Below are 121,896 nucleotides of genomic sequence, written 5' to 3' on the forward strand. Positions count from 1 at the left end.
GCGAAGACTGACAGGCGTGTGGGGAGAGTCAAAATATTAGAAAGGAAAGGCTTTTAGCCAGAAAATGGCTTTTTATAAAAAAACAGATTAACTCTGTGGACATTAGCAGACATGTAAATTTTTGGTGCATAGCCACCCCTAATTTTTCTCACAATTCCTTAAAAATAAAACCACCTCTTAAGTATTATATTGACCAGAAAATCAAGGTTTCTATAGGAAAATCTCATTTGGGGAAAGAAAAAGACAAACCATATCCCAATTTCATGTAAGAAGGGTACAGTGAAACGATACCTGAAAACCTCAGTGAGACCCAGGAGCGGCTCAGGAACCACGGCTCACTTGACAATGCTGAAGTATGTTGTGAACTTATTTTCCTCTTTATTTTTATGAGCCAATCCTGAGGGCTGGCAGGTGAGCATGGCTGCAGAGGGGAGCTGCCTTGGGTTGCCCCTCATCATTTTTAATAACGCTGTGATTTGGCAGAGCTCATCTCCCACTTGGTGCCTGGAGTCACTGCCCTGGCCCTGCGGGACGGTGTTCCAGGAGCCGGATTTTGGGATGCAGTACCAAAGCATGGAGGGACCTGCCGAGCCTCAGATGACCCCCTGGGCTGAGCAATGGGCTCCTTCAGCAAAGGATGGAGCATGCGGAGGGCTCTTGCTGAGAAGTTGTTGTTCAAGGTGCTTTTCATAATATTTAAAAAAATGTGTTTGCTTCCTCTTGCAAATGTTCAAACATCTTTAAAGTGTCTGTGGTGCCAAGCTGCTTCTCGCCCTGTTTTAAGAGAAAATAAGCTTTCTTTAAGGAAAAGAAGCCACAAAAAGCGCAGCAAGCCCAAAGTTAACAGCAAGCAGACCGAAACTAAATTAACACCAGCAAGATTTCAGCTGCCCCTACAAAATATTGTGTCTCACGGCAAAGGGTCCGGGAAAAGATGGGAGAACAGATTGTTTTAGTGCATCTTCGCGGTGTCTCTGCGGCACAGATGAAGCTCAGGCTGGGTCCCCTTCCCCTTGCCAAGCCTGCAGTGGGGACTCCCAGCCCCCAAAAGTGGACAGTCAGAGGCACAGGCTCGGCAGTGCTATGAGCACCTGTGGGTCCACCGCCACGGGGGAATGCGACTCGGGATGCTGCAGCTGGCCAGTTTGGAAAAGCATCACCTGCAAAACCAGAGCATGAGCCCGAAAAAGGAGCCTGGTGGTGAGAAGGAGGCAAGGGACAGGGAAGGAGAGCCTGGCCCTTCTCCGCTGCCACAAACACGGAGGCGAGAGAGCGGGAGCGTTAGCCATCAGCCGTGGTGTCACAGCTCCGTGCGGATTACGTTGGCCAGCTTCAGCAATGGAAATAGGCAGCTAACAGTGAGTTCCTCTTTGTAACAGATAATAGTCAAAACAGCTTGAAAACTATTCATAATGAGAGCTCTGAGAACAGCCAATGCTACACACACACAGAGCGAATACTGTCATTAAGCGTTCTTTGGATGATAGTCCCAGCAGTTCATTATTCCCCATCACTGCTTGGGGAGGGTGGAGGAGGAGAGAGATGGGTGAGGGTTTTTTTAAATAATGCTTTTTTTTCCTAAATTAACCTCCACTGTAAAGCCGAGCAACAAAGGAGTAGTATAAAGATGGCATCCTGCCTTGCTAGTGACCTCCAAGGCTGGAACGTGGGGCTCTTGCAAGAACCAGTCAGGAAAATCAGGCACGGACTGGTAGGGGAAGGGGATGGCCTCATGGCGAGCAGGGCTGCAGCCTGCCCCAGCGGGGCCGAGGGCCCTCTGCAGAGCGAGGTGATGCAGGACTACGCCCTGCACGGGGATCCGTGGATGTGAGTTAAAGGTAGGGCTGTGGGGCTGCAGGGGCTGCAGCAGTGGCACGGGGAGGGGAAAGGCCAGGCTGTGGGTTAGACACGCGTGTGTGAGTCTGGCACAGCTAACAGCAGCCTATGCACCTGTGCGGCAATTTGTCACACTCGCTCTGCGTGGCTGCCGCAGCACAGCATGGCACAGCACATCACGGCACGCGGGGTGCCTCTGGGCAAGCAGCCCGCTCTGCTCTCCTCCCGCACCCCACGTCTGCATCCCAAGGAGTTCATCCTGCATTGAGCCAGGCATGCAGGAGTGCCAGCAGCATGTCAAAAACTCGCACAGGGGGACCATGATGTTTGTGCTGCTGCCACGTGTCCCCTTGGGGCGCAGAGCCGGCTGGGGGCACCTGTCTGACCCATTTGCCACATGTGCAGTTCATCGCGGGGTGCCCGCAGAGCCTTGCTGGCTGCGATGGCACCTGGCAGCGCCTGGGCTTTTATAGTGCTGCCGGCAGTCCGTAGCCACTTGACATAGGGCACCTGGGAAGGGGCCAGGTCTCCGGCTCTTCCCTTCTCTTTTCTTGCACAGGTATTTTTTGCTCAGCCCACAGCTGGCGCTGCCACAGCTAATCACACCCATCCCTGCCGGCTGTGGAGGGAGAGCCTGCGCAGGGCTCCAGTCCCTGTGGCACATCCCCGGCAAAGGCTTTGCGGCTCAGGGCCACCAAAACACAATTCCAGTCTTGATTTTATTTAATTTATTTTGTTAATGAACTGTATTTATCTCCATGTTTTCCTTCTTTTTTTTAAAGCTATGGTTTCTGGGTGTATTTTTTTCCTCTGGAAGTGCAAACAAAAGCTTCCTTTTAAGACTCTGACTAACATTTCTGACCCACATTAGGCAGCAGCTCCAGCAGACGTCAGCTCCAGCCCCACCACCCCTTCACAGTGAATGATGCACCAAGTGCCGGGAGCCTCCTTCTCCATGTAAAGATGCTTGCGAGCAGGTTACGACTTCCTCATGTGGATGCAGGTAGGTGTCCCGGGCTGCGCCACCGAAGGCCCTGCATGCGTGTAGGGCCCCCTCCACATGGGGACTGTGGGGCGGGGGGCAGCCAGGAGCAGCGGGTCTCCTGGCTCTTGTCCTGCAGTGGATCAAATCCCGTAGTTACCTGTGCTCAGGGAGGACACGCAGAATGCCAAGCATGGTGCGGGCACAGGGTGGGCAGCGCTGTCTGCATTTGCAGACCGAGCCAAAGTATATCCTGCTAGATGGGAGCATCAAGAGACGGTATTTTATAATTAGCCTCCTTGTTTGAAAAAGAAGTGTTTGTTTTTGTCAGGGACAGCGTTATGGTGCAGCTTGGGTCGCCTGACCAGAGTTTTTTAGGACGTGAAAATCCCCGTATGCCCAGAGGAGACCTCTGCGCCCTGCTCGCCTGGTCAGAGGAGCCCGGAACCCTGCCACTGCCATCCAAATGCATAAGGGCATCCCTCAGCATCAGGAGGAATGTGGACGGGGCTTGTTAAAACTTGTGCAAATATTTTCCTAGCCTGCCAAGTTGCCTGGACAGCTGTGATGAGTCACTGTGGCTGCACCGTCCCTCTGTCCCTGCGCTTCATCAGCATTATCTCCCCTTCATCTCCAGTATCTGGGGGAATCATCATCACTTATTCCGAGTCAGGATGCTGAATCTCTTCAATTCCAGCAACATCACTGCATTCACAACCTTGTCATTATCCTGAAGCTGATAACCTCAGGCAGAAGTGTTCATTTTTTAAGTCATTGAGCAATGCCTTGTTTGTGATACTGTGGATATCCCAAAATACAAGATACGGCAGCCCTTTCCATCCTCCCAAATCACCTTCTGAACCCTCCACTGTTCGACCCAGCCTCACTATCCTGCTTGAAATAGATCCTGGTTTAGAGCAGCTCGTCTGCAGGTCACGTTACAGCCCCCTCCTCGCGTGCCACGGTCTGGCATCACTGCACGGCAGGGCCTGCCAGGGACTGCAGATCGCTATTTTAATGGTTTTATCATGACACCCAAAGCATTACATTGGCTCGTTCCCAAGTGTGGCACTGCTCTGTTTTAATGAGCTTTGGAGATTGCATCGGCAGCACAGACCTGGCTGTTTGATGGCGGTCAGCGGGGCTAATTAATCTGGTGTGCGCCCAGAGCCCCACGCCTGCCTGTGGCCCCGGCTGGGGCAATGCCGATAGCACGGCTGGGCTGCGGCTTAGACGTGAAACTGCCTTAGAAAGTGTGCTTAAAGGGACCTGTTCTTACCCAGCTCTCCCCCTTAAATTGAGGCTAACGCTGTTTCTAATCTCAGAGTCTAACTTCTTCATCTGGAAAAAAAAAAAAGACTATTTTTGAAATAGCATCCAAGTGGGACTCTGTGACTCGCTCCATAAAGCTGCCGGGCCCAGATGAAGATGCTCCTCACTGGTACCTGTGTCTGCATCTGGCCTCCGCAGAGCTGGCGGGGCTGAGGCTGAGGGTCTCCGTCCCAGGGAGATGGGCTAACGTGCTTTGCATCTCCCCCCGCCCGGAACCGCATGGGGGTGCCTGCGGGAAGCATTAACAGCGCTGCCACCTTTGCCTTTGGCCACTTCAGCACGTTTCCCTCCGTGTTTCCCCCAGCCCTTCAGCATGTGTTGCTGCTGAAGCTGGAAGGAGCTGCTTGGATGGCACTGAGGTGTTTGTGTATTTGAAGTTCAGAAAAGCAAGAGTTGCCGAGACGGCTTTTCCTTTCCAGGAGGAAAGCCAGAGCTGGGGCTGGGCTTTTCTTCCTCCTCCTTCCCCCTCAACCAAAACAAAACCAAGTTTTTAGCTGCTTCAGCAGGTAATCACTGCCTGTGTGTCAGAAAGAGCCGTGGAAAACCCCCTTTGCTCCATAAAACCGAACAGACACATCCGTCACTCCCCTCACCACAGCTGTCCTGCTGCGTGTTGGCGGGGAAGTGGCACCTTCCAGGCAGTAGGATTTTCTTGCAGTGACAGCAACGGGCAGCGGTGATGGGGCAGCCCGCAGCGGGAGGCAGCATGGCTCCCCTGCCTGTCCCCATCCTCATCCCTGTCGAGGCCATGAGGGATGGGTGGCCCCAGCGTGGCACTTGGCTCGGCCTCAGCACAGGGCAGGAGGTGTTTGGGCAGGGCCCCCAGTACCCAGGGAAACCCCCCTGGTAGAAGGCTGGGCTGCCACCCCCCCCCGCGTGGGTGCAGGAGAGGGATGCAGTGGGGATAGGTGCGTGCGAGCCCGCAGCTCCCAGTCACCCTGGCCAAAATGGCGCGCATCACCTGTAGGAAGTGCTGGGCCTGGTTTTTTACGTGTTTGCAGGATATCTCCTCATCCAGCAAAATAAATAAATTGATAAATAAGAATTGCCAGGCGAGACATGGTGGCAGGGTGCCAGTCCCAGCCCAGCCAATTTATTTGCAGTTCTCATTAATTTGGGCTGATCTTTGCTCACATTTCCACCATGAGCACGTTCAAAACAAGGCAGACATTTAACTTTGTTTTGGGCAATGTTACTCTAATGTGGCTTTTTTCTGCATAGCTCTCTCTTTTATGGTAATCAAATGTACTGCCAACTTTTCTCTTGCTATGTACACCAGCGAAGGGAACCAGATGCTTCATGTTTTCCTCCGAAATGTATCTGAATGTTGTTTTTTGTTCAGTGTTTTGGAGGGAGGGCTGGCTTACAGACAGCATTTCGTAAATCCAGCCCTCGCTGCACCCTGTTTCCCAACTTAATGTGGGTCCTGGCTGTGGCTCCCGGCTGGATTTGCAGTCTCTCCTCAGCACAGTGTGGTAAAAGCCCCCGAGGTGCTGTGGGGCTGATCCCCCGCTGTCCTGGTCTCAGCGGGGCACGGCTGCCACCGGGGGAGGCCCCACGGGAGGGGTCCCCGGTGACGTGGGGTGAAAGGTGTGGGACTGGGCAGGTCCAGCCCACTGATTTCTTGCACCACAGAGCATCTGCAGCCTGGCCCTGTTGTGCGACCGGCCACAGCTCCCTGGGAAGCTCTGGGGTCAGCCCAGAGCCACATCTCGGGGGAGCTGATCCCCAGTTCAGGAGCGGGTTGTGCTGCTCATGGAGAGCAGCATGTGTGGATTTGTCTGCCTCCGGAAATGGAGGGGTTTTGCTCCGGCACACCGGAGGACACTGGGGTTGTATGGGGCTCCCTGTGCCCACCCCTCCTCACTGGGCCATTTAAAGCTGGTGCTCTGCTTGGTAGGGGCTGCTCCTCCTTATGTCTATGCAGGGTCTAAGTTGTTGAAGCCCACCCAACGAATTCTTGCTGCACGAGAAAAACAAGTCGTCTCGGGCAAGATTGTCAAAAATACTTGTCCCACCAGGGCACTTCTGGCCATTTTTAATAATTTCTCTCCTCTACCTCCATCTGTACTTCTGCTGCTATTTTTATAATCGTTTCTCTGCTTTCAACTCCTTATCTTCTTTAGCTTTCCCTCTCCTTTTCACTCTGTATGCTCTAAAATCTTTTCATCGCTTTTTTTTTTTTTCTTTTTGGGTCTGATTGGGCTTTATTTCTTCTCCTCTGCCAGATTTATGTGAGTTGTCAAGTCTAGCAGCCATTTGTCTCTGCCTGATGACAGACTTGCCTTTCCCCCCCCCCAAATCAGATTCATGGCTGTTCTTTAAGGCCCTTTAATATTTTAATGCTCCAACTATAAATTTCATTTTCTTTAAGCTTCAATCCTTGTGCGGACCTTCCTGCGGCTGGGTTGGCGGCTGCCCCCCCGCCACCCCCCGGTGTGATTTGCAGTGTGTCACAGGCGGCATTTGGGGTGGCTTTGCTCCATGCACAGGAGCAGAGGGCAGGGGAGGGGAACGAGGCAGGAATTCGCTTTTCCTTAAGCTCAGACGATTCTTCAAAACTTGACAGGAATTGACATTTTTTTTTGCTTCCAAGCCATGATTTGTTGTGGGCTTGTTGTGCTTTTTATTAAAATGCTCTCGTGGAGTGCTTAAAAAGGTTGGCTTTACACAGCCCCAGCTTCCTCCTTCAATAAATGCAGCCTCGGCTTACAGTTTTTCCCACTGATGTGTCAGCTGGGGGACTCGCTCTCCATCTCAAATACACCCAGACTGCTTAAATCATCCTTATTTCTCTCAGAGGGAGACAGACTTTTTGCTCTCCGAAACTTTTCACACCCTAAGTTAATAAAACTTCTCCTCTGAAAGGGATGGATGTGACACTGTGCTGAGGATTTCATGGCCAAGCGCTGGATTATTGCTGCGGTGTAAAGGGCTCCCCAGCTCTGGTAAGCACATTGAATGTCTTCTTAAAATATGAGGTTGAAATTCATTTGGCAACGGCTGTCCCTGAAGGCTGCTGGAAGAGCTCACCCCCTTTGCCTGTGCGGTGGAGCCGGACACCTTGGGGAAGCACTTCCCAAGGGCAGCACAGCCCAGGGCTGCCTCTGCGTTGTCCAACGCAGCCCATCGGCGAGGCGGTGAGGTGAGGGAAGAGCAGCCCTGTGCCTCTGCTGAAGGCCACTCTGCTTGGGAGTGTGCTTCTAGGGCTGCAAAGAAAGCTGGGCTTGAAGCCAGGGCAGAGTTACTCTCTGTATAAACCCGAGAGACCAGGAGGGTAAAAATAGTGCTAGAAATTTTGACAGCGTTTGTAAAGAAGTCAGTCAACTCCATTATTAAGCATGAGATTGGCAGCTGATCTGAAGGGTGACAAAGCAGCCCTGCACCACACCAGGAGGCACCTGATAGGAAATTATCAGCAACATCTGGGACAGCTATTTATTTCCTCCAGATTTGTAAACATTTAACTGAGGAAGTGTTAGCAAAGTCTTTTGCAGCAAACAGTCCTGAGCCGCCAGCCCACGCTGGCTCATCCCGCAGCCCTCCACCCATTGCAGCAGCACAAGGAAGCAGGGCTATATTTCTTCCCTTGATTTTTGGCACCCAGGCCAAGGCGGGGGTAGAGCTGCTGAGTGTTTAATTCAGTGCTTTCCATTTCGGATATTAGTGGTGCAACTGAGTTATGATACAGGAGCCTAGAGAGGACTCATTCCCTCTCAACACATTAAGGATTAGTTATTTTCCTATTAAACTGCTTTAGTCATGGTGAGTTTGTTGCCTTACATGGGTTGCTGTGTGTAACAGGCATTGATAGGAAAGCCTAATCCTACCTGATCAGTGCAAGTGACAATAGGGACCTATTGAATTCAATGCAAATTTTGCTATGGACGTGTACGGACCAAAACTTGGTGTCACCCTCCGTATTTACATCCACAGGACTCTGCTGAGCGCCCACCAGAGCAGCCAAAGTAAGGCTGAAAGGACACAGCAGGGACACAGCAGGGGTGGCACTGGCTGCAGCAGGGTTCCCAGTGCTCAGCTCACCAGGAGTCAGCGCTTGGGGGTTCACCAACACCTCTCATGTCCAGGTGGGTTTGGCTCATCTGGGGTGTAAAGTGGGAAGGTGTGAACTATTTCAGTGCAGCTACAGTGAACAGAGCAATCAAACTTCCCCGGGGAGGGGCAGCGGGGAGATGCCCAGCAGAGGGAAGGTGCCTTTATGGGTGCTAGTCATCATGGTCTGAGCGTAGGGAGCCTGACAGATATGGAGATGTAAAGGCAACGTACTGCAATGGGCAGGCTCCCCATGGTCCCCGCAGGGAGGGGATTAGACCACCAGCCTCTGTCCTGCCTGCCAAAGTCACTGTTCACTGCAAAGCCGGCACCAGGTTTCACTCAATCCCCTTGGAGGGTTGGTGGTAGCACCAGGCTCCGGGTGACAGAGGAGATCTTCAGAGAGAAACAGAGGAGAGAGAGGCGACAGGAGGCTCTACTTGCACCTGCCTGCAATTAATTAATTACGAATCCACTCATTAGCTCAGCCCCATGGCTCCCCCTCACTGCCAAGCCCCCAGCTGTCCAGAGAGCAAGTCATTATTTGAGAAGATTTCCCATTAAACCCACAAGCAAAGGAATATATCAAAGAAGAAGGGGCAAGAGAGACAGTAAGGGTGCATGCACGATTGCAATCAGCTCTCGAGGACGTGCTGGAGCGGCTGGATCCCCATCTTGGAGCAGCCTGAGAATGGTGAAATCGATTTCATTAACCCGCTCAGCTGCTGATTACTCTTTTGCCACATGAAAAACCCCCGTGGCCCCCCACACTCCAGCCTCCACTGGTGGCGGGTACCCGTGTGTGCATGGCAAATGCACACAGGCACCCCTGGGTCCCACCCCATCCTGCTGGCTGCAGAGCAGGCCACCCAAATGCAATCCCAGCTCGTGCTAAAAAAAAACCGCTAAAGATTTCCATTTCCTGAAGTGGGTGCCTGCCTCCCCTTTGTGCCCAGGCAGCAGGTGCAGCCCAGCTCTCAGGTTTTTAACCCAGCCAGTGCACACATCTGCTTCGCCACCGTTTTTCTATTACCTGCTTTCTGCTCCTCGCTTTAGCGAAGGCGCCTCTTTAACCGCAGTGATTTACAGGCGGTGTTACAGCAGGACAGGTCTGACACTGATTGAGTCGCTTATCTGCCGTCTCCGTCCTGCTCTCTGACAGCCTCTCCCCCAGGTATCAATCTGCACATCAGTTCTTTATTCCTGGGTAAGGGAAGAGCTGTCAAGGTTGCAGCTACACTGTCATCTTCATCTAAGCTGCCAGCTGCCCTTCATTGCTTAAAGACCCTCTTTAACACACATGTGCTTTGGGAGGGGGCCACTGCATTGGAGGTAAGGAAATGGCAGCAAAATTTCATTTGCTCTTGAGGTGCCCAGGGCTTGATGTATTGGCTCTTGTTTGTCAGGGTGCCTGTAAATAAACAAGAGTTTCCATGCTGTAGGTTCAGCCCCACTGCTTCTCCAGCCAGCTCCCTGCAGCCCCACGCTGGCTCCGGGCCACCCGGTGCAGGGAGAGCAGCAGGGTGCTGGGACCCCTGCGAGACGCGAGGCTCCCCGGGGCCAGGGCCGCCATCAGGGTGGTGGGAAAGAGTGGAGAGAGGGTGAAGACAAGTGCGTGGGGCCAGGCTTGGCTTTGGGGTTTGCCGGGAGTCCCCTCTGCCAGATGCCCCCGCTGCTGGACGCCTCTTGTGACCCCCAAGGATGAGGCTGAAGCTGATCCGCAGAGGACCACGCCATCCCAGTCACTGCCCGCCATCGCAGGGCTGTGGGACCAGGACAGGGATATGCTGGCACCCAGCACCTGCACCCTGGTGAGGTGGCCGAGCTGGGACAGTCTGGCTCCCTGCGTGCCCCTGAGGCTGGCTGGAAGGAGGCAGAGAGGGCGCAGGCTGCTCCCTGCGTGGTGCCTGTGCCCCTGCGCTCTGAGTCACCCCCAGGCCCGCATGCAGCCAGTGTCCTCCCCTGCAACCCTCATCCCCCCGGCTGGCCATGACCGCGCTATGTGGTTGCACTGCAAAGCCTTGACTGCACCTTTCTGCTCAGCACCGAGCCGTTTTAGTCCTAAATGATGTTTTTCTTAGCCTAAAACCACACTCCTCTCTGGGATTGCCGGCAGCACTGGGCAGTGGCGCAGGGTGGCAGGAAGGGACCTGTGTCCGCTTTTGGGTTTGCGCTTAGGTGTTGCTCTTGGGCCAGAGCAGCTTCCAGCTGTCCCTGGCTCTGGGAGGAGAGGCCGTGTCCGAGCGGGAGGACACGTGTGTGCACAGGGTCTGCGTTAAAGCCCCATGTCACCTCGGGGTGACAGGCAGCCCGGAGTGACCCAAGGGGACGGGCAGCGCGCAGCAAAGGAGGGCGGTGGGCATGGCCCCGCGTGCCTCCAGCCGTGCCTTGGTTTCCCTGGGGTTTCTGGCTGCCCATAGGCCTTTCAGCTCGGTTTCCTTGTTGCTGCTCTTTCATAAATAAAAAAGCCACTGAAACATAATCTCTACCATAATGTTTATTAAATAGTAATTTTAAAAGGTTTTTATACAAATCATATAAACACAGTTGGATTTTTTTGTTGTTTTTTTTTGTTTGTTTGTTTGTTTTTTACACCAAAGAATCACAGTAAAAGCTCTTTAAGTCCATAAGTCCTGGCTCAGCCAGTGAATGGTCAAATACCTTGAACTGCAAACCTTGGAGAAGTTCCATTTCTGCATATAATTTCTTAATGGTTTAATTCCCATGCTCACCCCCGGCACCTTCCCACAAAATGAAATCACCCAGCACTACAGCCTGCCCGTTAGCAACATGTCCTCGCCATGGGAAGGGTGTGGAGGCAACAGCCCGTTTCAGCAAAGGCATTAACACTGATTTCTTTTTTTTTCTTTTCTGAATTTCACAGAGGGAATTGCTATCAGCAAACCTAATCTATTTGCAGAGGAGGATGCAACGAATTGAATGCACTGACGACTTTTTTTTTTTTTCCCTGTTGAAGTTACAATCAAACACAGTTTTCTGTAGAACAGTAAAGCACCCAGCAGAGGTAAGTGAGGTATCGGCTTTGCAGCATTATTGGCCTGCTCCTGCCCAGCAAGCGCACGCGCGTGGGCCCTGCCCCATCTGGAAGGGGCAAACGGGACACACAGGGCGGGCACTTCGCTGGGCCCGTGCCAAGTTAGTGCCAAGATCAGCAGTAGTCTCCTGCCCCAGATCAAGAGATATATTAACACGAGTCAGTCCCACGGAATAAGTCACATACACGATACATACAGAGAATTCACGTGCGTGTGCAAACACACTATTTCTGAATATATGTATATACGAACTCTTCTCTCTGTACGCCTACTAGACACCATAACGTCACCTTTTTAATTATATATTTTCACCTATTGTTTGCCTAAGTTGACTTTTCTACTGTATGGTCCTTTTCCATTCATCCTTCCCCTCTCCTGTGACTTGAAGGGGATAAAATCATCGCGCAGCAGCAATCCAGCTTTGAAATGGTCTGGTACTTTTCCTCTTACTGCCTCTGTTTCTTTTGTACAGTAAAATAACACCCCTGTGGAATCTGTCCACGAAGAACGCCAAAAGAAATAAGGTGATTCGAAAGGAGAATCTGAGATACATTTACTGCTGTTTCTGTTGGGCGCACAGTGTGAATTAAAAAAATGAAGGCCTTTGTGTGTGCGCATCTCTGCGTGCGCGTGTATGAACCGTGGATGTTTTGATGACACAGCTGCTGGTATCTGCTTCCCCAGTAACACATGCGTCTTTCTTACAGTGAAGTCTTTTTTTTTTTCCTAAAAACTTACTGTCTGATGGAGCTTTTCATGAAACACTAGACAAATGTTCCTATTCCCACCGCACCAAGGAGCAGCTGTGGCACTGTCCGTGCTCATCTCCTCTCCAGATGTTGCTCATCTCCCCAAACACCTGGCCTCCTGCACGATGCGTTTGCAGGGGCTGTGCAAACTGAGCTTCACAGCACATCACACCTTCGGCGCTCTGTGGTTAGTAAGGAAAAAAAATCCATCCCCAACCCAAACTATTTGCTAGGTAAAATGTAAAATCAGGACATGTCAGGTATTTCCAAAGAGCCCCTGGAAAAGCAAACCCAACATGCTGGAAAGGTTTCTCGCTTATGTATGTGCAAGCTGATAGGGGTGATCCATCTGTACTGAATTGGAAATGAAGGCATTGGTTTGGGGCCCAGCATTTGAATTCTTTTTCTCCATTAAATTGTTTTCATAACACTCCGCTCCCACGGCACAGTGGTAAGTGGAGAGGTATCAGCTGCCAGACAACGTAGCCAGACCACTTGAAAGTAGAAGGACCAGACTTCTTCAGCCAGGCTCTACCCGGTAGAGAGTGGTGAAGAAGAGTGTTTTGCCGGGGAAGGATGAAGGCCTCACTTGTTGTTTGTTACAGCACTGATCATCAGATGGAGGAAAAATACTTCTTCTAAGGCACTTGTTCAAAGTAAAACAAAACACAGCTCATAAATAAAACTTCGGGTTTTTGCTACTGATCAGGAGCAGCGCACAGCTTTGCTCCAAAGGGGATACGGCGGCAGCCGTTTGGTCCAGTGGTGCTGACGGTGCCAGCTCGTGCCCCCTAGCTCCAGGGAGAAGGGGAGCACCGTGAAGGTGAGGGGGGCCAGTGGGTGCTGTGGCCGGGCTCCTGGTGCCAAGGGCACGGCTCCAGCCTCCTTCCCTGTTCATTTTCCCTCCTTGGCACTTCAGAGATGCCTCGGCACTGCGCCTCAAGTCAAACCCCAAGTGAAGCCCCTTCCCAAAGCCCGTCACCTGAGTGCCAGCAGCCTGACAGACTCCATCTTTTGTTTGCTGCAATTTTCTCATTATAGCAAAAAGAAAAAGGGCAGGATCAAGAGGGGTGGGAGATTCAAAGAAAGGACTTCCTGACGAAGGCCTCAGCTGTTGCAATCCAAGATCTGGATTTAATAAATGGCTCTTATTCACAAATCACTTTAAGGCTCTTCAGCTTCTCTCAAAGAGGTGCTTCTACACATAGGGTTTCCTTTCTACTTTATTTCTTAATGATTTCAGAAAGCGCTGTTTTTACCGTTGACACTAAAGCCAGTATCCCACCTTTCCCCTCTATCAGGAGAAGGAAAGTTGAAGGTAACAACATGCTTCCATTTTCAGGACTGGAAACTGCAGCTTCCTGGACTTAGTGTGAAGTGCACAAATCCCTACAGCCAAAACAATGTCTAGACAGGGTCTAAAATGGACAGGGTCTCCGTGTGTATGTGTGTGTTATTTCTAAAGACAGGGTGGCTGAAGAAATCCCTCAGCCTTCTCAGCAACTCACCAGAGAAAGGAGGTGGGAAATAACGATCAACATTTAGTTTCTCACATCCAAAAGGTAAACCAGTCTCCCTCGCCACGTCCCAGCCACTCGCATCAGCAGAAAATGAAGATGAACCAACAAACAAGGGTCTCGGTCCCCCCTCGCCCGGCACAGTCCGGTTTGCGGGAAAGCCCGCTTGGTCCTGGTAGAGCGCGACCCGCCAGCGGGACCTGGTGGCAGGAGCAGCGCCTCCCCTCGCTCCTCCCATACCCCTCATTCCCCGTTATGGCATTCAGTTCCCATAGAAAACAGCAAAAAAAGTACCCCCCGGCAGCCCACCTCACCGGGCGCAACGCTGAGGGTGATCCCCAGCGCACCCATCAGGCCTCCGAGCAGCACTTCTGGTGGTTCATCTTGACCTTGTGCTTGATGCCGTCGTACAGCTCGAAGTTGTAGTTCTCCAGCGTGGTGGAGCTCCGTGAGGACAGCCCAGCGTATGAGCACGTGCAGTAGAGGAGCAGACCAGCGCAGATGGCCCCGAGGAGGACACCGAGGGAGCTCATCGCTATGATGGTCACCAGGATGGGATCCAGGGTGTAGAGCCAGCTTTTTTCTTTGTCCAGCTTCGGGGTTCCTGGAGAGTTAGTAGAGAACAGTGTGTCGTTCCTATCCGATCCAAAGTAATCTGCAGTGGAATGGGCACTTATTATCCAGGGATCACTTTTTTTCCCCCACCTTTATGCATTTCTTACTTGGAGTTGTGATGGCCTTACAAGAGTATAAGCCCCACCATGGGTAGAAGTAATGCGAAGCACCGAACTACCAAGAAAGTGAGGCGCCCTAATTCACTTTTACATCTCAGGCTATGTAAACAGCATGCTAGCATTTTACACCCACTGAAACTCTGGCCCTTCAAGTGCCATTGGGTTCAAACCTATGGAAACAATCTGTCACAGCTCCCAGACTTAATTTTCTCCATTTACAAGTCAAAATGCCATGCAAGCAGCAATTAATGCTTGAAAGATCAGTTCCACTTGTCCTAACACAAATACAATATATTGACTTTGCAAGGTTGCTGGCTGTTGAAAAAGGAAAACAAGAAAAGAAAACTAATGTCTTTGTCCAGACACTAAGCCACCACTTCAGTGTACATTCTCAAGCATGTTCTAGTCCCTAACCCCCACTAAATCTGAGGTTTGTGAGTAATTGTAGCATCTGATACTGAAACACAAGCTCCCCCAGATAAATTGCCCATGTGGCATTTGGGTACCAACCTGGATCATCATTGTCTTCAAAGTCTTGCTCAGAGATCGGAAAGTCATCCTCCATTCTTGGGAAGTTCACTAGAACAACAGAATGGGAAGCACCATTTGTTTAAAGAGGCTTTTTGGGGGCATTATTGCCACTGGTCACTGGATTGTGAGACCGGCCAGAAGAAAGCAATAGTTAAACTACTGCAAGGCTCTTCCTCATGGAAGGAGGAAGAACTCTTCCTCTTGTTCCTTTGGCCAAAGTCAATGAAGACTCTTGCACACTCGAGAGAACAGGATCTTCCCACTACATTACATTTCATGACCACCAAATGACCAGCTTTTAAGAACAAAAGAGAGCGAGCGAAAAGCAAAGAAACCAGATAACTTGAATAGCACTAAAATATTGTCATTGGTGCCTGCATAATGGCCATAATTCACTATTAACATGCTCATGGGTATTATCCTTACAACTTTGAATAGGATCTTAGTGCCTGTCATTACTTGCCACTAATGCTAGATCCATTTAGCACACTCTACTTTTCATCTTTTCCCATACATCTTACTGGACACAGAGCTTCAATGACCCAGTTTCTCTTTGGGTTTCAGATAAATTCATAGTAATTTGAGGAAGTCATGTATCATCATTATATGTTTTAATGCAAAAGCTGGTTGAAATGGGGAGAGCAGCAAATGGGTGTCCATATCTAAGCATTTATGTTAAAATTTCTCTGATCCAAATTCCTTTTAGTGGTGACATTTCTTTTTATTGTTCAGCACAGATCAAGCACTAGTAACCAAATGCACATGCTGTAATCTGAGCAGAAATTATTTTCCTGTGCAGTCTTCCTAGCATTATCTCTACGTATAGTTACCATGGCTCTTTTTCAGTTTTTCAAAAGAAAATGCCCTTTCATTTCGATCTGCTTAGATTTTTCAAAGCTGACTGTAACTTGGGGTGCTCAACTGAGAAGGCACCTCGAAATGATCAGGAATGCAGAAAATCAGGGACTACTAGAAAGCAGCAGAAGTCACACCCTAGAAATAGTTGTGGTTGAAAACCAAGGCTACTTCGTGTCTTGTACAAAAATGGCAAGAAGAGTTTAAAGAGGTTACTTATAAACAACCAAAACCAAAGAATGTAACTTGTGCCTAAAAAGCCACGTGCAAAGAAATTATTCAAAACCTTATAAAAGAATATTTGTGCATATTTGTACAGAGATTTAGGACTTGAAAAGGCCTCCTGAATTGTCAAATCCATTTTTTTGCTATGCCAGGCAATGGTATCAGGCAATCCCCGCCAGCGACATTTCAAGGTTCACTTCCAGAGCAGGGGGCTCTGCTGCACGTCACGCTGCCCCAACGCCACCTTACACCTGACTGCAATGATCCTCTGTGCTGGTACTAATGATACCTTCCCAAATACCCACTCTTTGGGCAGAATTGTCTTTTGCCCTCTGCACTCAAACAATTAAGGAATTTCTTTGAATTTGCAAGCGAACCTGGCAACAGGAAGACACAAACCCCAACTCTTGCCCCTCCTGACAATGAGCTCTGCGTCTAGTGAGCCAGGTAATTAAGCTGACTCGAGGCTGCTGGTAGCTTGTTGAAGAAACAGAGGTGCACACCATCTTCTGTAAATCCTCACTTTAGCAGCGAGTTCACATGATTTCTCAACACTTCCAGAACTGACAGGCCCAGATGGCAACATCTTAGGGCTGGGAGAACTGCCTGAGGGCCTCTTGCAAACATTTAGAGCCGAACATGTGGAAAAATAACTTGCAAAGCAGTTCACACACAGAGACGTCTGCTTTGCTAGTCCTCTGTCAGAAGACAAGCAGTGAAATTTGCCATCCGTGTCACCCACACAACCCTACAGAAACTGTAGGTTGCTCGAACATGAGCAAAGGTCGAAATTGGATCATGGTCTGCCCAAGGAGCCCACGTGCAGGGAAAGGCCGTTGGAAGTTTTTTGCCTTTCCATATTGTAGCTCCTCTAAATTTTGTGTGAGAACAAGCTAGCAATTTGGTGCTTTTTTATTTCCCAGGACAGCCTTGAGGGAAAAGCCAGAAAAAAGAAAGTATTGGTTAATCAACACTTTCAAAAGAACACCAGTTCTTCCAGCCTGAAAGGAAGGCACACTGGGAAAACTTGAAGAGAGAGAACATTTATACAAAAAGCCCAGCCCAAAATCTATTTACTCTTCTAGCAATTTTCTCAATTCCCCATGCTAATACAACCCCAAGTCCTGCTTAAATGATATCTTCCTCCTCACCCATTCTCCTTCCTCCTCAGGCCCATGGTAGGCCCTCATTCTTCTGTTCCCCACACGCCACTTCATTGCTATCAGATTGTATGTTGTCATGCAGGGCTCTATGCCGGCTTTGGAAAAATGTAACTTGACGTTTCTTTTTCCATACTGGGGTTTCTCGAGTCATTAACGAAATCAGCTCTAAATCAGCTCTGGCTGTGTGGCTGTCTGTGGGAATTGAAGCCAGTGGTCTCAGTTCAGTTCCTAGTAGAGATGATTTCCTGTCACAGAAACTAGCCTGCTATTTGTCACCAATTAGGCTCCTTTGTGACAAGTCTCAGCAATGTTGTCACAAGTGGAGCGAGCAGGCCATGGAAAGTGACCCCCTTGGAAAGCGGTGCCCAGAAAAGCCCTGCAAGCTGCTGGGCAGAATGGGAGAAACGTGCATCGCCCTCTGCTGTGGAAAACTGCTTCCTTAAAGGGCAGCTTTCAGGCGCTATTTACTTTGCATTTTAAAAGGAAAAAAATTATACTGGAGAAGGGTAGGCAAGAAAGTTAGGCAAAACTGTATTTAAATATGAGGAATGCTTTCTCCTGAGTGAAAGGCCCTTTTTAAAGCGTGTGTGCTGAGTGATGGCTGTGAGCACCTAGCTGGTCATGCCCAAAAGATGATGTTAGCGATGCTGCTGGAAACAGCCGGATGCCGAGAAAAGGCTGTTATCTGTTGGATCTGAGAGCACTGCCAGCTAAAAGGCTAATTTATGGGACCTGAAAAAAGAAAGATGAGATTCTAATCAAAGACAAGGAGCAACTTAAGTACCATGTTCGTATGAACTCACATGGAGGGAGAGCGGGAGAGCAGGAGATAATTAGTATTTCCAGAGATTAAGGAGCTTTAATGTACATCTGTTTTAAAACAGTGGCAGGGGCGGGAGGGATTAGGCCAGGGAGGGGGTTACTGGAAGGGGAGTGACATGTGCTCGATATGCCTTGCCCGGGCGGACGGGGGAGGCACAAGAGCAGACAAGGTTTTCCTGTGTCCCACCACAGACATACATGTGCCTCTTGCAGGAAAGCTCTCCAAACCTGCCCAAGGCAGCTCACCTCTGCAAAGTTGAAGTCAGCGCATCATATGGACTGGCATACACTTCCCACCACCACAGACGCTCAATGCCAGCCTGCCTGCACGGGCTTACCAGCAGTGCCCACCGCCTCAGGCAGAGACCTTTTCACCAAGCCAAGAACTATTGCTCTGGAGATGACACCCAATCCCAATTGCTGGATCCTAGACACATTCCTCCAAGGCAAATGGCCACCATCGAGAAAAAAATTGCTGTTTCTTTCTAAACTGACTTTGTCTGGTTTAAGTCTGGGCAACGAGTGCTGCCTCCTGCCAGGTCCCTCCATCCCAGGGCAGAGCTCTGTCTATCACCATGCATCTCTACACACAGGCATCTGCAGATGGTGGCCGCGGCGCCTCTCAGGCTCTTTCTAGGTGAAAAAAAATGAGCCTCTCAGCAGCAGGTGCCTTTCCCAAATGATTTATCAAACTTGCAGCAATTTCCAGCCCTTTTTGTTGCCTGCCTGCAGCCTCTCTTGCGTCCAGGGGAGCCTGGCCTGGAGAGTGCCCGGGATGCACTCCCGCCATCCACATGGTCCTGCTCTCTGCTTCCCGCAGGGGTCTGCAGGCTCTGGGGCCACAAGCCATCATCACCAGGTGATGGTGGCTTGTGGGCTCTGCTACCTACCATCTTTCACTCCCCAGTAACATCTGCAGCTGTTCCTCGTGGTACAAAAGAGGGGTAGCTGGCTGCCCTCTGGTCCTTTCCACAGTGGAGAAACAACCGTGCGCTGCTCACTTGCCCGAAAACAGCAAGTGCCCTCCTACGTGCTCACCCCTCTCTCCTGCTGCTACAACATCCACCTCAGCTGGTGCTATCCTGCCCGGCGAGGGGAATGTCGGAGGTGTACAGCTGCTCTGCTGCCAAACAGCACCCATGAGGGCCTGAAACATTAAATCCAGCTAAGCCCAGGAAAACAGGGTCAGAAATTACTGCTCCCCAGCCTTGGCAGAGAGAGGCAGAGCTCCAGCTCTGCTCTCATCCTCGCTTTTCTCCCTTTGCTCATTCCGCAGCAATAGCGTGACTCCAACACACATCATTTTGTTTTGACATAGCAGAGCAGCCGCCATGGCCTTGCCTTGACACCGCTCCGTGCGGCAGTGGCGGCGCAGCGCTCCTCCTTCGGCTAGGAGCCCTGGGGGCTGGGGGAGCAACACCTCCCACCCTCGGTGAACGGGGAAGCGCTTCTCAAAGCAGCAGCACAGGCACCAGGCAGAAATACTCCGTCTGAATCCCCCACCGCTCTATTCCCAGCTGAAAATCCGCCTCACTTCTCCAGAAACCCAGAACGACTTTAGTTTACAAAAGGGCTACATCCCTGCCAAATTTCAAACAGTGCTTTGGCTACAGCTGAGCATTAAAGCAAGCAAACAAGCAGCCTCTCCCCTGGCCTGGCCGCCCTCCGCAGCGCGGGAACCCCCAGACCTTATCCTCAGATTGCCTTGGGGCTGCCCCAGCAACAGTGCATGGTGCACACCACAGCACCATCTTCAAACCGGGGGGCATCGAGGAGCCTCTTGCATTCCTTGGGCTTCCCACATGCAGAGAAGATGGGGAAGCATAGCTGGGCAGGTGAAGACCCCCACCGAAAGCACTCAGAGATGTGAAGCCAGGCTGGGTGCTCTGTGCGGAGGCGAACGCAAGCAGGCAGCTATTTCCAGCCCCAGTACTGCCCTCTGACGCATGGCACCCTGCCCTTGCTGCACGCATGGCAGATGGCCAAGGCAGCTGCCCAAAACAGGGACCCTGCCAAACCCTCCCTGCAGCAGCCACATCCCCTGTTGCAGCCCGACCTTTTCCCCAGCATGTCCTGGTTTTGCACCTCTCCTCAGCACCGGCACCAGGCCAGGGAAACAGTGGTGGCGGCGTGCGTGCGTGCGTACGGCATTACAGTGGCATTATACAGCGTGGTTTTCCTCTCCCTCTCTCTGAGCACTGGACTACCGGGGTAAGGAGCTGCCGTTGGGGTTCGGCGCTCCATGCTGGAGCTCACCAGTCCCAAACCGAGCAGTTCCTTGGTGCAAGGGCAGCACTGCCAGTCCACCGCCACTGCGCAAGGGCTTGAAGCTGGGGGAGAAGCTGGCAGCTCTGCGGCATCCTGATATGTTTATCGCCCTCCCCGTTGTTGCTGTTTGTTTTTACAGTGGCAATGGCTAATGACACTATTCCTCAAACTGGCAGTCACGCCTGCAATCGCTGCTAAGAGCTGCCAAAGCCACTGATGGAGGAGCTGTGGCGCAAAGCCAAGAGGCTGTCCAAGCTCGCCTCAGGGCCCTCGCCTGGTGTTTGTGCGCCTCACTCTGCTGCCCTGACATGGGGTAAGCTGCGGCTGGCCCCAATAAAGTCAGTAGGTTTTCACAGGGTTTCTAGAGGGACAAAAATCCCAACACAGCCCCGTGCACAATCTGGTTTCTACCTTATTCCCTTGCATTCACCAGCAGAGGCATTTCAACCCTGCCCAGGAAAAAGCCAACCTCGCCCTTACGGCCAGGGGAAAAGCAGCTCTGGGTTCCCTGCGCCAAGTGTCATCTTGCAGGCGCTTGCCCTGGCAGGAGGCTGACCCGACTGTGCATCCAGTCTCCAGGCTGGGTGAATGAGCACTGTGATTTGCAGCCTGCTCCTGAGCGATCATCCATCTCGGCCACACTGACATTGCCTGGGGAAGGCACAGCACAGCCCTTCCCATGGTGCCCTTTGCTTTGCCAGGCCATCGCTCCCTCTTTCACACCCCCGTTTTCCACCAGCTTTGCCCCATTGCTTACAGATAATGCCCATGGACCCTCTCCTGCCAGCCACACGGAGTCACTTTCCCTACAACACGGCAGCAACCGCAGAGATAAAAAGACCAACACCATCACCTCACATACAACCGGGGAAGCCACGTCTGGACCCTCCCCGTGGCATGCAGGAGACATCAGACTTCCACCCCTAATGCCACTCCCTGAAATATGGAGCCCCTACTGCTACGCCAAAAAGCTTACCCCTTTTTTTTAAGTAGACTCTTAAACGCCTCTTAAAGGTCCCTGCAGAGGAGGTTGCATCAAAATCACACTAAGTTGTATTTATTTTCTTAAACAAAGTGTACTAATTTTAGCTGCTTTCTTCCCTATGATGCGCTGCAGCCTGAGCAGCACCCAACTCTCCAGTCAATCTGGCTGCGGCACACATACAGAATAATTAAACCCTGAACGATTCCTCCCTTTTTGTCTGTTTACTTAACAGAATTTTTTTCTTCCTTGTTGGGAAGCTATCAGCCAGTATCTCCCTCCCTGTTTTTCACATGTGCATATTTGTTTTGAATTTTGCTTGGACAGTCACTGAAGTGTACAAAATGCAAATTACAAGTGTATGGGCTTTGCTGTACAATTACAGGGGGAAAAAAAAAAAGCAGCATGGGTCCTCAGCTTTGCTTGTGTTTGAACAGCCAAAGCAAGGGATCACATTTGAATTATTTTTTTGTTGATGGTCTGAATTCCTAGTAAAGCCAGGAAGTTTCACTGCAAAGCTGAGCTGTATGCCAGGGTAAAGTGTATGACAGAAGGAAAATAAATGCAGGAGGGAAAGAAAAACCTCTCAAACTGGCAGCAAAATATATTTCACATGAAACGTGATGCTGCTGACTCCTCTGAAGGGGCGAAAGGTGCACCTAGAGAAGATGGGAAGAAGAAATGCTGCAGCAGAGGTCCCTGTAACAAGCTGGGAGGACTCAGGTGGAGGGAAGGCAGGAGACGCATACCTCTCCAAACCCTCAGTGCCGCGGCACCCAGGCCGCTCCCGTGCAGCTCTCCTATGCAGTCCAACATGCAGAGGCCCGGTAAGGATTTTACAGAAGAGGAATGCATTGCCATTTTCATTATTAATTTTGGTAATGGCTTACCCGGTTTTCATTGTACTCAGGGACGGAGCGCACGGCTCAGCTGAGCTGGCAGCCGAGCTGGCCGCTGGGGCCCTGGGAAGTCGGATGTCCTGTCTCCAGGGGCCCCAGCCAGAGAAATTCTGCATAATCACATTGAGCAATTTAGCACTTAAGCAACGTTAGCGAAATCCCCAAACAATCCCAAGTGTCAGTCCAGCCGCCCAAAACTCCCGCTAAGGACTGGTACAAATGTAATGGATCTAAAAGCTGCTATTAATGGCCCGATCCTGAGTGCAGCGAGGCAGGGTGCACACATCAGCTGCGCTGCCGGGAGCTGGGTCTGCACGCAACAGGAATAGGAGCTTCACTTTGCTAAAGGAAATAGCCCTGATGCTCCAAAAGAAAACATGGAATTTTGAAACACCGCTTCACTTCAACCGACAGAGTTCTCGTTAGCAAAGAAAGAAGAAGGAAGAAAAACCCCAGATATTTGTATAAAAATATCATCATTTTATTACATTCCACACAATACATCTTCAAAGAGTTTCAAATTTCCACAAGATATTTTTCACACACAGGCAACTGGGTAACGCTGGGGATGTCAGGGCTCAAGGAGCGGGGAAGAACTGGGAATAAAAATTTCGAAGTGACCTTCTGTTTTGTCTTTGGTGATTTTGGTTTGAAAGACAGGGTGCCACATTCTCCTCTCTGACACACCGATGCACACTTGCTAAGTTCATGGGGGTGAACCTGGTCAAAGCTAGGGGATCATCTGACCTAGGGAGATTGAACTGACTTTGGAAACGTGACGGTATCATCTGCTGACATGGCTTGGGCTGACCTGAAAATGCATCAAGCACATGCCAATATTTCACATCTGTTTTAATTTGCAGCTGGCTGAGGGGGTGGGATTTCACATCACAAACCATATGCACCGCAACACCAGTTCTGTGTAACAAGGAGGCTCACGGAGAAAGCACCCCGGCCCTGGAAGCCCCTCTCTAGGGACCTCTAGGCGGCACCGCCTGCAAGGTGACAGGAGCTCCCCCGCATTCCTTCTGGCTCTGCTGGGACAGGCACATCCCTGCTGCCCTCGAAAAGCTCGTGGGAGCCAGGCCCTGGTGGGATGCTGCCCCGAGCACACACCACCCCTAACGTGCTCACCGTGCCAAATCACCCTGGGTTTTTCTACGCTCCCTGCATGTTTTAGACACTTGCTGCTGCAGCTGAGGGGGTCCTCCTGAAATTTGTTGAGTAAACAGCATGAGGAGCTGAAACAGGCTGCAGGAATAAAGGCAGGGAGGGAGGGGAGAGTGACACCCCCACCGACAGAGATCCCCTGGGGAGAGGGCTCCGCTGCAATAGGGGCCAATACCACGTATGCACAGCACTGTTTGTGTTTCCACTTTTTCCCCAGACCAAAAGGAAGCTCAAGACTGCAAGGAAGTTAACAGAGCTGCTCTTCTCTATTCATTTTATGCAATATTCATGGGCAAAGGAGGGGTGGGGAGCACTAGCAAGTTTAGGAGGGGGGAGGGAATCTGATCACTCATCACAAATGAACACAAACAAGATGGAGAACCTTGCTCACTGGAGGTACTTTTTTTGCCTGCAAACAGATTAGAGTTAATGATTCAAACCACTTTTGCATGTCATCATTCAGTAATTTATATAAGGCATTTCCACTACAATACACTGGGCCATTCAACAGTCAGAGGCATGTTGGAGGCTCCCTCTCGCCTCCCTGGTTAAAGCAGCAGCAATAGCTGGGCCTCCCAGGCGTGCCTGCTAGGCTTTGCTTGCTAGATGTAACTGACGCTTTAAGAAGCAGAACATTAGCAAACGCAAAACTAATTGACATTCTAGAAAGTCAACTGGCAATTTTTATGATTCAGCAGCTATGAATTGGGCAGAGGAAAAAAAACAAACCCAAAACCCAGAAAGGGGAATTATACTTGTCCCTTGAACATTTCTAGCAGAAAGACAAGGAGGAGCCCTCTCCCCCTTCCCGGTGTAAAAGCAAAACCATCAGCACCCAGAGCGAGGATACTTACAAAATAAATAAACCTTCAATTCTCAAGAAACTACAGTATTTAGCATCCACCTTAGACCTGCTGAAGTCTACGTGTTACCCTAAGGCTGGCTTTAACAGATACAAACAAAACATTCATTATGAGCTTCTCTGATATAAGGCAACTTTAAATAGATTCACTTGCGGGTGGGGCAAGAGAAGGGTCGTCGTGTTGTCCCCCCCCCCCACTTCCAAACAATGGCTGTGTTATCATGTTGGCTGCAGAAAGAATAAGATGGAGAGATCTTACTTTTTGGACGTCTATGAACCTCTCTGGATTCTTCTAGCCATCTGAGGTGGACATTCCTACTGTCCAGCCTGGCCTCTTCTTCTCATTTTGCACCCGAGACATTAACGCTATCAAACAAGAAACCCAGCCAAAGCTAGATAAGGCAACAAAAAAGCATTGCTCTCTTCCCCAAGTAAACAAATCAAGGTATTTACCATAAACGTATCCCAGACCTTCCAGAGGGGAGGCGGGAAGGGGGGAAAACTAAAAAAAAAAAAAAAAAAAAAAAAAAAAACCAAACCTAAAAAAAAAACAACCTAAAAAAAAAGCATTCCCTGTGCAAGTAGAACCAACCACAAGCAAATTAAAAAGGGGTTGTTTCTAAATATACATTCAGACGCACGCGCTCCTATGCACACTCGCATACACGGATTTAGCACACATGCACACGAGCCGCACACACAAGCTTCCAGGCTTGCCATCAAGTTTCCTTGCAGGTTGCCTACCGGGAGGAGGAAAAAAACAAACCAAACAAGCCTACCAACAAAAAAATATTCCCCAAACAAACAAACACAACAAAACAAAAAAATCCCACCCGACACCCCAAGAGTCCTCGAAAAGTAATCGAAAGGGAGCGTTCACTTCTGAAGTGAAGGGGCGGTGTGTGTCTTCTGGCGATCCAAGATGCAGCATTAGTTTAGAGTTTGTAAAGGATTCGGGGAGGGATGGGGGGACGGAGAAGGGACGGAGATGTCTAAGAGTTCACACGTATGCTAGGTAAGGAAAAAAGTGCAAAACTGAGGCAACGTATTTGAAGTCTTAGTTTCTGTCTGTCTGTCTGTTTTGTGTTTTGTTTGCTCTCTCGTTCCTGTTCGGCTCTCAGCAGCGTGAGCTGGGGTCTTGCTCTAGTTTTATGGTTAGGGTGGGCTCCACGGCCACGGGGGCCCCGTTGGCATAGTGGGAGGTTTTGTAGGTGATGGAGTGATCGGTCTTCTTGGCCGCATAGCGGAACCGGTGGTAGTGGAGCACAAGGGCCAGCGCGACGGAGACCAGCACCACAACAGCACCTCCGGCGGCAATAACGTAATACCAGTAGGCTGGGATGGGCTGCACTGACACCGTGTCCACTGTGGGCTCGGTCCCTGGCAGGAGGGTTGCCCCTGGGGAGGAGACACAGAACAGGGTTGCTAGGTGGGAGGCATGCAGATGCACAAAAAGAAACACATGCTTTCAAGAGTACAGCACGGAGTAACATGAGGTCCCAGGGCCGCCTCTGGATACGGGGAGTGCTCCTGGGGGGGAGCGTAGCCTGGCGTTTGCTGAGCCCACATATTCACGGGCCTTTTTCTTCCCTTTTAATTAATCAGGCTGCCTGGATCGCAATACAAATTCCATATGCACGCTATTATTACTGTTATTTCTGGCATCAACAAATGTTTTTTTCCCCTCTTTTTTTTGGCCTTCTCCAGATCAGCCGCCTGGTTTTGTCTCCACGTGGCAGATGTTGTCAAGCAGAGTGACAAAACACATCATGTTCCTAATTGGAGGAAGAGCGTAATCTCAGATGGCCAAGGAAGTTACCACAGGAGACTGGGAAAGAAATTACAAGGAGAAACATTTGTCGTTCTTATAGAAAAGACAGAGAAGATGATCTCTGTCTGAAAGTGCTCTGCACACAGATCTGGTCTCACTAGGTGCCCCATTCACAGACTTACAGATTTCCTTACTATTTTTTAAAGCAAGAAAGGATGGTTACGATTATTTACACGGCATAGACTGAGAAATTCAACTCAATGCTCACATAAGAAACTCATGCTCTCTGCAGCTTAAGCAAGCCAGGACTATGAATTCATGCTGATAAAGCAAACACACCTGGGGGGGGCTGGAAAAGCACCTGCTTCCCTTGAATTCAAGGGCAGGCAGCTCCCAGGCTCAGCCCAGCGATGGTTAACCCTTCCTACTCTTGCAGCTGCAGTGTGTTGCAGGGCACGGCTGCAAGGCGCTGCTCTCCCTTCCCAGGTCATGCCGGGACAGCTCAGCGCACATCTGGTTGTCAGACGACGTAGGACCTCACTGCCAGTCCGCAGAAGCATGCACGCACACGCGCCTCCGGCAGGCACCGAGGTGAGGAGCGCCAGTGTCTGTGCTCACGCCCACGGCCGAGACCGGCTCTGCACTATTCCTCCTGCACATACTGCTCCCACCTCCCCAGCTCTGCTCGCGGGGGCAAACTGTAAATAACTTGGGAGGGATGCACTTTTGCACCACATTTATTTACTGGCTACTTCAAAGGGGCCGAAGTCCCTGGGGAAACTCTCTGAAGGGTTCGCTCTGCTGCTGGACACATTGACCCCCCCCATTCTGCTCGCCCTCTCCGCTTGCCCCCAGCCTGCTGCCAGGGGGCAGCCCCCTGGCTAGGTGCTGGCAAGCAGAATTTTGGGGGCTCCTGCGGTTTGGTGTCAGCGTCTTGTTGAGCTCTGAGCTAACCAAACCCCAGCTTGGTTTCCTGAGCAGGCTCGGAGGATGCCAAGGGAAAAAAACAAAACAGTGCAGGATGCACCCGGCTTTGCTAGCAGCAAGGGCATCTCGCAGCACGGCCTCTGCCCTCCCCTGCAAACACTGCCCTACCAGCAGAGCCACTGGCTGGCAAATTTGGGATGGCGACGGCTGTTCTGCTGCTGGTGGCACAGCAGATGAGGCAAAATGATGGTTCCTCCACCAGTCATAAGGCTTTCCTCCCCTCCCCATCCCCCAAAATCTGGGCACAGGGAGTAAAAATAAGAATGAACACTGCACCCAGATGCATAGCTACAACAAAAAAACCCTCAAAACCAAGAAAAAAACCCACACAGGCAAAACAAATCCAGCTTTTACAGAGCAGGAGGCTGGGAACCACCCACATATTTGTCATTGTAGGAAAGAAATTCGGATGTCTCGGGAAAAGCCTACCTGCCGGATACGCTGCCCTCGCCCCATCTCACCCCAGCTGCCCCTTGCCGCCAGGAATGGGGGTGGCCCTGTCCCTCCTGCCCCCTGACGGCACCTGGGGAAGTGGGGTACAAGCTGGGCTGTGTGTTGGGGGTGGCAAAGGCAGGGAGCAGGCAGCCCTCCGACCTCCTTCTCTACCTCCACCGGCCACCCTGATGTGGGGGAATGAAAGTGGCACATGCCTGCGCCTCCCTGAGCCGCTGCTGCCCCTCACCCGGCTGCACATGGGGTGGCAGTGTGGAACACCCCATGGGGGCCACCGCCAGCCCCCCGCGGGGTGAGCATATTCAACACTGCCCTGAGCTTCACTGGTAACCCGCCGCTGTCTCCCACCGCAGATCCAGCCGGCTGAGCCGCCCCAGACCCATACATGGCCCACTGCCATCCCCGATGGATCAGCAACACCTCACCTGAGCCTGACAGCACTGGGGTGTGGGGCTGACCCCTGGGAAGATCACGGGGCTGCTCGCTGTGCAGAGGCCACTCGTGTTTACACTCAGTGACAGTCTCTGCTTACATAGCGCCTTGCTCCAGTGAGAGATTTACAGGCAAACAGCCTCTCACACCACTGATACGCACCGGGCCCTGCCAGTGGAAACTGGGGTGGGGAGAGGGGGGCAGGTGTCAGGGATGCCGACGGCTCCCGAGCCTGCAGGGGAACAGTGCTCCCCTCTGAAAAACAGAGGGGAGAAAGGTTTCTGTGGCCTCCCAAAGGCTGTATGTTGCCCGGTGCAGGGCTGGGAGTACAAAGGGTGGGTCTGGCCATAGAGGAGCACGTGCCATGGTGCCCAGGCTGCACCCCTTGCCTCTTCCCCAAGCACCTCTGCACTCTGCCTGCCTGGGGATGGAGGGAGGCAGCACGACGTGCCCCAGATGATCCTGCTTGTGGGAAAGATCCCTGGGGGATCTCAAGGTGGCTGCGGGTTCAGTACAACCTCTGCTTGGCTCTGACCCACTCCAGATGTCCCCACGTAGCAGCCGGAGCTGCAAGTGTGAGGGGTGGTGCAGAGCCCCTCCTCGGCCCCTGTTTCTGCACCTCGTGGCCCTGCTGAGGAGATAGCAGAAGTCTGGAGAGTTCATTTAGCAACTGAAGTCATTAAGGAATCACACTCAGTTGTCTCTAAGCCCTAACGAAGCCAATTCCCAACATTAATGATTGTTCTTCCTTACACTGTCAGCCACTAAATATAGCTGCCCATCCATTCAGCACACAGCGCTGATGTTATCTGCTCTGTTTTTACTGGCTCTGCCGCTTTCTGGAAGTTTTCTCTTATATCAGTGGAAAAGTTCTCTGCTCAGAGAGATGGAAAAAAAATCCATCTTCTTAACTTAATAATTTTTCCACTCCCCTTTGCCTTCTGCCACACGCACACACACACACTTGCCCTTCCTCATTTATTCACTAGGGCTCTCATCTTAATAAAGAAATGCCTCCCGCTGTTGCTGTCAAGTTTGTGGGTGTTGTGTTTATGCACAGCTTGGGACACTGCTCAGTGGAAACCTGATTTAATCCCTACAGGGTGGATGATTTTATGTGGGTGTGCTGCTGCACTCACACCTCCAACCTGACCAGGTACAGCCCCCTCCTCTTCCTAACAGGGAAGACTCTACAGGGACCAGTTTTAGAGCTGTGCAGCAGAAATCAAAACCCAAAAGAAGAAAAAGCAAAAGTCATCCAGTGAAAAAAAGGAGAAAATGCTTTCCAGAGAGCCTCCTAGAGGGCTGCCTGCCTTGCTCTGCTACTGCTGTGTCACAGCTTATATTCCTCTCCGAAATCACTGACATTAACTGCTGTGGACAAGCAACACAGCTGGACTGTTCATAGATGGCACAGATGAAAGTGAGTATTACACTCATCTAATCTGAATGCCACAAAACCAGTGTCAGCCTCAACCCCTTAATTGCTACCTGTCATTTCTCCAGGAAGATATCCCTGTCTTGATTTCAGGATACCCAATGTGGGAGAATCCACCAGTCCCAAAGGCAAATTCTCCCCGCAGTTTGTGTCCATGCTCTTTGGAATATGTCTCTTATTTTTAACCTGGTATTTGTCTAACTCCTTGCTTCCGGCCACTTGTTATACCTTTTCTTTAAGGGTGAGATGCATCAACTCTCAAATGCAGCACAGTTTAAGCACACTTGACTGGTCTTGTAAGATCCTGACCCACTAGCTGAAAGATATTCCACCTACACAATTCTCTTCTTCTTATTTGCCTTGTGATCCTGGAGCCTGGAAGGTGCATATTTTCAGCTTTGCTCCCAAGCCAGGAGAGGAAGGATTTGCTATTATTTTTAATGGCATCTGACTTTTTCAGCTCATCATGTAATTGCAGGAGTGGGGGCTACAGAACACCTCAATACTTCCTGCACAGTCTTTCCTCTCCAGCTCCCTTTTTTTCTCCAGCCAGGGACTTCTTCCCCTCCTTTTAGCCTCTCCTGTTCGGCATCCCTGTCTTTCCCTCATTTTAATTACTATCTTGTGGTCTCCAATCTTCATCTTCACTTCTTCATCTTTCCCCTCTGCATTTTGCTCTTCCCCGATCATTCCATCCCTCTGTCCCATCTGTTCTTGCCCGTCAGCCAGGGAAACCTTTTGCTGCAATTGCTCCCGTTGTGACCAGTGCTAGCAATGGGCAGGAGCCCACTGGCACAAGGTGGCGAACTCCTGCGTGAAGGGGAGGTGTGCCTGCAACAGCATCTGCCTGTGGTGCTCAGGGACCTCACTGTGCTGGGCATAGCAAATGGTGTCCCTACCCAGCCAGTGTGTCCTGGGCAATACGATGGGGAAATGGAGGCATACAGGCAGCAGGGCATGGGGTGAAGAGGAAAAGAAACAACATGAGCTAGCAGGACTTTGGGACAGAGTCAGTGTGAGGACTCAGAGGGAGGTTCCAACTGAAGATGACATGCATGTTACAAGCCCCAAAAGACAAGGATGGTGTCCGCAAAATAGGTACCAGACCAGGTCCAGGAGAACATAAAGCAATGGTGTAAGTAAGGAAGGGTCGTGAGTCTTTAACTGTCAGCTGAGAATATTGCAGCAGCTTTTCAGTAACACCACAAGCCCAAGTAGCAGATAAATAAGCAGCCTACAAACAAGCAAACCCAAACTCCTAGTTGCTACAGTATGACTGTAAAATACAGTGTTACGCCCTGCGCCTGTCTCTCCCGTTGGTAATGCTCCACAGCCTGCGTCACACCCCAGGGATGGAGTCGCGGACGTGACTTCAGTCTCGGTGTCTACTTTTCCTTTACTGCCACTGCTCCCAATGCACGTACCCACCAGGGACAGCTTTGCCCCACACAGAAATGCAGCTGCTTCTAGGGTAGAGCCCAGCCATATCTTACAGCCCACCAGCAGAGTAGGGGAGGCGAAGAGTATGGACATCACGTCCAAGTGAAAGCAAAGGGCACGTTGATTGAACTGACAAAACAACTTTCAAAGTTAAGGGGAGCCCCAAGTTTGCTCTTCATCACAACACAACCCCCAGACACATTCCTGAAGAGGCAGGCAGCAAAACAAAATCCAAAATCAAAACATGGGGAAAAAATCTCAAACAGACTAAACTGATCTTCCCCGCAAAAGCAGATAGCTTTTCCCACCCCAGAGCAAGACAAACAGCATCCCCACTGACTGCTCAAAGAGCGAGGCAATTTTTCTGAGTTCCTCACCTTTTCTCTTACTCTGTAGGTTTGATCAGAGAAATGCTGGTTTCTATCCTCCAGGCTAGTATTAAGCTATTAAATGCACCATTTCACCTTGTTTTCCTTTCATTGACTCACCTTCAGAGCTCCTCATGGCAGTTTGCTCTCCCACTTCTACCTCCCAACTCCCTTCCCCTTCCAAGCAGACCAGCCCCACCCTCCTTCGCCAGCAGCTCGAACACTACCACTGCCCGAGCATCTATAAACTAGGGAACAACGTTCGCCCACACTAACGTAAGTCATTGCCACCTCATTTCACTTTTAATTGCCTACTGGTTTGTTGTTTAAGTCCGTTGATAACTACCCTTTACTCCTCAGCCTTCCCGTTTTGGGCTCAGCTGCTCTTCAGGAGGCTGGGTATCTCGTGATGGCAGGTTTCCTAATGCTATTCAGTCCCAAGACAGTGGGACTTGTCTGTTTGCCTGCTCCCTGTCACCTAGCAGGAGTCAGAGGGTGCTACCTCCTGCTGCTGTGGCGGGGGAGCCTTAGCATACACTTGCCATTTCACTGCTCAGAACATTTGCTGTTTGTACAAGCACGCACATCACTTTCCTTCGATGTAAAAGCCCATGCCAGCAGAAAGAAACCACCGAGAGAAGTGCTGTTTTACCTGGAAAGTAGAAGTTCTCACCTGGGAAAGCTGTGATGGGTTCTGCAAAGGAAAAAACAAAACTAGTATTAGAGAGGGGACTATTACACACAAGGCCACAGTTCATGTCTCTGTGATCTGCAGCAGCCAAGCGGAGCAGGCGTGCAGCTGTGCCCCACAGAAGCCACTCACTGGGAACAGCATGGGGTGCTAGCCAGCCTCACCAGGACGTGGAGAAACCCTGTCTCAGCTGGGGACCGACCAGACGCAATAAGCTTTGACTCAGACACAGACTTCAGAGAAAAATATGTCCAAGGTTGAGGGTCATTTGGATTCAGCTGGCTGGCCTGAGTCATCCAAAGACAAAGCCCCACCTGGCCCAGTGATGAAACCCTGAAACCCCCTAAAATTTCCAAGAGCAGTTTGGTTTCTGGCTCAACTCTGGCATCGTTATTCCCACGGGAACTGTATTACTTCTGGGCATCGATGCCATGCTCCTCTCCATCTCACAGTGACAAGAAACAAAGGCAAGTGATTTTTTTCTTCTTTCAAGATACTTTGAAGAAGTAATCTATTACAAATTACTGGATCTGAAAAGCAATAATCAGTACTTATTACTGATTACTTTCTCACAGAAGTAATAGACTTCTGATTATTTTTAGATTACTTCTGCATTATGCCTGTGAGTCACAGAAGCAGACTCTGGCTCTACTGAGTGCTATGAAATCATCACTCAAGTTCAGAATGCGAATGACACGTTTGTCAAAGGAAAAAATTATTGTGACTTATTAGCGTTCTTTCACGCTAAAAAGGAATCAGATTACTTCCCAGGATTACATTTGAAAAAACAGTAGCCTGTGCTGGAGTCAGCTATTCTCATGGCTCCGACAGAGAGAGAGCAGCACTGTATCACTAGCGTTTCATTATTATTTTGGTGACATCGGAAATGACCCATGAGTTATGTTAAAGTTTGCAGTGGGAGCCCTTTGTTAGAAATGATCTGAAACAAACTCCCCTTATCGGTTTTAAGATTCCCATTCAACTTCCTAGAATGGGACAAATAATTTTGTGTAGCAGTTTGGTGTTATTTTTAGGGCTGGCAATGCTTGAAACTTTATAATTTATTAATGCTTTTGTTTTGAAATATTAAGTTTTAGGTTCATGAAGCCCAAGATGCAGTAACACTGGAGCTAGGTGAATTGCTGAGCTCAGAAGTTAGATAGGAAATGCTATTAGTGTTAATCATCAGTCTTGCTTCTCTTTAATGCCATAGAAGGCAAGGGATTAAAACACCACTGTCAAGCCTTAAATACAGGGAATTTGACATACGGAGTATTAGCTCCTTTGGTAGATGGGAGACCAGCAGAGTTCAAACCATCAAAGAAACTGGGACCGATGGCGCTCAAGAGCATCTCTGGGGCAGTCCTGGTCCTCTGTTCTATTATTAATGCTGGTTCCTGCACCATCTTCACCATCACCTGCCTGCGTAGGGCGGCAAGCGACGCAACCAGCGCTTCACAAGCACAACTTGTCCCTTGCCTCCTCCCCTGAGATACACCCCTTGAAAGAGAGTGTCCAGGATCCTCCCCTCCCTTGGTGGGGGAGAGGAGAGCAGCTTCACTGAATGGGGCCTTTCAAAGTCCAAAGGGGAGAGAGGCTCTGCTCCACCTGACTTTTTCCACTGAATTCAGGATGGGTTGGACACTTTGCGGGTGTTTAACAGTGAAACATGCCTCCCCCAGGTCACGCAGAAGAGCAGGGCCTCGCTACTGTGGGCAGCTCTCAGCGCAGATTCCACTAATTGAATACTGCTGGTCCCATGCTCAACTGGGATGGCTCTAAATCCACATCCAAGCTAGATGGTGACCAGAGCTATCAGAGTGCATGCATGGATATGCCAGCTAGAGGCACAGGGCAGGGCAACGGCTCCACCAGCAAACTGTTAAAATACACTTTTTTCACTCTTTTTTTTTTAAAGTCCTCTCTGTCTTTCACATTGAATGAATCCACCTGGCTTTTGGCCTGGTTTGGGGAACGGTGAATTCTAGGACAAAAATTTCTTTTGTTATTCTGTTAACATTGCTGTAAACCCCCTCTGCTATTTCATTTCTTATTAGAGAAGACTCCTTTTGAAGCGATTGGCCCCTCTAAGCGTGTAATACTGACTGACAGCTGGTTTCTTTTGTCCAGCACTTTCCTTTTAAATTTGGTGTATGTCCTTATCACATAGAATAGTCCTCGGCAACCCTCAGCTGCTCTTTCAGCTTTGCACGGCAGACTTGTGCTTCCTGCCTCTCACAATGCAGCCAGAGCCCCCGTCCCCCAGAGACTGAGTCCCTTTCATTTCTTTCATGGGCAAGGAAAGTCCTAGCTGACATCCAGAAACTCCCGGTAACTCAAGCAGGGGAGAAGTAGCCCGCTGGCAGCCTGTGAACGAAGGCTCTCCATCCCCAGCTGTGCCCCCCGCCATCCCTGGCCCCTGCAGCCAGACGTGGCACGTACCCATGCAGTTTTCCAGCGGGATGTCGGTGCCTAGCCGGATGTCATCGAGGGCGAGCTCTCCTGCGTGGCCGTTGCGTATAAATCCCTCAAACACAATCTGTGAGAAATTGGGACAGAAATGTCAATGCTAAGCTGGGAGGCAGAGAGTGGCTGCAAGGGCAGGAAATCTGCTCCTGGCTTTCCCTGCACACCTGCGGATGACCTGAGACTAGTCCTGCTTCCTTGCCCTGCCTCTGCCACCCCTTCCGCGGGGAAAGCTGCTCTGCAGGGACGGGTTCAGCAGAGAGATCGTTACCTGCCCTGGCAGCACTCGGCTTGCAATTTGTTCAATTAAACGCCTCTCGCATGGAATAAAGACTCAGTGAATCAATGTGCCACATCGCAGGCCAACCCCTGGCCCTTGCACAAATGATGCAAATGGCATAACACTGACTTACAGCAACAGCAGATTTGGCCCATGGTATTAACTGGGCTATGATCAGAAAAAGGAAGGGAAGGACACAAAATGCACAGCTACATTAACTGTAAAGTGCTGTTCCCATCAACATTACATAAGAAGTATTGAAATGGTAGAGGAGAAGGGTCAATTTATTCCTACTTAATCACAGGCAAAATATATTTACAAAAATAAATAGTCGTTAGCTCTAAGAACTGCTGAGTGGAGAGACTTGCATTATTTACATAATGATGCCATTATTTAGCTAACGCTGGTATATTCACGTTTAACGCACAAAGTAGTCAGCCAGTGCCCATCAGTCTTATCTCTAGGCATATTGCATTTACTGGTATTTTATTAAAATGCCAAACACACACATGCAAACTAGTCACGCAGCTCCAGTGCAAAGCTTTTGCTTTATATCTCCCTGCCTACTCTCGAGGGTCCAAATAATTTCCTAGGGCTATGTATTTCACAAACCTCCTCTCCCCATTTTAGGTGCCCCCTTTCATCTGGGGTGCCTGGGCAGCCCAGACCCATGCCTGCCTGCAAGGACACCTCCCTGAAGGGCTGGGCATCTGACTGCACAGGGAACAGAGTGTCAGAGCTGTTGGTCCCAAGCTCAGGCCATCAATCCATGTGGGAGGCAGCAGTCTGGAGGGGTCAGTGGCCTGAGAGCAGCAGCTCCCTGGGCCAGGGTTGGGGCTGGGAGCTGGCTGGAGCAAGGCTTCCTGCTGGGGTGGTCATCGAAGTGCTGCCTCAAGCCTGCAAGTACATGTCTCCTTCTGCTTTGGAGGGTGCTGGATGCTGTGCTGATGCTCATTAACAAGTGACAACAGTAGCCCTGGCTCCCTGGCAAACGGTACGCTGCCCGGAAGGGCTAACCTCGCCAAAGGCACTCCTGGAAGCAGCAGGCTCTCCGTGGGGTGCTGGCACGGCCATGCCAGAGGGGCTTAGGCGGCTGCGGCGAGCAGCACCACTCCCTCCAGCTCATCCCTTCTCTTCCACTGATCTCCTGACAGTGGGACAGGGCCTTGATCCCACAGTGCTGCACCCAGCCCTCTGATCTTGTCTAAGGTATTCAAGAAGTGGATTCGCAAACGAATCCGCATTCCCTCTTCCTTCTCCCACATCAGCACTTGCAGCCGAGGCTAGAGAAGGGCTGGTTGCTGCCTACCCTTAGGAGCTGGCTGTGCCCCCTCCCAGCTTCCCACTTCTCCTGGCTGCAGGGTTTGGGTTTGCTCCCTGGAGTTGCATGCCTGCCAGGGGGAAAAGTGCACAAAACAAAATGAAAAAAAAAAAAAGAAGGGAAAACATTTGCAAAGTGGGAGATTTGAAGAATATAAAAGGCAACAGGCTGAACAAAGGCCCAAGTCTGTGCAGAAGACAGGCACTCTCTGAATAACAAACAGTGTCATTTAGTTACTATGGTAACTCGAGAAACACAATGAAAACAGCCACATTCCCTAATGATGAATGGGCCCTGGCTCTGAAACACTGAAATAAAGATGCTGGAGATGCCTGCTTGGTCCAGCACACCTTCCCTGAGCATCTTACCCGGTACTCCATATCATAGCTCGGCAAGATGATGCGGCCTTCCCTCCACTCCTCCCCTTGGTCCTCCGTGATGACCCACAGTGCCTTGTGCTCCTGGCTGGCTTCCCGCCAGACCCGCAGCATCACCCCGTTGCTGCCCCACACCTGGTACTGGAAGACCATGCAGACAGCACTCTGGGGCAGATAGATGGCAGGGCTGATGAGCCGGGCTCGCTGGCCTTCCCTCCTTCCGCTGCTCTGCAGCTGCAGGTAATTCTTGCCATCTGTTCAAAGAGGAAAACACCACTATATTATTTTCTGTGGCCGCTTGCAACAAGTGTCTCACCTCCTGCCAGGTGGCTTTGGCAGTGCTGGGCAAGCTCTCACACCCATGCCTGCAGGAGTGGGGTCTTGCACTGGCACCCTCTGTGTGTGCAGCAAGCTGTGCCACTGCTGCGCCCTGTGCAGCCTGGGCAGGGCATTGAGGAGCACATTTACCTCACCAGCCACCACTGTCTGGTAGGAGACCGACAGCAAAACCAGGAAGTGGTAAGTTGAAGATTGACATAATTAGGAGAAGTTAAAGAGCAGTTATTGTTAGAAGAAGCGATGCCATGATAATGACATTGGCGGGGGGTGTGTGTTTATTCTGCTGGGAGCTTGCTCAGTGAACAAGCCTGAGGTGAGTTTTTCTAACCGCTGGTGCTGAAAACTCATCTTGGGATGGGGATCTCAAGCTGTGTTCATCCCGCCTCTTTTCATCCCCAGCAGTAAATACTCCACAATCAGGATCTAGCTGACAATTTTGTTCTGAGGATACGCATGACAAAACAAAAGCCTGGCTCTCAGTTTTTCTGTAATGCAGAAAAACAGCCCCTGAAGTACAGCACAGAGGAAGGACGTGGTCCCAGAGAGCGAAGTATGCACAGGTGACAACCAGATAGTTGCAAACATGAAGGTACATGAAAGGTTCATGTAAACATGAAATACATACAGCTAGGGATTCACTTGCTTTAATATTACACTTAAATTGTGCCATGCTTTTTGTCAATCCTCAGGGAGGAGATTTGGTATGTTTAATATCACAGGAGAAGTTCAAGGCTGAGACTGGAATTGGAGATACTTGAGCTGAATACCAATAGCAGCAAAAGCCCATGGATACAAATCCCTGGGCACACCTGATTTGGTCTGGAATCAGTGGTTTCCAGCCCTCTGTGATGAGAAGCCTCCTCAAGGAGTTTCCCATTTGCGGCTTAGATGCCTGAAGTTCCTTAGCACAGACTGAAAGCCAAGCATGTAGCTGATCTGATCCTTAGCTGCCCCCCCATCATGACCAATGGCAGGACAGAGTCCCTTGGGTTGCTCTGACTGCAGTGCCTCCAGTACAAGGTGACACAGACAGGCCAATGACAGATATGGCTGTATTTTGCGTTTTACTCAACAGAGGGATGAACATGCTTGCTCTTGCTACACAGTGGGCAAGTGCCACTGGTGCTTCAGGCCAGCACGTGCGAGCACTCCTGCAGCCCAGGGGGGTTACCTCTGCCCCAGGACCACACCAAAGGGTCCGTTGCTTCCTTTCCCCACATCTTAGCCTGCTGCGCTTGACGGGCAAAGCTCTGAGCAGCAGCTTGCCTCCTGCTTGCCCTGCTCCCTCTGCAGCGTCAGTGCCCACAGCAATGGCAGAAGAGCAGCGTCTGCACTGAGAATGCTTGCAAAGTGCACCCAAAACACCTCCAAAACTTCAACCAGAGAGACCTGAACTTAGAGCCCAGTTCCCAAGCATGAAAAGACAGGTCCCTGCAAGAAAACAGCAGCTGACCTCGCTGCCGCTCAGCAATCCCGTGACATCCCAGCCCAAGGGAGATGTATCAGTGGTTGCACAGCCACTGGCCCTGCCACAAGTTTGTCACTGCCAGAGAGCTGGACTGAAACCAACCACCGTGAGCTACACAGCTTTCTAAAATAAATTTAGGACAAGACAGCAGAAAGATTTGCCATCACTCTACTCCTGGGATGTATGATCAAAATATTTCAAAAGCGTATCCACTCCATACGAACTTTCACTGATTTTGCTGCATGAAGGACAAATCTGTCCCTGACCAGCCACATAAAGAAAGAGCAACATTTTCCAGCAATATTTTCCAGCACCTATGAAATGTACTTGGGCCACTTGGCGCTTTATGCCAACAAACAGTAGCAGAAAAAAAGATGAAAGCATGTTTGCCCACTCCTGCTTGAGTGAATCACTTGAAAAAGTACCATGCCGTTCTCTAATGGAGGAGTGTTCTTGTGATTTACCTTGGAGTGGTAGTGGTGGAGGAGGAGATGTGGGAGATAAACAAGTGGAGGAAGAAAAAAAAAAAGAACAAGCTGTACTCCATGCCTAAGAAGCGATAAGGCATAATAAGTCATCAAGGTCTCCTGAATTAAAATCCTCTTTTTGTAATTCACTACAAGCCTCTTCAAAGAAAAAAGCAACAACAACAAGAAAAAAGCAGCAACAACAAACAAGGTGGAAGAGCAAATCAGACTGCCATCATACAATTATCTCACAGCTGAAATGGTCTCACAGGCAAATCTTTAATAAAAGCACCAGCCAGGCTCAAGATTGATCAAACCCAGATCCTCAAAGTTCAGGACCGACCTTTGGTGCCAGTATCTAGGCAGCCTGATAGAGTGCAGGGATGCGAGCCATCCTTGGATCCACCCAAAGCCCACAGCTGACCACAGGGGACTATGTTAATTGTGCAGCTGGACACCCCCCACGATCCGCACCCCTCACTGGGATCCAGTGGTACCCAGCGTCGCTGCCTCCGCCGCTTCAGCAAAAGAGCCTGCGTGCCTCTGAGTCACATCCCTCCTGCCAGGGGATGACACCAAGCTCCTGTTTGTTCCCATTCCTATCAGGCTGTGAAATCAAAGAAACTCCTAAACTGCAGCCAAAATCAATGCCCCCCTCAACCACACAGGCTCTTTCAGAGCCATGGGAGCCCTCCCAAGCCCTGCATCTCCCGTGCTCCCTGCCCAGCACTTGCTGGGACCCACAAAGCTCTCCGGGACCTACTGGCAGTCCCAAGGGCTGTGGGGAGGCTCAGTCTTCGGGTGATGAACCCAGCTGCTCCCCTGCAAGTAGCAGTGGGTTTGGGCACCACACGCTCCCACTCCTGGTACCAGTTTCTGGAGCAGAGCGCCGAGCGCAAGCAGACATGACTTTCTGTGTCATGTGAAGATGAAATGGCTGGATCACTCTAACGGCTAGTTGGACCTTCTGAAAAGCCCCGCGAATGTGCTGAGACTGACTGAACATGGGCACTGTGGAGCTAATTGTTGGAACAGCATGTGGGAGCCCGGTGGTTCCAGTAGTCGCTCTGTTTGATACAGTAAATGGAAGCCTTTGGCACATAAAGCACCTGAAAGGCTGATTTCCCCTGCTAAAACACTTGAAGGGAGCCTTGCAACAATGAGCTGATCAATTCTTCCAGGATCAGAAATGCATTTTAATCTCTTTCCCAGAACTTTGCTTTGCAGCCTCTATTCCAGCTAACACGGCAGCTACATCCCTCACCGAACTCGCACTGGTAGTTCAAAGCACCAGCTCAAAAAAGGCAGGACAAACCTGCTCAGGCATTTTAACCTACCACTGTTTTTGCAACCGATGCTACGGCATAAATCTCGTGGAAGATTTATGGGATCATCTGGATGTAGGGGTGCCAGAGGAGCATGAACACACAACCATCCCCAGCCAGACAATGGCAGAGTTGCTTGTATGTGCACGGCAGTGAGTCCCGGATAAATCACCAGCCGGGCCCTGCAAACAAACCATCTGGCCAACGCAGTTTCCTCTTGGCGCGCCCATCCCCTCCTGCTAGCAAGCCATCTGAGAGGACATTAGGGGCAGCAGGGGATGAAGCCTCGCGGTTTGGGTCAGGCTGCAAGCACGAGCCACAGCAGCTGCCCCCTCTGCAAGGTCAGCCTGCCTGTGCTTGGGTCCTGCATGTCTCACCCCCTCTCCCAAGAAAAGCACCTTCCCTCATTGGTCTCAGCAGCACATCTGGAGGTTTTCCAGCAAAACATGTCGGGCAGGATGTACACAAACAATTACTGAGATTTCAGATTCCCTCTGCATTTCCCCCTTGCTGGATATCATTGAGTTACAGCTGCTGCTCCTATGGAGGACCCACGCTGAATTGCCTTCACTTATGTCCCTCCAAAGGTCACCGCACTCTTCTTCATTGCAGAGCTCGTTTCACGGTGTGTTTTAGTGGCAGTGCCGCAGCCCACCGTCAGCCACCTCTTGTCTGCCAAATCCCATAGGTGACATCTCTGCTCCAGGCCCTGCCTGCTGCCTGCACAGTCCCAAATGCCACCCCAACCATGCTATGTCAGGGCGAAGGGGACATCCTAGCGGGGCCTCATCCTGCCATTCTTCTGGGGCATGTGAGCTGGAGGTTGCATCAGCCCTTGCCTTTCCCAGGAACTGGATCAGAGCAGATTCCCTCATGACTGCAGAGTGCTCTGGTAGCAGGGGGATGGCAGCTGCATGAATATGCAGATTGAAATTGGATAGTTATTATATTTTTAGTTTTTTTGGCAAATCATGCAAATTCACCTCAAAAGGCTGCCACCATAATTTCAGTGACAGGCCTCTCCTCAATGACAGACTTTCATTTATGAAGGGAAATCAGTCCTCCGTAAAACTAATATTTATATTAACTAGATCACTGCGTCTGCTGGAAAATCCCCTCAATTTTGATTATGTGTTAATTAGCCTGCCAAGTCCTTGCCATTTCAGTCTCTAAATCAGTCCATGAAAAGGCATAAAACCCCACACCTGCCCAGAACCAAGCCCTCCGCCTGCTCTCTGGAGCCTTTCTAATGGACAGGCCATTACATCCTCTCTCTTAATTAAGCCTCACGTCCTCAACAGCGTGGCGCAATTGTGAGTCCTACTGCCTCCCCCGGGAGCACAGGGAGGGCACAGTGTCCCTGACAAACCAAACGCCAATTAGAACCTGACGTTTATGCTAAGTGAGCTGCTTGCCACTGCGCCGCATCCACCGCCAGCCTGGCAGGCACCCTGCATGCCCCTACATGAAAGGGTGTGCGCAGACCCACCCGCGCCCGGCATTTGTGCATGCACAATTAAAGGCATTAACTGAGCCGGTGCTTCCACCGCACAGGCTGCACATTGCAGCTTGCTCGTGTGCACGCACACTTTCCTGAATTGGGCTCTGTGACTCACAGTCTGCTAAGTCACTGCTGTGAAGCGATGGAGAGATGCACATGCTAAGATTTGAGAGACAGTGTCTTGTTTTCCAGAGAGCATTCCAGCCCGGTTTTATAGGCAGTGTGTGTCACTGGTGTTTGGGTCCAAAAAGTGACTAAGGACTCAGGCGAGCAGCGAAGAAACGGGTGAGCCTCAGAAGAATGGTTTCTTCTCCTCTGCCTCTGGCCCAGCCCAAGCAAGTGGGAGCTTTTCTGGCAATGCAGGGACAGACTGTGCCCATGCCCCTTCTCTCATGAAAGACAGTACGGGCACGAGGATGGCCACAGGCTGGCCCTCGCCCACAGCCATGGCACTCACACAGCCCAGCCAATGCTCAGCAAACCTCCCATGATCTGCGTGCCGGGGCATCCCACCTCCACCATGCTGCGGGTAGCCAAGGCACAAATGACTTTTTAGGGTTTGCTGTCATTGTGCAAACGAGGGTCAGGAGAGCTGCGTACAGCTTTGCTGAGGGGCAATCTGCACCACACATGGGGGGAGCAGAGAAAGACAGAGCCAGGTATGTGGTCTCCTTCCCACAGCGTGCAGCTGCTCACTCATTGCACAGAAGTGCTTGACTTTCACACCACCCCACATGCAAAACTCCCTCCTACATCAAAGGGGACAGGATTGACCCCAGAGGTCAAAATGTGTCCCCAAGGCACAAGCCCTGAGAGTAAATCTCATGAGAGTAAATGCAGACCCAGTTCAGTCCAGCCCTGCTCCATTAACACCATGAAAACCTTTCTGCTGGTTTGGACAGAGTAGGATCACGGCCTTCAGGCAGAAGTTCTCATGGATTGCAGGAAAAATATGAAACCTTCCCTTTTAAAGATCCCATGGGAAAAACACAGGAATGGTAAAGGGTCACCATCAGCTTAAAAACAGCCCAACATTTGTTTTTCTTAAAAAATAAGCTCTTACAAAACTTCAGAGCACCACAAACATTCCTCTGCTGGAAACGCTTTGAAACAAATAAACCTTTCCCTGCAGTGCCTGCAACCTGAATGAGCAGCATTCCTGACCCTCAAAGCCAGCGAGGCCATGGCCCACAAGAGAAGCTCTCGGTGGGTCTTTGCAGCCCAGCCCAAGAGCTATGTGGTCTGGAGAGCTGCAAGGTTAAAATCGCTTCCTTTTCTGCACGCATGTACAGCTGCCAACATCCGAACAACACGGGGTTCACAGTGCTGCCAGGGCTCTGACCCCGACACCGTGCTCACCCAAATGAAAAGCAGCACATGCTAGAGATGCAGACCCCACTGTGCTCTTCTAGGACCACAAGGTATTTACTTAATGACTGCAAGAAAAGGGGAGGCGAAAATAAATGGGCAAAACACATTGATTCCAGCTTTTCAGTGCTGGCTTATTAGCGTAGCATCACTGAGAGCAATGCAACTGCACCTACCAGCTAAGGATACGACCCAGGATCTTTACACCCTTCAGGATCAAGACCCCAGTGAAATTCAAAGACGGCGAAGAGTTGAGGTGCCTGACTTACCAACCCAGATTTATTTTCAGGTCTTAAGACCTCTATCTTGACACCAATGGCACATTGCTGTTGCGTGCAGCAGGAAGGGGGATGAAACCTCATTGAAACCTGAACTTGTTGCTCCTGAAGCTTGCTAGGTGCAGCTAAGGGGACTCTTTCTACAGATGGGAAGCATCTGAAAATCCATAGAGGGAAAAATCCTGGCAATCCCTTGTGGGGGCATGGAAAAGGGAGCAACAGTATTTTCTAGGCTTTCAAAGGGCAGGGTAACAGCTGGAACCATGCTGGATTTCTGCTGAGTTGGGCACTTTGGGTCCACTTTCACCTATGAGGTCCCCAGACATGTAATGGGAGCCTGCAGGAGAAGACGTGGAGCTAATCCATGGTGCGAAGAGCCCAAGGAACACAGGGCTAAAAAAAGAAACGCAGAGCTGCCTGAAAGAGTATCTTGGAAATAAAAATAGTGGAATGAGAGCAGTGGGTGTCTTGTCAGTCTTGAGAAGTTCTCCGCGCCAAAGATGAGGAGGAATTGCATGCAGCGCATAAAATGAAATTGGGAGATATCTGAGGAATTCAGGCCTGTCTCTCAGCAGACTTTTCTAATCAAGTGCCTCACAGAGGATATTTTACCATGGTCATTTCCTTCCCCCTCTCTCTCATGCAGACTGAGCCAGGGCTCCTCCTTTCATTATTTTTTTTTCCCTTTTAATTTTAATTTTTGTTTTGCCATTTTCAGAAGAAATAGAAACACATCCCACATGGGTCTTAAAGGCACAGCACATTTCCTTGCTACCGTGGAGCAGCCACAGCCTCTAGCCTGGGCCAGCACCTTTAAATCAGAGTAAATTGAGCTCCAGCGGCTTTGAGTTCCCGTTAGCTTTTGCCCTGCCCCTAAACCAAGCACAGCTGCTCTCCTTCACCCAACTGCTCACCCCAGGGTGGGGAATTCACAAGAAAAGACCACCCCGAACAAGGGCTTTTCATTCCTTGCTCCCTGGAGTCTGAGGATGAATTTTCTAAGTAGAAACAAAGTGCTGGAGGGAGCGTGAGGGAAAGGCAGGGGAAGAACGGGGGAGTGTGAACCAAACAATGCTTCGATTCTGTCCCCGCCGAGGGGCCGGCATCGCCTCTTTTTCATGTTTCTTGAGTTGCTTTTAAAAGCTGTGCGGGGAGGAAAAAAGCAAATAGTTGTTTCCTTTTGTGTCATGTCTTCTTAATTTCTAAGAGCAGGACCAAAGTGAGGCACAGCAGCAATGCCTTTGCATGCCGGCCCCTCCGCAACCCTGCGCTGCGTGGGCAAGGCAGCGGCATGGCCGCCGGGAGGGCGCATCCCTGCCCAACCCAGCCAGGAGGCTGATCCCATGGCAGCGCCAACAACCATCCCTCAGTCTGTGCCTGGTGTCTTCTGCTGACTTCCTCCACCACCACGGGCAAGTCACTTCAGCCCCCTGGAGCTGCTACCTCCTCGTCTTCCTCTGCCTGTACAGCCCGTGACTTGCCGGGCAGGGCCTGAGCACGTGCCCGCACCTCATCGGTGCTTCGGTGCCTGGCTCAGCACAGCACCGTAAGGGAGAGCTCTCCACGCTGGCACAAATCCAGATCACTGAACTCAGTAGGAAAACATTCCCCCGGCTGCAGCAATGAGGTTTTGCAATTCATAACTAACTAAGAAAGAGAAGAAAGGGTAGAAGAAGGGTAAAAACCAGAACTGCGTGCTGAGCTGTCTGAGGCAGCACCAGCCTCTCCCGGGCTGTGCACGCGCACACACACATGTGCACACATACAACAGAGTCTTCTAAGAAAATATGGCCAACTAATTGTAGGGAGACTCGGGGGAGAGGAAATGAAATGAAAAATTGAGTCTGAGTTATAAAAATAAGTAATTTTTATCCTACTTGCAGGAGGCTTATATTAATTAAACATTATTACAGCGAATGAGATGGGGAGGGTTATTAAGTCTCGGGCTGGCTGTAAGTGTTCTCTCCTGTTGCCTGAGGCTCCACTGAGCTCCAGATATTAATCTTCTAAAGCACTCAAATGCTGAAGAGATAAACACTTGAAATATGAAAATGTTTTTCTCCATAGCAGACACTGTGACCCTATGTCACACCAAAGAATTTGTCAGATGTCCATATAGGCTGCACTTACAGCATTACCGTGTCTCTTAGAAAAATGCCGAGCACCTCAGGAGCTGAAGAGAGAAATGATGTGTGCATTTGTGTGGGGGTGATTTGTGTGTGGAGATGTAGCAGATTCTCCTCTTCCCATATGTTTCTGGAATACATATTTTCCTCTTTAGCACTGCCTACCAGGTGTTGGCTGCACGGCTTTCCAACTGGCTGGCGGCACTGCCAATCTGGCCAGCCCCTCTGCCAGGTGGCTAACAGGTTCGCCTGAATGTTTGCATCTCAAGACTCAACCTTACTGGGGGGTGGGCGGGGAGGAGCCCACAGCATGCATGGCTCCCTGGGCGCATGGCATGCAGACACTGGAGTCACTGGGCATCAGGGCAGAGCTGAAGACAGGTGAGATCAGCCGTCTCTCCCTGGGAGAGCCTTGAGTTTCATAAGCAATGACTGACAGTGAAGAGAAGTGATGCTATGGTGATGCAGTCTACTGTTGTAAGGAAACTGGCAAATGTTCTTCATGCCACCCATGCCACAAAGTCAATGAGGGTAAGGAAAGGGCACTAGTCCCGGGGCGAGTTCCAAGATGTGAAGCTGAAGGACTTGATCTATCAACCACACTGCCAGAGGCAGGCTCCCTTCCAACCCATGCCAGCACATCTCAGTGAGGTCCTCCGTAAATTAGGCTCTGCCACGCTCATGCAAATCTTCTGCTTCCAAAGCACAGAAGAGAAAAAGAGCAAAAGTCAAACAGCAAGAAGCTGGCATATTTCAGCATTCTTAGGGCTTAGCTCATCCTTCACTTGGAGGAGGCTGAAATCCAGCTATGCAAGCCCAGAGTGCAGAACAGCTGAAGACTATAGGCAATCTGAGCAACATATGGGAGGAAGAAATGCATCTCTAACAAAAGAGGAAATGCATTCTGGGGAAAAGCATTGGGTCCTACAGAGGACATGTGGATCAGGATGTGGAACAAAGCCTGGGCTAACCTTCGCGGTCACAAGGGATTCCAAGCCCAGTGTCTGATTCAAGGCTATCTCAAGAGGATAGTTAGTGTAATTCAGTGCCAGCGGTCACAGTCCTATAAATAAGTCATGAACCATACAGCAAAGCATCTGAAAGCTTCCACAAAAGAAAACGTTCAGCTCTGCACAGCCTTCACAACTCTTGATAGCTGTGCAAGAACCAGTCATACTGTTCACACGGAGAAAGCCTCATCAGCTCCCTCTTCCCTGCTTTGGTATGGTATTAACCATCTTACCAGGCACAGTCTCAGGACTTGGTTCCGAGTTGCCAATCCAGGTGCTTGTAGGCTGAAAAGACCATGTATAACCCGTTGCCACGTCATGTGACCAACCACAGAGGTCTTCAGGGAGATCAAAGTTGCAGTTGAAGGTTGCAGGGAAATCTTATAAAAAGAAATAAAGCAAAATAAAGTTGGATTAAAAAATGACCTACCTATGAAGGGTTGCTATTAAAAAACAACCCAAAACTAAAATAGCTGGCAAGCTGTAAATACTGAAGAAAGCATGAAATCTCACTCACACTGATGCCTTTAACCTATCTCGCATTTTGTCAGCTCCAGGGATCAGCCTTAAGTTCTGCATCATCAAAATGCTCACACCACGTCCTGCGGCTAATCCACCAAACTAAGCAAATATAAAAGCAAGTACCAAATGCTTCCAGACTCTAATCAGCACCTTCTCTTCATCCCCTAGAGCGGTCAAATATTAAATGCCTTCTTAAATGTCAGGGAAGAGCGCTTCCTGAGTGCCCTGCGCTCATCAGTTCCTGCTCTGGCTCCAAAAGGAGAATCTCAAGTGCTCCAGAAACCCAGCTCCTGAGTGACAGATCTAGCCACTTGCACCAGACGGGAGCTGTCTGTCAATGTGGAGAGCTGTCACTCACCACTTCTTACCTTCTCATGGAAATGCTACCAGGGGAAACGTGGGGCCACCATGAGCTCAAGCTTTTGGATTCTGAGTGAAAGGAGCCAGACTTTATTTCTAGCTCCACTATGGACTCACCACATGGTCTTTGGGCGAGTCATTTAACTTTTCATCTGTGAATCAGGAGCAGAGCTAATTCCCCTGTGTCAACAGCTTTAAAAGCTCTATAAAGCCTTCCTGCAGAGACAGGTCGGTGAGCAGGAGGGCACATGCCAGGGGCTGCATGTAGCAGCAAGGCAGCTGCTGGCTCCTTTGGTTGGGGAGGCAGCCAAAAGGCATGGAGGCTGCAGAAATGGTCTGAGACCGTCCCAAGCACTCAGTGGACGTGCACGTCAGAGCCCAATTATAGGCTGGGTTTTTCCTGAGCAAAGAGGAAGTTTTAAATCACAGTGCCCACTAAGTGAGCGATAGCCAGAAGGAGGTGAGTGACTCAAGCGATAGGCATCAGGGGAACTTTGCTGTGAGGGGCAGAGGGCTTTCTTTACATGCTCCCACTCTGAAATAAAACAATGCAGATCATGGATCCTTTTATTCCAATCTAATCTCATACCCTGGAGAGCAGCATTGTTTCTGTTTGGCTGTCATAAATCTGATTGTCCAGAGAAACACACTCATTGTTTATGCAGTCTGAGAATGAAAATTGTTGCTAAATCTGAGGGAAGCTGATGGGGAGGCTGGTTCCACGCTCCACGGCATACTCCACTCACTCTCTTGCCCTAGACTGCACCCAGGAATCATGCTGTTGCAGAGACTATTACTGGCCTAAATTTCTTCTCGGCAGTTTCCCAAGTGCCTCAACGGTAGCAGGGTTGCACAGGCTTATCACTGAGGCAAAGCAATGAGAAGCAGGCCCTTTGAGCTACTTCTGCAACTTGCGTTTCCAGAACTGAACTATGGCAGAATCCCGATGGGAGGTGTGAAAAAGCCAATTAATGTTCTTTTTAAAATTTATTTATTTTAAAACCCATTAATTTTTTCTCTGGGACTGGAAGCTGAAGTGACAGAAGTCTTAGGAGCTATCTCAAAGGATAGCTTTTCCTCGTGAGATTTCTTGTTGAAGTCCCTGTGTAAATGCCCCAGCCCCAGTGCTGGGGCCCAGGCTCTGCTGTCATGGCCAGGGGCGTGCATCTCCAACATGCTGCACTGTACAACTAACCCTGCACAGCTCTGCCAAGCCCTCTCCCCTTAATCTGGACATTTCAAAGCTTTAGATGCTCACATTCCCTTTGCAAGGAGCAGAAGAATACGGCATCTGCTTTTACAGGTAGGGATCTGAGGCAGAGAAGATTAGTCCCTCCGCCATGTTAGTCTAAAATAACATTCAGCCTCTTCTATAGTCAGAAGAGGCAGGCAAGCGCCACAGATACCAAATCATTCCCTGTACATCTGACAGCCATCTAAGACTGGGAGGACGAACTCCTGCCTGGAGTGAGTGTTCTCCTCTCTCTGCTGCCTGCACAAGGAGCCCAGATTGTCCTCCTAAATTTTAAGCAGCTGATATTAGGGAAGATGATCCTTAACAGACAGATGTTCAGGACATCAGCCTTCTCTACATGTCGTGATTTACTCCCACAGTTGTGACTTCTGTAAAAGGAGCCCTGCATACCAGGTAGTCTGAATCTCTCCCCTGAATCACCTTCTGAATTTACGACACGCAGCCAAGGGGATCTGGAACGAAGGTGGCTCTAAGTGAGTTTCTTCAGGTCACGTAAGGAAGCTGGGAGAGCAGCTCTTCAAGTCTCGTACCCTAGGGACTGAATTAGCTGCTATCGCTTGCTCTTGCATCCTTCCTTGATAGAACTTATCAGATTTTGGCAGGTTTTGTTTGTTTTGGTTTTTTTATCTTGGCCTATCACTAATAATATTACTCTAAGCTTTCCAGGAATCAGCCCCATGTATAGGAGCTAATGGGAAGATAAGGGTATTTGCTTAGCTCTTAACCCATCATTTATTGAGATAAAGATGTGCTGCTCTGATACATACCCTCCTCTTCTCCACAGCTATCACCACAGTCGGTTGCCTCTTCATCAGTTGGGTATGGGGTGGTGGTCTCTTCGCTCTTCAAAGTAGGCACCAGTGTCTCTGCAGTGGGCTTTACATCTGAAAAAAATGGAGTAGAGATGCTATTTGCAATAGACAGTACAAAAAGCCCATGTAGGAGGAAACAAAGCAAAAAATCTTTTTCTCATGTTCTTATAATGGCAGGAAGAGAGAGAACAAGAATACCATGAAATTTCCACGTGCTACAAATGTCAGCATGGTTTGAACTTCAACTGAACTGGCTGTTTCCATATGGGAGTTCCTTTGATTTAGAGTTCCCGTTGGACAAGGCTCTCCTCTAGACATACATGCTACTTTTTCTCCTAATTTTTTAACCTACACTGGTGTTGGCAATCCGCTTAGCTGTCATTACTGGATAAGAGAGATCACAGGCAGAACGTCTTTTTCTTTCATAAAGGCATATGACACGTTAAAAAAACACGCACAACATTCCCACCAATTGTGCCAATTTATAAAACAAGTCACTCAAACCCACAAATGACGTAACCGCAAACGGACCCAGAGGATCCCCTAGTGCGCTCTGGCTTGCTGCAGAAAGCATCTGGTTTCACACTCCAGGCTCCTGACTATGCTTTCAAAGGGTCTCTGTCCAATTTCCCTCTCTCCAACATGGCCCGTGTGAAACAACCTCCAAGCAGGTGTCAGGGGAAATTTAAGCAAGAAAGGGAAGGATATTAAGATCAACAGTAAACAACATTAGGTTCCAGCAGTCTCTCCTTTTATGGGTGTGTTAACTGGAGTACAGCAGGCTTGATTCTTTCCACTTTTAAAAAGAGGCTGCTTTGCTCAGTTATGTGTGATTCTGTTTCTTTGTCAGCACCCTTCAGGATATCATTTAATAAAGCCAGAAACAGGAGGAAATGGCTAAATACATTGAATATTTTCCATAGGCTCCTTTCTGCCCTTTTATTTTCCTGTTATTAAACATGTTGCACATAAAGTCTTAGGGTTTTTTACTTTTTTTTTTCCCAGTGGCTGTCTTTTGTTCAGGATAAAATACCAAATAACCTCAAAGTCTTTTAATTTGTAAGTTCAAATTTGTTACAACCCCATAAAACTCCAAACGCAACCAAGAAGCAAATTGCAAGCAGCCAGGCACAGAAAAATGTCATAAAAAAGAAAAGGAAAAAAAAAAGCAGCAGGTGAAGGCAACATATCAAAAGCTGCAAGTTATTTAGAGGTGGTACATTTTTTTAGGTTGTTGTTCTTGTATATTGAGATTTATAGCTGAAATGTGACAATGTGGAAGGACCTTGAAAGCCAAGTCCCATACGGGACACAGATGCTGAGCGGATGTAAATCAACAGTGTTGCATTGCCCTGGACAAGCTGCAGAAATATATCTTGAAAAATCAGTTACCATGGTAGAGCCACAACATGATGGTTACAAGAGATAATGAAAATAGCAGGGAGGACAACGTGATGTGTGAAATGGAAAGTGAAAAAGAGAGGTCTTGCTTGCTCGCTCGCTTTCTCTCTCTCTTGCTTGCTTTCTGCGAGTGTCTGTGCAACTGGTGGTAACTGCTGATCAAAATGCAAAGTCACTGAGCAATTGAAACCAGATGTTTGGAACTTCAAAGGAGAGAAAAGCAGCTGCAAGTGAACATTCATCAATCTCCTCTCTTCAGAGGAAAAATTTTGGCAGGTCTTTGAAAGAAGCCAATTGCTGACTGCCTGCTTCCCAATTTTTGAGTTACTAGCCAACTAGTTTGTGAGCCCAGTTGCTGTTAAGTTACCTGTTTGACTCAGTAATTAAGATGCTCGTTGCTGATAAGAAATAGAAACAGCTGGGCAGGGTACATATGGGCTTAGGCCTTCACCTGAAAATATTTTCAATCAGCTTGTTTTAATCCATCTCTTAATCTTGTTCCCAAGCAAGTGCAATTGCCTGGGTTTTCACAGCTGGTTCTGTAACATGCCTGGGTCCTCCCAGCAAAGGAGGGCTGTATCTTGGCACTGTCAAGGACTGCTGCATGTAGCCAGCCTGGATTTAGCATGCAGATAATGCCATGGGCTATCTTTGCTCCCCAGGTTGCATCAGGGAGATAAATGCTTTTTATAACATGGTGAATCCACAAGATTACAAGCCCTGCTCTGATTACAAAGCTGAATGCCTGTAGATCAATAAAGCTACGAATATTTATGACTTGGCAGTTGAGTTTTAAACATTACAATGTGCAAATGATTAGACAGCCACACAGGGAAATGACCATAAAGCACCCTGCCTGGAAAAAACATGGGCTGTTGCTGCTGATACTGAAACTGAGTGTGGACATAGCTGTAAAAGAAAATTTGGACCAAAAATAGCACAAGAAGTTGAGAATGCCAAACCCCTCTTATTCTCTAATTTGGAGGAGTGCAATGGAGGGGCTGACATGTACATGGTCGGAGGTCTTGTGCGACTGCCTCCCTTTGCGGCAGTGATGCAGCGCTGTGATGCACCAGCCAGCAATGGTCTGCAGAGATCTGGCAGCTGGAGACTCCCAGGAGCTGCAGGAAGCAGCAATGTGGGAGCTGCCCGACCACTTCTGCACAGAGCCTCAGCTCCTGCTGCCTGCATGAAAGCCACGGCGCCTGCTTCTCCTAAAACATCCCAAAGATGTTGTAAGATTTAAATTAAGATCTAATCTTGATTTAAAGTTTAGATCATTTACAATGGATTCCCAGTCCAGGAGGAGATTTGCTATTGACTTCAAAGGTGACAAATGATCATTATTAATTGTGTGTACGTGTGTTGTGTGATTTGCTGTTAAGTGTTTGGAATGCATCTCACAGCACATCACAGGAGGAAAGGGTAGTAAAGACTCCACAAAAGGGTGGAAAAAAGCTCTGTGTCTTTTAAGCTTCCTAGAATGGGAATTCTTACAAGAAAATGCCTTCTACAGATGTGTTTATAAAATGGAAATCATACCTCTTTATCACTGACATCTGGACACCAGATTCAGATTTAAGCAGATTATTAAAAAATAAAATAGATTAAAAAACAGGACAACTAGCCCCTGGCACTGAAAAGCTAGCATCAGACCCAATGAGCTGTTGGATGCATTTTTGGCTTTTGAGGATGAAACTATCGAGCAATCAATCACCATTGAGCCTCAGAGGGTCAGGGGCACGACCTCTACTGATCCCAGTGAGTTAGACAGTTTTCACCTCTGTATTAAAAACAATGGTGGCTGCAAGGCATACCACTTGTGAAAAACAGGTGGGCAAAAGTGAACAAACTTCCCTGGTCTTAGGGATGTTGTAGAGATGTTGCAGAGTTAAATCCCCAACCTTGTCTGCAAAAGGATTTCCACATGGGGTTCAATGAGAGAGGGACAGTTGTCTTTACAGCAAAGCCATATTGTGGCAGTTCGAGATACCTGTACTAGTCACTGCACCCCTCTTCTGCACCTCTGCTTCTCTTGCTACTTTCTGTCTTATCCATTTGGATTAAAAAGCCCAAATGTTTTCTAACACAGAGACTAGAAAAGCCTGCACAACATCCAGATAAAAGATCTGAAAGGAAGGACAAGGGAGTTGGGGACAAATCCCGCATGGGGCTCTGTGTGAAAGCTTGGACTGGGGTCCAAACATTGCTGCTACATCCTGCATCAAGGCCAGTTCTTTTTCAGGTGGAAGTAAAAAGATGGGGTCAGGCCACACTGCAGGTCCTGCCTTCACGGCTGCAGTCTCCCCGCCACGGCATGGCCCTGAGGTGCGACAGCAGGGAGAGAAATAACCTTACACTTGCATCTTGCTGGTTTAGTGCCTGCTGTGACCCCGACGGAGCCAGTGGGCAGAGGCGCAGGGGCTCCTACCTGTCCAGTCGCAGCCCAGCACCTCCAGGCGCATTCCTATTCCTGCTGGGGACCACCTCTCTGGGTGCACTCGGACGTACTGGGCAGGAACAGGGTCAAACCTCCGGACTTCAGGGATATCATAGTGGATGTTGCCTTCAAAAAGCTACAGAGAGAGAGAGAGAGAGAGAGAGAGAGAGAGAGAGAGAGAGAGAAGGCAAGTGATGTGTGCATCCCACATGCTCTCCACCAGACTTGATAATTTGGGTCTGGCAGGGCGCAGCCACAGTTTGAAACAGTTTAACTGTCCGACTCTGGGCCATCGAGTCCAGCTGAGCAGAAATTGGGCTGTTCCTCCTCAGTTTCAAGAGGACCAGACAGGCCGTTTCTAAGAAAATTGCACAATCTCTCTTGGCCTCTGCTTAATATCCAGGGGTCAGATTCTGATCCAAGCCACGCAGGGGAAGCCTGGGGAATATCCACTAACTTCACATATAAATAAGATCAGATTTGTCCTTTGGCAAATACAAAAGCTACTGCATGTTCTAGGATAGTGTAAACGCTCAGTTTTCCTCATAGTCCAAGTACTGCTGCTTTTCAGCTTATGTGCACAAACTCAAGTCTGTATGGAATAAACAGAGCGGTATAGATAGCATCAGACCTTCTAAGACTCATTTGTAGGATCAGGAAAAATTAAAACTTAACCAAATTTTCAGACGCAGATGAGTTTGCATAAAAACAGAACAGGCAGTAGCAAAGAATTCATTTATTCCTCAAGCCCCCTGCCACTCCCATACTGCTAAGCAGAAAGATTATGGGGAACTGCAATGATATGGGAAAAACACAGGGAATTTCAGGGTCACACCAGTGTGGCAAAAGCGACTTCAGATATAGCAAATTTCCCAAAGAGAAGTTGTGATTCATCTTCCTCTTCCAGAGGTACAAGCCACAACAGCAACACCTTTCCCCTTAAAATACTTAATTAGTTTGTGTCAAACATAATCGAACACATCATCTTGTGGGCTCTGACCTGCAGGAACTGGGAGGAACAGAAGGTGATGTCCGCATCCCCAGGCCTGGTCCACAATAAGAAATGAAGGGAAATTGCCATCCCTGGGGCAAGGTGGAATCTACAGCCTCTAGTACAGCTTAGGAGCAGAACCAGGGAGCACAACCTGGGATTTCATGGTGACAACCCAAACTCCCAAGGTCTCTGTGGGGAGAGAAGCTAATTTCCCAAGACCCCATCAGGCAGACTGAAGATAGCCAGAAACATCTCATTTTGTACCTGCTCCAGGCAATGCCTACCTTGGCTTGCATTGTTTTGGGGTCCTGGATGAAGTCCCAGTCCTTTCCATTCATGCTGTAGGCCACCTTAAACTTCTTCACGAAGGAGCGGGACTCGGTAGTGGTCATGCTGTCCCCTCCGCGAGCCCCCTGGATAATGACGCCTTTGATATTCTTCGGGACGCCAAGGTCTACCTGCAGCCACTCCTCCCCAGGCTGGGCTTGGGGGATGCGGGGAAACCAGCCCGAGCGGCTGCTCACCAGGCGGGCCATGCTGGGAGACCAGTCGTAGCCTCTGATGGAAGAGGCTGAGATCTGCGAGTCAGGGATGAGGCCGGAAAGCATTCCCAGCAAGTTGGAGCAGGGCGAGTCTGCAGGGAAGGAAAGGGCATGAACAGCCGGGGCGGTTCAAGGGAGCGCTCGTGGTTTTCCCCGCAGGTTTAAGCTCTGGGCACTAAACCAGCACCAGCACTGGGTGCTTCCCCCTTGCCTCCAGGGCCTGGGTGCCTGTCCCCACAAGTGCACCCGTTGGGATGGGTGTCTCTATGCTGCTCACAGTGTCACCGTTCCCACCCCAAGCAGCCATGACAGCTGCGGGGGACAGGCTGTCAGAGGGACTGAGAGGAGGGCTGAGGCCGAGGGGAGGAGGGGACCCTCACCGGTGATGCGGCAGCCATACAGCTCCAGCCTCAGGGCGATGCCATTGTGCCAGCTCTGGGGACGGATGCGCACGAAGCGTGTGAGTACCGGGCTGTGGATCTTGTTGAGAACCACCTCCGTGGCATCCTCGTTGGCCTGAAATGTCTGCAACAGAGAGGGGGCACAAATATGGTTACGTCCTCTTCAGGCAGAAAGAAATAACCAGATCAGCAGTCGAAATAATCTCAGCAGGGAAAACTGAGGAGAGGCTTTCTGGCCCAGGCCAGCCTCCGGCCAGGGCAAGCATCCAGGGGCAGGCAGGGAGAGCTGAGCTGCTGGCAGGACAGCATAGTGGATGGACTTGCCCATCAGGCAGGAGACCCAGGAGCTTGCTGCCCCACTGCCTCTCATGGCACCCCAAGGCACCTCGGACTATCAAGCCACAGCTGCTTCGAGCTTGCCCCCAAACCTAGAGCCACTCCAGCGCAAAAGGCCAGATGTCCCCGAATGCTGCGTGAGATCTTGCCTCCCCTCCGCAGGTAAACGGGCTGACATCCTGACACGTCCTCGCACCGAGCTCCACCAGGAAACATTTTGTGCAAGCAGCGGCATGAGCCAGCAGGATGCCACCTCTGCCTGGGGTGACAAGCTTGCTGTCCCAGCCAGCCCCTCACCCCTGCCTCTCCCACGCACATGCAGCCCGTCACACAGAGACAGCTTTTTGGGAGAGTTTATGATCCAACATGATATGAAAAGGCTGCTGCCTTACCAGATGGCCATAATCAATAACTACCAGATGGACGCTAGATCCATCCCTCCTGCCCATTATTTTAATAGGCTGGACAAAAACTTGTGTTTCTGTTTCAGGCTGTGGAGCCATAGCGGGGAAGAAAAGGGGGGAAAAAGAGGAAATACCCAACCTGAGGGTAATTTTCAACTCTTTCTCTGACCCCAGCATAAAGCACTAAAGCTCACAGACCAAGGCTGCAGACATTGCCGACTTTCCCTTCAAGCACGCAGGCTCTCAGGACAGGGCTAGAGCATCCTCCAATCTCAGCCAGGAGCCACTTCCGCACTGAGATGTTAACTGGGCTCTTCTGCAGGCTCCTACCCTGCGTATGCTGTGCTAAGCACAGGAGCTCCTGCTAAGTTTATCTCAGAGCGAAGCAGGAGAGTGTAATCTCTGGCACTGATCTCCTTCTGTTGGAGGCAAGAGTCAAACAATTCAACTGCAGATCCCTGTGATCCGGGACAGAAAAAGGGGTGAGGCTGTATCCTGGCCTCTCACCTTGAACAGCGGTTAAGAAGCATTTTATAAGCCTCCCACTGCTCTTGGCCTGCAGACGGCACATGTTACTATGCTTCTCCCAGGATCCAGCACACCAGGGCACACAGAAGGTGTTTGCAGAGAGCGACAGCGGCTGTTCGCAGCACCACAACCAGCTCTGGGCTGCCCCTGTGCATCACCGTCCAGCCCGGGACACCGGCACTCCTGCCAAGGCAGGGAGCAGCCACCCCACAGAGGGCCTTGGTTGCAAATCTGGCTGGTAATTGGGATTTGGGGTTGATGTGAACTTGCGCAGAAATGCTAATCTGGAGAATATATATCATGCTGCTACCGTTTAGCAACACAGCATGGTTTATGTGGTTTTAATATCCTATTTTATCCTGTCTGACCCCACTTCCCATCCTTTTCCTTGCTCAGCAGACACCAAATACCCTTTTTTCCAGCAGGAGGGCTATAAGAAGAGTGGTTACTGTGAAGCACTCTCCAGGCATGCGTGTGTGTGTGTGTGTCTTGTAAACCTGTGGGAACACACACACACACAGGCTGAAAGGATACATTTCCACACCACAGCAAAGCTTCCAGCTTTATGTCAACACAGAAGCTGACACACAACACCTTACCTCTGAACCTAACACCGGAGGACAGGAAATGTTTATCTGAGCCGGTGCAACTATTTTAGCACGAGGAGCAGCACGTCAGGTCAGCCCAAAGGTCCCTCTGTCCCAGGGGGTGGCTCCTGATGGTGGCCCCAGCAGATGCTCAGGGGCAGCAAGCCCGGGGGGAGTCTTCTCCTGGCAATCTCTCTTCACTTCCCACAATCAGCAGTTTGAAGACTCCATGAGCCAAAGGTTGCATATGGACCAGCATGTTTAACAGTCACTGACGAGGTTTGCTGCTCTTTTTAGTTTAACATATTTCCAGTTTTGTTCTTTTTTAGCTCACTTCGCACATACGAGCATCAGGGGCCAGAATCCAAATTTACACCAGCGTAATTTGTTGCTGACTTCTGCAAAGTCAAGCTTGACAGAAAGCAGAAGCAGGACTGAGCCCAAAAACTTTATCACTACCACATGCATTGCTGAAAGCATCTCTTACACGACCTTAGTCCCAATCACCTGCTCCCAAGGAGAGCAACCTCAATTCTGCTTTAGATTTGGGGCCCAGTAATTTCCTCAGACTAGATCAGATGATTCAACAAGCTACATAACTCTGAATCGGGGCCTTGACACTCTGGGCTGCCAGTTTATGAAGGCAGAAACAGCAACTGACTTCCAGATCTAGTATCAACTGTGTTGACAGGATCTGCCCCAGTGAACCTTGTTTCTGAAAAGCCCCAACTGATCGTAGCAAGTCATTGCTTCGCACCCCATTCAGCATAACAGAAAGGGGCCATTTTCAGAGGGCAGGTGCTTAGTGCTGTTAGAGAAGCGGGGTCCTCCCACGTGCCTGGCCTTTCAGCCTCCTTCCCAAGTGGAAATGCATCGTGAGCCTGCAGGTCCCGACGCTGCTGACCAGGGTCTGACCCCGAGCGTATGGTTTCTCCGCACTGAAAATGCTGACCCCAGAGCCTGAGCGCAATGTGGAGAGAGTCCCATTGACTTGAACAGGCTCTACATCCTGCCTCAAATTAGCACTCACGGCATGGGAAGAACTAGCAGGAAAATGTGTGAAAGTAGGAGTGCCAAGAAAGCAAAGATTTCTTTCCCCTTACCAAAATAGAACATTGCTATTCCTCCCATCCTATCTGCTTCCCATCCCACTCAGCACATATTTTGAGCCAAGTCTTCGAATGGTGTAAATCAACATATCGCCATCGAAGTATAAGAAGTCACAGTAATTTACACCAGCAGAAAAAAAAAAATCTGGCTGTGATCTAGGGAGATAGATACACACTCAGCAGAGAGCACACGTGCGCACGCGCATGCACACGCGCTGAAGGGTGACGGAGCCAGAAGACAAATGGGAAAACCATTAACAAATTAAAAGCACCTTCCAAGAAGCAGTCAAGGGAACTCATTTTCACTGCTGCATCAAAAACCTGCCCATCCCCTCCCCATATACTTTATGTTTACTTCCGTTTTAGTCCAGTCGGCAGGTCTACATGTAGAATTAAATTGACAATCAATGAGAGCTGACCTGATTAATTAATTTGCTGCAGAAAGCAAGTGGTGGGAGATGATGTCTAGGCTAGAGGAGGATTGGGCAAGTTTTCTGTGTGCACACACATGCAAGCTCCACACCAACACTTACAAGTTGTATTTCTGACATGTTGGAACCGCCACGGGGTGGTGGTGGGATTTCTGAAGCTGCATTAGTTCCAGTGGGTACAGGAACTGCGCCAACAGCGGTTTGGAGTGAAGGGAGTGAAGGACAGGGAGACAAAAAGCACCGTGAAGTCAAAGAGGCAGTGAGTCAGGGAGGAGGCATGAGCTAACCTCTCTCCCGCTTCATTTATTGTGCTGCTTGGCCACTATGCAATTTCTTGGGGAGCTAAAGAAAGCAGCTGGGGGAGGCAGAGGAGAAGGCCAAGGATGGCAGCAGCCCTGCGTTCATCCGTATGTATGTGTCTCTCTGGACCCACTAGATTTACTGCAGGATTATGTTACTCCCGTGGAGACATAGCCCTGGAACAGAGCATGCTAACAGGATTAGAGCTTCAGGATTTAGACAGAGAAGCATGAAGGAGAAAAGTAGGGGAGATTATTTTCCTTGTCAGATAGGGAAGGCATAAAATGGGGCATGTTAGATGGTGGGAGGATTCTGGCTCGAGTGAAGGGTGGATAGTTCTGGATTTATTAAATCCAGGAACAAGGAGGCAAAAGAAAAATGATACTTGGCAACACTCAACGAAGCACAGCCGTCTGGGCCAGGCACACTGTGCTGGGCTGGGCTTGCCAGCGCCGTGTCTTTGAGAGGCTCCACTCAGATCTGGGAGTCACCAGGGACACGAGGAGTGGTGCTCTGTTAGCCTGCAAAGGAGATATCAGGCCCAGAAGTACAAAGCTGCAGCCTTGCTAGGAAAGCCAGGGCTGAAATCCTCCCCTGGTACTGCACCAAGGGTGAATGCATGGGGCTGCCTTTCCCAAAGCCTGACATCTTTGTCCTGCCTGCAAAAGCAGCAGAAGCAGGCTGGGACCTGGGGATGCTTCTGGGCAAACCCTCTGCACCATGATGTCTCTGTGCAGAAGCACTTGTGGCCTTCTGGCTGATCATGCAAGCTTTTCCTGAGTTTTCCAGACAAAGAAGCCACAGGACTGAAAGCTTTTCTCTCCCTCCCCAGGTGAATGAACACAGGAGACCTCATTAAGAACTGAAAGGACAGAGGAATGCTCCTAAGGGAAGGCACAAGGGTCTCCAAAGAGTCATCCTCAATACCCCCTGCCAGCACCAAACACCTCTGATGTCCCCAGCTCCATGCACAGCTGAGATATTCGGCTCTTTGCAGCAATTCAACCTGCCTTCTTGCATTCACCTGAAATACCACCCAGGAAGGTTAGCTGATAACAAGCACGAAGCTGTCAAAATGAGTAGGAAATGGAAAATGCACATCAGCTGGATCTTGCTGCCATTTCTCATCCATTGACTTCTACAGGTTCTCAAAGCAAATGTTTCAGTTGCATCCTCCCATTTTACACACAGGGCAATGGAGGCAGCGAGAGCACCCATCACAGTCCCAACCCACGCCGAATCCTGAAACCCATCTCGTCCCCCAGTCCCTCACCACACTAGATCATCCCCGTGAGCTGATCTCCGCAGTTATTAAGACGGAGCAGCTCAGACCACACGGAAGCTGGAACCCGAGACCCTACAAAGAAGGAAGTGGATCAGAATGGATAAGCACTTTGTTTTCCGATAAAATTGTCATAGTTGAATCTGTCCGAAGAAAATGGCCCAACCCAAAAGGTCAAATCCTGCACGGTGAAGAAAATGGCCAAAAACAAAAGGTCAAATCCTGCCAGGTGCTCTCTTCCTTCCTTGGGTTCAAGAATGAGTTGTTGTTTTCCAAAGACATTTGCAAACTGCTAGATAAGATAGTATCTCAGAGGCACACCAGGGTCGGTGTCTGGAAGATAACCTCTGGGGCCATCGACCCCGGATGACACAGAGGGGGATGCAACAGGGAGGGCAAGAGCCAGAGCAGCCTTGCTGGGGCAGGGGTTGTTTGGCCCTGTCCCATGGGGACGTGCTGGTGGGTAGTAAGGGGTGAGTGTGGGGCAACATGTGGTGGTGGCCGCTCTCCTCCCCGTCTCCTCTCTCAGGGGACACACAGGAAGACAGGTCTGCACCTTCAGCCAGGTCACTGGGTTAGCCTCTCCCCCGGGTCCCATGCCTCGGGGAAGGACGGAGCATCACCCCCTGGACAGGGGGAAGTCTGGGGTGTGCTGGACTGGGCTTTGTGGGGAGCAGGCTGCCAGGCAGGGGGAAAGCCTGGCAGGGATGGGGCGGGAAGGAGAAGGTGTGAGCGTGGGGCTCCTCTCCTGCTGGCTGCAGACCTGCCGCTGCCTTCCCACTGCCTCCCCACCCCAGAAACGCAGCAGCACTCGGCACGGAAACAGCCCAGCCAGCCCCATCTGCTGTGAGCACGTATTAGTCTTGTTTTCCTCTGCTTCATCCTGCCTTTCCTGTTTCCCTCGCCGTGAGTGCCAGCAGCTGGGGACTCAAGGTGAGCCATCACGTTTTGCAGGGAAACACCCTGGCCCCACTCTCCTCCGAAACACCAGAGGGAGGGGAAGTGGTGGGTGAAAGAGAGGAGGTCAGAGCTCCCCATCCTCTGCAGAGAGCATCATCCCTGCCCCACCCCTCCTGCACTCGCTGGTTTTCTCTTGCTTTAGTTCCCTGATGAAGATGTAAATGCTAGCTGACCCGCCTATAACATGGCAGAGCTTTGCTTTTGGCCCACACAGCCAGCAGAAATTCAGAGCAGTGTTTGATACACCCCATATGCCTATGTGTGCATGTGCATATATATATATATGTATGTGTGTGTATATATATATGTATGTGTATATATATACGTATATATCTGCATGTATATAGAGGAATAGAGAGTCCCTGTCTGTCCACCCCCTCCCCTCCCTCCCCGCTCTTCATGGCACCAAATCAAGCTGCGGCAGACTTGACAAATCTATTTGGCATGGTTCACTCCACCGTTGCAGCCTGAACCGTGCGGAGCACCACACTGACGCAGGGAGGAATCTGCACCTTGAATACAGACATCTGGGAGCTTGCCTAATGCAGGAATGGTGGGCATTAATGTGGGCAGGGAATGCGGGGCCAGAGCCCCCCAGCACCAGGCCCGTGAGCAAGGGGCTTTGCCCTGGCCTCAATGCGGCTCGGCAGCTGGCGGCCAGTCGTTCGGCGGGGAGGGAAAGCAGTCACCCGGATGCAAGGGGTAGGCGAGCCACCAAAAAGCAATTACTTATCCTCCAGCCTTGGGAGGTGTCTGCTAAATTGAGGCGAGAACATGGGAACGAAGCGAGACTGGAATAAAGGAGTAAAAAAGCAGAGGTTTGAGTTTTCCTCTTTTATGAAGAGAGAAAACAGAGCAGAAAAAAGCTGATAGGACTCAAGGACCAAACCCTGAAATGGTGGCAATTCACATGGCTATGGGACTGCTTTGGGTTGACACCAGCCAGGCTTTATGGTCTTGCTGGAGCGATGTAAATTGGCCCAGCAGCACTGAAACCAGCCGTGCTGTCCTGCTCCACCCTGGCTGAGGATCCAGTGTCCAATGCCCAGGACTGCAAGGACGGGACATCTACTCTCCCCTGTGACTAAAACCACCCTCCAGGCCAGATTCCCCCCCGAGTTAGACTCTGAAAGGTAAATTTATTGCCAGTGGTTATTCGAAACACTGAACTGTGTATTTAGCCCATCTCTCTGCCCGGCGTGTTGCCAATCTCCTGTCTGCCTCAGCTTGCAGAAACGGTCCCAGCAAGACCTCAAACTCACCCGTTTGCACAGGGTGCCCGGGGTGAGGAGAGACGGCCCCGGTTCACAGAAAGGTCTGCCGCAGCCAGTGGGAGAGCACAGAGCCTCCACACCAGTGCACGGCCACCGCATTAGGGTTATACGTGAGCTCTGTCACGAGCTGTGGCCCCGGAGCCAGCCCACCCAAGGTCTGGGGGAGCCCGGCTGCTGACTCTCCTATAGGGTGCTGGCCTGCCCTGTGCCTCCATTTCCCTACCTCTAAAATAGGACTAACACCACCTCACTGGCATGCAAGGAGCTTAAATACTCCAAATATTGGAGGTATGAGACCCTGCTAGGGGCCTCTGCACAGAGAGGACTCATTCTGGGAAGCAGAGTGAATTTGAACCGTGAGACACACTTGTGGGGAAGGGGAAATCACACAGCCCGGAAGGGAAAGAAATGTCTGGATGAATCCTGGACAAGGCAGGCTACTGAATTTCATGCCAGCAGTGCCTGTGCCAGTAAATGGAGGGGACAGCTAATTTAACAGAAGCGCTGAGCAAGCAGAAATTGCTGGGACATGCGTGCGGGGGGAGGTGTGTGGGACCCCAGGCACCGAGTTCACGCAGACAGATTATGGCACATTAACCAGGAGGACCTGAGCTGCGGCAGCAGTGCTGGTGAGCACCACAGAAGAGCAGGGAAGGGCCTTCCCGAGGTGCCCTTAACCAGGGGACAACCACACGACCAAGGCAAGTGACAGAGCAGGACCAGCCCGGCACCATGGCTGCCTTAACCCCCCTCCCCATACGCCAAAGCTCATATGTGGACCACCTTGAGCTTGCCTTGCCTGGCCATGTAGCAGCACCCACAAGGCTTGGAACGGCTGAACACCCATATTTACCCTCCCTCCCCCTCGCTCTCATCTCTGTGTGCCTCCCAGAAACACGGCGAGAGCGTGCAGCAGCTCCCAGGGCTCAATGCACCCTTGCCGACCGCGTCTGCCAGCGCAGATCCTACAGCTCTGGCAGCCTGAATTGCTCCTCATTATTTATTGTTCATTTTGTTCTCTGGAATGGTGTGATCCCCTCTTAGGATTTGTGCCCTTTCATTTCCAGGCCTCAGTAACTCCTGAACTACAGTTTCATGTGGTTTTGTGATTTTTAACCCAGCATGCAGACGGGGCTACGGCCATAAAAGCTCAATGAATCTTGTATGGCAAAACACAGGCTGTGAAAGCATTTTCTCCTTCATTTGCAGTCAAAGAACATACTCTCGCCACCACGAAAGATGCAACAGCAGCCAGGTTTTCCAAGGAATAGTGTTTCCTCATTGCTGTGCAGAGGAGAAAGGACTGTTTCTGCTCAGACCATCATCAGTCTTTTAGCCCTCATCAGAAAAAGGGTCCCTCACAGATTAAACCCTCCGGGCCTGTAAAATCTTTCTGTTCTCTTCCCTCCTGTCGGCTGCAAGACTCACCAAGGTGCATGCAAAAGAGACAAAAAGGCCTTTACCTTGTGGTTTTTCCCATGTCGGTACATCATCCAGTCCTCCCCATTGGTGCTGACCTCCAGCTTGTAGGTACGGACATAGTAGCCATTCTGGGTTTCTCTCGAGATGGCACCCTGTGTGGCAATGGCTGTGAGCACAGTCAGGAAGTGGAGGTCCACCTTTCCAGGGGAAAAAGGGACAAGAGAGAGAGTGGTGACCACCTGAGAGCTCAGGCTGGCTAGTTAGTTCCTCCCTCTGTCTCTGAAAAATGAAAAGGTGCGAATTCAGTCTGTCTCACTCCATCTGTGGGCGCACATTTCAACAGGCACAACCCCCCCGGCTGACTTCAGCAGATAGGACCATGGGATGAGTAACTAAGGATCTTGATGTCTGTCCATATGGGACCATCACAAAGCCTTCTTCCTGCCTCAGACCAAGCAACAGGATCTGCACAGAAGCTCATGTCCATTAAAGCACGACAGAGGCTGACTTTTTCCATGTAATATAAGAGCATTATGTCCAATTAGCAAGTGCTGCAGTTCTTGGTTTTCCCTTGGTTTTTGGTTTTTTTTTTAACAATGTGGGTTGAGAAAGGTCAGCAGAGCTGGCTTGGTAGCACTGCCATGAATGAAGAATGAGATGGCTGCTAGAGGCAATGACATTCACCACCTCCCGTTCCTAGTGCCCTTTAGCAAGCAGTGTCTCACAGCAATGTGACACAGCCAGAAGCCCTGTGCGGACAGAGACTGTGGCTCTAACCAGCTCCCAGGGAAAGCCTTTGCTCTGTCAGCCCCCTACTTGACATTAGCCCGCTCATGCTCCCTGCATCACTGATGAGATAAATATTATTCTAGTTGTTCTTCCACGTGCACCCTGGAGACTTTGGTCCTCAGGCCAGTGGCAGAGTCAGTGGCCCTTGTAAGTGGCAGAGGTCCCTCAGACTCTGTCAGTATGCTGGAAAGTCCATCAAGGTTTTGGGCAGGAAGGAGGGGGCGGGAGAGGGACAGAGGGTCGAATCAGCCCTCGTGCAGGCACGCTAATGGGAGTGCCAGCCCGTCACATTTCACAGAGGCACTGCAGCTCCCCTGCTGCTCGCTCCCCATGAGTCACAGAGGCAATAAAAAATTCAACAAGCCTTTATGGTCAAGGGTCAGTTTAACAGCATGACGCTCCATTTGGTGGGGGAAGAGGCGAGGGGGCTGGAAAGCGTGTGTACCTGGAGGTACTCCTTGTTGCTGTCTACATTGGGGGTCCAGCCGTTGTCATCACTGTTGAGCCGGCTCTGTTGAGGGGTCCATCGCCCATCTGAGTAGGTGGAGGAGGCACTGATCTGCATGTTGGAGATCCTGCCAGATTCCATTCCCAGTGGCATGTTGCACTGGAAGTCTGGAGCGGGGACACACACACACACACACGCACAGAGATCAGCTTACAGTCTCTGTACTTCACTCCCAAGTGGAAGGCAACCCTGAACTATCCTCCCCAGCTAACTCCAAGCAAAGCTGCCTGCCTGGAAAGATGAACAGATCTGCGCCATCTTGCAGGTTGTGTGTGCTCACAGATGGCACTGAAAAATTAAAGATGGGGCAGCTTTATGTTTGCATGGCCCTCTGAAAACTAATACAGTCCAGATCTTTCTCCCTTTATCTCCTTCACCTTTGCACAGTTTTGACACAATTCTGTCCCTTCCCTCCCTCCATCTCCACCAAGATGTCCCAAGTCCCCTTGCCACAAAGTTCCGCATCTTCTTGAAGGCTGGAGGTGAAATCTAAGCACTGACAAGGCAAGGAGTATGGGCAGGCACAATGGGAGGGTGCTTACTGCTCTGCTGCCAGCAGGAATGTCAAGGCCTTGAATGGGCAAGTCTAAAGGTTTTGTGTGCGTGTGAGAGTATGGATGCATGTGTGTATGTGTCTGTATATATGTGCATGCACTATATGTGATATCAGGCCTATAGGAATTAACCAGCCAAGAATATGAAAGACTTTGGTATGCTTTCATTTGGGTTTCCTCACTTCTAAGGCTTTATAAGTAAGTCACAATTAGCTCAATCTTATTGTACATCTCATATATTTTATGGCAGCTGTCCTGTAAAAACAATAGCAAAGAAAACATTGATAGGAAACACTACATGGGCCCAAGTGTGCTGCTGCTGTGAACCAATGGGGCTTCACCAAACTGCCTGTGTTTTTAATGTGGCCAAGTCAACCCTGGGTGGAAACGATGGGCCAAGTTAAGATCTCAGTGGTATTATTACAGTTTCAATTTACACCAGCATAAATCAAAACAGGCCTGGCCCTTTAACAGCTCGTGCTTGATTTCTCAAGCTTTGTGTGTCATTAACATTTTATTTCCCAATCGTTTTAAAGAACAGAATAGAAAGAGGATTAAAGAACAGATCAACTGAGTGTGGAGATAGGTAACGGTGAAGAGCTCATGCTTGTCTGTAATTCTCACAGCCTCAGCAGAACATTCTTAACTCAATCACAGAGCAAGAGCCTGTAACCCAGCTGCCCTAGTGCTGCACAACCCCTACACTACCCTGCTCTCCGTCACGGGCTTTCAGTGTTGGGTCAGGGACCCACTCTCTTTCTCTGGGACTGAGGGGTGTCCTGAAGGCTTCTTCTGTTGTATCACAGGTTCACTGCAAACAGAGGTTGAGAACTGTAGCTCTGATGTAAAAATACCATGGGAAAACAAACTGAATCTTTCCTCGCCTGCAAGCGTTATCACAAAGAATCAAAATGCTCTTCATTCTCAAAACACACAACTTACTTCCTCACTCCACATCAATTTACCTCCCTTAATAAGGGATCTAAAACAAATTTTGGTTTGAAATTCTTAGAGCTTTAGGCATTTTTTAATTAGATAGCCAAGAAATTCCAATTTGTAGTTTGGGGCTGTGAATTTTTGGAAAACCAGAGAGAGGGAGAGAGTATTTTCCCCTGTGCTTTAATGAATCTGCCACACCCGCTGGGCTGAAGTCTTCCCCTAAATCCTTTGGGCTGAGCACATACACGAAGGATTTTATCCCAAAAGGTATTGAGAAGACTTCATGAGCAAGTGAAAAGTCAAAGAAAGGTCAGAAAGCGTGATTCTTACTGAAATCTCACTTCTATGAGAAACAGAGAACACACCTAGTGTAACTGCTGTCTGCACTGCGGGTGGGGTCCAGCCCCTGGACACACTCCTGCCTGCCTCACTCTCGCATGTGCCAAGTGAGAGACTTGGGAAAAACAGGTGACACAACCGTGTAAGTCATACGCACACGTTTCCAACTTACTTTCTGGGACTTCCTGCTGGATCAAGTAGTACTGAGCAGAGAAACCGTCTTTAGCTACTGCCAGGTCCGTGTGGAAGGTGAGTGAGAGGACACCGGTGGTTGAGCGGATGTCTGACGGCATCTTAGTACCACAGTACCTGCCTATCAAGGGGCCGACTGCAAAAGAAAGAGCAGCAAAGGTAACGCCTACTTTTCCACCAGCCTCCTGGGTCACCAGCAGATTGGCATCACTCAGCAGGGATCCTTAGAGGGACCGATCAGGATAAAAGAAAGGCTTTTGGGATGGGCTATTTTTTACATCCGCTGGCCTGGTGCCATGCAGTACGCTGTGCAGAAATATTCACTGCAGCAGGCGTTGCTCTGCAATTGCTGGGAAATGCTCCAAACTGCTCTGTTTCTCAGTGTTGGTACAGGGTAGGGAGGTCCTCCCAGCACTGCATGAACCCAGTGCCCTTCCCTGAGGGAGGACCAGTGGCATCTTGGAGTGTCCCATGGAGCTTTTCAGATAAGTCGTTACAACAGAGCAGTGGTTTGGGGTTTAATGCATGCAGCCTTCTGCAAGTGCACCATCCCCACAGCTGGCCACGGAGCGCCCCGATGGCAGGCTGCATGCTGCAGTCACGTCTGAGGTTAGGCACCTTTGGTGTTCAGACACAGACTGCACAGTTTTGGAGCTTTGTGAGACATCAAGAGAGGCTGAGGACAGCAGCGCAGCACCCCATGGCTTACCCTGAGGGATGCCGTCCCAGATGTCCAGCCAGTCGTACTTGCAGTCTCCTTCCCCTGCCCCCGCCTGCAGTGGGTCGTGCTCGAGGTCGAAGAGCAGAAAGTGGAGGAGGATTTCTGTCTTTGGCTTGGCTATGATGGTGAAGACGCAGTCCAGGTTGTGTGGATACTTGTCAGGGAAACCTGGAGACTCAATAGTGCCATTGGAGGCAGTGAAGTTTCTGGAGCAGTCCTCAGAGCCTGTAGTGGCAGGAAAAAACCCACAGCCTTAGCAACAATGCAGCTTAATGCCAACAGCTTAACACTGTGGAAACCCCGTTTTGAGCTTAGAGGGGTTGTGTATTCGCTTCTGGAAATGTCCTGTAACCCAAGAGCTGTGTGAATTCCTGCAAGGATCAAGAGGGTGATTTTCAAAGCTTTCCACAGGTGGAGACACAAGGTCTGTGTGTTCACTGGAGTGGACGGCATGGTTCTAAATCCCTCAGACAGCTCTGCAAATGTAACCTGTACACCACTGCTGATCCCCCCGTCAATTACTCCAAAAACAGGACTAGGAGAGTGATCCCTTCCAAAGCCACCCAAAGCCACGGCTGCAACTTGGCAGGCCAGCACCCTGCCATGTCCCCCACGCCGGTGGTGGTGGCCCTGGTGGGGAAGGAAGGCCACACCGAGCTGGGCTGGGTTTCTGCTGCCGACCCTATCCACTGTAAGCTGGGCCCCCAAACAGCGACCTGCTGGAAGACCTGTGTCCGCCGCCCCAAAGCCCGCGGAGGGGCCAGCCAGCATGCAGGGGGCTGCCGTACGCAGTCCTCACTGCTGTGGCTGCCACCGGCCAGCCATGCTGGCAAAGGGCCACAGCAGCTCCAGGTCTGATGGAGGAGCCCCTGTTCGGGGAGGGGGCTGCCTGGGAAGGGGCAGAGAGGAGTAATGGGGATGTCATCTCTTTGGAAAAGCTGTCCCCAGGGGCTGGTGTCCTGCAATCTCTACCCCTCTGGCACGGACATCTGTGCCTCAGTTTCCTCTTGAGAAAATCAGGAAGCACAAATATTTAGACAGTGAAAGGGCCCGGGGGAGGGTGCCAATGTCTTCACTGTTAGCTGGAAACCATGGGAAGCATGCAGTTAGCCTGTGGCCCCCCGAGACCCACGCAACGGATGAGGGCCAGCTCCAGCATACGTCCCCACAACATGGCCATGGCAAGAGCGGGGTAACAGGGGCCGTGGCAGGGGGGTCTTTGCTGAGAGGAGGAACAGAGCCCTCTTTCTCACAGACTGAGCCGTCCGCACCAGAAATGCAAGTTATTTCTATCCTTAAGGAAGACCTTTGCGTGGTGAGGAGGGCAGACAATGTTGCCTCTTATTTATTGCTGACCTCAGCACTGGCCTCGGCTCAGCTCAGTGCCCCCTCTCACACAGCCAAGGTGCCTCGGGGTGGCCGGGGAAAGGGGAATTTGTGTCGTATTCATACCACGGTGACTTTGAAACCACTGCGCTGTGGAGACAGGACAATAGGCAACAGAAATCTGCAGCCTGGAGCTATCAGAGGCGAAAGGGGATGTTAGAGAGGCTGCCAGCCACCGCTGCAACCCGGCGTTAGCATTCGCAAAGGTTTCTGCTTCAGTTTTACTGGGACACCCTCCTTCTCCTCTACAAACCCTTCTGCTCCGGCTCTTCCAGGCAGCACAAGTCTTCCCGGGACTAATGGGAGACTTGTTATTCAATTCAGCATTAACCTACAGGAGTCAGGCCAGCAGCCCGCAGTAATAGCAGGATCCCGGCACCGCATTATGCAGCGCCTAGCTGGAGAGCTACTCAGGAGAGGCTCTTAATTGACTACCTAATGAAGCAGCCAGCTTTTCTGGTGTGAACCTGTGGGGTAAAAGACAGAGGCAAAAAATAAGGCCAAACACAAATCACAGTATAATGCCGTGAACAGGGATAAGGGTGTACTTCGTTCCAAACAGCTTGAAAGAAAAATAGATAAATAGGGAAAATAACATAAGCTCCGAGCTAGGGAGAAAATCAAAGACTAAACCCAGAGTCAGGGACTGTCCTCTAGAGACAGGAGAGAGACATAACTATGTCACTGCATTAGACAACAACGGTTTCCTCATGTGGGGCTCTTACTGCATTTGGCATCTTTGTCTACAGTTTGGCTGATAGCAGCAAACACAATGATCAGCTTTTTATAAGGAAGCTGCAGATAATCAACGGGAGTTATGCTGGCTTTGGCAGCACGGACCAGCCTGAGAGGAGACTTTGATGCCCAGCGATGGAGAGCTCAGGCCAGCCCTGCCAAACTGACTCACAAAGTGAGCAGCAGGGAGGCTGGACCAGCCAGGGTAGGCGGCTCTTTTGTCAGCCCACAGACCGCTGACTGATACCCATCAGGGGATTCAAAGACTGGTATGCAGTTGTTTGTATGCAGATTGCTCCTCTCTCAGACCGTGTTAAGGGAAATTTAGCACAAGATGTGGAAATTAATGCTCAGTTGAAAAGAGTTGGGTTTTTAGGTCACCTTTAACAAAGAAAGCTGCAGCCACGCTGCCTTTACTGACGTGGACAATGAACATCCAATGACCTTTAAAGCTGGTGACACCCTTGCTGGCTACCCTGACAGCTCAGATGGAAACCCAGCACTTCCCACCGTCCTCCCTGGGAACTCTGGCGGGGCCAGGGGCCAGGCAGATGAGGTGGGCTGGGGGTGCTCCTGGATCACAGGCTCATGCCTGCTCCTGTGCCAAAACCTGCCTTGCCAGGCTGGATTTCATGGGCTGTGGCTGGAAGAAAGTGTGGCTATTTCTGGAGAGGATGGCTGCCTGCAGGGGGGGGGGCGGGGGGTGCTGGCGAAAGGAGCCCCAGCACCGCTTCAGACCTGAGGGCAGCTCTGCAGTGACTTACATCAAGGGACACAAACTCAGCTCCAGCCTCCATCCAACATCCGCTCTCTCCCAGACCAGCCCTTGCTTCCTCTCCCTCCCTACCAGGAGCAAGAAAATCTTCTTTTCCCATGAATTTGGCCCCTTGCTGGCTCCCACCCAGGCAGACAGGGTTCCTGCCTGCTATCCCTTCCCACAGCCACACTCAGTCTGGCCTGGCCACCTCAGCCAGCTGGACGTCTCCACATTGCCCCATGCCCCGACTCACGGCATGGACCTGATGTGAGGACAGGCACAACACAGCGCAGTCTGCTGGGCTCAGAAGGGGTGTCTACAGGGAGCGAGAGGCAAGGGAGGCTGAGGTGGGTCGGCAGCCTTCCCACCTGAACACAGGCATTCTTTGCCATCCTCTGTGCTGGCAACTGGCCTCAGCAAACCCCAATAGCCGGATAAACCACTAAACTCTTTCAGGACTAATCTGCTTCCTAACCATTAAGAAACAGCAGCGGTGAGCTGGCTGCACCACAACAGCTCAATGGCCAGTTATACAGCCCAGGCAACCACCAGCAACAGCACTTCCCTCATCCACCTGAACCTCCAGACACCTCCTGTCCTCACCATTTCACAATGAATTTGGGGAGTCCCTTCCCATCCTCTTGCAGCAGAGTCTCCACATTCACATCTACCTGTGACCGGGTTGTGGGCTGCCTGCGCACCTCTGCGTGCCACACAGCTGGGCCAGGGTCCCTGGGCACTGGTGCCTGTGCTCCCTGCTTTCCCTTTGAAGAGGCTGGGTAAGCAACCCTGTTGGGCTCCTTTCTGGTTCTTCACCAGGCATGGGCATTTTTTTCATGCTGGATGTGATGACATGAAAGCCACGTGTGTGTTTCCTTCCAACACACCACTGATGGAATGTGGGCAGGCACCCGCATCCCCATGCAAAACACACTCTTGCTCCCTCGGCGCACAGGCACACCTCTCACCCACACACACAGAGCGGGTTTTATTTTCTCAAGCCTCCTTCTTCCCAGACACACAATTCTGGCAAATATTTAGACAGAAACACTATTAAAAGGCCTTTGAGCAGCTTTTCCTTTCCTCTATAATAGTTCAGTATTAAACAGAATTATGAATAGTTCCTCTTATATCTGCCTGGAAAGGCGCTGCCTCAGCCCTTGACAGCACTGCTGACAGCAGTCCCTTGAAAACCAGAGCTCCCCAGTTATAAACCCTGCTTCCAGGGAGAGAAAACACAGCGTCATTGATCAGCCCTGAATCACAACTCCACAGGAGGGGGAGCTCCATGCACTCCTAACAGAGGGACAATCCCCTCTTAGCGGTAACAAGCTCCACACATGCCAGGGAGAAAAGATCTATGTTTCTAGTCCTCGAATACAAGAGAGTATTTAAGGAGGAACCCTGCTTTTGATGCCACACTGTGATCCAAAAGTGCACTATCATGCGCCACTAACATCTTGACCTTCTTGGAAATGTGATGCAACAGACTTGCTTAAATTAAAAAAAAGAAAAAAAAAGCGCCTTTATCTCTGGAGAACATGCTAAAAATTATATTGAAAAGGTGGCCAAAGACATCTCCTAGACACCTCCTTGTGAAGATCATCATGGCAAACAGCCTGGGAGACAGGCATTGACTCAGACACTCACCTGTCTTGTAGATCTCGTAGCGCAGGGAGAAGCCAGCACCTTGCCGTGCGTAGTCCGAGGTGAACTTGATATAGAGAGAGGGGCCAGAAGAGATAATGGTAGGAGGTGCTATGTTCCCACAGTGCTTGCCCAGCAGGTCTGCCGCTTCACTGTCCCCATCTCGAATCTCAATGTAGTCGTACCTGTGGAGGCAGGTGAAATGCCAGTAAAACCATCTGTCAGGGAGATGCTTCAGGATGCCAGGAACACAAAACACTTCTTTATATCTGCATATTTCACAGAACGTCTTCCAGACAGGTACCTGGGACTTGGTCACTCACACCCCACCACACACCCCCAATACGTTTTCCCCTTTTGTCTGTCTGGCTACATTTAAGTCCCTTCCTCTGTTGCTGCTCACATCATTAATTTATTGCACCCGCATCCGCTTCAACTTCAGAGCCAACATGCAAAATTTAGGACACAATTTACCTCCATTTCTACAAGACTCCTTTGGCATGGGAGAAGCTCAGATACAACTCTCCTGGGGCTGCTCTCCTTCCCTTACCTCTCTCCTTCGCACAGCTCAGTTTATTCCACTATTCAGGTGGGATTTGGCCAAGCATGCACCAAGCATTAAACAAATAGTCAATGTTCAATTCATGTGAGCGGGTAGCTATTTTGTGGACTGCCTGATACCACATTGGTCCTTTAAGAAGCGTGGCCAGTACACTTACTTAGTACTTGGACAGTAATACTGATCCTCTTTTATTAAGTGCTAACAAAAATTTTCTGTGGATGCGAAGTGCTGTGTAAGAGCTGGGTAACCACATTCACTATTGCCTGATCCTTGTACACCCTGTAACCGCAACCTGCCTTTGCTAAACCCTACCTGGAGATGTCCCACCTGCCCTGGTATGACTCCTGGGCATCTGAATGGTCTGGGGGAGGAATGTGTAGGGTTGGAAGAATTGCCTCCTAGTGCAGAGACAAAAGCTTGTTGCAAAGTCTGGCTGGAAGGTAAAACTCCCACAGATTCCTTCATATTTTCTAGGCCATGACTAATGGCAAGGTAGTATCAGGCTCTGTGTGCTGTGAAGAAACAAACAGCTTTTACGTGAACATCTTGTTCTTCAGCTGCTTTCCAACACCCACGCTCTCCCGCCCCTCTTCTCCTCCTCTCTGGCCAGCACGCTGCTATTTACAGAAACTGTCCATCTCTCTTCCACTGTTTATTCTCTTTGTATCAACCTGTTTGAACAACATGCTACAGCTCTTCTCACGGGGCCAGGGAAGGAAAAAGCATTTCCAGGCTGCCAGGAATCTGCCTTTCTTCTTTGTCACAAGATCTCCTGTTTGGGAATGGAGAGTTGAAAGGAGAAGTAGCTTACTGGATACAGAATGATCCTCATGTGACTCATTCCTGTTCTGCAAAGCACACATCAGCAGGCAACCTCAAAACAAACTTACAGGGACTCGGTGTGCTCCTCCACAGAGAAAGATGGCCCGGACGGCTTTGGTTTCACTCCTTTCTGGGACTAAATCAGGCTGAGAGCCAGAAGCAAAATGCCTGCAGATAAAATCCTGTCTACGCCGGACCAAGCACTCAGCTAGCTGCAATCACCCAGCCTTTAACTTCATTACAGACTCAATTGGCTTGGCCAAGGTGAAATCCAAGCGGTCTTGAGAAGAGGCACTCGCACAGGAAGAGCATTTGGCTTAGCTGGTGGGTGGGCACACCGCAATGTAAATGAAGATCTGTTCCCTCTGCTCTCTCCTCAGCTCTGCGTAGCTCCCTATCACCTTGTGACCCCTTATTACCCTGACACCGTCCAGCAGCACCCTGTGTGACCCCACTAATGTCCATCATGTGTGGCTTGATCCCACCATCTCCCCAGGGAGGAGGAACATAGAGGGCAGTTGTTAGTGCTTCTTTTAAGCAGAATTTTTTCCTCCTTGTTTGCCTGTTTGTTTAAAGTAGTGCTGAGCAAACATCAGGGACATTTTGTTCCCTAAATAACTACTTGCTTTCAGTGTGCTTGCAGCCCTTCCACATCCGAAGTACACATCTGTGCTGCAGGACTACTGGCTACTAGTGAAATCATGAATATGTGGCAAAAAATTAATTTGGCGAAAACGTGAATGTTGGCAAAACACAGTTAATGGAGCGGATTGTAAAAGCTGCCATGTGCATGGCACAGGCAGAGGTTAGCTGCATCCCAGGGAATCACATCTGTTTGTGTCCTCGTGAGGTTATAACTCGCCAACAGAGTACACAGCTTCAACTACTTGACTGTAATGATCACAGCTTCTGCTGTAGCCAACACACCAAACATCCTAGCACTGTCCACACGGCTCCTCAAACCACCCAGTGCTGTAGGAGCCCTGGCAATTTCAGAAGCAAATTCTGGACCAAGAAATATTTGCTTATTGAATGGGTGAATAACTTCCAATAATACATACAATTTGGGAATATTGCAATCTGCTCATGGGCAATCTGCAAATGGAAAATTAAAAGAATGAATCTAGTAAGTAAAGCATCAGGAAATATTTGCCTCTCTGAATTAAACCCTGTTTGGCTTCATCCAAGCATCTAACTGAGCTTTCTCCTACTGGAGCTAATCCTTAATAAATCAAATGTTACAAACAACTAAAAAAAGCCCCTAGGAGAAGGTCAGGGAATCATTTTTGCCAAATGTAAAATGAATATAAATGCATAAGAGTTTTCTTCCCTAGTTAAAAAATCTTGGCCCAAGCCCTCTGCTCTTCATGAGGCAAAACTCTTTCTTCAGGTCATATAAACAGAGTGTGAATTGGGAGAGTGTTACACTCAGGAGGTAACTCCTGCCCAGATGGGCAGGAGCACATACTTCCTCTCCAACATAGCAATTAAGCTTTAGGCTTTCAAAATGAAACACCAAAGATGTCTGGTCCAAACCGTGAAACTTTCAAACTTCAGCAAGAACACCGGCTAATCCCCACCAGAGACTTTTTTGGCATCATGTGCTTCAGTCATGTCCATGCCTCGGCCCACAATCAAACAAGCTGATAAACCCCATTCTCCTCACGTTGGGTCACTGGTCATGTTAAAATCTAGTTTGGCCAGACCTTTGCTTCTGTTAAGCTTAAGAATGGTTTCCAGACTTTTTTCTTCCTGTGTGAAAAAAAAGAAAAATTGGAAGGAAGAAAACCCAACCCTGGGGATGCTTTCTACTCTAACCATTTCGTTTCCAGACAATTACAGACTAGGGCACAGCTGGGTGGGACACATTTATGCAGCGATGGCATCCAAACTGTCTTGACCAGTGCCCAGCAATTTGCATTTCACTCATATAACCAAATCCATTGTTTCCATCAATGTGCACCAACATCCTTGTGGGCTGACCTCTCTGGCATTACCTCCACTGGGCAAGCTGCCATCTCCAAGCACCTTTCATGGCCGCTTCTCCCCATCTAGGCATTGCTCCAATGAGCCAACCATAAATATATGAGGGCAGGATGCAGCACGCGTAACCCACAAGTATAGTCAATGCATTAACCAACTCTTCTTGCAGGGAAGATGACTGCAGTTGGCTGCTCCGCCACGGCAGGACATTTTCAGCTGCTGCTTGAGTGGGAAGGCCAGCCAGTTGGTTTGAAACAGCCTCAAACAGAGGTTTCCACCAGGGAGTTTTAAGGCAGGCAGGCAAAGCTGAAGTGCTTTTAACTGCCCAGACAATGGGGGTTGAGAAAGGAGGGAAATGCATTGCTTAGATGCTCTTCTTGGAGCTGTTTAACAGAATTAAACAGAAAACGTACAATGCTTACAAATATTGCTGTGTTTTTGTTAAAGATTTTTAGTAGAAAGTGCTTTGCTGATGTTAAGAGAGCTTTTATAAACTAATTATAAAGCACTTCTAATGCCTGTATTACTCATGCTTGCTTTTTCCTCCAGTCAACCCTCTCTGCTTCCCAGTCTTTCCTTTCTCTCTATTTTCCCTAAGTCACTTTGCTGCTGGCTCTCCAAACAAGTATGCGAGGCACAATAAAGGCAAACAAGCCCCAATTGCAGTGATTATGAGAAGACCTCCACCTTTTCAGTCCTTTTCTGTTGTGAAAAAGCTAATCTGCTCCCTGGCCATTGAGCTGTGCTCCACCGTCCCCTGAGGCCAGCACAGACCTCCCAGGTGCCCACCCAGGCACTGGTGAGCTCCAGAAACGCTACGACCCACCTGGGGAGCAGCACCAGAAAGCCTGTGCCATTCCTCTGGGTGCTCCGCTCCTGAGGCACACAACTCAGCACAAAGCACAGTTTTAGGACTCATACTGCTCCACACATAATCAACAAACCTATTGCCCCTCAGCCCCAGGTCCTAAGAGATGCTGAGATGTTCCCCACTGAAACATGCTTCAAGGACATTACAGGGGCATTAGCTTAGGATGGAGAGAAACATGAACAATAAATCATTTATATGTTCACAGCCTTAATGTGAGTCCTCCCAATACATAAACTTGTGCAAGCCTTGCTTCAAAGTCTGAGGAGGGCTGACTCCCCAGACCAAGCTCTGACCTAGCTGGCAGCTTTCTCAGTCTCTTCCTAGAGCTATGATTTGAAGTAGGTGAGGGCTTGCATGCAGCTAAGCCCGGTGTCCAGTGCTTGCCAGGGCTGGAGAGAGTCGCAAGGCTCTAACCTGAACTTCCCCAATGTTTAATTTGGAGCTGTTATTTATAGGCATTTCCATGGGGCTCATGACTGCACCTGGCAAACAGTAATGATGGGATCCTCACGAGACCCTGGGAGGTAGGAAGGCAGAGAGGAGCAGTGGCTGGCCCAAGGTCACACAGGAAGTTTGCAGCACAGCCAAGAATAGAAGCCAGCCTTGATTAGACAGATTATATTATATTGGAGGAGTCTGGCCTAGGTAGACAGAGAGACAAATAGGTACTGACTGCATGCCAACAGCCCCAAATTTGGGAATGCCCAGTGTTGACTTGAGCCTTCGAGACCCCTGGTCTGCTTGAACCGTATGTCACAGTGTCTCGAATGCACCTGCTGAGAATAGGAAGAGAAAATGCAATTCTAGTGCAATTCAGCAGGCGTTAATACTCTGCAGGTAGCTGGGGGAAGGCGTGGAGAACCTGCTTAGACACAACAGCAGCTAGTAAATGCAATTGTTCCCTTTGAAAAGGTGGCAGGTGGTTTGTTTCTCAGAAATTGTTATAAAAAGCATAATTTTTTTAAACATCCTCTAAGAAAAGGCTGTTTCTTAGAAATGAAATAGCAGCTGCACTACAGAGATGGTTAAGAAATGGTGAACTAGCAGCTCTGTGCTTGTTTTGCAATCAAGAGGCAGCTAGAATTAATGTCCATTACATGCTAGCTGGCTTAGTCGATTTTTCTGTGTCACCACCCATCTTCATGCTCTTTCATACGCTACTTTCAAACCAAATCCTTATTTCATGGGTGGTTACATTGCAAAAGACAAAAAAACTTTTCTGTGATGTTTATAGAATCTTGAGCAACTGCAGGACATACCCTTCAAAGGTTAAATTGCTGCAGAAGCTACTGGCGACTTTTAAACATTTTTTTTTTTTACAGCCGTGATAGCAGAGGGAAGCACCACTGCTGTCTGATGAAACAAGAGCAATGAAGTTTGATCTTAGCTGCCAGCCCTTAATCAGAGTAATTAATTATAAATACAGCAGATGAATTGGATTCTCCTTTGACTTGAACTGGTTTTACACATGTGTAACTTGTCATTTTAAGGGTAATCACTCCTAATTTATCCTGGGGTGAGAAGAGAATCAGTCCTCATAGACACAGATCCTGATACAGATTTGTGCACAGACCTAAAAAGCTTGTATCCTATCTAGCTTTAGCCAACTAAACGTCCTCTGCTCTCAGTGGAAGAAGACTCCTCACACCCAGCCTGGGATGGGAATAATCGTTATTCTGCACTGACGACAGAGGTAGTTTAAATCACTCTCGCTGACTGGACCTGGACTTTAGGTGGCTGAACGTTGGAGAGATGAATCTGGTCTCAGTCTGCAGCTTGTGGAGCTGTTTTTGCCCATGCTGAGGCAAAAGATGCTCACAGAGCAGGCAGAGCTTGCCCTTGTTTTGCCCTGATGGAAATAACTGCCCCTGGCAACAGCAGAGATAGACAGGCTACCGTTGCTCTGAATCTGTAGGGATTTCACTGGATTTCAGCGACTAAAATGACCAAAATCCGATGGCAGCAGGGGGAGAGCCAGGCTGGGGGGGGGGGGGGGGGGGCGGGGGCAGGCATAATTGCTTAGGATTTCTCAGAAGTTTGTTTTGAATTTGTTGCATCCAATTACATCTTGTGTAATCACAGTACTGTGGGGGTTTGTAATCATTCCACTGTGCTTCGGATTATTTTCTTATCTCCTCAAAAATCTGACCAGAATTTCTGAGAAATGAGAAAAATCCAGTCATCCAGTTAAAAAAAAGAGGGAAGAAAAAAAGGAAAAAAGAGAGACAGAGAGGGAGAGAAAATAACCCTAACAGATTGGAAAACTTCTTCAAAAATGCCTCAAAGACAAAAAATGGAAACTACAAATAGCCTCTATTTATACTCCTTGGGTTGTTTTCACCCCCATACAAGCACCGCTGATGGGAAGAGTCTTTCAGCAGTTACTGCTAACTTATGGGGGGGGGGGGGGGGGGGGCGGGCGGGGGAAAGGTAGCCAAAATACATCTTGCAAAGGGAAGAATAAAACATAGCTGCAAACTGCTCCCGTGGCAAGTTCTGATTCAGGAGGGAATTTCAGCTCCTAGCATGCTGCTGCCCCCCCCGAGACAGGAGAGCAAAGGCTCCCCCACGCTTTGCCGTTCATCCTCAGGCTGCCTTCTTCAAGCTGTGTTGCCAGATCGCTGCAGAAAGGCGCGTTGGAGTAGAGAAGTGCTCTCATCTGGGGCATGTCTGGAAAACCGTTCATTATATAAGAAAACAAGATGTGCTAATGTGCACTTTAGGGGTTTTCTGCAGGCTGTTGTTCAGGAGTTACACATGGCTGTTTAATTTTATTTCTGTCTCCAGAACAGTCTCTACAAATTCCTCACCCTTCTATCTTTAGCTACAGGGGTCTTTTGTTGCAAGATGTCTTTGGTGTTCTTTGGGGGGAAAAAATCACGGTGAAACCAGGAATAAAATCCATAAAGCATGTTAAGAATAAGCCCTCTTTCCATGGCATTCTGCCTTCTGTTGCTGCTCTAAGGGAACTGAAGCAACTCACAACCCTTTCATACCCCAAAATGCAGGACACTTGAGAAACTGCATTTGCACTTTCCTCCTTCTGCTACAATCCATCTGTGGAAAAAATTAGACATTGGTTTCTATGTCATTCTACTGTCACCACTCACAGGCACTTGATCACTAACAGAAAGAAAAAAATGTATATAATAAAAAGGTAACAACCACAAGAGGAAAATTTACTGCTGAAAAGCAGCAGAGTAGGCAGAAGGCAGGGGGGCAAATGCTCACTTTGCTCACTTTGCAGCGGGGGGAATAGGTGAACAGGCTCCCATCTCCTGGTGGGATCCAGTGCCTGACAGCTCAGGCAATAGATGGAGACCAGTTTGGGCCAGGCTGGCCCTGGTGGCTGAAGGTCTGGGGACTGGCTGGCAGGTGCTGATGAGGATTAGGGGATGCTCACGTGCTCTGCTGTGCTAGCCGTGTTCCCAGAGGAAAACACCCTCCATGGAGCCATAGCGAGTGATGTCCTATCGCACCTTGCTGGCACGGTATCAGTCATGGCCTTAGACACAACAGGCCGTGAAGAACGGAAGAGCTGGTAATAACTGGGATCAGATGGGAGCTTTGCAGCTTGGCTTTCCACATATCACTCATTTGCACTGGTTTTTTTCAGCACAAAACTGAAACAAACACCTCATTAAGCACCAATTGTATAAAGGAGGTTGCAAGAACAGAGCCCTGACCAGCCCACCCTCACGCTCCAGGCTGTCTACGTCCCTTGTTAATGACGGATGGTCACCCCAGGACCAGCCCACCATGGGACGGCTTTCTGACCCCACAGTTTCTCAGACACAGCCTGTTCACAGCTCAGCTCCTGCCTTAGCCGATGCACAAGTAAGCAAAGATTTGCCGCCAAGGCTGGCCTGCAGCCTCCGCTATTTGGGCACTTCCACAACAACCTGAGTGTGCCAGCTTGTAGTAAGAGTGGTTTCTGGGGCAAACAGCACACCAAACCTTCCTGATCCCTCCTTGCATGCTGTGTAGGCAGCACAGTATCTCCTACCCGCTTCTCCCTCCCAAAAATGGGCACTTGCAGCTCAACAGCCATCTGAACCGAGCCCTGCCGAGGGTCTGAGCACAATCAATGCCTGGACAAGGGCGAGTGCTGTGCCATGCACACATCACGCCTTGCTGCGGGTTCGCAGCAGCAGTGGCCTCCCACCCGGGTCTCAGAGACAGCAGTATCTGTCTGGGGGTGAGGGAGGAATTAGCTGCTTGCAGGGGCTTGTTGGTACCCCCGAGGTTAGCTCAGCCCTGCCTGGGACAGCAGGCTGGAAAGGCAGCCATGCCGAGAGAGAAGAGGGAGACAGAGACGAGGGAGTGGGCTGCTGCATGAAGCTGGTTGGTATCTTTTCTCCTAAATGCGCTCTGGGAACAGGGGGATGGGAGCATCCCTGTTTCTCCCACAAACAAGGGCCCTGCCACTGCTTTGTTCAGGAAGATTTTCTTTGAAGCAACCCTTTGTGTCACCCTCTCGCTCAGCCACGGTGGTGTGTCTGCTTTGTCCTGCCAGCTCAGCCATGGAGTGTTTACAAGCCTCCCTCACCCTTCCAGGCTGTGGTTCAGCTCCATTGACACTGAAGGCAACAGACTCCTCTCTCGGCGTGTGATGAATCAATTACTTCCTCTGACACTCTATTACTATAGCCCTTACATCTCCAGATTGCAGATGAAAAGACAGGCTGAGAAGGGGGACAGGGAAGGGGAGAGGTCTCCTGAGGTCTCCTTCAATTGAGTTGTTGGACATCTGAAGAAATCCCCATCTGCCATATTTAAAGACACAGAGAGATGTTTTGCTCCTGAACGGCAGAAAAATCAGAGGGTTTTCATAAAAGAAAACCTAAGAAATCAAATGGGTCAAAAAACTTCAACAAGATGCCGTGAACATAGATCAATGGTGAGTCAGTCCCCTCTGCTGATGGAGATCCCAGACCTTGTTCCTGCCCGTGATTATCAGCCAAACATCAGCATTACCAAAGGCACAACGTGGGAGCCAGGCATTACACCTTCCCTTCTCACTGCAAAATAACAATGTAAATGAAACCTCACACCAACACTCGCAAAAGAGGAAGGAAGCTGAGCACATGCCTCAAACTCTCGTGCTGCCAGCGGGGGGGTCCTAGTCCTTGTTGGACATCCGTCAACAACCCCAGCTCCGAAAGTTCCCCGGAGGTTTCTAATACATTGAGCACTTCCCATGCAAACACCCTGCACGCGGCAGAGCCTCGGCAGGCACGGGGCTGAGCGCAGGGGCTTTCCCACCGCCAATGGGCCAGTGCTGCCTGTCTCAGCAAAGGGGGACCCCACCTCAAAAAACAGGGGCACACCCTTCCTCACACCGACCGCAATGTCTTCTGTACCTCTGCAAGAAGTGACATTTGGGGCAGCCACAACGCACACACAGAGCAGCTGCCCTGCCAGTTTCTGTGCCATTTCTAACAGGACTGAGTCTTTGGCATAGGATTTCTGCTGTCAGACCCCACTGCTTCAGGCTCTGCTTCTAGCAATTTATTAAACACTAGTATCTCCATGTCTGACCCAGTGCTACTTTAAAATCACCACCATACTACTGGACTGTGATTGCTCAGCAACGCTGTATGTAGATCCCAAGAATTCCTTGGGATTCAGGGGGGAAAAAACCCCAACAAAAACCCCCAGGTTATTCACTCTTTCTAATGATCTACTGATCTACTTGCTAAGCCAGCATAAGGAAGGCTTTATATGGTGTGTTTGAACTGATATATCAAAGACAGTTGCTTAAAACATCCTAGCTGTGATTAGTGGACCATGACTGCTATTAACTTATAAGGAATTCCAGGATCACCAGACTGTGGTTTGCAACATATTATTACATTGCCATTCAATGGTGGTGTGCAGCCGCTTGATTTAAAGAAAACTGAGAACTAGTCTCAGACTCAAAACTAACCTCCCCCAATTCTTTCAAATAAGCTCTGTGCTGAGCTCTGGCCAAAAGCAACCAGAAATTTCTTCTGTTTTCAGTCTGCTCTTTGCAGTCTGTTCTTTTTATTTTGCATTCATATTTAATTGCAGAATTCACACTCGGCCAGAAAGGGCTGGGAACGAACCAGTCGTCATCTGCAGCACTCTGACCTGCTCCTGTGTGATGCTGCTACGCAGCAGCCTTTGGAGGGGAGTGTGCAATGCACTGTTGCCAGCTAGACTGGGTTTTATGCCTGCAGATGCCCAGGTCTTCTCTTCTTTAAAAGGCGGGGAATTTAAAGTGATTTGCTAAAGCAGGAACAGTAAATCAACAGCAGGGAAGGGGAAGAACCCAAATCTCACAGCCCCCAGACCTGATATTGCTGGCGAGTCTGCCACTCCCCTGTTACAGCCTGACAATAGGGATGATATGCATTAAAAAGGCTGCGTGTAGCTAAGGCAAACAGTTGCTCATTAAAAGCCTAAACAAGTTCCTATAGAAATTAAGGTGAACCCTCGCACTGCCTTTACTGGGCTTTGCATCTGGTCCTTAACAAAAAAAGGATAATTTTTTTAATATCTTTCTGGCACTCTCCTTACATTCACTAAACCTTCTAACTCCTGCATCCAGACAGCAAACCCATGACATGGAAGAGCACTGCTAACCCTGCCATGTGATGCAAAAAAACAGTGACCGAAACTCATATCCCCACAGACATTTAGGCTCCTGAGACCCCCACCTGTTTGGGATGAGCCTCTGTGAACGGTGACACCTGGTGTCACCCAGTGAGCCAGAGCACTGTTGCAAACACAGCCAAGGGCCTTGGGCTCTTTGCTGAAAGCATGAGCATCTCAATACTGTGGTTATCATCAGGCTGTTTCAGTGGGATTGCTCTACTACTGTCCTATGGCATCTGCGCTAAGCAGGGTCAGCAAAGATGCAAGGGGCTTAGAGCTGGAGCGTGGCGTGCACTGCATGCTCACAAAAGGCACACGTTTCTGACACTTCTAGCTGGGTCCTGAACCCAGTTAGTGAGGAGTCACCACAGCCAGCCCCGTGCTCACTCCCTCCCCAGATCCTGCAGGGGACCCACAGGTCTTGCTCCCTCTGTCACTGGCCAGAGAGGCTGAGTAAGAAGCGAGTACACCACTACCTCCTCCTCCTCGCTAGCAGGAAGGAGGGGGAGAGGTCTCTGTCTCTAATGCTATTGTTCCCAGTGTCACCAGCTGGCCCTCAATTTGTCATCATGCCAACAGGAAGCAAGGTGCAAAACCAGATCTGACTCCTACGCACCGGATGTTGGTGAGCTGGCGGGACATAGGAGACCCCACAAGAGTGCCTTTGGGGCCATCACCTTCTGCAGAGCCTGGACTTGGTCTGTCCCTCCAGGGAGAGGCTCTGGGGCACAGGGAAGCACAGCCGCGGAGCAAGGGGAGCTCTCACAGCTCTGTGGATGGGCAGCAGAGAAGAGAGATGTGAACAACCTTGAGCTGTTAACTCATGCGCTGGTCTAACGCCATCACAGCTAATCCATTCATTGATGTTTCATTTCGGAAAATGACCTGGTCTTGACGGGAATTATGAACCATACAGCGGATGCTGGACGGAGTTAAAAAACAGTAGAAGCTCATTTGAAGACAAGTTGAGCTGCAGTGTCGTGTTACCCAGACTGAATTATTTCCTGTACGTTAGAAACGTTGCTTCTGGCTACCCATGCCACAAATGTATGAGCAAGCAAATGCCTTCCTTAACATCTCATCTTTGACTTCCTCTCTCTGCAAAGTTAAAGCTCAACTCCCCCAGTGTTGCAGGAGATGCAGTCACTTCCCCTTGCATCCCAGCAAAGAACCTCCCCAAGCACTGGCTTTCTGTAGTGCTCCAAAAGTATTTCTCTTTTCTAAGCATTTTCCCAATCTCAAGATGAACTGCATTGTTTCCAAAATGTCTACTAATAAGCTAATTATGCATACTTTTCAACGCATTTACTAACTAGCTGTCCATAATTGCTGCCTTGTCTACTCTTAACCTTTGCTGATGGAAGGACAGCTTCTTGCAATATTATGCTCTTGCTTGAAGGAGACTGTGAAGAGAGCCAGGCTGAATACTGCAGCCACCAGCTGCCTGCCTGCGGGCACTGGGGCTGGCTGCAGCTCCCCCAGCCGCCTGAGCAAGGGACTTGGGCCAGCGTCTCTGCTGCTCTCTAGGAAGCATGCAGAGCTGTTTTGTTCCAGTGCCCAGCTTCCTGGAAGCACAGGAGATGGCCATGCTGCCGTAAGAGGCCTTCACTGGCTAGCCAAGCCCACGTGCCTTTGTACTGTGGCCTGGCAACACCAGCATGTTATTGCCAGTGTCCCCTGGCAGGCAGTGCTCTGAGACGGGTGCTAGGAACATGGTGTCTTCCCTTGCCAAACCTTGGTCCCCTCTGCCCTTCAGGCTGGGCGCAGGAGCATCTCCTGCCATGCCTGCCCAGTATCCAGCACACACCAGGATGCTGAACTTGGTTCAACTCTCTTGGCACCCCTGTGGCACTTACGAGGTCACAGTGACAACTGCATAAATTTCCTCATTACAGTGGCCCCAGTTCCTGTTTCTGGAAGCCCTCAGGGCTTGACATGGGGAGCCAAAGTCAGGAGGCAGAGACTGACTGTGTAGCTCTGGGCTGCCTCCAATTTGCTGGCTCCTGCCTGTTTTTGGAGCCCTAGGCCCCCGTCTCCAGAAACCTTTGCCAGCATTTGGCATATGCCACCAGAGGGGGCTGCGAGCCACGGCAGTGGTCCCCCAAATCCTCCCCAGGCAGGGATCCCACCGATTGCAACCCAGTTGCAGCATGCGTTGGAAAGGGCTACAGAGAAACCCACTGGCATGTTCTGATTATCAGTTGGGCTTTTTTTTAAAAATAACGTTCTTCTGGTGCAGATGTTATGACTCAGCTGAAAGGTCTTCTGCTTGCAGAGGGAGCACGAGTCCGTCTGCTGCAGTCTGGAGGGAGCGTGCCTCTGCCGTGTGTGTACAGCAACGTCCTGGCACTCAACGGCAGCTCTGCCCAGCCTAATCCTCTGGCAGAGTCAGCCAAGTGCGGCTGGGGATGGCAGAGTCAGTAGCCAGTCTCAGGAGGGAGCTTTTAATGGTCCAAAGAGAAGCCCAGCAGTGGGAGGCAGGCACAAATGGAAAAGGGGGTTGGTTATAAATGCAGTGATTCACTCAGAGCTGAGGTTTCTGACTTGGATTTTCCAAGCAAGCAGTGCAGACAGAACAGCGAAATGGCAATTAGGAAGGAGCGGGCAGCTCAGCCACATAACTGCACGAGCTGGGGGACAGCCACCCCTGTTACACACCTATTGCAAACAGTTCAGGTTGCTCCTGGGATCACAAATAAACCCTGGCATGCACAAGGCTGCCCTGCTATCGCCATGCCATGTGGGGAGTGGAAACATTTTCCATAGCAGCAGCAGTGTGCTCTTTCCCACTGGATGCCACTTCCCTGTTCAGAGAGCAGATACTGACAGCGCGGGGCTGCAGTGCCCGAGCAACAGCTGCGCTCGCAGCACAGAGAGGAAGAAACGGCAAGCAGACAGGCTATTACAATTATTTCCGAATAGTTTGGCAGGTCTTTTATCAGAGCATCAAACTTCCCTTTTGGCTCTGCCATCACTGCTGTGGCCCCACAGCTGCAGGACAGTGCAAACAACGGCCTGGGTCCCATACTCCCTGTCACAGCATGCCCACCCTCCCACAACAGGGATCCCTGCTGTGCTGGCGCACGAGAGCCACTACAGCAGGAGGCGGCCAATTTTCTTAACCCGAAGTGCCTTCTCAAAGTAAGGCGCTTCCTCGGAGCACAGATGAAGCACAGAGAGAGAAATATGTTCTGGGGCTTCAATTACACCAAATTACTCCTTTCACGATGGTGGTGGGGGGGTGCAGTTACTTCTTAAGGTAGCCGGACACAGCCGAAAAATAAAAGCCCAGATGTGCCTCCAGAAAAACAATAGCAACAACCAGCACCGAGCAGCCGCCTCTGGCTGCCACCTCTGGGCATCCATCCCGGGCTGATGCTCCAGCCCTCCAGGCAGGGAGGGCTGGCTGCCGAAGCTGCTCTCCACAGCCAGCTCTTGCTCCGGCATCCGGGCAGCACCAGGTACGCAGGCCCTTTCCAGCCAGCTGCCCGGCAAGGGGAAATCACTGACCTTTCCGCAGAGGTCCCCAGGGTGCCAGGCACTGTACAAAACACAGGAGAAAATGCCTCCCGTCCCAAAGGGAAATCTAAAGCAGACACAAGGAAGGCCAGAAAGGACACAGTAAAACTAAAAAGACTTTTGCAGATATTTTTGTAGGCCTTAGAATGGGTTTTAGGAATGTAAATGTTATGCTTTATGAGGGAGAAACTTTAGCCTAATAAGGTAAAACAAAATGTCGAAGGAAGAAGCAACAGAGGAGGGGGTTACAGTGTTTACCTCTGGCAGCTGGAAGCACAGACGGGCCTCGCTCCTGCTCCAATAGCTGCCAGGTAGCAATACCAGAGCAGGGGGAACCTTGTCTGCCCAGAGACAGAGTGCCACAATGGGGTTCATCAGCCTGTCACCTTTGTGTGAATGTGCTCTATATTAACGATCAGATGTCAAAAGAAGGGCTCTGCCCTGAGACTGTTTCTTTGATGCTGAACTCCTGTCCCTCTTAAGGTTCGCACCTGCAGCTGCAATGAGGCCTTTGCTTCTTCATAAAACACCCTCTGACACTTGGATGAGATTTATTACTAGATGGTCACCTATTAGTACTACTTAATGCCCAAGCATTACAGAGTGTTAACACTTGTCTCCTTCTGGTAGGTCACTTAAAAAATCTCCCTCCTATCAATTTCTTTCAGGCAGTGTTTATCATGCACTGTTTTCATTTGTTTTGTTATGCTTACTATCAAGCACTGTCCATGAAGTTCTTTCAAATCCACTCCTTTTCAGTGCTGGCTACGGGGAGCAGGTACCAAAAGTCAGCTTGGTTCCCAGCTCATACCTGTGGCCAGCAGAAGCCCAAGTGCACTGTGGGTGAACCCTGTTTCACTTGGACACAGGTGGCAACTGAGGGGATAGAGGTGCAGGCAAACTTCATTTTCAGGAGAGGTTTGATGTTAATACCTGGTTTCTAGAGGGCAATGTTGCCGCTGGAGCTGAACTGAATCAGAGACCCTGACAAACCCTCTACCATTCATGTCCCACATGGGGGACCAAAACCCTCCAACTCAAACCTTTCTGCTTTAACTAAAGGCTCCCTCATACATGTACATGCAGAAAGGGAAAGGGCAAGACCATGTAGCAGCCACTCAGAAGATCTGCCATGGTAAAGTAGAAAGCAGCAAAGGGACAACATCTCCAGCGCTCAGGCAGCCCCTCCAGCACACACCACCTGCAGCTCGGGACCAGACCCTGCTCTCTCACAGGCAGCAAAACATGGCAAAAGTTGTCCAAGGTACTCAGAGCTAAAACTGACAGCTTCCTACACATGGAGGAAAAGCCAGGTGCCTGTGGGGGTTTCTGGCTCTCTGACCAACCTGGCTTTGCTTGCCCGAGACCTTGGAGAGGCAGAAGCTGGAGTCCCTCCTGCCCAGCTCAACCCCTGCCCTTGCACACAACATTGCCCTGCCTGATACATATCACATACTCTGCAGACTGCAAATGTAGGCCTATAAAGGTTTTATTACTGTGAATTTGGGGCAACTGCATTAGCTATGAGAAGGCTATACAGTTCAGCCTGCGCAAGCAATAATAAAATCTGATAGCAACCATCATTCTCACACGCACTGCCGAGGCCTTGTTGTGTTCATCTATGCCCACATTAAGCCTTTCTCTACCTTCTCCCCTCTCTAAACACAGGCCTGATCCTGCAAAGTGCTAAACGCCTTGCACACACAGTGACTTCAGAGAGAGTTCATGGTGCTCGAAGCCTTATTAGCCCAGGCTTTATCTGTAGGGGGTGATGAGATCCCCAATGACATCAATCAGCACACCTTCATTAGAGTTAGAGGAGCTACGCTGATTTATGGTAGTTGAGGATCCAGCTCTACACTTCATAACCTTCAGAACATCATCAAACCCATGCTGAATTCTTTGTTCTCCACAGGACTGATTCTACAGCCCCATAAATGCTTCCCCTGTCCCTCTGTCCTTTTTGCAAACAGAGTTCCCTTCTCCATATATAACCCCCTTTTAATCAACAGGACCAGTGTGTCTGGCAAGACTGCTGTGTCAGGCCCGTTTTAGGAGACCCCAAGCTCCTTCACAGCTCAGGCATCCCTGTAGCCGGCTGTAGATTCCAGATTAAACACACAGGTTTATATGTCTGCTGAGACCATGTTATTAACTCAGCCTTTTATGGTGCCCTTTGATGCCATTAATTATTCTTTACTAGCTGTTAATTGTTTTTCCTGGACATCTAGTTTCCGAGTCCCTTCTTAGAAGAAAAGAGAAAAAGCAAACAAACCCAAACCCCCAGTTTACCAAACACAGCAGAATAAGCACTGTGAAAAGTCAGATCCAGCCCAAACAGCTCAAACCCCCAAGCCCCCAGCCTCACATGGCCTGAGCCCGAGTCTCCAGGCCTAGAGCTCCCTATGCCATACCTCTTCCTAGTTAAATGCCAGGAAATTGCTCTGCTCTCCCAGCACGGTTTGAAAGGAGAGTGAGGCCACTTCGACACTGAGAAAAACAAGCTGCCTTTTAACCAAAGTCAAACTCAGGTTGAAAGCCAGTTAGCTCTTGCTTTCAGGTGATACCAGGCTGAGTTAAGAACCACCAGTTCAATGCAGAGTAGGCTCATCCTATGTGTCCAAAGCAGCATCTTATAACCACCCAGTCGGTAGAGGCACACTTGCCCCTGAAACGCAACGAGATGCAGTGCTATGGGGGCTCAGGACGATGCTTGTTTTCACACAAGGAAGCATGAGGCCCATACCGCTAGGCAAAAGTGGGAAGAGGACGTGATTATGTACTAGAGAGGAAGAGGAAGGCTCTTACTTGCAGTCGTGCTTTTCGATTTCAAAGTGAGGGTTGAAGTTGAGGATAATCTTCTGGTTGGATTCAGGAGCATAGATGACCCACTCACAGTTCTGGTGGGAGGGGTAGTCATTGGGGTACCCTGGGGAGGTGATGTACCCAGCATCCTTGGAGTTCAGGCGGCCCCCGCACGGCTGAGCTGCAGAGACACAGAAGGGAACAAGGCATTGAAATGGGTTCTGGGCATCAGCTGCACACAGCCGGTCCCTCTGGGCCACTGCTAGGGGTGGTCTGATAAAGGTCATTCTCCAGGCCGTTGACATACGTTTAATATTTCTTATTAATCTCTGGGCAAGGGCAATTATTCTACACAACAAACCTACTCCTTTTCCCCTCCACCTCCTGCTGCACTTACATACCACATTTCACACAGACCAGAAAAGAGAAATAAATGCTCTTGTCAAGGCAATTACAGAGTCAAAGTAAGAGACAGATTGATATCAGATCATCTAGAGCCGCCTTGTTTTACCCCTTCTTTTGCCTCCTTTGCAAGCTGCTCTGTGGCAGTCTTCCACAGCTGCCTCAGACACCAAAAATTTGGACACTACAAATCCGATACAGCTGCAGGAGTACAGAAAGCTTTCCTGTTCCCAAGGAAGGAAACTGAGGCACGGCAGGGCTGATGGTGAGCCCAGGCCTACCTGCACAGCTAGTGGCAGAGCTTAGGACAGCGTCTGGCCCTCCTAGCCCCAGCCTGCAGCCCCACGACAGCCCTCCTCCACTTGCTGTGCTCTCCCTCCCCAACCCTGCCTGCCCTCACAACCCCATCTCGGCAGATTGGCCTCCCGCCTCCCGAAACCTTTCAAGCTAACCCAGCCACTGGAACTGCAGACACGGATAATCAGCAGTGGTGGTTTTGTGGGGCTAGCCCGCAAACGGCTGGCAACGGCTGCATGGTGAGCAGAGGAAGCACTCTCAGCTTTGGGTTAGAACAGGCCCTAGAGGGTGATTTCATCTTCAAAAAAACATTTAATCTCATGAACACTGCAAATCAAATTTATTATTGCATTACTTGCTGGGAGGAAAATCTGCATCACAGGGTTAATTGATAACGCACTACAAATCCCAAGAAAGTCCCTTTCTCCACGGGGCTCCTATCGCATGCCTCTCGCTGCCCCCCTCTCCTGCCACCGCCCCGTCCCAGCGCCACAGCACCAGGGCTGCCACAGCTGCCCCTGGAAGACAGCATTGCCTGTTCACACCCAGCAAAACAGACAAAAACCAGCAAGATGGGCAAAATCCAGCAAAACCCTAAGCCCCTCCGCAGGGCAGGCTGGCAGGCATACAGGGTGACCCTGGTCCCGCGTTGCAGAAAGGCTTTTCCCTCCCTGACGATAAGCAATGGGGTACAACATGGGATGCAAACCCTCGTGGGTTGTCCCCACTGTAAGGCTGTCCCCACAGCCTCCCCACAGCCCCGGAGGGCTCCGGTCCTGCAGGAGGGTGCGGGTGGACTTTCCCAGGGCCCACATGTGCACACCTTGCGATGGGGCCTGAGGCACATCCTATGCCCCTGAGGGAGCCGAGGCACAGGAGGAGCATCACCCTTGGTGCAGGAGAGTAACCACATGTCCCACACCTGATCGGCTCTGTGGGCCAAGGGTCTCCGCAGTGCTCCCCACTGTCCTGGCTCTGAGGGCTGTTCCTGTCCCTCCCGCAGCAGCACTCGCTGCAAAGCCCCAGGACCGCCTGGGAGAAGGAAAGCAGCGCAGACTCGTGTGGGCTCAACCCCACACTCTGGGTCTGGCTCTGTCCTTCTGCCAAAGGGTCTGCCAGGCTTCAGGGGTGTCCCCTGCCAGGCTGTCACAAGTCTGCCTGCTCTCGGTGGGGACATCCCAGCCCGCCTTCAAACTGCCCTCTTTCTGGAGGCAACAGGAGCAGCAGGGAGCGAGGCAGGACCCCTCGGCAGTAATGCTTCCTGGAAAAAAGCACTTTGAATAAACAACCTGCTGCCTGCATGCTGCCTGCAGAAAATGCACGTGCCTTGTGCGGGAACAAGGGCAGCAGGAGCATCCTTCATGGGGGAGCAAGGCTTCCTTTGCCATGAAAAAGCACTGTCTCAGTTTCCCCCATGTTTTTCATGCCCTCTAACACATTCATTGTTCAAAATAACTTTCTTCTCACACACCCAAAGGCAGTTCTGCAGCCTTCCCTTTTTTCTTAAAATAATCCTGTAAGCATCCTGAAAAATGCGAGGGGAAAAATCGCAACACTGCCACGGAAGAGCTGAGAATACCAAAAAACATCTGGTTTTGTTCCACAGGAGAGCTTGCTCAACACACAAACATTTACAAACCTACGTTCTTGCACAAATCTCTTCTCTCAGCAAGGCATATTTGCCCACACACGTGTCTCTGTGGGTTTGGGGCGGGGGGAGAGAGAGAGACATGCACGTGGAAGGAAGAAATTCACGGACTTGTTGACATCAATGTACAAATAGATGTGTAATTCACACTTCACTCATGTACACACTTTCACACCTTCTCATAAAAATTCACACCTCGTTTGCACACATGTCCACCCGCTCCAGCAAAGAGAAATATTCAAGCTGCAGATTATTTTTCTTGGAAAGGGCAAAGTCGAAGCAATGAAAATACAGTCAATCCTTCCACACCTTGTCATCCCCTCCCCGTCTCTCCAGCTTTCACACACATGCTACCCGCTAGGCTGATACCACCAACATCACCCACCACTCAGAAGTTGCTAGCCCCTTACTCGCACTGGATACTATGAATACTCTGTGAGCCGTTGCAACTCAACCAGTTGGAGGGAAACTGCAATGTGAACAGGGGTGTCAGGCTCCCGCTTGCTCCGGCTCTTCCCTGACAAATGAACTTAGGAGCAGAAACCCAGGTTTACCCTGATCTTAAAACTCCTCCCTTGCCCTGCGAGGCCATTGCAGGTCAGCGGGACTGAGCTAAGGATATCCCTGGGCTTGATCCTAATTTCAGGTCAGCTTGGTGCCCCAGTTAAACTGCTGGTGCTGGTGAGGACAGTCTGCGAGGGGCTGGAGCCCAGCTCTCTGCGACTGTGGTCTCTGCAGCAAAACGGGAGAAGCAGGCGAAACCACTGAGCAGACAGGAGCACCAGCCACATCCCTCAGGTATTCAGATACCACGAGGAAAATCTCACCATCTTTCTGCAGCAAGGAAAGCCTTCCACCTGCAGGAAAGCTTATCTGTGTCTCTCAGAGGTGCAGATTTTGTCCTCTCATTCATCCCTCCCCAAGAAGGTCCAAAGAAATGAAGGGGGCTCCTTCAGTACAGCACTGCCTTGTCCACGCACAGCACCAGGCCACGTGGTGGGCAATAGCGTACCAAGGAAACTGGGGCTTCTTAGAGTTATCTGAAGAGGCAAAATGACTTTAATATCTTTGTAATTGTTCTGTCGGGCTTTCTCTCTTTTGATTCACTGGTATCTAGCAGATAAACACCTGCAACAAAAAAAATCTATCACTGTGCCCACTGATGGACAAAGGGTTTGCCTCAGCAGACATGCCAACCACTGGCTTTCTGTATAAAGTCAGGCCTGTTTTGTACACAGTAGAGGGTCAAGCTTCTATATAAATGTATCCTTTCAAAACGGGTGCATTGAATCCACGCAAAAATTAAAAAAAAAAAAAAAAAAGAAAAAAAGAAGAAAAAATGTGAGTGGTATGGCTACTGCGTAGGCTGTATGCTTTGGAAGCAAGACATGCTCCACAGCTAATGGGCTCTGGCAGCTTTTGACAGCCCTGAACTCACTTAAAATTAAAATTAAATTCTGAAGTATAAGCCAAGTCTGCCAGGTGCATGGGACATCCCATTGCTCAGTAAGCAAAATTCAGGCATTAAAAGCAAACTGCTGGGGCCCCTGCCAGCCCATGTGGTGGAGGGGCCAGTGGAGCACTGTGCCGATGGTGAGGCCACAGGAGAGCAGCCGGGTTCCTCAGTGGAGGCTATGGAGGTCAGCACTCCCCGGCAGTGTCGGAGCGGGCTGTGTTCAGATGGGAAATCCCCAGATCCCCTCCTTAGTTAAGGCCCACCACATGACTGACTTACACTATCCCAGCAACCCTCTCCTTGCAGGACCACCCCAACAGTGGAACTACACCAGAGGATGACAACCAAGCCATAGGGATGGGAAAGGAAGACCTGGAGAAGCTCACAAGGGCAGACTCCTGCAAATGCCGCAGCGTATGGCGGGCAACTCCAAAGTTTCCCACAGAGATGGGTATCAGCAGCTGAGCTCCTCACCCTTTGCGAGGGGCAGACCCCTCTTTCCCTGCCCTGACCTGCTGGAAACATCCAGGCTGATGAAGTCTCCCCCTGCCTCCCCCAGGCTGCAATGAGCAATCATCACTCAGGGGACCCAACGATAACAGCCAGGCCCCGGGAACCTCCACCCACACTTGGGGTTTTTCAGCTCTGCAGCTCATCAGCGCACGCTGAAACCTTAGGCCGGGAGCAGAGCATTCTCCTACTTGAATTTCCTGCCGATTAAACCCCTCTGGATTTCCCTCACCCCAGGAGAGCAGAGCTCACTGTTATTGTTGGACCTTCAACACAGAAACTAAAGCCAACTCGGCCTGTAACAAAAATAATCATCACCAGAGAGGCCCGTTTCACAACAAACACACATACTACAGCCTCTCAAAGCTTGTAGTGTCCGGCAGAAAACTATCACATTTTGATCTGATGTGTTCAGTTTACTTTGGGGATGTAATTCAGGGCTGTGCACAAAATTTAAGGCATTCTTGTTGCCTTAGAGGCAAGCAGCAGCATCACTGTCTGTGCTGCTTGGAAAGAGCAGCCTCTGAGGGCAGCAAAGGAGCAATGGAGAGAGATCCCGGGAGTTCCACAGCAGAGGGATGCACCGCCTAGCCTCGTCACTTATTTCTCTTCCTTGCATGAGGCTCTCACAGCCCAGCTCCACACTCTCATCCAACCACTGCAGAAGATTTCTACATCCCGGGATTCAGCGCTGGGCAGAGGAGATTTGCCCTGCCAACCCTCCAACAGCGCAGCAAAATATGGGTCCTGTCATGCACGACCTACTGCTCTCAGAGCTGCTGAACTTGGCACGAGCCCTTGTGCAGCAAACTCTGCGTTTCAGTCCCGTTAGAGTCAAATAGCTCTTCAAGAATCAAAGTTTTTCAAGGTCCATGTGCGTCCAAGCACTTCGTCAAACCCTGGTATGGAGGGGACAAACAGATCTCTTCTGCCAAGGATTCATTACCGTTAACGTTCATCCTGCCTCATTCCCTGGGCTCTGGCCCTGGGGGAGAGTCTGGGCGCGGCTAACGTCGCAGGGGCTCTCACCCCACACCACATGGCACAACTTTTGCATCAGGCAGGAACACAAATGCAAACTCTCGGATTTAAATGATACAGCTTAGCCATTGGCCAAGGCGAGAGACATAGTGCAGAGGAAGCTAATAAGATTAGATATTTTATCGCCAGTAGCATAGATCATTTTAGCAGAAGCATGTTTGCTTTGGATTGCGAGATAAAAGCTTCAAAGGCTTCCTGAACAAATTAATGGACAAACACACCCAAACAACACAAAGCACTTACACGCACATTTCATCCCAGAGCGGTACCCACATCCACGTCTTGGGATTTCATACAACCAGGGAAAGTCCCCTGAATGTTTCATCGAGGGCCTTTACCAGTTTAACTAAAATTTCACTTAAAAGTAGAGGCACAGCAAAGCAGAATTTAAAGGCTGCTTTTGTGATCTGAACTAGGATTTTGTTTGATTCAAAGTGTCTCAAGCCTGTCACGAGACTGGCTCATAAAAACACCGTCTGGGCTTAAGCAAGAAAGGAACGCGCCAATCCATCAGTTGAGGAATGCAGCCGTTTTTGACCACTTCCTAAGGCAATTGGGGAGGGATGCAATATATTCACTTTATAGCGCTGGACAGCAGTGAGAGGGGAACGCCAGAAAGCTCAGCAAATGGAACATTTTAGCTGTGAGCCTTTGCAAAAAGAGATCATTTCAAATTATTTTTAAATAAGAAGGGAGTGTTGGAGGGAGGAAGAGAGAGAAGGAGATTTGGAGATTTCTGATACTTGCACTTTCTTTGCCATATTAATCCACAGAAGAATTAAGTGGAAACCTGAAATAGAGGCCTACTCAAGCTTCACCGTGGAAGAAGAGAGGGCCAAATCCTGCATGCAAATCCATGTAATTTGCTTTGAAATCACTGGGGTTCAGCTGATTTCCACCCCTGCAGTTCTGGATAGCCACCTTCCAGGGACTGGCATCGCTTTGTACCACTTGAGTCAGTGGCAACCTTGACCTTTAAATGTTGCCACTTCGGGGTTCTGGTGGTTCCGTTACACACCACCCCACCCCCCCAACTTTGATGAGATTTTATATCCTGGTTTTACACGGTGCCACCTCCGCTAACTTTGTTATTTGTCATCTTATATCACAGGCAAATGCAATTCCAATAGGGCAACCGGCTTGATAGTGTTAGTCTTTATATAGATATGTGTGAACACAATTCTCCAGCTTGCCTGCGAATGTCATTGGTGGGTCCGGAATTACAACTCCTGGCTACTCTGGTAATCATTTGAGAGAGCGCGTGAGTGTGTGCGTGCACGTGCAAGGGGGGGATAACTGCATATTGAACTTGCAGGAATCATGCCTGTTTCTCCTGCCTCTGTGTTAGTGTCCCAAGGGTTTGAAGTCTCGTGGAAACACACTGCCATCTCCCAGGAATAAGTGGCAGCTTCAGGAGACCTTCATGCTGCAGATTGGGCAGTTTCTGAGGAAACCTCACCGGTACCGCAGGTGGGGAAACAGAGACGCAGGGATGCTTGAAGGCTCAGAGCAGAGGCAGAAATAAAGCAGAGGCTTCCTGCATGGCAGCCTGCTACCCTACCTATAGGCTACACTATGAAATAATATGAGGATGAAACAATTTGCTGAGCCATCCCCATGAATGCTATCAATAACAGGCTGGTTCGAGGGCCATGGAGGAAAAACGAGACATTTCTAATTCCACATATTGAAGAAAGAGCCATGGATTCACCTAGGATTCTGCTCTAAGGAGCTTCAGGCTTGATAAAAGGTGTTCAATGCCTCTGAAATACTAATTAGTATTGTTATTATGACAATACCAAGAAGAAAAAAAAAGCCTATCTCATCTCTCATCTCCCTCCGCACCCTCCCAGCTTCCTCACACCTTTTGAGCCCATCTGTCAGGGTCCGTTCTGAAATGAAATCCTGGCTTTCCCCACCGGGCAATGGCAGTTTATTCCTGCCTCTTCCCAAAGCGGCTGGCAGAGCCTCTCCGAATCCCGCAACACCCCTGGCTCAGCCCTCCCTCCCAGGGGCCCTGTTGGAGCCGCAGAGCAAAACCCGGTGCCTTGGCAGCAGGCAGCCCCACGGACAGGACGGGACGGGACGGGACGGAGCAGCGCCTCCGGAGCCACCCGGGGAGAGGCCCCGCTGCAGCTCCCTCCGCACACGCTGCAGAGCAGCAGCGGCTTCAGCCTTTACAACGGCTTGCTCAAATCCAGCTACTGCTGAGCCTCACTACTAGTGCCGAAGTTATTACACGTTCTGGCGAGTGTCTTAAACACATTGTTTCCTGCTGAGCACATATTCAGCGGTCAAACAGAAAGAGAGGAAAGCAGGAGCGAGCCTGGGGGGTGCATGAGGGAGAAAGTTGCGGAGGGGCTCTGGACGCACAAGGGAGAGTGCGGGGAAGGGAAGGATGCAGGAGCATGTGTGTGGCAGGCAGCAAGGTCGGGGGGACTGGAGGGGTTCTGTGCTAAGAGAAAAGGTAGAGATTCGTGTGCTTGTGAAGAGAGAGGAGGAACCAGGAACATAGTAAGTGTGTGTTTATGTGTCTACATGCACAAGGGGTTGGGGTTTTCCTCCCTCCTCTCCCCACAGGCGTTCCCTAAAAACCAGGGTCCAAAGGAGCCTTTCAACAAAACATAAGCAGAGTGAAAGGACAGTGTCCTTTTGGCTTCACCATCTTCCTAAGAGGGATGTAGCGAAAGGCAGGCATTCAAGTTCCACACAGACAGCACTTCACAGCTACGGGTGACCCACCAGAACAGCTGTGGCAGATGTCTTGCCTTTGTCTCAAATACACAGGGAGAAATCCGGGTGGGTTTCAAAGACTCAGAGCCCAGCACTTCATCTCTGGGGCCCATTTTCTTTGACTCATCAAGTATGAAGAGAGGGGGAGAAGCATTCAGACAGAAAGTCTCTGCAGCCATCCATCCCTGCAAGTAATACTTTAGGCTATTCTGCATGCCAACTCTTTGCTTGTACCCCTTTCCCCAACCTGTTTGGGAAGAGGCTGCCTCACCAAGGCTGCGGTTGGGGCCCTGGCCCCCCAGCGTTACCCTAGCTGTCCTCCCCCATGCGATCCACAGGCACCGCTTGCACGTAGATAAGGGTTACAGATCCGAGCTGTGATTTTGAGTGTTTGGCCCTGTGCCTGCCGACCTCGTGCTGACAAACCTCTCCTCTGTGTCTGCGCTTGTGTCTTTTCACTGCGCAGGCATCAAGCCTGGCTCAGGATCCGGCCTTCTGAGATTGCGATTTGGCTCAGGCAGGGAGAAGGCTGACCCTTTGATTCTGAGTATGATTAAAACCATGCTACTGTAGCGCTAAGCCGTGTGCAACACTGCTAGCAACAGCCCTGATTTATGTTGTTGCTAGTATTGCGGTTTCCAGCAGGGTGTAGACAGGGATTTCGAAAATAGCCCAGCTACCTCTTTGTCTGTGTGTGTATTATAATTAGAAATGTGTCAAAGGGCTGTTACAGAGTGAGGGTAAAGCTGGAAACGTTCACACTCCACTTCTGCCCCCACCTCCGTGCCGACACCGTCAGCCCCAGCTTGGGTGTGTGCAGGCACATCAGCTCTACACATTTCCCGGATTAGACAACTGTATTCCTGAGACCCCGTGGGGACGCGGTGGCAGTGACTTCACCACACAATGGAGAGCAAGTTTAGCAGCTTCCAGTTTGCTCTCAGGCTGCTGCAATCTGCCCCACCATCGTGGCTAAATGCCGACTTTTTCTATTTCGATTTCAGATGGGATCATGGGTCTCAGATATAGACAATTTATTTTCCTAGCACAGCTGGTCTGTCAGAGGTCATATAATTTGGCAGGAATCCCAGTGCTTAAAAATTAATTTTTCCTTATTAATACAACTGGGGGTCCCACAGGATAGGATCCCAGCCTTATCTGAACCTGACAGCTTCCTAAACCCCATGAAGGATGCTTTCTCCTCTCAGGCTGTGATAAAAGGCCACCATGTCCTGGAGCCTGGCAGCACCAGAGGTTTCTGCTAGGAAACCAACCCACCCGCCTGCCCGGAGTGGCATGCTGCTCGGACGGGGAGTCCTGCCTTCTCCGGCCCAGCAAAGCGGGTTGCTTTCTCATTTTAACCTTCTAAGCCATGCACGAGGTACCAAACACAGAGTAAATACTGGGAAGGGGGCTGGGGTGGAGAAGGAGCAGGGCAGGGAGATGGGAAGTGCCTCCGTAGAGCCCCCTGGGACCAGTATGCCTGCCTGTCACTCCAGACACCACACACCATGATTTTTCTGCGGCAGGCAAGTTAGGAAAACAACATCCAGCATCCTAACCTGGGTCAGAGCCCCCCACTGAGCTTGTATCAGTCGTTTTCAGTGATGCTCCTGACAACTGTCTGATTCCTAGGCTAAAAAACCTTTTGTTCCCAGTAAGAGCCGAGTTAACAGCACAATGGGCAAAAGGCATTACACTCAACGCTTGCATGGGGGTGTGAGTGCATGTCTGTATGTGTGCGGCCGTGTGCCTGCTTGGCAGCAATTTGTTTTGGTCCCCCTCCCCACCTTGTCACATCTCCTAAGTCATTACTAAAAATATTAGCTTTTAAGCAAACTATTTGGAAGGCTTCAATAGTGAGCTTTGCTCGGAGCTGCATAAACATCATCTGAACAGCTCAGTACTCAGGTCACTCACATCTTTTACTTTCTTACTTGATTGATTTTTACACGAAGATGAAAAACACACAGCCATCCAACCTTCAGATTTATCTTCCAGGGTCTCCCACCCACTCCCCTCCATGGTTATCTCAGGGTTTGCTTGGCTACATACAAATTGGCAGCTGCACTGTTTATCTCTTACTGTAGAAACATTGCACGAGGGTTTTTTCCATGTGGATTATCATATTATTGTCTATTAAAAACATCTCCCCTCTCTACTAACCTCCCTTAGGGAACCTTAAGAGGGACTTTCATAATGGGGGAAGGCTTTCAGATACACCAGACTGAAACATAAATCCATCTACCTCTGGCATGTTTTTCTTACTAGGCTGGCTAATTTACTGGAGCTGAGTGTAGCCTGATCAAGGTTCACGTCCCGTTACCCCATACCTTTGCTCGCTGGGCTAGCAATAAAGTCATTTGACCGGGTTTGCAGCACCACAACAACGTCTCGCCAAACAGCCGCTGGTGTCAGCCGCAGGGAGACAACTTCCTTGCTGGCTCCAACACCATGTGATGCTCTGCTTAGCCGGGAAAACCCCGCGTTCAAATAAACATTTCTTACAGCGACTGAATGGCCTCAGAGACACGGTTGGCTCGTAAACCCCTTCCCAGTTAGAAGTCCTGATCCCGAGCCCACTCAAGGATAGAAGGAGGTGCACACACAGACACAGGCACACACTCAGGCTCAGCAGGCACAGGGACCGCAGCCAGGCTGGCCAGTGCACCCTCAGGAGCGAGCTTCAGGTTACAGCCCGATCTGCCTCAGCACAATACCCACTCCAGGAGACCAGACACTGCCTCTGCAACAGGGACCATCTGAAAAGACTGTTGCACTCAGCAGGGGCCTCCCAGGACTTTGCTCCTTCTCTTCACCCCATCGAGTGCCTATTCATTTGTTTTCCTATTTGAACAAAAGATGGGATTTTTGTCTTTCCCTTATAACCATAAGGCAGGAGGCGATGCCAACCAGAAACTGAATGTACACGGAGCGTGTTTGCCGGGAACGTGTGTGCTTCGCTGCTGCGGAAAAGAGGGACTTTCTCAGGCGGCAGAGACTCTCCCACTTCCCTTTTCAAGGGGAGCTGGTGGCCATGCCGCTCCGGGGCAGGGGAAGGCAGAGGGGCAGCGGGAAATCCAGGGACCGACGCACGCACATCGCGCCTTGCCATCTAACGCTGCCCGGGTCAGACCGCGGCTCAGGACCCTGCGTCCCCGCGGGCTGCCTGACGCACGTCCCGGGGCCCCGACTAACGGGAAGGGAAACCCAGAGCTCAGCAGCTGCTGGCTTGGCACCACCGTCCTGCCAGGCAGCTCCCGGGCTGCTGGCCGTAGAAGGAGCCCCAAGAGAGCGGTGGACGGCTGGGTGAGGCATATCCTTTTCCTCCAGTGACTGCTCCAGGTGGGGACCCTGCTGCCCCCATTAGCCAGACCCAAAGCCAGTGGCTGGGGAGCACAGGTCCCAGCCTCAGTCCGCCCTTGCCCCTCTCCCGTCCCCAAGCCGAAGCAACGCAAGCATCGGGGCTTCATCCGAGCGCCTCCTGACAACCCAGCCTAGCCCTTACGCAAAGACCAGAAAAAACACACTCGCGCCCCAAAACCTGCCACGAACCCGCCGGGTCCCGGGACACCCCGGCGTTTGCAAAGTAACTGCGGGTCCCGCACATACCGCGGGCAGGCTCTCCCGGGGGGCTGCCCGGCGGGTGCCTCCAACGGGCGGGTGCCGCCACACCGCCGTTAAGCCTCGCCTGCTCCCAGCGCCGCCCTGCACGGCTCCCGGCTGCCTGCTCCCTGCCAGATGATCTTAATTTCTCACCTAAAGTTTCCCGAGGTTGCAACCGGGCACCGTTGCAACCGGGCACGGGGCCGCGGGCATCCGGATGCGGGTGTCCGGGATGCGGCTGGTCCCTACCGCTTCCCCTCCTTTCCCCGTGCCCCCCCCAAAAAACAGCACGCAACTTTCCGATGAGGCTCCGTCCCCTCGCCCCTTCACGCCGGGCGATGGGAGCTGCGCGGCTACACCCGCTGCGCGCCTTGCCGGGGGGGCTGCGCCATCCCCGCCCCACCACACGTACGAACCCTCCCAAAACCCGTACTGCGAAAGCTGCGCGGCGTCGCCGATCCCTCATTTATTCCCTAGCGATGCCCGAGGCCGGGCAAAGCCTCCGTGCGTGCGCCTGGGACCGCGCACGGGCACCCGAAAGTTGGGCGGGCGGGGAGGGCTCCCGCGCCCACGCGCGGCCGGGGGCATCCCCCGCCCCGGCGGGCGCCTTACCTGTCTCCGCCGTGCCTCCGGAGCCGGGCAAGCACAGCCCTAGAAATCCCCACGCGAGAAGAAACGTATCCATCCTTCGGAAGAAATTAAAAAAAAAAAACAAAACCAACCACCCGAGGCTGCGGGCCGGGCTTCGCCTCACTACCCCGGGCGCGCCGCGCCCCGCGTGGGCGCCCCACTCGCGAGCGGCTCCTGCGGGGCTCAACGGGGGGCAGCGGCGGCCTCCCCCGGGCCGGGGCTGCGGGGCGGGCGGTGCCGGCGGAGCGCCTCTCCCCTAGGGCGACCCGCGGGGCCGGCGCCTCGGCATCCCCCGGGGCGCGGCGGCGGTGCGGGCTGGGGCGCCGTCTGCGCCTCCTCTCCCTCCCCGCCGGCGCCTCGCAGCCTTTTCAGGCAGGGCGGCATGTGGCTGTCAGCGCCGAGCGGCGGCGCCGCCCCCCGCGCACCGCCCCGCGCCCGCGCACCGCCCCGCCGGGCCGCGCACCGCCCCGCCCCGCCCCGCCGCGCCGCTCCGCGCCGCGCCCGGAGCCGCGGGGAAGCGCGGAGGCTGCCGCCGCGCTGGGGCAGGGCGGGTAGCGCGGTGCGCGGAGCGGCTCCGCGGCGCCGGGCGCATCCCCGGCTGCGCCGCCGCGCCGCGGGTGCCGGCCGGCCCCTTCCCCCAGCGCTCGCGGCCTGGCAGCGCGGGCAGGAATCAAAAAACCCGACCGAAATAATTGCGAACGAGCAGGGCTGCGCGAAGGGAGACACCCAGAAATTGTCGGATGGGGGAGCATCAGGACAAGGATTGTCCCTGCTCGTGGGCTTCCGCCGCTGCCGGCCGAGACCCAGAAGCGCCGTTGCCTCGGCCGGAGCCGGCGTGCTGTAGCGGGAAGCGGGGAGCACACGCTCCCTCGCTTCCGACACCCCTGTTGCGGTGCGAAGGCTGCTGCGAGGGACAAATGCAAAACCCCTCCGGCACTGCACCACGGTTGGCTTCCACGCTCCCAACCAGTTTTCTCCAAGATGCTCTTTAAAAACACAGGCCGAGAGCAGCGTTCACATAGTCACCTTAAGAGCACTCAGAAAGTTTGTTCGCCTTTGCCCCTGAGAAGGTGAGGAGTCCCTGCCTGGGTTGGAACCGCCGGGACCTTGCATTTACTTGCTGCTTAAATTCATAGACAGCAACAGGCTTAAGAGCCGGTACCTGGCAAACTGGGGCTAACTCACACCTCCACCCTGTTTGAGAGGTGAAATTTCAAAGCACACAAATGAAATGAGCCCTAAAACCCCACACCAAAAAGCCACTTAAAAACAAATTCTTTATGTTGTTGATCAGTTCCTCGATTACAGATTCCAACTTGCAAATATACAGTAGACAAAGGGATTAAAACTACGTTACCTCAGTTTTTTTAAGTTGGTAATTAGTGAAGAGATACTGGCATGTGGCAGAACTGAGATACATCATTGTGTGGGTGAGAGGGAAAGTACGAACATTTCACTGGTATTCGTTTAGGGTGATGAGACTAATTATTTTGTACTCTGCTGTCTATCAGTTATGGGTAGCATCACCAGCTCACGTCAATGAAATCACGATGCCAACCTGTTGGAGCGCATTCACACAACACGAACGCACCGAGTTCCTCTGAGGCCAGCAAAGTTCATTGACAGCACTAGATTTGGCCTGACAGATAGATCTGATATTTCAGCCGTTACCCTGAGGTAGGCTGTAGCATCCCTCTTCCTTCTGTGTGTTTTGATATCTGATTTTGCATCTTCTGTGGCTCAAATGTGCTCCAACACCTGTTGAAGTCAAGGCAAAGCGACTGGCAACTGAGTCTACTGCCTTATTTATTGTATTTTGATGTGGAATTATGCAACTATTATTTACTACTTCCTTATAGTTAGACTACTATCAAGCTAGCAAAGTGCGATTTTTTGTGTGTATTAATAGCCCTCACAAACCATAACACAGATATTGGAGCATAATATAAACCCACAGCATGAATCATTCCTTTCTTGAGATGTGCATGGAAAAGGAAGAGGTTACCAAGCCCTAGTCAGAGACGGCCCCATCTCACACACCATACAGCACAGGGGCAGTTTTCCTCCCAAAAGAGTTTCCCCTGGTTAAGGTCAACAGAAGAGTGCAAACACGACCTTGAACTGATATCAGCTCTGATCTGCTGCTGAGTGAAGAGAAGATAACCCTAGGAAAGAAAATGGTGATGGGAAATGAAGTTACCTGCTGCTCCACAGAGGTTTCTCTCAGCTGCTTTTCAATAGCTCTCCACAAATCCAGCCCTGTGTTTAGTGTCAGATCTCAAGTGTCCTCTCCACAACATGCTGCTATCAGGAAAGGAAAGGCACAACTCAAATACGAGGCAGTGCTACTGCAGTTCCTACCACTGCAGGTGTTCAGGACAGGATGACAACCAAATTGGTGACACCTGCTAGTCCAGCTCAGGTACAAAAGAGTCAAAAATACTTCTTTTGGGAGCATTTAAGACTCAGATCCTCTCTCAGGTTTGAAGGAACTGAGCACAAGGTGATGCTATGCACCTTGAACTTACCTCTGCCTGTTTCCAGGGGCAGCGGCGGCTGCTGCTGTGGGCGTTGCTCCATGCCCCAAGCGAGGCTAGGCCTCCTCAGCTCTCCATGCCGGGAAGCCCGGCTTCTGCCAAAGGGCTCAGGGCTCTGCTCTCTGTTCAGTCCTCCTGTGGGTATTTAAAACCCACGAGTAAGCACTCGCCAAACCCATCGGGAACTGCAGCATTTTTCCATATCTGTATGTCAGAAACATCCACAAAACCTCACTGAAAATGAGACAATATGTAATTTAATGGTACTGCAATATTTAACGTACCATCTGCATTAAATTTGGTGAAGGAATTTTGCAGCCCAAGCGTTAGTCAGAGCTGTGATGCAGTGAAATTTCCCCCATCTCTCTCCTCCCCTCCAGCAGAAAGCCTTCGCCTCCTCAAACACTGCCTAGTTCCCTGCTGCTGACCCGAGGGCCCGGGTATCTAGGGTTTTCCCTGGCACGCTTCAGCTCTGCTCTTCTCTTCCCTCTAATTGCAGCTCCTTTTCAACATTGATCATACAGCCTCATTTATTTTCAATCACAGCTTCCTCTTTCTAAATGAATCCTTCTCACCCCATGAACTGACCATCAGGAGGTGTCTGTAGAGCAGGAAACCCCCCAACTTTTCCTTGGAGACTTTCTCAATCCTGATTTAAAAGAAAATAAAATTTAAACCAAGGTGTCATGTATTCCTGTAACCTTCTCTGGGCTCCAGAGTAGCTGGACAAACAGGGTCTTTCCCCTAGTTTTATGTCAAAACACACTATTTCCAATGCAGAACTTGACAGCCTTCCAGAGAAAACAACACGGCAGGACTGAAACAGGGTTAGGAATGAGAGCGGAGAAAAATGATACCCGGCCTAGATAAAACCATAGTATTGTCAGTCAGCAGGAGAGCAGGGACTCAAACATTTTTGGCAGGATACCCGAGGAGCGGGAGCACGGGGCACAGGGGCAGACGGCGTGGGTTGTCTCCCTGACTCCTCACAGGAGCACAGACTTCTTGCTGCAGTTTTCCTCCTCCAGACAGTGCTTTGAGATCCTCAGCTAAAAAGCTCTAAGTGCATCATATAAAGTGTTTTTATTAGTCTATCAGGTGCATGATTACGAGATCTCATTTTATAGCCACAAATAGTCAATAATTACCTTAGCATCCCATTAGCCCTAGTCTTCAGCCAGACTATTTGCTCAGGAATTCTTCCATATTTAAAAAGCAGCCCAATACCCCAACTTCGAGAAAGCAGTATGGCACATTGCATTCCAGTCCATAAACTTCCAGTGTAGAGGTGGCTTAATTAGCAAGCTGCTCAGTTTATTTTTCATGGGGAGTACCATGGCTGCTAATCTGCGGTTGAAAGCAGCAGCTGCAGGGCGAGCCCAGAGGCTGCCCCTTTGGCTCTGCGGGTGCTTGCCCACCCCATTACTGCCCGCCCACCCCATTACTGCCCACCCACCCCACTCCTGCCTACACTGTCACTGCTCGCCTCCTCCTAACATGTCCCCCCCATATTTTTCCAGCTGCCAGCCCAACTGTAGGGTGGCAGGGAGCTGCTTTCTCCCCCTGCCTCTCCTGCCCACAGATACTTGGTACAGAAGGAGCGTTGCTGGCGTGCAGAGGCTACTCCAGTGTTCACGCTGCCCGGCTGCAGCATGGCCTGAAGCTCAGGCAGCCACTGCGGGCCCCGGGCCAGTACTGTCCTGCCACGGTGCCAGGAGCTGGTGGAGGGCTGCGGGGGAGAGCTGGGGAGCATCACCACAGGGGAAATGAGGGGAGTGCTGAGGCAGCCTGGAAAGGAGAAATGAAAAGAAGGGAGGAAAAAAACAGAGGAAAAAGGAGAGAAGAGCAGAGAAGGGAGGTGGCGAAAGAAACAAAGAGACAGAACAAGAGGATGGGGGAAAATGAATAAACAGCAGAAAACAGGGAAGAGAATAGAGGAAGCAAACTAATGGAGTTAAAATCCATCACCGGATTAGCGGAGAGAGAGAGAGCAATTCCTCACGGCTCGGGAGGTGCTCAGCCATGGGAGAGGCACAGGCGTGCTGCTGGGGGCCTGCTCCGAGCAGCAGCCTGTGCAGGGGGGTCAGTGGTGCCGGCTAGGGGGAGGAAAGCCCCTGCATCTTCAGAGTTAATAAAAAAAAGCTTTCAGACTTCAGCAGGCTGACTGAATTAGGCTGAATATAAAGGTGCTGTATTATTTCTCAATACAGCAGCGGTATGAAAGGAGGCAATGGGTTTCTTTTGAAGCAGCTGCTGTGTAATCCAGGGCTTTCAGGTGTACTTCAACCAAATGCTCTCCTGGTTTCAGCAGGTTAACTTCATTAAAGGCTCCATCTACTGCTTTAATGTTCACTGAAATCCCACTGGGTGGGTACATTAGGCAGAAATAACCCCCAGAAGATGATTGCATGCTGTTGTTTGGCACAGTGGATGGACCTGGAAGGGGAAATGGAGGAGGGGAGGGCGTCACACAGTGACCCAGGCTGGAGAGGACAGATCCGGAACCACTGTAACATGCAAATGGGCCTGGCCCTTTGCTAATGGCAGCAGAAGCCACTGCAGCAAAACCCTAAGCCTGTGGGGTCAGCCTCCTGACCCCATCTCCACGAATAACCTGCTTGGTTCCTGCTTCGCTTTGGTATCCTCCTTCTCCACGCAGCCACTGGTGCTGGCCCCCAGCTTGCGAGGAAGGTGCCAATCCCCCACAGCTTCTCCTCACCTGCAAAGAGGAGAACATGGAGCTGTAAGGGTCATCTGTCCCTCCAACAGACCCTGGCATTCTGTTGGCTTTGCTACTGAGGGCTTTGAATTGGGCTTGAGTTTCTTACCCCACTGTAACTGTGGGGTGCAGTTAAGACTCTTGAAAAATCAAATAAGCTCTTGCTAGTGTGAGGTGACCCAAGCTCTGCGCGTTCATCTGCTAAAAGCACCCAAAATGGCCCACTGACCGTGGTCTCTGCAGGTCCCTACCCACAGAGCAGCATCCGGTCAGCTTCACGTTGGAGAAGCTCCAGTTGGACCACACTCCAGGTAGGGTCAACAGCAAATTTTCCACAGACTGAATTAGAGGGGCACGTTTGTGGACCCCTACCCAGTTACAGTCACAAACCAAGGGCCTCATTTAAAGTCTGCTGAAGCTGCTGGGAGTTCATCCATCAACTTCACTGACATCTGGATGTGACCCAAGTGGCTGAGCCCTGCAAAGCCAGCATGACGTCTTTAACTGTAAGTGCTGCCATTGACTTCCGCCGGGCTGGCTTCCATGGTGTAAGTGTCATGCTCTGTAGTAAGTACTTACAGGGCTGTGTGCTCAGTGTTATAAAGGGCCACGCCAGCAACCTTACTAAAACACCTCCTTAAAAATACACAAATTCTTAAACCAACAAGTCATTTAGACCTCCCCTCGCCTGAAACTTGGCAAACAAATTCTTAGGCCAGAAGCAATTTATTTTTCCTTATAAACAAAATGCCATTACCATGCTTTGGCTCTTGGCTTGATAGATCCTGGCAAGAAAATGTGTGTGTATATTTTAAAGGGCTTTCTCCTTGCTTATCATGCTTTAGCTTTTGACCTCTCCTCTCTCCCCCCATGCCCAGGCACATTCCGGCGTTGGCTCCTGTGGTGGTACGTCGCACAGCTCTCCCAGCAACTGGGGTTAGACACTCCCTCCAGCAGATAGCACATTCTTCTGGAGCACTGTCATGGGGGGAAGCCTTGAGCTATGAAAGGTTTTATTTCCCTTTTAATATTTTATTTTCTTTGATGTTCATTTTAAAATAAATTATTGTGCCTTATTTGTATCACGGTACCTGGCTCTGCAAGGACTGGGACCCCTCTGCTGTCCAAACAGAGTCAAAGACAGTTCTTGCCTCAAACAGTTTACAATCTGAAGAGACAAAGCAGACAAAAACCAAGAGCCAGATACAATGTGGATGACAAGCCTGTGGATTACTTTTGCATTTAGTTAAGTTGTAAACTGTTGAGGGAGAGATTGCCATTTGACTACGCCTGTGCAATATCAGAGGTAGGAACTTTCTTCTGATGCTGCTGGATACCCAGTTGTTTGGAGATGGGTTTTCAACATGGAGCATTTAGGTGAGGATGTCCCAGAAAGTCAGTGATTCCTAAGGAAGCCACTGCTTTTCACCTGACGTCACCAAGCATGTGTCAGTGAAAGCAATCAGTCAGTCAAAAAGCAATCTCATAACAGAAAAAGCCATGTATATTCTGCTAATAAAAGACAGATGAGGCCAGGAGAGGGAACAGATTTAGAGGATCCCAGCTGATAGCTGGAAACAAGGCTGAGCTGTGTTTTCATCGTAGCCAAACACTCCTGGGTTTTGAGAACATTTCAAAGCATGTTTGGCACAGAACTTAGGTACATGCTTACCTTCCTAAAAATTTCATAGTGGTGCTATGATCTTGCTGGAGACAACTCTACTGGATGTATCAGGCTGAAGATTGTCTTCATAATCCTCCCTTTGACATACGTGCACATCTCAAGTCAGACCTCGCCTTTACGCCGCTTCCTAGACAAGAAATCCATAATCTCAGAGGAGCTCTACCCTGCTTCCTTTCTCTTTCTGTGAATGTTTTGAGTCACAGTCATCACCCTTTCCCTCTGGGGATGGGACTGCTTCCTTATCATTGCAGAGTAGCTCTTTTTCCCAAGAGGTGTCTTCCCTCTCTCCCCAGGATCCTCCACACAGACCCCACTGATTTTTCAGTGTAACTTCTCATGGAAATCAGTGGTGCTAGGGCTGCTTCACAGTCAATAGGATGGTACTGAGGCCCATGCTTCAAATAACTACACTGGATGGTCCTCCAGGGGACTGGGAACTGCAGAACAATAGTCGGGAAGCTGCCCATTTTCTGGGCAGCTCATACAGCAGGGCAGTGTTTTCACGCTTGTGCTCAGCTGCCTTCACAGGACATTAGGAGCATGTGGCCTGCTGCAAATTCAGGCTGTGCTTCTCAGAAGTTCAAACTTAGGGCTTAGCACCAAGAATTTGCTGAAGTAAAGAGATGCACTAGAATAACGACTATCAGGCACTCTGAAATGAGAGGTGGTTTTGTGGCCATGCAGCCACAGATTAGGAGAATCAGTAGGGTCTTTCGGTCTTCCTGAGCCAGAGAAGTGACCCAGGACCCAACCCAGTGTAAGCCTGTGGGCAGTACTGGACCTTTACCATACTTTGTTTCGTTTCCATGTTAGCAAAATGGGTCTGCTAATACCTTTTCTCTCCCACCCCTTGTCTGACTTCTCTGCTCGATTTTGAAATCCTGAATGGTCTCTCCCCATGCGCAGCACAGTGGGTCCAGTGGCTACTGTAATACGAGCAATCCTCAGTTGCAGGTTTTTCTTTTTCCTCCTCAGTGTGCTACATTTATCAGTATCAACCACGAGCCCAGCACAGTCAGGCTTTCCCTTGCTCGCAGCACCTCAGAGCATTTGGGTTCGCAAATCTTGCTATTAATAATACATTGTGCAAAGTTGGTACAGAGCTCAAAGTTTTCCATGTGTGTGCTGGAGTTTGATTGTAACTGTGGGTATCATTATCATCAAAGAGTCTGAGGAATGGCAGCTTTTAGTTAAACAAATGGAAAGCTGTATTTAGTCTCTTTTGCCACATTGTGATAGGAAAGAATAAAGGCTTTTAAATATATTTTACAGCTGCCATTTCTTAGGTTTTTCTGCCTTACAATAGTCTCCGTGGTTCTGACTGGGATGTTGTTGCAAAAGCTTTTTGTTTTTAAGCCTCCTATTGAAATAATACATATTAATTGCCTCATTCCTGAGTTTTTTGTTGTGGTGGAAATTTCGGATGGAGGGGGTGGAGGGACGAGCTGTAAAGCATCAACAGCTGAGAGGGGGTGCCCTGGGTGAGTAATGAGAGAGGGGGCTTAGATGACACACTGCTAGCAGAGTGCGAAGGAGAAGAAATGTCTCCCTGGAAAGTGAGAAGACAATTGGCAGAGGACCCCGGGGCTCTTTGGGGGGAGCAGGGCAGGGGCAGAGGGAGAGCTGGGAAGGGGGAGCTGAAAGTGCTCAACAAGGAAGCCAGGTGGGAGCAGGGACAGTGTAGTCTTTGAAGAGAAAAAAAGAGCTGGATTCGTCATACTGTGGCCACCAAAAATGAGTATCAATGAAGCAATATTAGCTCTGTAAGCAATCGGACAAATGCTGCTTTCCGAGAGGTGCTTAGTATGTGGTTGGATCCACAGGTGTATAATAAAGGTTGAGCTCAGGTTTTTCCTGTTGTGATGGCACTAACATGGTCTCTCTGTCCTGTCTCCCCAGCTGTTTTTACAAACCTTGCAGGAGATTTGTATTTCTGATGAAATTGCCGAATGGTTCAAAAGTTACTGTGGCAGCAACAGAGAAACACATGGTCATATACCATATATAAGCCGCCTCTTTTCCTTACAAACTTAAGCTAAAAGTATATATGTATATCCTAATACTTGCAACACAGTGCTATCCCAAAGAGCTACAGGTAGTTTATGAAAGCCATAGTGATTGCAATTACCTCCATTTTACATGACACAACACAGAGTTACTAGACCCATTCTGGGCAGAGCAGAGGCCCCCGTGCTCCTCACCACCACTCGCCTCTCTCCTCTGTGCCCTAAGAAACATTTTGGCCTTTCACTTGCTGAAAAATATGGAGGCAGTGGCTTTCTCTTCAAAGTACTCTAACATGTTCAGACCGAGGGTGCCCAGGGAAGGCAATGTGAGCTCCCTCCTCTCGGCTCAGTCCCACAGTACAGCCATGGGTCCCGTGTGCGCCAGGTCCCGGGTGGCCGTCACCCAGAAGAGACTGGTTACAGTGCTGACACCAAACAGAAGGTGAGCAGCAAAGAAGCCCCATCTGTTAAACACATGAAAGGTGAATTGACGGGAGTTCAAGCCAAGTACTGAAATGTAGCTGTGAATCTGAAAGCTTTGTTCCAAAGAAACAAAGTCCCACTTTAAAATACATCCAAAAAATCCCATCCTGCTTCCATTGAAGTCAATGGCAAAATTCCCACTGGTTTAACCAGGAACAGGATCAGGCCATTTCCAGACAGATTTACAGCCAACACATGCTGTAATGCTCGCATATTGCATGCGCTTGCTTCTATTTTCAGCCATGTTAAAAAATTATAGCAAATGCCTATGGATTTGTGCGTATGAGTTATTGCGCTGCTAATGAGAGGAAGAATTACCCGACCATGGTTTAGATGGTCATCCGTTGCCAGCACAGATGAAATTGCTGGGTCATTCACTGGCTTCGTATCACTGTTCATCCCATTAGCATTTCCATTAGAATTATTGCAAAATGTAACTCAATTTCTCTTTTTTTGGCGGATGCAGGGAGGGACACAGGCTGTGTTTGCAATTAGAGCTGCTAAGGAATTGGAACTGAAACCGTAGGCACACTCTTGTGCCACACTGCAGCCACTAACGGGACGGTCCTCTGACAGGACCACTTCTGCTTAACCGGGGGAGTAAGAGACGTTCTAGGTAATGAAAAAAACCAAAATGACTTCTTACAGCTGAAGGTCTCTACACATAATGCATGCACGCTCATGCATTAGAAAGCTTTGCCTAATTCATTCCCACGTGCTCCTTGCTTTGGGCAGCTGAGTCCATCCCTCTTAAATGTTAAGAAGTTTGCAGTCTAAACCCCACACAGATCTTGTTTTTCGAAAGTGCTGCCGAGAGCCAGCAACCAGTAGGTTTCCCAGAAGCTGCTGTTTGCCAGTCCCTTTTGTAACTAGCCCCCATGTTCTCTGCCACTATCATTACCAAAAAAAAGAAAAAAATCATCTCATGGCTGAAGCCTCCCTCCCCTCACTCCTCCCACTTGGAAAAAAAGCCATCTATTGTTTTCCTGTAATTGATCAAGCATAAACATTCAGCTCTACAGTTTTATGACTAATCACTCTACTTCTAAGACACGTGTTTGCAGCTCTGCAAGGCACCAGCTGCTGTCATTCCAATGGATATTAATTTATATTGTCTCCTGCTCCCATCCTCCCTGCGCCGATACACAAAGGGAGTGGGGTGGCGGCAGGAGCTTTAGATGAAGACATCTGCTTGAAAGGCAGACAGTAGCCACGCTGCTGAGATTGCACCTGGACTTTCACTGGAAAATCAGACACACCAGTTGCTTCCTGGCACTCCAGGCTTCGGTACACACACAGGGTTTTGACTACCGTTATTTACTTATTTACCTCACTCCAAGGGAAACGAAACGTCGGGACAGAGAGAGGGAGGCAGATTTCAGGAGCAAAACTGAGCTGCCTGAAGTAAAGTATCACAGACGTGCGTTGTGTTGAGGGGGGAGGTGGGGGTGAGGAGGGGGAAGAGGAAAGCTGGAGCCTCTAATTTTGCCCCCTAAAAAGGTTCTTTCATGATGGTTGGCCATGCTCAGCTCTTCTCTGGAGAGGCCGGCAGCTGCCCAGGCTTGTGTGCAGGATGAACCCAGCCAACTGCAGCCTTGGGAGGAGGAGGTGGAGGAGAAGAGGACTTGTTGGTTGTCCCTCTGTGAGATCCCACAGAGACAGACAGAACTTGACACCGGTGGCTCGAGCCTGTGACCCTGCTGCAGCATACAAAGTTGGTCTCCCCCTCACTCCCCCGGCCAGCTCCCAATAACTGAACTTAAAAGCATCGCACACAAATTCACAAGCTCTCCCTATCCACAGCGTGATGGTCACAGCCCTGCGCACAGCGGGCACACAGGAGGTTCACAAACCACCGCGGAGTCTGCCACAGACCTCCTCTAGGACCACTGCAAGCCACTTCTCCTTCAGCCAGCACCCCTGGGGGAAAGTCCTGTGCACAGGGACATGCAGGGACTAACGTGCCTGTTCTGCTAAAGCGTTCAGATACCATCTCCCAGATAAAACAAAGCTGAGGGCTTGACTATAGGGGATATGAAAGATGTCTTTCTCCTCAGAGCAGGGCTGTTTCCCAATCCCTTCGCGTTTGCTAATCAAATACCAATGTGACTGGGGTCACATTACATTATGGCTGTCAGCTCTAAGCGCATACTGTATTTTTCATGTCCTGTCCTGCTCTGCTGTGTTGCTCTGTTGCTGTTTCACCCCCAGGGGCAGCACTAGAAGACTTTTCCTTATAGCTCGCCTTGTGGTTTTGCTTGGAAGCCCTGATCCAGGCTTGGACCTGGTGCTGCCACATCCCATGCAAAAGACTAGTGAAAAGTTTACTAAGTGAAGAAGTTGGTTAAGCAGTTGCTCTGTGGCATTTAATTACACTAGTAAAGAGCTGAGGGACGGTAATGCGCAGTTCAGATGTGAGGTGCTGTTTGCCCACGTTTCCTGCAGCAATTTTTCAAAATAAAGAACTAGGTTCAAACTGAGGACCTATTTCACTCTTTTCAAGAGGCAGACGGACATGAAAGTTTGGGATTCTTTTTTATAATATCTGAGCTGGCAGGGTTGCTGAGACAAATCTAAAAATCCGTTCTTGTTATTATATTACATGCCTGAATTCCCACTGCTGTATACCACATGAAGTCACTTACCCTCTGTGAGTGGCTACAAAATACTGCTTCTGGTGGAGAATTCATATCTAGGCATGTTTTATTTTGCTTTTTGCCCAAGGTAAATGAGAATGTGGGTGCAGGTTGGGGAGGGCATCTTCCTGTTTTTTTCATTAGCTTAAGCTGAACCTGTTCATTCTTTTGGTAACCGCCTCAGAGCCTGTAGTTATGGGAAGGTGACACAAACATCTCTTTTTGCTCTGTAAAATTTTCCCTGTTCCCTGAGCTCATGGTTTCACTCCTCTCCCCGCAGGTCTCCAGAGACCCCTGCTTCCCCAGGGATGTGCAGGTCACAGGGCACCAGCCATGTGAAATATTAGTGCTCCCTCTACACATACACCCTTGAATGTGTCATGATATTTTGGGACAGAAATGTTATTTTTAGCATCCTTGTCCCTCTGCCACAGCCACTGGGAGGAAGAAGCTAAGGACCACTAACCGCTGTGCCATTAGACAGTTTCGACTGACTAGTCCCACTAAAATATGTGACTCCTCAAAGATGACGTTGGGAAGTAACACATTTTAACAGACGCTCGCCACCCCCTTCTTTTCTATAAACAGAGACAACATCTCGAAGGGGCAGGCTGCAGATGGTATTGTTTGTCTCTCAGCGACATGCATATCCCAGGTTGAAGTTTCATGGGGAATTGTACCCAGGCCAGTGGTAAGTCAATATGTCTGAAGTATTGTCCATTTAAAGGGCTGCTTTCTAGCTGCGCTCTTAGGCAGAGACGTAAGGTCTCGAGGCAGATCAGGGAAGAGTCATATCTTATGGTCTCATGTTCCCCAAAACTCTTCCGCTGGATTTCCCAGTCCATTACCCACACTTTCTGTCAAGGTTGTCCAGATTCCTAGGAGCTCTGAGCCAGATGATATTGGGATGATTTACTGAGGGTGTGAGATGACAAACAGACTGTGGCAAACCTTTCCTTGTGGCCTTAGCCACTCAGACAGCTTGGAAAGAGCTTGGGGAGTGAGACAGGCTACGAAGCATGCACAGCACAAACTTCCACTGCCCCAGCCTATTCCACTCTGCATCCACACGGAAATCCTCACAGAGCACACATGCATCGAAGGGAGAAGCAGATTTTTTTTTTTTTTTGGTATTAGATAAACTCTTAGATGTAACCTGGAATCAAAATCTCAGGGCTTGCCCACACATTGATCTGTATACTGCACCTATGCAATACAACTCTGCATAGAGACCTGTATTTGAAATAACAGCTGCTTTTTTTTTTTTCTTTTTTTTGCTTACCCTGCTTTTCGGAGTGCCAGTGATTTATGTGTGCAGCCAGTGCTCCCCTCCATGCAGGAGACAAGAAGGGTTTCTCTCTCTTGAAAGGGTTAATTGTGTGGTGTTTGTAAAGATCTTGGAGAGCTCCGATCTTCGAGTGCCAAGTTGTCTCTTTCTTGCTCTTGCTTCCAAGTACTACGATTCTGTGGGCCAAATATAAGTTACTTTTACACGTACTGTAGATTAGTCCAAGGGAGAGTAAAGGTGCCGCTCAGATCTCCAAGCCCTTTCTATACACACATGGTGCCTTGGTGCCCTGGGGCTCTTCCGCAGGAGGGACTCACATGGGTCAAGCTATTGGGGTGTCAAGGCTTTGGGGCCGCCTGTCTTAGGAAGGCACAGAACAGCTGTAAAACAGTTACAGGAAACACTTTATCCAGCCTCCATCCAGGACCATCAGTTAATCACAGGACCACCAGTTGCTGACACCACTGAGAAGAACCATCCCTTGAAATGCAGCCAAGTCCCCAGGGCCTCTCATTGCAGAGGGGAAGGGGGACAGCTCAGCCCTCCAGGGGACGAGAAAACTCCCAAGTGCCCGTGACTATGACCAGATTATGCAAGTGCCCAGGAAAGGTAGAATTGGAAAATGATCCTCTCTGCCCTGCTATCGCTCCTCTGCCTCCCCACTGCTGCCAGCACTTCAGCATCTCTCCACTTGCGCCATGGCAAGAGGGGTGACAAGGGGACACAAGGAGCCTCTTTCCCTGGCTTGTCACAGGAGATGCAGATCAATAAGTGGCAGGAGTAGAGGGATGTGCTGTGATGCCCGGCACTGTGGGTCTCAGAGCAGATGTGGCCCTGCTGGAGCCAGGAGAGGCCGGGAGGCAGGACCTGCCCGGGGAGGCTCCCATATTGCTCCCTAGACAGGGGGTGAAGGGCTGCAGAAGAGAGGAGTGGAGGGCTGGGAGGGGGCCAGGCACAACGCTGCGGCGGGAACCTCCTTATCCTAGTTGGTTTTCAGCCATGTTAGCAGCCTGCGTGCTTGACCCCGGCTGATCAAAGCCTCAATAGGACATTGCCCTCATCTTCCTGCCCTGTCACTGCCAGCGGGGGCATGAGTTATTCCTCTTTTGTGTGTGAGGCCCTCCTCCTGGGGACCTCATCTTCCCTCTAATCAGATAATCAGATGCATTTATTGTTGTGGAAATCATGCCCTCCCCTGAAATGCCTGACCAGCAACAGCTTCCTGGCTTTGTCTGCAGCCCTGCGGCCTGGATCCCACCTCTCCTCTGGTGTGGCCTGGGGGGGCTGTGCGGGGGCAGCTAGCCACTCGCTCAGGGGGCCGGTCCTGTGTGTGTTGTGCCTGCACAGAGGGGACCTCTGAGGGGACCTCTGAGGGGACCCCAGCAGACAGGAGTGAAAATGCATCCAACACCAGGGTTTCTCTCTCCACGACCAACCTTTTCCAGGGGAGGTCTGCATTTGGAGAAGATACTGTGTCACTGGGACACATGAGTGAGGGAGAGGATGGCCACAACCATGATGATTCCCCTGCCTCCTCAGAAGCTGGCTGAGGAGCCTGGAAGCTCTCCTTGTCCAGCCATGGTGGCCGTGGCGCATGACATATGTGCTCGTCCCACCCAGGTTTCCCCCTGAGGCTGAGGGAAGCCGGCCAGGAGCTCTGCTTGCTCATAGCCATCTCACCCGCTGCGGTGGAGCTGCCAGCGAGGCAGGCTGGCCCCGTGCCCGTGGGGTAGCAGCTCTGCCCGGGACCCTCACCCAACCAGCCGCCTCTGCTGCTGCTCGCCCCTTCGCTGCTGGTGAGCCCCGTGGGTGCTGAACCAAGACCAGCTGTGCACTACAGCCGGGCCCTGCGGTGCCTCCTCACCCGCCTGCAGCCCTGGCTCGGGGGACACACCACTGCAGGGACCTCCTGCTAAACTGTCTCATTTCATGGGCTCTCCAGCTCAGCCAACAACGCGCTTAATTTGTCTACTGACCCCCCTGCCCCCTGACACGTGTTATATAATGCATATTTTTTTCCTCTGATCCCATATCCTGTTAGGAAAAGAAATGTTCTGACTGCACAGCACCAGCCTGAATTTTTTGGGTGGTTTTTTTTTTTTTTGTCCGGTTCTTTTCCTGTGTTTACACTCACACAGCGCAGCATTTATTAATCTGAGGATAAGGACAATTTAAAACATCTTAGCTTGAGAAGGCTCGCAGCAGGGGAAAAAGTAAACTGAGCCCACACCCTGCTTAATCATCAGTCCGTGTTGGCCCGAAGCACCAGGGCAGCCCCGCGGGGCCCGGGACCGCCGCGCACAGGCTGCGACACGCTGCGCAGCCCCCGGCAGGCCCGCCACCCTCCCCTCCACACAGACCGTCTCGGATGCAGCAAGGGACTGCACGTTTGGTCGCCTGCAGCTGAATCACCGTATCTGGAGCCTGCCTGCCTTGCACGGGGACCCACGCAACGCGCCTGTCAGTGCTCGGCGTTTGTTGATCCCATTTTATGTTTTCACACCGATTGGTGTTCTGGCTTGTCAGCCAAGGCTCCAGCTACAGGAGGTGCGGGGAGAAGGGCAAGAGAGAGGTGAAAGGAGCAGAGCGAACTGATTGGAAGAGGGTTTTTTAAAATAAATAAAGGATTTCTTAAAAATAAAAAGGCTTAGCAAATTAAAGCAGACAAGCAGGTTACTTGGCAGCTAGAGGATAAACCTGAACATCCTGGGTACATAAAGCATCAGAGCATTCCCCGAAGCAGAGGGCCCTGAGAGCTGCCCTGTGGGCTCAGTACCCAGATCCTGCTCCAGCAAGGCTGCAAAGCATGTTTTCTTTCCTGCCCCTGGGAGCACGGGGACAAGCACGCGTGCTCAGGGCAGTGCTGCGCCCAGGCTCTCCTGGGATGGGGCAGCTGATGGGTGTACTGTTGGCTCTCTACACCTAAAGCACAAATCCAGCTGGACTTAACCTCATTGAAGTCGGTGAGAGAACAAGTGCCTCTTGTTTAGCATAAACATCCAAGAGGAGACATGTAACCAAACAGCCAAAACAAAAGCCGCACTCCTTGAAACACTGCCCCAAACACTGCCCATGCCGGCCAAGGGCTCCCATTGTTCTCCCAGAGTCTGCAGGGCCAGGGAGGACCCAAAGCTCAGCTGGCAGACAGGCTCCTCTCTCGCCTCTGGGGCCCAGGGAGCACTGGCCAAATGTCACTGCTGCTGGCCAAACCTGTGTCTGATACAAACCACGTTGCAGGGTGACTTGAATCATTTGCTGGCATCCCTGAGCCAGCCCCTGCCAGGGGAACAACAAAGTCCTACAGAAAAAACACCACGATAGAGCCCCTGCTGATACAGTGACCACCCTTGCCGTGCTTTGGGACCTGCTGCTCTGATCACCACCTCGCTGTCCCCTGTACCACTCATGCAGGAATCTCTGGGCAGCAGCCATCCTGAGCTGAGGAAGCCCAAGTAGGTGGGAACTTCAGCGTGCCCTGCACAGCTGGGCCCATGACTACACTGTCTCCCCCGGCGCCCTGTGTCCCCAGGCCATCGAGGTGACATGTGTGTTACCCCCGGTCTGCAAGGGGGAGAGGGGTCCCAGGGCTCCCTGGTGCCTCCACGCTTAAGTCATCCCAGGAAGGGGAAAAGCCACAACCTAAGTGAAGCCTCACGATTTCCCCTCTTTTCCTAATGCTAAACACAGGAGAAAATCCACAGGCAAGAGCCTCAGGAGTTCAGACTTGGTGAATGCTGCCTCTGCTCTCAGGAAACTTGGCCAGAAGTAAACGTGCAGAGGAATGTAACCGTTGCAGAAGATGGTGCTTGGCTTTTCAAATCCAAGCCCCTAAATACATTGCGCTTTGGCTGTGATTTAGCGTTCTTGCTTTTCTTTTCCTTTTCTGTTTTGTAGCAACGGCAGTCTAACCATTCTCTAACCCATCCTCACCCCCCAGCCTTGTTCCCATCACTGCTGTATCCACTCTGTTGTGCCATCAAAGCAATTTGGGGGACTGAGTTGGGAAATGATCCATGTCAAAAACAGCCCAGCGAAGAAAAAACAAGTCAGTCTTTTTTTTCAATAGCAGCTTAGTTACCTTTGTCCTCTCACAGCAATGAAAATCCCTACAACTGGGGAAGGAGAAAGGACATGGGGGATGGGGTAGGACCAAGTGCTAGGAGGGAGGGATGGGGCAGGTGGGGGAGACTGGCAGCACAACTACATTAAATGCACATTGGACTGAGGCCTCACTGTCCTCTTGTTGTATATAAAGAAAAATTACTGGCCTGGAGGGCTTACTCCCAACGGAGGGTAGAGCGGAACAAGAAAGGAGGGAAGCAAGGAAAGACATTCTCCGTGGTAAAGACAATGTGTGCATGTGCCTCTGTGAACAGACCCAGAAACACCCTTCCTGTACCTAACGCTCCCGTAACTGAATTAGTTGTGATTGATTTGGCCAAATCTGAATGCAGAGCTGGCAACTGGACATACTAAGAGTGCCTTTGATTTCCTCTGCTTGCTGAAATAACCAGCAGGCTGTCAGGCTGCTTAACATAATCTTAGAGCAGCCTCACAACTCTCTAACTTATGCTCTGGTTTCAATCTCCCTAGACGTGCCACCTGCCGCTCCCATCCTGGCCAGGCCAGTGAGCGCACTGCCGCTGTGCCACGGCCCCGGTGCCTATCCGAGAGCGCTCATCCACTGCAGCAACCCTGGCAAATCCTTTCCACAGCCAGGACAGGGACCTCCCTGCAAACTCAGCCCACCTCTGCAAATTGTCACTTACAGAGATGCAGGCGTTGGAGCAACACATAGCATGTGGAAATGCTGCTCTGTCTCAAAACTTCCTCCTCGCTTTGCTGTGCGTGGGTCAGTCCCAGTTGTTCTGTACATCCATCCGCTCACGAACGAGGAGGTCACCGTTTTTACCACTTTTCTCACGTGCATACATTGCTGTAACTACCAATACTCCTTCAGAGAGAAGGAATGACTAGAATTAAGTTGGAAAAGTAAGCTGGCTTTTAGATCAAAAGCAGCAATACCTAACTATATATGCCTGTATGTATGTGCATATATATACCTAGGAGGAAGGGAAAAGGGAAAGAAGGAGGAAGGGAGGGCTGGTTTATTTACTTTTATTTACTTATAAACTGGTTCTTCATATTTGCTCTATTTTTTGTTCTCTTTTCATTCCTAGAAAAATTATGGCAGAAGAAGCCTCTTAAAATCATAGCTTGCTGGTTTGAAAATCGAGGCTGCAATTCTTAAAATTTTTTTTTGTACTCTAGATTGAAGGATGATGTATGAAAACTCCAATTTAACAGAGCCTAGAGATTAAATCATGTTGCATAGGTAAGGTTTTGTCAGAGAAGCAGACACTGCTTCCTAACCACTACCAAGAATTCGGAGAAGAATGGGGTAGGTTTTAATGTAAGTTTACTTTTCTTGTAATGAATTTTAATGACAGCTTTCACGACTGCTTCTGTGATTCATAAGAGAAAATTAAAAACCTACACCTTGAAACTTATACGACAATGCCGCTAACATCTTGCAGCTTCTGGCATTATCTTGGACAACCTTTCAGTCCTGTTTCTATGCCACATTGTTTTCCTCACAAAATGTATTTTAAATATAAAACATTGACAGTTCATTGCTTCTTTATATCATTTTTATTCATTACCTGCTGGAGGCAAAGGGCATGGTTTTATATAGAATCCTCATTGAATGTCTTATTTTGCAATTTTACTCTGCTGTACATATTTCCCAATAAATTATTTTCTTTCAGATGCAGATATTCTTCTGGAAAAGCGAAGCAGGGCTGTTTCCTCTGCACTGAGTTTTTTTTGCCGTGAGCACAGCCAACTCGTCTGGCTTGGGTTAGTTTGTCAGGCATATTTTGGGAACGGTTTGAGAATTAATTCTGTTTTAAAGACTATAATCACCTTTTTGGCCCCTGAAACTAGTTCAGGATTTTTGTGCCAGGCCAGCAATAAAACAGCTTTTGCGCACGTCAAAGGCTTGTTCTAGACAAGCAAAAAGACGGCAGAGATAAAATCTGTGTCTTTCTTGCAGTCTATATCCACAAAGCAACAGATTCAAACGGGACTGCAACTTGTCCCTGTCTGTAACAACGGCCCAGCCCCAGCCCGCACCGCACGGGAATGCTGGCCCTGGGGGCCACATGCTTTGACGCCGTATCGCTTTCAGGTGCCAGTAAAACTCTTGGTGTTGGTTACCTATGCTCACAGATGGCTCAAGACTTCTCAGCAGTGAAGGCAAAAGTTGTGCTTGAAGGTCAATGTGGCTTTGGGGACGTCAGAGATCAGGGGGAACCAGGGATGAAAGAGGCAGTTAGGGAAGGGGACTTTGTGGTGTCAGTGGTAGCCAGGGAGGTGAATGGAGGTGTGTGGGGAGCAGGCCGTGAGATTTGGGTGGCAAGATGTGATCTAGGGGAGGGGATGGTGATGGGTGAGGGGTGTCTCTCTCTCCCCATGCTGGTTGATGGGTTTCCTCACAATTCCTACTTGCCCTTCTGCTTCCTCCCTCAGGCCTGGGTAGCTTTATGCTGCAAACAGGTCCTGACTCTGGGCTCAGTGGAGGGGTGTCACAAGCCTGGGATGCAAAATGGAAATTGGGGAGCAGCGGTCAGCGTGTCAGAAAGTGCCACCTTCATTGTTGGTATGTGAACTTCACACATCAGGGACAATCCCCTCTTCTCTCTACCACATATTTCCTGCTCAGGTCTGACATGCCCCCCGACCTTCTCCTTCCCAACCTATTTTCATTTCTCATCCCTTTTCCTTTGCTCCAGTTGCCTCTCTCTGTCATTCCCACTCTCCCCCCCTCACCTCTCCTTCCCGATTCCCAAAGCAATCCTGTCTCTCCGGTTGCCTGTATCAGGCACTCCCTTCCAGCCCATGAGGAAAAGCAGCAGGAGAGCTGCCCTACCCGGAGCAGATCCCATGCTTAGGAAGGAGGATCCCTTCTCAGTCTCATTTGTTTCCACACTTTCCCAAGCCACACCTCAGCGCCTCCGCACCTTCTCTGCAGCGACAAGCGTACCAAACGCAGGGAGCCTGAGCCACCTCCTCAGGAGGCCTCCAGAGCCTTTGAGCCAGAGGCCTCTGGGGCTTATTAAAAGCCCCGAATGCCTTCTGGGAGGCTCCAGGAGCAGCCCAGCTCCAC

At 50.3% G+C, this 121,896-nt stretch overlaps 1 protein-coding gene across 6 annotated transcripts; it reads right to left on the reverse strand.

The window, feature by feature from the left end:
* Window positions 1–10,697: 10,697 nt before the first annotated feature.
* NRP2 (neuropilin 2) lies at window positions 10,698–101,505 on the reverse strand. 6 transcript variants are annotated; one of them, XM_050899893.1, is made up of 17 exons: window positions 101,358–101,505; window positions 89,056–89,233; window positions 71,873–72,054; window positions 67,333–67,569; window positions 66,604–66,759; window positions 64,537–64,706; window positions 63,344–63,499; window positions 54,649–54,793; window positions 54,011–54,360; window positions 52,724–52,868; window positions 48,847–48,963; window positions 46,176–46,322; window positions 36,052–36,314; window positions 34,059–34,155; window positions 31,599–31,619; window positions 14,770–14,838; window positions 10,698–14,129 (listed from the first exon to the last, which is right to left on the reverse strand). In XM_050899893.1, the coding sequence occupies exons 1-17, from the start codon at window positions 101,428–101,430 to the stop codon at window positions 13,876–13,878; spliced, it is 2,760 nt and encodes a 919-aa protein (XP_050755850.1). In that variant the 5' UTR covers window positions 101,431–101,505; the 3' UTR covers window positions 10,698–13,875. The 6 variants fall into 6 exon arrangements, with proteins under 6 accessions (XP_050755850.1, XP_050755847.1, XP_050755849.1 ...); XM_050899890.1 differs by having other exon boundaries at window positions 10,698–14,180; XM_050899892.1 differs by having other exon boundaries at window positions 31,578–31,619.
* Between the last annotated feature and the right edge of the window lie 20,391 nt (window positions 101,506–121,896).

Source organism: Gymnogyps californianus, chromosome 7, assembly GCF_018139145.2.
Source record: "Gymnogyps californianus isolate 813 chromosome 7, ASM1813914v2, whole genome shotgun sequence".
Lineage (NCBI taxonomy): Eukaryota > Metazoa > Chordata > Aves > Accipitriformes > Cathartidae > Gymnogyps > Gymnogyps californianus.

Coding starts and splice junctions, on each gene's coding strand:
- NRP2 (XM_050899889.1), bottom strand. CDS start 101,430: ATGGATACGTTTCTTCTCGCGTGGGGATTTCTAGGGCTGTGCTTGCCC. Junction 54,361..54,648: donor GTATGGCTGCCGCATCACCG/GTGAGGGTCCCC, acceptor CCTTCCCTGCAG/ACTCGCCCTGCTCCAACTTG. Junction 31,620..34,058: donor CCCGCTGGAAAACTGCATGG/GTACGTGCCACG, acceptor TTTCCTTTGCAG/AACCCATCACAGCTTTCCCA.